Source organism: Mustelus asterias, chromosome 4, assembly GCF_964213995.1.
Source record: "Mustelus asterias chromosome 4, sMusAst1.hap1.1, whole genome shotgun sequence".
Classification (NCBI taxonomy): Eukaryota; Metazoa; Chordata; class Chondrichthyes; order Carcharhiniformes; family Triakidae; genus Mustelus; species Mustelus asterias.
In genome coordinates this window covers 31,007,860-31,152,038 of record NC_135804.1, presented here as the reverse complement: position 1 = coordinate 31,152,038, position 144,179 = coordinate 31,007,860, and the positions used below count along the sequence as shown (strand labels likewise).

Here is a 144,179-nt window from a genome sequence, read left to right as displayed (position 1 = left end):
CAGTCAAAAAAAACCTAGATTGACATCATAAGTAATAACAATGTGAATCATTGTAGAACATGGACAAATCTAAGATTTGGATGAAATGCTTGTGAACTGCTTCCACAATCCAAGTAATATGAATTCTTTGTGCAGATAACCATTACTATTTTTCTAATTATTGCTGCCAATTTTGAAACAACCAGTTACATTTCCCGAGGACATCCAAGGGTAGAGCAAAAAAGATATGGGATTAGAAAACTAGTGTATCCTCAGTTTAACTCAGGAAACTTTAAAGAACAAAGTACAAGTTTGGTAGCACTAGTTTACAAGTTTCCAAGATGTTGGTGCAAATATTGAATTAAATGCATATTTTAAGTCCTAAGCATCAATATGTAGGATTTAAATCATATGTCTAGTGTCCCAGCTGCCACTTATTAGAAGGTGTACATTTTCTAATTGTCAATAGCTGACAAAATATCTGACGAGACTGTCAGCTTGTTTTTTTCTCTGATCAGTCCTCAACTTGTTAAAACATATATGTACGTTGATGCAACATTTTCCATGATGAACTTTACGGTCTACACCAGCACAAAAAAGAGAAATAAAGATGTCCTTCACCTCTCAAATTAACGTTAATAATGAAACTGCAAAATAAACCTGACCCATATCACTAGAGGAAATGGAACACAAAATAACAGTTACTAACTATATGATGTCGTAGACTTTTCATTTCAAGCTCTTTGAAGGAGTTTCGGAAAGCCTCAATGTACTTATCAACTTTGGATAACTGTCGACCCAAGAACTCTTTAGCATCCTCAAAATTTTTCAAGCAGTAGGAATCCACAGGAGTTGGACTTTCATCTGAAAATAAAAAGATTTTAGCAAATGTAAAATGTAGCAAGCATACCGAACAATGCAAAGGATCATGCACTCATTGAACTTTGTTTTTTTTTTAATTCAAAGGACGTGTACTTCGCTGGCTCGGCCGGCATTCATTGCCCATTCCTAATTGCCATGAAGGCGGCTGGTGAGCTGCCTTCTTGAACCACTGCAATTCACGTGGTGTCGGTGCACTTACAGTCCTGTTCGAGAGGAAGTTCCAAGATTCTGACTGAGCAACAATGAAGGAACAGTGATATATTCCCAAATCAGGATGGTGAGTGGCCTGGAGGAGAACTTCCAGGTGGTGTTGTTCCCAGGTATCTGCTGCCTTTGTCCTTCCAGATGATAGTAGTCGTGGGTTTGGAAGGTGCTGCCTAAGGAGCTTTGGTAAACTGATGGTACACACTGCTGCTACTGTGTGTCGGTGATGGAGGAAGAGATTGTTTGTCGAAGGCATGCCAATCACGTGGGTTGCTTTCCCCTGGATGGTGTCAAGCCTCTTGATAGTTGTTGGAGCTGCACTCACCAAGGCAAGGAGAGAATATTCCATCACACTCCTGAATTGTGCCTTGTAGACTGTGAACAGGTTTTGGTGAGTCAGGAGGTGCAAGATACCTAGCCACGACCTGCTCTTGTAGCCAGAGTATTTATATGGCTGGTCCAATTCCATTTCTGGTCAACGGTAACTCCTTGCATATTGATTTACTCCTTGCAGATTCATTTACGGTAATGTCATTGGATGTCAAGAGGCAATGGTTAGATTCTCTCTTGTTTGAGATGATCATTGCCTGGCACTTGTGACCCGAATGTTGCTTGTCACTTATCTGCCCAAGCCTGGATATTGTCCAGGTCTTGTTACATTTGGATATGGACTGATTCAGTATCTGAGGAGCTGTGAATAGTGAACATTATGCCATCAGCAGCAGACATCCACACTTTTGACCTTCTGTTGGAAAGACCTACAACAACCACAAACATCTTCCTTTGTGCCAGAGATGAGTCCAACGAGGTGAGTTTTCCCCTCAATTCCCATTTACTCCAGGTTGGCTATAGTTCCCTGATGCTGCACTCGGTCAAATGTGACCTTGATATCAAGGACTGTCAGTCTTACCTCACCTCTGGAGGTCAGCTCGTTTGTCCATGTTTGAAACAAGGCTGTATTGAGGTCATGAGCTGGGTGGCCCTGGTGGAACACAAACTAAGCATCAGTGAGCAGGTTATTGTTAAGCAAATGCTGCTTGATAGCACTGTTGATGGCCCCTCCCATCACTTTACTGATGATCAAGAGCAGACTGACGGGGCGATTGGCTGGGTTGCATTTGTGTACAGGACACAGCTGGGGAATTTTCCATATTGCCAGGTAGATGCAAATTTTAGATTTTCTGTAATAATATGGCAGCTGAAGAGGCCTGTGTTGCATGAGCATGGCTGTCAGAAGTCCTTGAAAAGCCAGGCCATTTCCCCATTATGTTGTCTCTTTTAATCATTACATTTGGTTTTGTAATACTAGATGCAAAGAACAAACTTTAAATATTCAGGGCTGTTGTCATTCAGAAGAGTACTTTGGTTCATTCAGTTGAACAGTGCAAAAGCTAGCTTGTAGAAATTTTGCATTTTTATAGTTGAAGTGATGATAAATTCAGTGTAAAAGGCAACATCAGAGGAAGGGAAGAGCAAGAGATCAGACAAGAAAACAAACTATGTGGGTGCTTTAAAGGAATGTTAACAATAAGACATTTTAATGACCTTGCCTATGAATATCATTTGAAAATATATTCTCATGTTCCAGTTCAAACTTTACTTTTTAAAAGTTAACCACATTGTAGCAGTGGGGGTGGGGTTGGAGGGGTAGTGGTTAGAAGGAGTACTTTGGGTGCCAAGGCTGCTGAGTTGTGGCTATAACTGACAATATGACAGACAGCAGCTGTGAGTTTAAATAAAATTAGAAGATATAAAGTTTAAAGAATATTATCGAATAAATATTATAAGCCAAGCTACTTAAAAGGAGGAAATCAACACATCATAAAACACCAGTCTATTTCTCACTTGGATTACATTGTCTGTAACCAAAATGAACTACTATTAGATGCCAACCCCTTTACAAAACTTACCTATCCAATAGCACTTTTTAATGAAAGCTACCTTTTATGCATACACAAGAATATGCTCATCATTTATGAACTTAAAATAGGCAAGGAAAGCATACAGATTTTCATTCACTTACCCGGACTGGAACCCTTTTCCAACGGTCGGGCAATACACAAGATACTGAAACTTTCCTCTTTCTCATTGTAGAAAGTTTCTTCAAAAAGGATTCGTATTGCACACGGTGAACTAAAACCAACACCTAAACTAACTAGGTTTCCTCTGATGGTTATTTCCTGGAATTGCAAATTATTTACAGTGAGGGGAAAAAAAAATGATGTTTAAACAATGAATCAAAATTTCCCAAATTATCTACAATATCCATCAGAATATATTTACCATATCAACAATAGTTTATATTGATATAGCAGCTTAAAACATAATGTGGCCGGGGGAAACAGCAATATTAACTGTGATGGGAATAGTGACAATGGGAGTAAAAATGCTGGGACTTTTGGTCAAGTTATAATTAAACACCGATCAGAAAGGCTGTAGTGAGTCATGACCTGTCCTGGGAGATATGACCTAATACTTCCCAATGTTGACCAAATAAGGGTAGTTGTTTGGACAATGTTAGACTTGCCCGACGCTGAGGTTTCCTGCCGTATTCCTTGTATGGTGAGGCCTGACCAGTTCGCTAGAGCCAGGTAGTATTTGTTTTCATTCAAGAAAGTTTAGAATTAAAGGGTTACGGTCAAATGAGTTAAAGCTTTACAACTAATGTGAGTTTTATTAAGTATTGAATAAAGAGAAACGTTTCATTTAAGTGAATTGAGTCGAATCCTGCCCTTTGGTTTGTCATACTAAGAAAAGAACTGGGAAAAGGTTGAAGTTTACAGTCGGATAACAATAATGAATTGTCCAAGGCACTTCATTGGAGCATTTTAAAACAATGAATGACCATATGTCACCAAAGGAGATATTAGGGTCAGATCACCAAACCTTGGCAAAAGGTTTTAAGGAATTTCTAAAAGAGGAAAGCAAGGCAGAGAGCTGGAAAGATGCAAGAGGTATTCCAGAGCTTGGAGCCTATGTAACGGAGGGCATGGCCACCAATGGTGGCACAACTAAAATTGTCCAGAATTAGAGGACCACAGATATCTCAGAGGGTTGTGGGGCTCAAAAGAGATTATAAAGATGGAGAGGAGTGAGGCCACAAAAGAGATTTGTAAACAAAGGTAAGACATTGCTGTTGTTGGCCACCACATCTTATTTTCATTAGTCTAAATCAACACTGCAGATCAAGGATTATTTTTCCATCATTCTTTAGTAAAATAAATATGAGGTACGAGGTAAAGGCAATCTCATATTCAGAATGAAAATATTTAAGGTAAACATAACAGGACAGATGAAGGAGTATAGCATATTAAAGGAACCACTTGCTTTTCCATTTAAAGTCCGGTAACTACTGCTGGCTGTATCATCCACGGGCTGCAAGATATAAGACTCAAAGTGGGCAGCAGCAAGGCTCCCTCGTGACAAACTGCCTTTGCATGGCACTAGTACCTAAAATCAATGTGAAAATGTTACTTTATTAGGAGAGAAAGCCTTAACAACCAAAACTAGAAAAAGAGGACATTTATAGGACAAACACACAGGGAAACTAGGCTATGAAGCAATTAAAAAGAAACCTTCAGCTTTTTCCCAAAATACAAACCACTCCCACTCCAAGTACAGTATCTTAAATAGTCTTGTATATCATACAGACTTGCTGTACTTCCAGCAATCAGATTGTTTTCTATTGCATCATGTTACTCCCACAACAAAATAATACTAAATGTAACTGAAAACCATTTAAATTATATTTTATATCATCTACAGTTCCCAATTCATGTTTCCAAGATTTTAACCAGTTGAAGCTCCTGGGAGGAACAATCCTTAAATTCTGAACATCTCCTCAGCCCTCAACTGCACCCGACTATTGCTGTGTTTAAAATTCCCATCCTGCTGTTTCGTACATATTTTTATACTTTTGCTGCCAGTTTTGTTTACTATTACCATAATTCAACCCAGTCCATAGAACAATGTAGCATAAGAGACATTTTCTTTCCTACCAGTCAGCCCAACCAACAGGGTCAGAAAGGTGGCCACACAGGTTGCTGTTTCGGCTCCTTAATAATCAAGAGCAAGAATGGTACATGCTTCTCCCATTTGCTGACCAATCAATTGGAATCCTACTACTGGCCAGAGGAACTCAATTGACATCTCTGGGGCATCCAATTTCTATTTCAAGTGTTACCCTGCACACTTAGAATTCAACAGTTGCCACCTTCCAGGGTTGATCCAGTATTCATCTCCCCAACTTTGACGTAACACCCAAAAATAGATACAAGAGCTTAAATTTCTCAGCCAGTCTTAGTTTCCAGCTGTTTTTCTAGATATTTTGTAAGAGATAATAGGGCCAACATAAACTTTAATACATCTATGTCACAAATTCTGAACACACTAGCAGACTTCATAGTGCTATCGTCATGTCTCATTGCTACAGGGCAATGTCTTTCAAACTAATTTACCAATCTACAAATGAAGTATAGTAAAATACTACAACATTAATCTAGTTAACAATAAAATGTTTTGCTTCACATCTTCGTGCAAGATATATTGTCGTGAAAGTGTTTTATGTTTTTCACTTTCATGGACAACTGTCCATCTCATGGAACCTCACAGGCCTGGTATAAAATTTAAATCAATGTTGCCATATTTTGTAAGCATCTCAGAATGAGAGATGATCTTATTTAAAGACAAGATTTTGAGGGGCCTGACAGGGTAGATGATGGCAGGATGTTTCTTTTCATAGGGAATCCAGGAAACACAGTTTAGAAATAAGGTGTCTCTCACTTAAGACGGAAGAGGAATTTCTTTTCTCAGAAGATCAATCGTCTGCAATTCACATCATAGAAAGTAAGGGATGTTGGTCATTGAATATACTTAAGCCTAAGTTAGATAGGTTGTTAATTGACAGGGGAGTTAAGGGTTATGGGAAATAGGCAAAAAACTGCTGTTAAGACAACAATCAGATCAACCATCATCTAACTGCATGTTGCAGCTGGCTCGATGGTCCGAATGGTCTACTCCTGCCCCTATTTCTTGATATAATATTTATCCACTTCAGAAAGTTTGCTCAAAAAATTAATTATTTTCTTCCATCTCTAAAGTCTCTTCTACAAATATATCTTTCTTAGCGAACACCCAACATTAAATTTATGATATTTGCTCATTCCTTTATTCCCACTGCACCAGAACCATTTATAAATTACATGTGCAAGGGAAGTACATAATTTTTTCCTCTGTTACCTCTCATAAACCTGCAACATTTTGAAGCTGTGCTCAAGTAGGAAATCTTTTCCCACCATCTAATCTTCAATTGCCAGATGTGGACTGACTGAATCCTATTAACCACAAAGTCTAACTTCAACATTTTTGTTTTCCAATTGTGTCTCCATGGAATTGAATTGATTTGTCACATGTATTGGGATACAGTGAAAAGTATTGCTTGTGAGCTATACAGACAAAATATACCATGCATAGACTACATAGGTGAGAAGGAAAGGATAGGGTGCAGAATGTAGGGCGGGACTTTTCAGCCTCACTCACCCTGAAACTGGAAAATCCGCTGGAGGTCAGCGGACCTTCCCATGGTCCACCCCTAGCCCACTCCGATTCCCGTGGTGGGCTGGACTGTAGAATTCGCCCCATATTGTTGCAGTTACCGATAGGGTGAGGAGAAAGGTCAGCTTAATATGTGTAGGACCATTTAAAAGTCTAATGGCAGCAGTGAAGGTGTTCTTGAGTCGGTTGGTACTTGTTTTCAGACTTTTGTATCTTTTTCCTGTCAGAAGAAGGTGGAAGTGTGTGTGTCCGGGGTGCGTGAGGTCCTTGGTTATGCTGGCTGGTTTCCTGAGACATTGGGAAGTGGAGACGGAGTCAATGGACGGGAGGCTGGTTTGCGTGATGGACTGGGCTATGTTCACAATCCTTTGTAGTTATTTGCGGTCTTGGTCAGAGCAGAAACCATACCAAGCTGTGATGCATCTGGAAAGGATGCTTTCTATGGTGCATCTGCAAAAATTGGTGGGAGTTGTAGTGGACATGCCAAATTTCCTTAGCCTCCTGAGAAAGTAGAGGCATTGGTGGAGTTTTCTTAACTATAGCATTGGCGTAGAGGGACTAAGACATTTTGTTGGTGATCCGAACACCTCAAAACGTGAAGCTTTCAATCATCTCCACTTCATCACTTTTGATGTAGACAGGGGCATGTCTTCCTGACATTTCCTGAAGTCGATGACTACCTCCTTCATTTTACTGACATTGAGGGAGAGATTGTCATCGCACCATTTCACCAGATTCTCTGTCTCTCCTCCCTGTGCTCCGTCTCGTCATTGTTTGAGATCCAACCCACTACAGTGGTGTCATCAGCAAATTTGAAATTTCTAGTCTTCTGTCCATTGTCATGCAACAAAAGATTCTCATAGTGCAGGTAGGGTATTGTTTTATTCATTCATGGGATGTGGGCATCACTGGTTGAACCAGCATTTATCAAATTTTACAGCTATATGTTCAAGGGATAGTTTCCAATAACATGTATTTTGGTTGAAGAAAAAAGGAATCTGAAACCAAAAGAGAAAATGCTGGAAAATCTCAGCAGGTCTGGCAGCATCTTTAAGGAGAGAAAAGAGCTGACATTGAGCCCAGATGACCTTTTGTCAACGCTTGACAAAGGGCTTTGATAAAGGGTCATCTGGACTCGAAACGTTAGCTCATTTCTTTCCTTACAGATGCTGCCAGACCTACTGAGATTTTCCAGCATTTTCTCTTTTGGTTTCAGATTCCAGCATCCACAGTAATTTGCTTTTATGAAGAAAGAGGGATAGCAAGGATATGACTACAGTTTTTTTTAAATGTGATTAAGAGATTGTTTATTATCCAGTTAGGCAAATTATTTACAGTAAATGGAGATGGCATGAATGGAAATCATGTTTGTAAAACAGTGCAGAAATAAATGTTTAACACTTTGTCTTACCGAAACAAACTGCTGAGAGAAGTGGTGAGTGCAGAATTGTTAGGTCCTTTTTATAAGGAACTGGTCAAGTTCCTCAAAGAAGATATTTCCAGTAATATTGGTTATGTTTCTAGTCAGCTGAGTTTCTGATAAATTGTGGGCAGTAGTAAACTCTGAGTCTCACTGGTTTGTTGAAAACCTGACTAGTTTCTCCCAATTGGTTTCAGATTTCCTCATTCTTTTTTGCCTGCTCCAGGAGAGCTAATATCAGAGGAGGTGGTGACGTGGGGGACGCTATGGAAGGGTGGGGAATCCTGGTGGCTTTTCCCTTGTTTTCCTATAAATGTTATACCTTTGTACCCTAGGTTAAATCCTGCTCAGACTGATGGAATTAAAGGCCCTGATATTTACAGGCAGGTGGGGAGGATGCAGAGGAACTCTAGTGTGGGGAAAATCAGGCAAAGTCAAGGTATAGTATTCCTGATTTTGACCACGGAACCTCATTATAATTTTTCTCTCATTTCTCTTCCATCATTTGACCAAACTGACATGTCTACGAGCTGAAAAAATCAGCTGCAGGAGGCAACTGGCAATCATGAATGTGAGGCAGGCAAGAGATTGTGATTTCAGGGACGTTCAATCGCAGAATAGATGTATAGAGGGGACTTGAGGTCACCGCCAAGGCAAATTGGAAAGCAGTACCTGGTCCACAGGGAGATATATAAAATGTACTCAAGTTCTTGGGGAATGTTTGGGCAAATGGACGGTACATGGAAGTGAGATTGAGATATTGGGATGGTGGGCATTCTGTATCACGGGAGTGGCATTCCTGCTCCATCTGGTCCTCGAGGAATGCTATAAAAGGAATTTCATTTCTCTAGTCAACAGCACCTGCCTTCTTCTCACTTCTGGGATTCCCAAATACTGGGAAACTCACACAGTAGCTGTTAAATTTATATCAGGCTCCCAATCCCACTGTGGGAGATTGATTTGCATATTTTAATGAAGCATGCCGCCTCTCAATCGTGGTCACTTGCACAACCCAAACCCCACCCTGGGTGCATACATAACAGCTTGTGGACACATTCCCCATTTTCAAATGTCTCACCCCTCCCATCCCAATTCATTGTTTGTTGCATTAATATTAAAGTCATAGAATCCCTACAGTCTGTGTGGAGTTTGCACATTCTCCGCGTGTCTGTGTGGGTTTCCTCCAGGTGCTCCGGTTTCCTCCCACAGTCCATAGATGTGCGGGTTAGGTTGATTGGGCATGCTAAAAATTGCCCTTAGTGTCCTGAGATGCGTAGGTTAGAGGGATTAGTGGGTAAATATGTAGGGATATGGGGGTAGGGCCTGGGTGGGATTGTGGTCAGTGCAGACTCAATGGGTCGAATGGCCTCCTTCTGCACTGTAGGGATTCTATGTGCAGAAGGAGGCCACTCGGCCTGTCGGGTCTGCACCGATCACAATCCCACCCAGGCCTTATTCCCATAACCCCACATATTTACCCTGCAAATCCCCCTGACACTCGGGGCAATTTATCATGGCCAATCAATCTAACCCGCACATCTTTGAACTGTGGGAGGAAACCGGAGCATCCGGTGGAAACCCATCCAGACACGGGGAGAATGTGCAAACTCCACACAGTCAAAGCCTCTAATGGCTATGCAAGGATGAAAACATGTTTGTGCAGTAACAACCTGGTTCTTAATATGGAATAGGCCAAGAAATCAAACTGTTAACTAATTCATACCAACTGACATCAAATCAGCAGTGTGGAGCAAGGATGCCATGAGTGGGAAGTTGGAAATTCACATTGGTGTGGCAGGCCAAGTTGAAGCACATACAGACCAGAGAGCTTAACAAGAGCACTGAGACAAAATTGGAAATATTCTAATCCTAGCATAGAAAATTCATCATCTTGAATACAAAGAAACAAAACAAATGCAAATCATTTCAAGCCTCTTTACAAAAACACTAATGAGATACTCACAATCCCATGCAGTTCTGCTACACGATTGGACATATCAGGCTTTTGCTTCTGTAGTGCTAAGTAGAAAGGGTTTCTTGAAATATCTTCATCGTACATAGCCATGGACACCCAAACACTTTCTGCTGGAAATTTCAACTGTGCAAGAAATATTTAAATAAAGTGTTCATGAATACATTAAATAGAAGGGCTGACAATAATACAACAGCTATCAATTTAGTAGTACTAAAAGGATAAGGTGCACCACACTGGCAAAATTAGAAAAGAACTCAAAAAGTTGTTATAGAACAAATTACAAAATGTCTCCCAACAAAAGTATACAATTTGCTACTGCTAGGTTCTCACTTTCCTATGAGCTTGCAACACCCAGTGGGATGAAAAGCTTCTGAATAGATAGCAGCTCAGCAAAAACATTGTCTGGCACATTATATGCTGCCGAAAGGATACTGATTTGCATTTTGCTGCAATTTTCCAAAAAAAGCATTCTAACTCATGTCAATTAGCCAACAACAGATAATTCCTTTGCCACAAACACTTTTAGGGCAGGAAATTGAGGCAAGGCATGGAATTGCCCACTCATTTAAACACTTGAGTACAATCCAATATCTGCCTAACCAGGATACTACATTTCTACCACAGCAATGGGAAGCATTGTTAATGCATTCTATACATCATGAATTGCTCAATGGGATCAAAATGTTTCATCTATATTTTCTCCTTAAATAGCTGTACAATCAGAACTTTTATCAAACTCTCAACAACAAGTGTGAACTGTAAAACATTAATGGAGCTAAACACATGGAAGATTAGGGCTTTGTAGTCAAAGTGAATGCAAGGGCCAGAAGTTTTCTGTTTAAAAGTAACAACCACAGTTTTAAAAGAGGTGGGAGAGGAGGAAGATATGGAAACAATGACTGAGGAGAGAGGTAAGCATTGGTGAAGGAGGATAGTTGAGGATTGAGGTGCTGATTCAGGTGGGGATCAAGGAAGCAGCAGGCATTTCCATGGTAAGAGCTGGATGAAGCCAAATGGAGTATAGCAAGTCCAGGATTAGGGTGGAGAATAGTCAAGAGACTCTGCCACTCTCCTGACTATGCTTTCAGTGTCCTCAACCTCACAAGAGCTGTCACTTATCTTCCAAACCTTATATCCTTCAACACCACTAAAAACATCTTCGCAGCCATGGATCTGAGTTCTGCATATCTGTAAATCTGAATGCTTCAGGTTCATGATTATTCTGGTTGCCCACTACCTGGTCTGACCCAATCACTTAAAAAAATCTGCTCTCCTTCTCTACCAATATCATCTCATTATTTGGGGATTATTTGAGAGGGCACAGGAAACTCAAAGGCCCTTTGTGCATTACAAACTACCTCTATCCGTCATCTTCCCGAATTGTCATGTGCTTATGCATTTCTTTGTCACCAAAGTTGAGGCTATCCACTCAGTTACCAGTTTATATGCCAAAAACCAAAAAATGGCTGGTTTCATGAGAAAAATCATGAACTAGTACAATAAATACCCAACATAACTAGAACGTTCCAAACAACCTACACACTGTAGCCTCTAGGGGAAACTTGTCTTCTCCTCCACCACATTTTGGATTATAGGTACTTCAGAAAAATGTGGTGGCATAATGCATCCTTAAGATAAGTATATCTTTTGACAAATCCAGGTACCAAACAAATGTAAAGCATAAGTGAATACAGCGGATCACCACTTCAAGTTACACAATTTGGATGTAAAAAAGTTTCCAATTTAAATCTAAGACAATTGTTTAAACACTTCATAGTCAATTAAGTATTTTGGATGTGCAGTCAATTACCATCATGGTATTATGCGATAGCAAATGTGTACGCAGCAAGATTCCCGCACAGGCTATAAAATAAACCAAAAAATAAATCCGTTTGTCCAGTGAAGAATAAATATTGGCCAGAACACTGTTCTTTCAATTATTATCATAGGACTTTTCCCATCCACCTCAGGGGGCATGTAGAACATCAATTTCATGTCTTATTTGAAAGTTGGCACCTAATAGAGTCATAGAGACCTACAGGTGGAAACAGGCCCTTTGGCCAACTTGTCTATGCCGCCCTTTTTTTTTAAACCACTAAACTCGTCCCAATTGCCCATGTTTGGCCCATATCCCTCTATACCCATTTTACCCATGTAACTATCTAAATGCTTTTTAAAAGACAAAATTGTACCCACCTCGACTACCACCTCTGGCAGCTTGTTCCAGACATTCATCACCCTGTGTGAAAAAATTGCCCCTTTGGACCTTTTTGTATCTCTCCCCTCTCACCTTAAATCTATGCCATCTAGTTTTAGACTCTCTTACCTTTGGGAAAAGACGTTGACTATCTAGCTATTCAATGCCCCTCATTATTTTATAGACCTCTACAAGATCACCTCTAAAGCCACCTTTGCTTCAGTGTCAGCCAAGATTATATGAAGTCTCTGAAGTGGATCATGAACCCATGACCATCTTCTAACACCGGTGAGCTTACTGCCATTGAGTCAACTTTAACAGTTCAGATCAGAGAAAAGATTTCATACTGCCTGTGCTAGTTGTGTCACTTTCTATTACCTAACCGATAATATTTTTTTTAAAATAATTTCAACGTATGCTTACGTGTCTGCTCTCAATCGATTCAGCTTCCGTTTGTCAGATCATGAGTGGTCTTTCTCCACTGTAACTGGAAACTCCCCTTGTGAGTTTCCAAATTAAATGAGCTTTGTTGCGCTTAATAAATTGGCAGTCGACATAATTTACTGATAATGTGCCCATTAAAGCGCCATTAAAGACCTATTATTTATTCGAATTAGAGAGCTAATCTTCTCAGTTAAAGTTTGAACTACATCACACACATGGATATAATCTGGATTTCCCCCGCTGACGCCACATTTTTTACTCTATTAAAGCAAAATATATATAAACGCTGGTGATGCCGCCACCACCACAAATAGACGAAAGGGAGGCAGGCCCCGCAAAGAGAAATCTGTTTAGCCAACGCAAACCTGGCCCAGCAACTTGAACACGTAACGCGACTCTTCTGGTGGTCCCGGACATGAAGCAGGGTCAGACTCACCAAAGGGCCACACGCACCGTCATTTCACCCGCACTTGAGCGCTGAACTTTTCCGCACCGCTTCGCCGCGTCTCTCTGACAGCGGAAACAATGTTGCCATTCGTGTCACTGACAAGCCTCTTGACCAATCACATCCCCACTTCGCCTTCCACTGGTGGCTTCTCAGCCAATAGGCGGGAGCTCTGAGCAGCAGATGTAGCAGAATGAAAACATTTGGAAACGGGTTTCACTTCCTGGTTTAAGAGCGAGCACGTGATGCGTTAAGGTGCTTTTTATATTTTGGTATTTAGCCTGCAGGCAGACCTTTGAGAATGTGTGTGCATTTGACGATGAAGCCATGCACTGACTCTCTCAAGAATAATGATGTTTTTGTACTATTACACGAGGCGATATGGTTGAAACAGTTTTGCAATCACGGTTGTGCTCAGGTACAATAACTTGGAAAGTTGGTACCAAATGATCAGAAGGCAAGAAAGAGGACAAATAAAGTCAGATAAGCATTATGAATGAATGAGTAGCTGTGGTAAAATTATTGAATCAAGTTGGATAATTTCGAGTTTTGACTTCGATGGTTTCTCTTTAGAACTGTTACAGTACTAAATCCGTCCGCAATAACCGTTTATGACAAACGTATCCTCGGGGATCGCACAGTACTGAAATGGTGAAAGACGAATGTAAGACGCTTTTGGACGCCTTAAACAAAGTGTCTGCCTGCTATCGACATTTGGTTATCTGCGCTGGCGGGACATCAGACTCTCAGAATTTACGCGAAGAGCTGAAGAAAACCAGGCAAAAAGCGCAGGTGTTGGCAATTGCCAACAAAATCAAGCTAACAACTATTTTAAAGGACAGATCTATCAGCAAGGATGATCGAGCTGAATTCGAACGGCTGTGGGTGATATTTTCGACTTGTATGGAGATCCTGGAGAACGACATGAGAAGAGCTTTGGATCTGGGTCAGGAGTTTCCATTGAATGTTCCCACAAAACACCTCATCCAGACTGGGATGATTGGGCGAACATCTGCCGTGGCTGCCCGTGCCATGAACGTTCAGAATATGAAGTATGATGAGTGCAACGACATAGACACTGTCGATCTGAACGAGTTGGAACAAGATATCAATGAAGTCAAGGAAATGATATATGAGATGGAGATGAAAGTGAACGTACTTCAATGGACAGTGGAAGCGAAACAAGCAGCTGATCCTGAGCCACCCGCCGGAGCTTCATCGCTTGGCATGATATCCGTGCACGATGATGGCAACAAAAAACTGTGTGACACCAGTAAGGTCTTTGCTGGAGCGATGTTCGCTGCAGTGTTAATATTTGCCATTGCTCTAGCTGTGTGTGTCGTGAAATTTGCTTAATACCTCAATGTTCACATCCGCTTTAATTTTGCCCAAGGAATTAATTTGGGGCATTTGTTTATTTTTGAAATGCAGGACCTATAGATTAATCTGGTTTACTTTTTTATGAATTGGATAGCATTTTTCTAAAGGCATTTTTCTAAAGGCTACTAACTGTGTAAACTGCTGGTCCATGTTTACATTGCAGTTTAATTTGTTTTGGAGAAATGGTTACAGTCCCATCAGTGTTACAGTATTTATCGATCTAGTGCTTTCTACAGCGATGAACATTTTATTGGCAGGTGAAGCAGCGTTGTATCTAGTGTTTGTGTACCTTGCTCCTCTTTATGACTGGTAAAACAATCATTCCAGTGTATCAATTAAAGTGTTTTAATAGAGCAAGCAATGTTTTAATTGTGAATCAGTATTTTGTAGTAAACTGCATATTGTCGCTATGGTACAGATGGAGTTAAAATGTACTGTACAGTATTTCTAATAAATGCCAATTTTGATAGCCAACGGAATTAAGTCTTATTAAACTTGTTTTTTTTCCATTGCTCGGTAATGAATGGACGTTGGTTAGTTGTCAGATATGTTTGTTCTAGATCAGGAAGGAGAGTTGCGAGAAGTCAGAAGCAATCTTACTGGTTCTGACTATTCTTCAAGTTTGCTGCCTGAAGGCAGATCCTTGGTGATTATTTGCCCAATCATAGCAAAGTGCCGTGAATTTTACCACGGGTAGGGCAAGGAGACAGGCTCCAAATCTACCTCAGCCTGAAAGAGGAACAAACCCTGTGCTGTTGGCGCTAATCTGATTCACATGCTTGTCAATTAGTCAACTGAACTAACCGGCACCCACTCTGACCATTGCGTGAGTCACAGGCCAGGGTAAAGTCAACGATCAGAGTAGTTGATGAGGTTCAACCAAGGCATTGCCTGATGCAATTTGTCAAAAAAGCAGCTTCTTCCCTGCTGCCATCAGACCTTTGAATGGACCTACCTTATATTAAGTTGATCTTTCTCTATACCCTGGCTATGACTGTAACACTATATTCTGCACCCTCTCTTTTCCTTCTCCCCTATGTACTCAATGACGTGGAGATGCCGGCATTGGACTGGGGTTGGCACAGTAAGAAGTCTCGCAATACCAGGTTAAAGTCCAACAGGTTTATTTGGTAGCAAAGCTTTCGGAGTGTTGCTCCTTCATGTGAGTGAAGAGTTGGGTTCACAAACAGGGCATATATAGGCACAGATTCAATTTACAAGATAATGGTTGGAATGCGAGTCTTTACAGGTAATCAGGTCTTTATAGGTACAGATAATGTGAGTGGAGAGAGGGTTAAGCACTAGTTAAAGAGGTGTAAATTGTCTCAAGCCAGGACAGTTAGAGAGATTTTGCAAGCCCAGGCATGTTGTGGGGGTTACAGATAGTGTGACATGAACCCAAGATCCTGGTTGAGGCTGTCCTCGTGTGCGGAACTTGGCTATCAGTTTCTGCTCGGAGTTTCTGTGTTGTCGTGAAGGCCACCTTGGAGAACGCTTAGCTAAAGATCAGAGGCTGAATGCCCGTGACTGCTGAAGTGTTCCCCGACAGGAAGGGAACACTCCTGCCTAGTGATTCCATTCATCCATGTCGTAGCTTCTGCATGGTCTCGCCAATGTACCATGCCTCAGGACACCCTTGCCTGCAGCGTATCAGGTAGACAATGTTGGCCGAGTCGCAAGATTATGTACAGTGTACCTGGTGGATGGTGTTCTCACATGAGATGATGGCATCCATGTTGATGATCCGACACGTCTTGCAGAGGTTGCTGTGGCAGGGTTGTGTGGTGTCGTGGTCACTGTTCTGAAGGCTGGGTAGTTTGCTGCGGACAATGGTCTGTTTGAGGTTGTGCAATTGTTTGATGGCAAGTAGTGGGGGTGTGGGGATGGCCTTGGCGAGATGTTCATCTTCATCAATGACATGTTGAAGGCTCCGCAGAAGATGTCATAGCTTCTCCGCTCCGGGGAAGTACTGGACGATGAAAGGTACTCTGTCCGCCGTGTCCCATGTTTGTCTTCAGAGGAGGTCGGTGCGGTTTCTTTTGCTGTGGCGCGTCGGAACTGTCGATTGATGAGTCAAGCGCCATATCCTGTTCTTATGAGGGTGTCTTTCAGCGTCTGCAGGTGTCTGTTGTGATCCTCCTCATCTGAGCAGATCCTGTGTATACGGAGGGCTTGCGTGTAGGGGATGGCTTCTTTAATATGTTTAGGGTGGAAGCTAGAGAAGTGGAGCATCGTGATGTTATCTATGGGCTTGCGGTAGAGGGAAAATGCTGAGGTGACCGTCCTTGATGGAGATGCATGTGTCCAAGAATGCAACCGATTCTGGAGAGTAGTCCATGTTGAGTCTGATGGTAGGATGGAACTTGTTGATGTCATCATATAGTTGTTTCAATGATTGTTCACTGAGTCCAAAGGAAGAAAATGTCATCGATATATTTAGTGTATAGCATCAGTTGAAGGTCCTGTGTGGTGAAGAGGTCTTGTTCAAACATGTGCAGGAAGATGTTGGCATACTGAGATGCAAATTTGGTCCCCATGGCTGTTCTATGTGTCTGGATGAAGAACTGGTTGTTGAAGGTGAAGACATTGTGGTCCAGGATGAAGCAGATGAGTTGTAGAATTGCATCTGGAGATTGGTAGTTGTCGGTGTTGAGTACTGAGGCAGTTGCAGCAATGCCGTCGTTGTGGAGAGAGGGTTAAGCACCATCCACCATCAGACTCACCACGGACTACTCTCCAGAATCAGTTGCATTCTTGGACACATGCATCTCCATCAAGGACAGTCACCTCACTGTACCGCAAGCCCACGGATAACCTCACTATGCTCCACTTCTCCAGCTTCCACCCTAAACACGTTAAAGAAGCCATCCCCTCCAAACAAGCACTACCATATATACAGGATCTGCTCAGAGGAGGAGGATCGCAACAGACACCTCCAGACGCTGAATGACGCCCTCATAAGAACAGGATACGGCACTCGACTCATCGATCAACAGTTCCAACATGCCACAGCAAAAAAACCGCACCGACCTCCTCCGAAGACAAACACGGGACATGACGGACAGAGTACCTTTCGTCATCCAGTACTTCCCCAGAACGGAGAAGCTACGACATCTTCTCCGGAGCCTTCAACATGTTATTGATGAAGACAAACATCTTGCCAAGGCCATCCCCATACCCCCACTACTTGCCTTCAAACAACCGTGCAACCTCAAACAGACCATTGTCCGCGGCAAACTACTCAGCCTTCAGAGAACAGTGACCATGACACCACGCAACCTCTGCAAGATGTGCTGGATCATCGACACGGATGCCGCCATCTCATGTGAGAACACCATCCACTAGGTACACGGTACATACTCTTGCAACTCGGCCAACGTTATCTACCTCGTCATCAGGAAAGGATGTCCCGAGGCATGGTACATTGGCGAGACCATGCAGACGCTACAACAACGAATGAATGGACACCACTCGACAATCACCAGGCAGGAGTGTTCCCTTCCTGTCGGGGAACACTTCAGCAGTCAAGGGCATTCAGCCTCTGATCTTTGCGACACATGACAATGCAGAAACTCAGAGCAAAAACTGATAGCCAAGTTCCGCACACATGAGGACGGCCTCAACCAGAATCTTGGGTTCATGTCACACTATCTGTAACATCCACAACATGCCTGGGCTTACAAAATCTCACTAACTGTCCCAGCTTGAGACAATTTACACCTCTTTAACCTGTACTTAACCCTCTCTCCACTCACATTATCTGTACCTATAAAGACCTGATTAACTGTTAAGACTCGCATTCCAACCATTATCTTGTAAATTGAATCTGTGCCTATATATGCCCTGTTTGTGAACCCAACTCTTCACTCACCTGATGAAGGAGCAGCACTCCGAAAGCTTGTGCTACCATATAAACCTGTTGGACTTTAACCTGGTGTTGTACTCTATGAACGGTATGTTTTGTCTGTATAGTGCTCAAGGAACAATACTTCTCGCTGCATACCAATATATGTGACAATAATAAATCAAATCAAAGATGAAGCCCAAGATGGGCTGCAATGCCTTATCTTGTCAGTTTGGATCTTGTTTGTTCATCTTGTGGGGACCATGAATTGGGTTCAATTTGATTTTTTTTGGATGGAATAACAATATTAAAAAAAGGCTCAATACTGAAATGAAATACTTCTTCAGGTACTGGAAATGCTGTACCTATCAGCAACATCTGCCGAGAAACTAATATCGCTTCTTGACCTTTTGGCTAAGATCAAGCCCAAGATGGGCTGCAATATCTTATCTTGTCAGCTTGGATCTTGTTTGTCTCTCCCATGAATTGGATTCAACTGGAATTTAAATTTGGTTTTGGGAGCAAGCAAAGAATGGACTTGGGTTTGCCTGGTTTTAAGTTAACATTGGCTGTGTAACTTTAAGGATGGAGTAAATTTTTTTTAAAACATCACAGGAGAAAATGGAAAATCATTGGGCACGATCTTATGACCTCGTTGCGCCCATTGATTGGCCGGGTGAGGTTGTAAGATCGCATGAGAAGCAAATAATGAGAAATGCGCCCATTTTCCTGCCGGTTCCCATCTTACCAGACACTTTTTTCGGGTGTGAAGATCATGCCCAAGATGGGCAAGACATCAATTTTCAAGCAGCGAAACATTTCTGTGCGAACACAAATGTTTACACTTCTGTAAACACGTCTTTTTTAGCTATATCTAGGCATATATTAATCTAGTAATAAGTAAAATTCTTTGATTAAAAATGTAACTCTTTCCCTTTGTCATTTTTAATGAGAGGAATAATGCTGGAAAGCTGATTCTAATATCAGACATATGCATCTTCCTCTCTCTCACATTCAGATATACCTCTCACACCCCCTCTCACATTCACCCTCACCCGCCTCTCTCACATTCACACACACAGCCTCACATACACAAACACACTCACTTCCTCTTTCTCTGTCTCTGAGGCCTGCAACCAACATCCCCGCCCTCCTCTCCCACCCTCCACTCCTTTACCAAAGCTTGAACACCTGCTCTTCTTGCTCCTTTCGCAAGGCTGAACACCCACACCCCCAAATCGCCCCAGACTAGTCAGCCTTTCAGCATCCTGTGCTCCAAGGGGTCCTACTCTGGCCCATTTGATTTTTCTCACTCTTTTTAAATTTTGTGTGTTCAAACCAGCAGACCCCAGTTTGGTAACCCCCGTGACAGAGTGCAACAGACTTTTTCCAATTGTCGGGAAGACCAAAACTTTTGACATAAGATAGCTACAAGAAATCAAATAGGGGATTTAGAAGAAATTTCTTTACTCAAAGATGTGGTGAGAATGTGGAACTTATTTTCACAAGGAGTGGTTGAGGCAAATAATCTCGATGCATTTAAAGGGGGCGGAGCTAGATAAGCATTTGGGGGAGAAGGAAATTAGGTAGTTACGCTGATAAATATAGACTGGTGGTAGCTCAAGTAGAACATGAATGTCGGCATGGACTAGTCGACTGAATGGCCTGTTATTGCGCTTTATATAATACGAATGGAAATTCTGACCGAGCAACTTGCAGGAGTAAATGTTGTTATTGTTCAGGTCAGAAAATCCAAAGTGTTTTATGGAGCCCCCCGGATCATAAGTTTTGTATCTTGAATTTGGCTAGGATAAGCATCATATGTTTCACTTCAGGTATGATTCAAATGACCCACTAGGGAGCTTTTATCAAACAAAGTTTATTTAAGAGTATGTATGGAAAGAAAATTAGCAATAACTTTTATCAATTACGAACAAAAACAAAACCACGATAATTATAACCCTTAACAAATATATCTAAGATGTTCCAATCAAACCAATCCCCTAAATAAAACTCTTTAAACGGGTTCGACACAGCAAAGACTAATGCTCACACGATACTGCAATTGAGTTCTTTGGATGAATTCTGCAGTTCTCTTGATAGACTCAGAACAGTTTCAGGTCAGAACAGCTTCCCATTACCCCAGGGAGAGACTCTGGTCAAGCCACCAACAGCAGATTCTCCCCTTCAGAGAGGCAAGACCTGGTTTTCAGATAACCAGCAGAATTTCCAAATAAAAATAGACAGAGGCAAACACTTCTTTCCAGCTTAATGTGCCTTCTAAAACCAAATTAAACAGCAGCTCAAACTAAAAACGAAAGAACTCCTGCCACCTTACCTGCCAACCAGTTTTTCTCCTCTAAGTGCAGTCATAAACATCCCGGTGAAAATAAACAAACACCCACTTAAGTAGCAAAAAAAACTCCTCCAGACAAACCAGTGCCATAATGAGAAAACAACTGAAGCTGTGAGAACTCCAGAGATCATGATTTAAAAATAACATTTCTTAAAGATACACTAACCTCACAATGTTTATACAAAAGCATGATGAAAATTCTTGACATTAGCAATGGATGGTTTGTGGGTTTGTTTACACAAGATTTTGATATAATCACCCAGCATAACTATCTAGGAGGAAATCATAAAGTCACTATTTTAAAATACTCAATCAAGTTATGCTAAATTTTATCTATAAATTATTTAAAAAGGTAAAAGTGTGAAGTAACTTGTTATTATTGCTGAAAAAATACATTTTGTGGAAGCTGTTCATCTTGCACTCATTAGGACAAATGAAAGAGTAACATTGTTGGGGAAACCACAACTTTATACTGTATAAGAAGCCATAGATACTTGTGCTGCAGCACTATATCATGGCAATTTAGACCTGCCATCATTGAATGAATCGGTACTAATTGAGCTTATGAACTCAGCAACTCACGCTGTTGAGTTCAGTTTTAACAACACCACGTATGCCCAAGTAAATGGTGTTGCCAGGGGATCCCCACTAGCCCCACCTCTCACAAACATCTTTGTTGGGTTCCATGAGAAACATGTCTTTGACACCTAACCTCCTACCTCTTACATATTTCCAACAGATGGATGATATGTTTGCTACATTTAAATGTGCAGCAGCATGTAATAATTTCCTAGCATGTCTTAATGTACTAGTTGAGTAATCTGTCAGGGGGTTCTCTACCATGGTTTACTGCAAACCTGCTTTCACTGGTCAGTACATGGTTTTAGATTCTTACAGTTCCACGTGCTTTAAAATCGGCCTTATCAGCAATCTCGTAAATAGGGCCCAAGCCATTTGCTCATCATGTAAGCTTGATGCTGAAATATGGTGAATCAACGATATCCTGCAGGATAATGGCCACCCTGATCAGATCATTTTGCACTGTATATCATGTGAGCTCATGAATGGGTTTAAGGCTGTCAGAAAAGTGCTCAATTTACCTCAAATTAGCCTTCAAAAGCAAGGTATCTCAAAAATGTGAGTAATAGGTGAAGCTAGCTGTTTCACGCTGCTATAATGCAGTAGCACAGTAAGAAGTCTCACAACACCAGGTTAAAGTCCAACAGGTTTATTTAGAATCACAAGCTTTCAGAGTGCTGCTTCTTCCTCAGGTGGGTGGAGAGGTGGGTTCACAAACACAGCATATATAGACAGAGACACAATTGCAAGATTATGGTTGGAACGCAAGTCTTGACAGGTTATCGAGTCTTTAAAATAAAGTTTATTTATTAGTCACAAGTAAGGCTTACATTAACATTGCAATGAAGTTACTGTGAAATTCCCCTAGTCACCCCACTCCGGCGCCTGTTCGGGTCATGTCTTTCAGACTGTGGGAAGAAACCGGAGCACCTGGAGGAAACCCACACAGACAGTGACCCAAGCCGAGAATCGAACAGCCGAGGCTGCCTCCGATCTTTGGAGAAGTATTTTCCAAGGCAGCCTTCAAGACACACGACAATGCAGAATCGCCGAGCAGAAACTCAGAGCCAGGTTTCATACGCATGAGGACGGCCTCAACTGGGATCTTGGGTTCATGTCACACTACATGTAACCCCATTTGGCCTGGGCTTGCAAAATCCTACTAACTGTCCTGGTTTGAGACAATTCACACCTCTTTAACCTGTGATTATCCCTCTCTCCATTTGCATTGTCTGTGCTGGTAAAGACTTGATTACCTGTTAAGACTCACATTCCAACCATTATCTTTTGTGTCTCTGTCTATATATGCCATGTTTGTGAACCCATCTCTCCACTCACCTGAGGAAGGAACAGCACTCTGAAAGCTTGTGATTCTAAATAAACCTGTTGGACTTTAACCTGGTATTGTGAGACTTCTTACTGTGCCCACCCCAGTCCAACGCCGGCATCTCCAAATTATGCAGTAGCAACATGAGTAGTATTCACCACTAACAGAATGCTGCCATCAAGCCAAAAAGAATTGCTACCTGTCACACAAATGGGCAATGTGGTTTATGAATTTCAGTGAAGGTGTGAGACTAGGCATGTAGGACGTACTTTCCAAAGACTGGTGGATAGCATCAAATAACACGTCCCTTCCATTGTTTTCAATGGGCAAAGTACAGATCATACCCAACCATCCTGCTGTAAAACAGTACCGAACATTAGATGTGATTGGACAATATTTGCTACATGATCCTCGATGTACTAAAAATCTAAATCAATTTAAGATTGTCAGACGGGCTCACAGTGTGGCGCATTTGTGTATACTGGAAGCTATGTATATTAATACACAGGGGCCTGTTCTTTGCATTCAGGAAGAACATGTACATCCATTGCACTTGTTTCAACTAAAGAAAATAAATGATAGCCATTTACTTGTTCATTTCTCAGGGCAATGTCTTCAATCAGAATCAAGCTGCTTGGTTTAAATTTCAAACAATGCTTGGCAGTTAACTGTCAGTCACCATCAACTGACGCATTCTCCATGGCAACAGTCCAATCAGAGTCCATTTGCCAACCAATCAGAACCCTCTTCTCATGCAGTATTAAGTTTTTCCCGACATTAGTATTCTCGCAATTGTTCTGATGAATACAAGACAAAAAGCTTTGACAATTTTTTTTCAGCAATGCTCAAGTTCTGTATGACCAAATGAGTAACTTGTTATTTTTAATAAACCAGTCTCAAATCTTCTACAATGTTGGAGGGCTACCGATACACAGCAAAAACTTTTACGCTGAACTTACCTGTCTTGTTGCTATGTTGCTGGTCGAAAGCTTCTGAATTAATGAAAATAATGATTCTTTCATATCTCCCTAAACTTCCTCAACATTCATCTTGTTCATGTAGCTCAATACTTCCTCTCAACCATAATTCACAAAAGTGCTAACCAACCAACATTTTTGTCCCTCATGCCAGCTGATATTTAAATAGCTCACAATCTTCATTTCTGCCCCCATCTCTTTCAAAACTACAGTTATCATTGCAACACCAAACTCCCTTCCTCTTGGAAAGACCTGGAAAATGTTATTATCTCTCAATTCCATGCCCATTTTTATATATTCTTGCCACAGCATTAAAACAGTGCTAACCTAAGTCCTAACTTAAACTATGTTACTCTATTCATCTCCAAAGCCTTTGGCACGAGCAACCACTCCATCCTCCTTCAAAGCTTTTTTTGTTCAGCTAACTGGAATTATCATCCTTTGATTTCACTCATATATTCAAACCTAACCAGCAAATCTCCTAAAATGGATACTTCCTGCCCATATCTGGTGTTCCTAACTAACTTATTTTTTCCCCTTCTTATTCATCATCTACATGCAGTTGCTTGGCAACATCATCCAAAGACAGTTTCAGGTTCCACATGTGTGTTGGCCACACGCAGTCCTACCTCTCACCTGTTTTACCCACCATTCCCTTCTGTAACTTCTTACATGTCTGCAGCCTTCAAAGAACTTTGTACTCTTCCAACTCTGACTTCCTCTCCATTCTCCACCTCATCATTTATAAACTTGCTCTACCTTGCCCTCAGCTATCTCGGGCCCAAGCCCTGGAATTCCTTTCCTAATCTTATCCATTTTTACACCTCTTTCCCTTCCTTAAAACCTCATTTGTAGCTTAGGTCTTTGAACCCTTCTTAATGTCTCTTCCTTTGGCTGAATATCAATTTTCTTTTCCATTTCAGCTTCCGTGAAGTGCTCTGGGTTGTTTTCTGATGGTAAAGCATTTAAATAAATGCAAGCTGATGTTATTAACATTTCACTTGTGCCTGCCCACAAATACAGCTAAGCAGCTTTAACCTTTGCAGGCATTGCGTAAAAGCAAGCATCGCCTTAAGCCTTAGATTAAAACCTGACAGAAGTCCTCAATATGATTAAAAGCTGACATTTCACTACAGGACAGTGTGGCTAAAATGCTATCTCACGGAGCAGCATTGATTCAGCGTCCCTGGAAAGCACTTCAACTTCTGACTGGGTTCTTGACCTTCCACTAAACGCAAACGTCACACCCATGCACACAACACTGAAAACTTGGCATTTCTGAAAAACATACAGACCCTGTTCTAATTTGAGAGGTATCACAACTGGATCATAACGATTAGAGTGCAGTTGACAATTTGGACAAGCATTTTACATTCACTGCTGCTCTTTCTCCAATGCAAGTTATACCTGGAAGGGCAAATAATTATTTCACTTGCAGCTATTGCAATGTATGTAAATATGTAATCCCGATCTTGATATTAACTCAACATAACACACAGGCTTCGATTGAATCAGATTTACTTTTATAATCCCACAAAGTTTATTTTATTACATGAAATTTAAAGCACAAATTATGATGACACAGTGCTAAGAAACATGATGGGAAATTATTAGAACAGCAACTTATACTTGTATTTTTCTGATGTATTTAACATAATGAAACATCCTAAAGTACATCGCAAACGTATTTATTTATGTTTAAAATGCAAGTATTAGTTTGGATCAGACGTTTAAATAGTTTGAGTTATTATTTGACTTCATGAGTGAAGGCAAATAGTTTGTCTATTATTAAATTACATGTCATTCATAAGTTAAATATTTAGTCGATTTTGATTTGATTTGATTTATTATTGTCACATGTATTAACATACGGTGAAAAGTATTGTTTTTGCGCGCTATACAGACAAAACATACCGTTCATAGAGAAGGAAACAAGAGAGTGGAGAATGTAGTGTTACAGTCATAGCTAGGGTGTAGAGAAAGATCAACTTAATGCAAGCTAAGTCCATTCAAAAGTCTGACAGCAGCAGGGAAGAAGCTGTTCTTGAGTCGGTTGATACGTGACCTCAGACTTTTGTATCTTTTTCCCGAAGGAAGAAGGTGGAAGAGAGAACGTCTGGGGACCGTGGGGTCCTTAATTATGCTGGCTACTTTGCCGAGGCAGCGAGAAGTGTAGACAGAGTCAATGGATGGGAAGCTGGTTTGCATGATGGATTGGGCTATATTCACGACCTTTTGTAGTTCCTTGCGGTCTTGGGCAGAGCAGGAGCCATACCAAGCTGTGATACAACCAGAAAGAATGCTTTCCATGGTGCATCTGTAAAAGTTGGTAAGAGTTGTAGCTGACATGCCAAATTCCCTTAGTCTTCTGAGAAAGTAGAGGCATTGGTGGGTTTTCTTAACTATAGTGTCAGCGTGGGGAGACCAGGACAGGTTGTTGGTGATCTGGACACCTAAAAACTTGAAGGTCTCGACCCCTTCTACTTCGTCCCCATTGATGTAGACAGGGGCATGTTCTCCTTTACGCTTCTTGAAATCAATGACAATCTCCTTCGATTTGTTGACATTGAGGGAGAGATTATTGTTGCCGCACCAGTTCACCAGATTTTCTATCTCATTCCTGTATTCTGTCTTGTCATTGTTTGAGATCCGACCCACTACGGTGGTGTCATCAGCAAACTTGAAAATCGAATTGGAGGGGAATTTGGCCACAGTCATAGGTGTATAAAGAGTATAGTAGGTGGCTGAGAACACAGCCTTGTGGGGCACTGGTGTTGAGGATGATCGTGGAGGAGGTGTTGTTGCCTATCGTTACTGATTTAGGTCTGTGAGTTAGGAAGTTCAGTATCCAGTCACAGAGGGAGGTGCCGAGGCCCAGGCCACGGAGTTTGGAGATGAGTTTCGTGGGAATAATAGTATTGAAGGCTGAGTTGTAGTCAATAAATAGGAGTCTGACATAGGTGTCCTTGTTATCTAGGTGTTCCAGGGTTGAGTGCAGGGCCAGGGAAATGGCGTCTGCTGTGGACCTGTTGCGGCGGTAGGCAAACTGTAGTGGATCCAGGAAGTCCGGGAGGCTGGAATTGATTCATGCCATGACTAACCTTTCGAAGCACTTCATAATGATGGATGTCAGAGCCACAAGCATCGTACCAGCAGAAATGTTTCTTCATGTTAATACTTCACTTCCATGTGTATCCTACTCTTCTTTGACTGTATAAGGACATGGTGAATTAAGTTTAAATTTATTTATTAGTGTCACAAGTAGACTTACATTAACACTGCAATGAAGTTACTGTAAAAATCCCTGATTTGCTACACTCCGGCGCCTGTTCGGGTACACTGAGGGAGAATTTAGCATGTCCAATGCATCTAACCAGCACATCTTTCGGACTGTGGAAGGAAACTGGAGCATCCAGAGGAAACCGACATAGACACAGGGAGAATGTGCAGTCTCCACAAGACAGTGACCCAAGCTGGGAATTGAACCTGGGTCCCTGGCGCTGAGAAGCAGCAGTGCAAACCGCTGTGCCGCAGTGCCCCCCCCGTTAGAACTGTTACGAAATTCTCAAACTCTGTCCATAACCATACACAGTAAGAAGTTTAACAACACCAGGTTAAAGTCCAACAGGTTTATTTGGTAGCAAAAGCCACACAAGCTTTTGGAGCCTGAAGTCCCTTCCTCAGGTGAGTGGGAATTCTGTACACAAACAGGGCATATAAAGACACAACCTCAATTTACATGAATAATGGTTGGAATGCGAATACTTACAGCTAATCAAGTCTTTAAGATACAAACAATGTGAGTGGAGAGAGCTTAAGGCTCCGAAAGCTGTGTGGCTTTTGCTACCAAATAAACCTGTTGGACTTGAACCTGGTGTTGTTAAACTTCTTACTGTGTTTACACCAGTCCAATGCCGGCATCTCCACATCATAACCATACAGCCAGTACAGTATTTAATTAATCAATTGGCACATCACATTTGGACTGATCCAGTAATTATTTATACTGTAGTTTCCAAAGAAGGTAATATATCAGAGTAGAAACAAAATCTGGCAAGGGCCACATTGCAAAGGCAATTTGCAATTCAAAATGATAGTGGCCAGAACAGAAAGGATCAGATTTACAAAAAGGGCCAGATGCAGTAGCAAATCTGGGAATTATTTATGCTGGATTATCTCCAAATTGCTCCAAATATGAGGTCGACTAAATACCTAACAGTGGGTTTGCATGTCAGGTCAATTTTGGAGAGTGAGATGACAAGTTCAGCAATGTAACTTCTGTAAATTGTTGTTGGTTAGACTGAAGCTGGTCTAGTCTTTTCATTAAAGATGTGGAGATGCCGGCATTGTACTGGGGTAAACACAGTAAGAAGTTTAACAACACCAGATTAAAGTCTAACAGGTTTATTTGGTAGCAAATGCCACTAGCTTTTGGAGCACTGCCCCTTCGTCAGGTGGAACTTGCCTGGACTTGCAGAATCTCACTGGCTGTCCTGTCTGGAGGCAATACACATCTCTTTAACCTGTGCTTAATGCTCTCTCCACTCACATTGTTTGTACCTTTAAGACTTGATTATCTGTAAAGACTGCATTCCAATCATTATTCTGTAAATTGAGTTTGTGTCTCTGTATGCCGTTTGTGAGCAGATCTCCACTCCACCTGATGAAGAGGCAGCGCTCCAAAAGCTAGTGGCATTTGCTACCAAATAAACCTGTTGGACTTTAACCTGGTGTTGTTAAACTTCTTACTACTTTTCATTAAAGTCAGAGGCATTGGATGTTTGACAAATGGTGAGGATTGTAAAAAAAAGGAAGATATAGATAGGAGGCAGATGTAATGTGTGAATTAGTGTGGTAATACACTTTTGTGGAAAAGTTTGATGCAGTAGTTTTCTATAATGAATAGAGAGGTCTGACAAATATTAATATCTTTTTCTGTTAATGAAATTTTTGTAGCAAGATAATTTACTTCTGTTCTGATGCAAGGTGAAATGTGAAACATTAGCTTTTCTTCATTTACGGATGTCAAAGGACCTAGTATACATTTCCAGCATTTCTTTTTTAAATTTTATAAATTATATCTCAGTTTATCATATATATGTCTTTCATTTACTTACACAAATGATGTAACATGTTTAAACAAATTGGTCTTTTTTTAGTGGTTAACTGTTCCACCAAAAGATGCCCTGTTTGTTCAAGCACAAGTTGGTTTGCCAAATTGCAGTTTGACTACATTTTCTACTGAAAAAGCAGCTTTTTCTTCAAAATAAATTTTCCTTTGACATTGCATTTAAAATACGAACATAAGTGCACATGAATTTGGAGCAGAAGTACGCCATTCGGCCCGTCAAGCCTGTTCCACCACTCTATATTATCATGGCTGACTGATTGTGGCTTCAAGTCCACATTCCACCAATCCCTGATAAACCTTGACTCGCTTGTTAGTCAATAATTTATCTACCTCTGCCTTAAAAATATTTGTTGACTCTGCCTCCATTGCTCTTTGAAGAGGAGTTCCAAAGATTCACAACCCTGTGAGAGAAATAATTCTTCTCATTTCCATCTTTAATCTGTGTCCCCTAGTTCTAGTCTCTCTCACTTGGGAAACATCCTTTCAATATCCACCCTGTCAAGTCCTATCAGGATCTTATATGTTTCAATAAGGTCAGTTCTGAATCTTCTAAACTCCAATGGATACAGGCCAAGCTTGTCCAACCTTTCCTCATAAGATAACCCCTCATCCCACGTATCAAGTGAACTTTTTCTGAGCTGCTTCTAACATGTGTTGGACCTTTCTTAAAGGAGACCAAAACTGTACACAGTACTCTCGATGTGGTCATAACACACAATACAACCATAGCAAAACATCCCTAATCTATATTTCATTACCCTTGCAAAAAATTATAACATTCCATCTGACTTCCTAATCATTTGCTGACCCTGCATACTAAACATTTCTGATTCACATACCAGGACATCTAGATCCCTCTGTACCTCAGATATCTGCAATAATATGTTGCTTTTCTTTTCTCCCTGCCAAAGTGGGAAAGTTCACATTTTTCCACATTATACTCCATCTGCCAAACTTTTGTCCATTCACTTATCTTAACTCTAATAAATTAGTCAAATGTGATTTCCCTCTTGCAAAACCACATTGACTCTGCTAGATTGCATTCAGATTTTCTACATGTCCTGCCATAACCTCCTTAATAATAGATCCCAGCAACTCCCTTACAATAAATGTTAAACCAAATGGCCCGTAGTTTCCTGCTTTCTGTCTCCCTCCTTTCTTGAATAGAGGAGTCCCCTTTGCTATTTGGTGGTACCTTTCCTGAATCTAGGGAATCTGGGAAAATTAAAACCAATATATCTATGATCTCAGCAGCTAGTTCTTTTAAGACCCTAGGATGAAGTCCATCAGGAGTTGGGAACTTGTCAGCTTCTAGTTCCAATAATTTTCTCAGTATGCTTTCCCTGGTGGTTGTAATTATTTTAAGTTCCTCCCTCCCTTTCACCTCATGATTCTACAGTGAAGACAAATGCAAAATATAGGTTAAATTCATCTGCCATTTCCTTATTTTCCATTACAAGTTCTCCATTCTCGCTCTCTAGAAAACCAAATGCCTGTAGAAACTTTTACTATCTGTTTCATATTTCTAGCTAGCCTTTTCTCTTACTCCAATTTATCCCTCCTTATTCATCTTTTAGTCATTTTTTGCTGTTCTTTATATTCTGCCCAATTTTCTGACCTGCCAGTCATCTTCGTGAAAATATATATTTTTTCTGTCAATTTGATACCATCTAACTTATTTAATAGCCATGATGATGTGTCCTCCCCTCAGTCTTTCTTTCTCACTAGAATATATCTTTTTGAGTTTTCTGAAGTATCTCCTAAATGTCTGCCACTGCATTTCTACTGAGTTATCCTCTAATCTAATTTAGCCAGTTCTGTCTTCATGGCCTCATAATTGCTCTTATTTAAGTTTAAAACACTAGCGTTAGATCCACTCCTCGCTCCTTCAATCTGAATGTGAAATTCAATCAAATTGTAATTACTGCTACCTCAAACTGCCTTCACTAGGAGGTCATTAATTAACCTTGTCTCATTGTGTAATACCTGATCTACTCTAGCCTGCATTTTGTATGTATTATTGACATAAACTAAAATAGTTATCAGTGGCATTTGTATCTTGTTATGGTTAACAGTGCTACTCTCTGTTGGATCATATGCAGTTTACATTACATGCAGACCATGTATACTTTATGGTTTGATTTTCTTTGGGTGCTGGAAGATTGCAATCCCTACAGATGAAACTCTTCCTCCAGGTACCATGCCGAGAGGGCTTGGGCGATCATGGATTAGTCCATAATTATACTTGACAAAGTACTGCAATGGTTTGCCATTGCCTTCTGCAGTTTGGCTGACCAGGAAACTCTCCCATTCTTACCACCGGCCATCAGGCATACAGGAAGGGATTACAGGCTGATAATCAACCTGATTGACCATGTTATGAGCACACCTTCCGTGGCCAGCAAGTCCTGAAATGGGACTTGAACCTGAAGCTTCTGGCCCAGAGGTAGGGATGCCACCACTGCACTACAAGACCACTTCACAAATAATGTCGAAGGGACATAATTCAATAACATCTCTGGTGAGGGTCAAATAAACAAATTGATTCTATTCCTCTTGGAACTCTTTTTAAAAATATTTTTCTATGGTATCAGTATGAATTTCTGGAATGAAGTGATGCTTAAACATCCATTCAGTCTAACATTCTCATGATTTTCCAATTTCATGCAACAGCCATCCTTATGGGTTCCTTGAATTAGATTTTTAAATTATTGTCACACTATGTGGTCTCTCAGAACAGGGTTCCTTCTATTCTTTATCTGGCAGCACTGGGGTGTTGGTTTTCATTAATATATGAGGTAAATTTGGTCCTAGCAACAAAAATATTCTTTTCCAGCCCTCTGGAAAATAACTAATGAATTTAAGGGAAGATCACAAAATTATTTCGTATACTAAATCAGGTAAGACCTACAATTATTATAGACTGACAGCAACATCTTCTGTTTTAAAATTTAACGTGCAGCGAGTTTCCTAAACTAGAGCCGTCGGTTTGTTAGTCGGAAACTGGAAATCCATCTGGAAAGTGGCACTTTCACAGCATTTGGGCCTCGTCGTCGAGAACAGCAATCCTGGGACAGCAAATTGTGGTGAACCTAAAACCTGCAGGGTGTCAGATTTTCTCAGGACATCAAACAACTCCATAAAGAGAGCGCGATTTCCCCGAATAATTTGTTTTGAGTCCAACGCTTCGAAAAAAACCCGAGTTTTTAAAAAAATAAAGCAGCTGCAGCAGTTGCCGCCTCACACCCCACCCCGTGTGGGACAACATGGAGAATTCCTACTGGAGCAGCAGTGGGAGATTATTTTTTCTGAGAAATTAAATACACGATAGCGAGGCAGAAAGATATTTTTCCCCCCCACACACATCGGGGATTCAAAGTACCGTGGTTTACTTTGGCAGTCACCGGATCCCGGTCCCTCACTCCACACCAAGGCCTCAAAGGTCTGCTGGAACACCCTAGAACAACGCAGGCGCGCCCATAGCGGCAGTTGGGTTGCTGGGAGGAGCGGCTGAGTCTGGTGAAGGTGCCATTGGGCTGAGTCTCAATGGATGGAGTGAAGATGTGGATTTAAAAATTGGACCCTATTTGAGGAAAAACAAACAAGGTCTGTAATGTAAAATGCCCGGTTTCACCTCTCTTGGGGCCCCACGAGTTAGTTGTCCCAGTTTTCTCCAGGGCTGGCTGGGTGTAGGCCTCAGGGGTTGGGGGGAGGCGGATAACGCAATTTAGTTTGTGTTTGACAAAACGGGCACATTATCTCAAAGATACTAGAAACAGAGAATGCTGTAAGTACTCTGCTTTCAATTTATTTCAACCAGTTTATAATGTATTTGGTTTTTTAAAAAAGGAGGAACTCCTTTTATTAGTCTTTGCTTTGGGTGAGGTTCTCAGATTCTGTCTCATTCTCTGTCTGGCTCTATTTCTAGGGATGCGCTGTCTTCTAATATTCATGACAAGGCCACTGACTCCCACAGCTACTTGGACTACACCTCCTTGCACCCTGTTTCCTGTAAGGATTCAATTCCATTCTCCCAGTTTCTCCATCTCTGTCACATCTCGTTCTGATGATGCAATTTTCCACAAGAGCACTTCCATTTTCCTCAACTGAGGGTTAGATCATCCCCTCTTCAATACCCTGGCTCAGTCTTATTTCATGTCTAACACCTCATCCTCTTCACACAGCACCTGCCCATTCAATTGCAGGATTTTTATATTAGGGATGTGGGCTTTACAGGCTAGGTCAGCATTTATTGCCCATCCCCGATTGCCCTGGAAAAGGTGCTTTGAACAGCTGCAGCCCATGTAGTGTAGGTACACCCACAGTAGTGTTGAGGTTCCAGGATTTTGACCCAGTGGTGTGTAACACCTGCCCCTTTTCTTCCTCCCTCCTTGCTGTCTAAGGCCCCAAACACTCCTTCCAGGTGAAGCAGTGATTTATTGGTACTTCTTTCAACCTAGTGTGTTGTATTTGATTCTCACAAAGTGGTGTCCTCTTCATTTGGGAGATGAAATGCAGACTGAGTAACCACTTTGTAGAATACCTCCACCTCCTGGTTGCTTGCCATTTGATTTCACCACCTTGCTCTCATAAGCGTTTCTGTTCTCAGCCTGTTACAATGTTCCAGTGAAGCCCAACACAGGCGTGAGGAACAGAACTTCATCATGCGATTAGACACTTCTCAACCTTCTGAACTCATCATTGAGTTGAGCAGCTTTGGACTATAAACTCTTTCCTCCATTTTGTATCTTTTTCCCCAAGTACCAGTCTGTATCTTGTTCTCATGTTTTGCTTTCAACAGCAATGATCGTTATTCTGCTATTTTGCTTCTAGACATTGCTCATCTTTATTCTGCTATTAACACTTGCTTTTGACCAGTGTTTTGTTCCTTTACTATTACCTTTGATTTGATTTATTATTGTCACATGTATTAACGTATAGTGAAAAGTATTGTTTTTTGCGCGCTATACAGACAAAGCATACCTTTCATAGAGAAGGAAACGTGAGAGTGCAGAATGTGGTGTTACAGTCATAGCTAGGGTGTAGCGAACTTAATGCAAGGTAAGTCCATTCAAAAGTCTGACAGCAGCAGGGAAGAAGCTGTTCTTGAGTTGGTTGGTACGTGACCTCAGACTTTTGTATCTTTTTCCCAACGGAAGAAGGTGGAAGAGAGAATGTCCAGGGTGCGTGGTGTCATTAATTATGCTGGCTGCTTTGCCGAGGCAGTGGGAAGTGTAGACAGAGTCAATGGATGGGAGGCTGGTTTGCATGATGGATTGGGCTACGTTCACGACCTTTTGTAGTTCCTTTCGGTCTTGGGCAGAGTAGGAGCCATACCAAGCTGTGATACAAACAGAAAGAATGCTTTCTATGGTGCATCTGTAAAAGTTGGTGAGAGTCATAGCTGACATGCCAAATCTCCATAGTCTGAGAAAGTAGAGGCATTGGTGGGCTTTCTTAACTATAGTGTCGGCATGGGGGGACCAGGACAGGTTGTTGTTGATCTGAACACCTAAAAACCTGAAGCTCTCGACCCTTTCTACTTCGTCTCCGTTGATGTAGTCAGGGGCATGTTCTCCTTTACGCTTCCTGAAGTTGATGACAATCTCCTTCGTTTTGTTGACATTGTGGAAGAGATTATTGTTGCCACACCAGTTCACCAGATTCTCTATCTCATTCCTGTACTCTGTCTCATTGTTTCAATTCCATTTCTACTCTCTTTGCCTTGTTCCATGACATCTTTGTAATTTAATCTCCCCATCCTTTAACCTATCCCTGACTTTTTTTTGTTCCACCTGATCCTGCTCCCCCTCCATTTTCTCAACAGCATGAAGCCCATCATGTTTCTTCAGTTCCAAAGAAGAGTCATTCATATTGGACTCAACATTAACTTTTTCGCTCTCCAAAGTGCTGCCAGACTTGCTGGGTTTTTCCAACACTTTGTTTCTATCTATTTCACCGTACTTGAATCCACCGTACTTTGCTTTTATTTTCAGATTCTATGTTAAGTACTTAACATTTGTGGGATACTGCTACTTTGGTTAAATTTGTAAAATACCAACACTTCTTTTGGAGGAAGAATGCAAATTAGTATGATTGTTGTCTGTGCTATTGCTTAACACGTGAAAGCTCCATGTTTTTAAATCAGTGATTAGTCAACCTCCAGCAGCATTGCACAAATGTAAGTCTTTGAGGTTAAAAGGTGGGAATAATTTGATCAGGATGTGTAGATGCAGAATGACTACAACATAAAAGGGGACCATTTGGCCAAAATAAGCCTGTGCTTGCTCACTGCAAGAGCTTTTTAACAAGTCTCACTCCTTACCCTCCCCTCGAAGCCCTGTATGTTTTTCCACCTTCAGGTGCTTATCCAACTCGCCTTTGAAAATCATGATTCCACCCTTTGTTCTAATGCATTCAAGATCATAACCACTCACTGCAAAAATAAGTTTCTTTTTATGTTATCTTTGATTTTTTTTTGCCAATCACCTTAAATCTGTGACCTCTAGTTAGTTCCCAAACCTTCAACCAGTGGAAAAAGTTTCTCTCTATAGACTCTGTCCAGACCCCTCATGGTTTTGAACATCTCTATCAAATTTCCTCTTGGCCTTCTATGCACAGAAGAAAACAACCCAAGCTTCCCGAATCTATCCATGTAGCTGGAGTCCCTTATCCTTGTAATTATCTTCCATTTCATTTTTTTCTTATTTGTTCATGGGATATGGGTGTTGCTGGCAAGGTCAGCTCCTAGCATGGTCTCCTATACTCCCATGTTGAACAAGGGTTTTTCCCCTTGTTTGATGATAGTAGAATGAGGGATATGCTGAGCAATGAGGTTACAGATTATGGGGAAAATGCAGTGCTGCTGCTGATGGACCACAACATCTCACGGATGCCCAGTTTTGAGCTGCTGAGTCTGTTCTGAATCAATGGAAGTGCCACAAAACATGACAGTGTGAAGATGGAAATTCTTCTCCAAAAGGACTGTGTGATGGTCACTCCTGCTATGGAGGATATCATCCATGCGAAGGTGGAAATTTGTCTCCATGAGGACATGTTAGCAGTCATTTCTACCAATATTGCCATCGGCAGGTACATCTGCGAAAGGCAGATGAGTGAGAATGAGTTCAAGTAGGCTGTTGCTTCTTTCATCACTTGCTGCATGCCCACTCTGGAAGATTTGTCCTTCAGGACTGGGTCAGCTCAGTCAGTGGTGGTGCTTCTGAGCCACTCTTGGAGATGGACATTGAATTTTCCATCCAGTGTGCCTTATCCTTAGTTTCTTCCAAGTGGGCCTCAACATGGGAGAGTACTGATTCATCAACTGAGGAAATACTTGTAGCTGGTAATCAACAGAACATTTCCTTGCCTACATTTGCCCTAATGCTATGAAACTTCATTGACACCAAAGTTGATGTTGAGGACTCTTCGACCTACTCCCTCCTAACTGTATACCACTGTGCCGCCACTTCCAGTGGTTCTGTCTTGCCAGTGGCATGGTGATGGAGGAGTCTGGGATATTGTATGACTACTACAGAAACAGATTAGACTGTTGCTTGACTAGGTTGTGACAACTCTCAAAGTTTTGGCACAAGTCCACAGATGTTAGTGAGGAGGACTTTGCAGGGTCGATGCCACGTTGTCTATTTTTATTCTTCTTTGACTTTTCCATAGCACTTTAACAAAACTGAGTGATTGCTAGGCCATTTTAGTGGACAGTTGAGAGTCAATCACATTGCTGTTAGTTTTGAGTCACTTGGGCCACACCTGGCAAGGACAGCAGATTTTCTTCCCTGAGGCACGTTAGTGAAGCAGATAATCAAATTGTCTCAGTATTAATGATCATGAAACTATCTTTTTAGTCCAGATTTATTTATTAATTGAATGTATTAGACCCCAGTGGTATGATTTGAGCTCATGCCTTTGGTGCAATAGTCTGGCTCTCTGGATTACTGGTTCAAAACATTGTCTCAGTCGGTGGATCATGATTCTATGATCCTAGGAAACAAGGGATGTTATAGCCAGAAAATTACAGTTTCAAAATGACTTCTGACTTGTATCTTACTGCTTTGGTAATATAAACATTTTGTTGACTTTAGCTGCCCTGCATTGGTTAATCATGTCCCTTCCAACTTCTTCCTGAGCTATTTAAACACAATTCATGAAGTACATGTATTGCCAGTTCTTCATTCTAGCATGCAACATCCTACATTTGAGTATTTAATTGCCAATGTTCTGCCTACAAACACATTTTTTCAGTCAAGGAATTTTGAAGGTGGGATGGGGGAAAGAAGTGTGGAAATATTGCCAGCTGGAAACCAAACTGAAGACTGCTATATAAAGTCAATGCTGGGAGTGTGATAGAGAAATGCCTGTCGCACCAATGAAATTGACATTAAGCTGAATTGACCAATTGTGATCTTCATGTTTGGCACGTCCAATGTTGTAAGTAGATGGTTTACTCAAATTCAGTAAAATATCTCCATTCATAGATGCAACTGTATGTGGTTTCTTGTTTGCTTTGCTGAATTACATTTCTAAAGTTTTAAGAAGTAACATGATTGCGATGAACAATGTGAAATATTTTCTTTGCTTTCAAACCAGGGCAACTTTTTTTTCTTAAAGAAGCGTTTGAAGTTGTGTACTATTTCACAAATGATTGAAATTTTCATTATAAAGGTACGTAACCATAATTATTTTGTACATCGCTTCTATAGTTAATTTGATCAGACTGCAGTTCTGTTTAATATTTAGAAGTTAATTTCTGTTTACTTTATGTTGCATACTCCACCAAATTCCACTTTCTCTTGAAACTTGAAATCAACTTCACAATGATCCTAAGAACATTATGGATGGAGTAAAAGCTATTTGCTCTGTCCTAGTTTATCCCACTTGAATGATCTCCAGTCCTGACTGAGATGACTGGGACAGAATTACTCTTAAAAATTTAGTTAATCATTTATGCTTTAAAATATAACTTTTAATTCTAGGAACTAAATTTGTAACTGTAGATCAATTAGGAGTCTTGCTGAGTTGCTGTAATGCATCTTGCAGATGGTACACACTGTTGCCATTCTGCGTCGGTGGTGGAGGTGGTGAATGTTGGAGGTGGTGGATGGGTGCCAATCAAGCAGGTTACTTTGTCTTGGATGGTGTCATATATCTTAAGTGTTCACCTGCAGTTACCCTGGCAAGTGGAGAGTATTCTATCACACTTCTGACTTGTGCCTTAAAGATGGTCGATAGACTTTAGGGAGCCAGGAGGTGAGTTTACTGGTGCAGAATTCCCACCCTACGACAGGCTTGGTAGCCACAGTATTATTAAACCTAGTCCAGTTTAGTTTCTGGCCGAAGGTAACCCCCAGGATTTTAATAGTGGGAGATTCAACAATGGCAATGCCTTTGAATGTCATGGAGAATTGGTTAGATTCTCTTTTGTTGGAGATTGTCATTGCTTGGCACTTATGTTGCCAGCCACTTATCAACTCAAACCTGAATATTCTCCAGGTCTTGCTGTATATAGGCATGAACTGCTTCAGTATGTGGGGAGTCACAAATGATGCTAAACATTGTGCAATCATCAGCCAACATTATCAATTCTGACCTTATGATGGAGGGAAGGTAATTGCAAAGCAACTGAAGATAGTTGGGCCTAGGACACTACCCTGAGGAACCCCTGCAGTGCCATCCTAGGAAATTGACCTCCAATAACCACAATCATCTTCCTTTGTGCTAGATCTGACTCCAGCCAGTGTTTGCCCTGATTCCCATTGACTCCAGTTTTGCTAGAGCTCTTTGATGCCACAGTGGTTAGCACTGCTGTTTCACAGCGCCAGGGACCCGGGTTCAATTCCGGCCTCGGGTCACTGTATGCGTGGAGTTTGCACATTCTCCCCGTGTCTGGTCTGCATGGGTTTCCTCCGGGTGCTCTGGTTTCCTCCCACAATCCAAAGATGTGTGGGTTAGGTGGATTGGCCATGTTAAATTGATCTTAGTGTCAGGGGATTAGCAGGGTAAATATGTGGAATTGCAGGAGTAGGGCTTGTGTGGGATTGTGATTGGTGCAGACTCGATAGGCTGAATGGCCTCCTTCTGCACTGTAGGTATGTGACAAAATGTGTCAGGCAAAGAGAATCCAATGATCTCCCCTTGGCATTTAATAGATTTGCTATTGCAGAAACCCCACAGTCAACATCCTCAACGTTGCCATTGACCAGAAACAGAATTGGATCAGCCATATAAATACTCTGGCTACAGTAGCATGTCAGAGGCTAGGAACTATGCAGCGAGTAACTCCCCTTGAGATTCCCCAAAGTCTGCCCACTGTCAACTGCAGTCGCTCTCACTTCACCTAACTTCAAGCTGGAAGCAGTTTTGTAAACATGGGGTTTCTTCATGAGCCCAGGGAGTCTGGAGAAAGGGTCCTAAAACTCCATTAGCAATAAAAATTGCATATATGGGTTGCAGTATCAAAGAGTAGGTTTGAAGGTAAAATAATTTGTTTGCATTTCTGCTTGAAACTTCCTAATGCAGAGATAATGTTTCAAGGTGCAACTTTGGATAGAAGGTTCTTTTGTTTGTGAGTCTTTTTCTGTGTATGTTTGCTAACAGAAGGAAGCAGTCAGTTTGGGAGCAGCTGGGTGCAGTTGCAGTTTTGCCTCGGTGGAGATTGCATCTCACCGGATTGAGGGAGCCATCAGATGATAGTCAGTTAGGCCTGCACTTCATGCAGAGAAAATACTAACTTCGTTGTTCACCATATGGAAGATAGGTAGGACTTTTAACTCTGTTTGGATGTTGAGGGAGAAAAGCAGCTACACAATTTTGCTCTAGCTTGCAGCTGGTTGAAGAAATCTACAATGACCCTCACAGAGCCTTGTTACAGAAAACAGTCAGCAGAGTTAACTTGAAAGTTGTGAAGAAATCATTTGGGTCTCTGATGACAACCAGAACAAAGAGCTGAGGCATTCGCAGTCATATAAGCAGCATGATGGCACAGTGGTTAGCATTGCTGCCTCCTAGCACCAGGGACCCGGGTTTCATTCCAGCTTTGAGTGACTGTATGGAGTTTGCACTTTCTCCCTGTATCTATATGGGTTTCCTCCACATGATCCGGTTTCCTCTCACAGTCCAAAGGTGTGTAGGTTAGGTGGATTAGCCATGGTAAATGTATGGGGATTGGGTGGTTTGTGAGGGGGTGGTAAGGTTCTCTTTTGGAGAGTTGATGCAGACTTGATGGGCTGAATGGCCTCTTTCTGTACTGTAGGTATTCTATGAGTGATTAAATTAAACTTAGAGAGTTGTTTAGCCAAAAAATGAAGTAAGGATCTTCACAAAATAATACCTTGGCAAAAAGTGGAATACTGCAGAGTATTAAACATATTTCAGGAGGACTGTGGCATACCTTTTGGGTTGGCCCCTAAAGAAGTGAATGAATTTTCAAGATAGTTGTTACAGAAGGGAATTCTTGGGCTAGGGTGGTGGGTGGAGTAGAAAGTAGAACTGAGTTCGAGCATAATAGATTGTAAACTATAGTGTTAAAATAATAGTGCTTGCTTTTTTAAAATTCTTGTGGATTATAAAGTTTTTCTTTTTGTTGAAAAACATGAAGTCTTGTGGCATAATTCTTGTCAGTTAGTCACTGGGTGTTCAGATTTCTCTTTAAATGTTACTGGTCTCTGACATGATTGTAAGTGTGCTGTCATTTTAATCTCAATTATACCTCTGGATATTTTGGGGGGATAGTTCTATAAGTGCAGTATAAACATCTGAGTGACTTATTATAAAATTGATTTTAAAAATAGAAAATTATGGAAATACTCAGCAGATGTGATAGGATCTGTGGGGGGTGAAATATTTTGGGTCGATGGCCTTGCTTTCATTAGAAAATTGATTTCTCTTTGTAATGACTGAAGCACTGCGTGGAGCAATGTTTTGCTTGCATGCACTCCTAATACAAAAACTTGTCAGTGAGGAGTCCGTGTTGGGAAACTATTTTTGTGCAATGCATGATTTCCAGTCCTAATTAAGTTAACTTCATGTTTGGAAATGACTTATTTTGCAAGCATCATACTTTTCAGCCTATCATTCCTATATTATACACCAAAGAAAATATAAGCTAGCTGATGCTAATGGGCATGTTTCTCCATTTGGATGTAACGAGCACTTGGATCATAATGTCGACCAAAGGATCTGTCTGTACAAATGCCAACTTAAAAATTAAAATTATTTAATTTGTTCGGAAATTTTAGCAAAGATATTTTTATGAATCTGATTCTGTGAAATGATACAGCATCAACCCATTGTACCTGTGTGGGTTCTTAATCTCAATTCCCTGTCCTTTCGCCATAGCAAATTTAGCACTTCAAAATATTTGTTGTCTCCATCTTCGTTAGTCCCTCGGTATCGAGCAAAACTTCCACATCAATTTGGTAGGTTCTGAGATGGCTGATGAATCCATTTAGAACCTGCAAACTCTGTCACAGGACACATGGTGCTCAAAGGTTTGGGCAGATGAAGTGTTTGAAATTTAGTGCGCCTTCTTTGACACCTTGACTTGGTTCTGTGCATTCCTGACAAAGTCAGTAACTCTCAGAATAAACCTTTTTGGCTAGTTAGAAACCAGGGACCCCCCCTTGAGGAAGTTTGATCTTTTTAGAAATGCTTTGAGGACATCCCTAAAGTGCTTCTCCTGCCGCAACTGTGTTGCAAGTTGAACACCTATTTCGAGAGTTTGCCGTCAGGTGCATGAAGGGCATCTTTTATGGTGATTAGCACCCAAGAGGATGCTTTTTTGGACTATTTTTCTTGACACTGGATTTCATAGAAATCATAGAAACCCTACAGTGCAGAAGGAGGCCATTCGGCCCATCGAGTCTGCACCGACCACAATCCCACCCAGGCCCTACCCCCACATATTTACCCACGAATCCCTCTAACCTACGCATCCAAGGACTCTAAGGGGCAATTTTTAACCTGGCCAATCAACCTAACCCGCACATCTTTGGACTGTGGGAGGAAACCGGAGCACCCGGAGGAAACCCACGCAGACACGAGGAGAATGTGCAAACTCCACACAGACAGTGACCCGAGCCGGGAATCGAACCCGGGACCCTGGAGCTGTGAAGCAGCAGTGCTAACCACTGTGCTACCATGCCGCCCTTGGAGGAACTTGTGAAGGCACTGCTGGTGGTACTTCTCCAGTGTCTTGAGGTACCCATTATTGGTTGTTCAATTCTCCAAGCATGTAGATGTGCGGGGATCAGTGCTGTCAAGTAAACCGTGGTCTTAGTCTTAGGTTTGAGGTCTGGTCCACATTAAACTGAAGGCTACACATGGATATGATGATGAATTTTGTCATCCCCCTGTTTCCATCCAGCGGAGTCATCCAGAAGGTGGAAAATGGACCACATCTTCCAGGATCTTGCCATTGCTCTTAATCAAGTTGGGCAATGGAAGCTGGTTGGAAGAGGACCTTAGTTTTCTGGATGTTTGATCAAAGACCCATTTTCTCATGTGCTATAGAGGAGGAGTTGACAGTCCCGTGTTATGTAAGTTGGTGCATGCCCCTTTAAGGGAACGGGTCAGGTGACCCAGAACCCGCACTTCACCCTGGGTGGAGCTTGCCTAGCCAGTCTTCTGCTGACTGTGTTAGAGGACAAATGTGTTAATAAAACAGTTCCAGTTAGTTAACTCCCACTTACCTCATGGTCTTTTATTAGTCTCTATATCAGACCTCATACATAATAACATGGAGCTCAGTTTCTGAGTGAGCACAGAAATGTCATCTGCATAGCGGAGCTTAGTGATTCAGGTTAGAGTGGTTTGGGGTTTGGATTGAAGGTGCATAGGTGCTACAGTTTCCTATCTGTTCTGTAGATTATCTCCACCTGTGGTGGTTAGATACAGTATTTTGATGAGGAAGATGGAGAAGGGGTTGGTGCAATGATGCAACCCTTGTTTGACGCCAGACTTGCCTATGATGTTCTGCTGATGAAGATTACTGCTTGCTTGGCACTGTGCACTACATGGAGAATGGTGACAAATTTCTCAGGGCAGCCAAATTTGAGGAGGATATTCCATAAACCACTATGGTTGGCAAAGTCAAAGGCTATTGTGAGGACCTTTTTGCCCATATACAGTAGTTGGTGCTGCTCTTTGAATTGCTATGCAGTGAAGATCATGTTTGTGGTGTTTCTTGATGGGCGAAAGCTGCATTGGTCCGCTGGAGGATCCTTACAATGGTCTTTCCTGTGGAAAACAACAGGGAGACTTCACGGTAGTTAAAGCAATCAGAGCTGTCTATCTTCTTGAATATAATCATGATCACAGCATCTCTGTGGCCCACTGGCAGTTACTGCTCTTCCCAGATGAGGAACATGAGGTTGTGCAGTGTGCCAGGAGAGTATCTCTGATGTGAATTTTGGCAGGGATTCCAGCTGGTGCAGAGGTCTTGTTGTTTTGAAGTGATCAAATGGTTTTATTTCAACTTCACTCAGGATTGGGATAATTCATGGACTGAGCCGGATTGATTATTGAGGAATGGGGTTGAGTACGTGCAAGTTGAAAACAGAGTCTCAGTTGAGAAGTTCTTCAAAATGTTTTCTCCAGCAAACACTGACTGCCTCCTTGTCTCGATGTGCTCCCCTCTATGCTTGTCTCAGAGCAGGGTAAGCTTTTGAGCACATCCTGATACCTCATTAGGGTGGGTAAACAAGGCAATTGCTTATCCCATGGAGGGTTGCTGATGCTGGACAAGTTAATTTTGGTGGTGAAGCCCACTGTGTGGTGGCATTATTCCTCTTCTGAAAGACACTTCCAGAAAAAGGTGTACCCACCTTCTTGTTACTTCACTTGGCCTTCTCCTGCATGTTCCCCACTCTACATTGGCATTGCAAATTCAAGAAAAACAAAAAACAGCACCCATCACAATGTTGGGAGTGTACTATGGACCTCCGAACAGCCTACAGGAGACGGAGGAGCAGTTGTGTAGTCAGATACGGAAAAGATGTGAAAAAAGCAGGGTAGTTGTGGTGGGTGACTTAACCTCCCACATATTGACTGGGAATCCCTTACAGTCAGGGGCTCGGATGGAGAGCAATTTGTTAGTGTCCAGGAGGGCTTTTTGACACCGTTCCCTAGAAGTGGTAACACAGGTGGCCAAGGTGATTAAGAAAGCATATGGAATGCTTGCCTTCATCAGCCGGGGCATTGAGTACAAGAATTGGGAAATCAGGTTGGAACCATATAAAACCTTGATTAGGCCGCATTTGGAGTATTGTGTGCAGTTCTGGTCACCACACTACCAGAAGGACGTGGAAGCTTTGGAAAGAGTGTGAAGAAGGTTCACCAGGATGTTGCCTGGTCTCAGGGGTGTTGACTGTGAGGAGAGATTGAATAAACTAGAATTGTTTTCACTGGAAAGATGGAGGCTGAGGGGAGACCTGATAGGGCTCTTTAAAATTATGAGGCATAGACAGGGTGAATGGTCAGAAGCTTTTTCCCAGGGTGTAAGTATCAATTACAAGGGGGCACGGGTTCAAGGTGAGAGGGGGGAAAGGGAGATGTGCAGGGAAAGTTTTTCACGTAGAGTGGTGGGTGCCTAGAACCTGCTGACAGAGGAGGTGGTGGAAGCAGGCACATTAGCAACACTGTAAACCTCTATGACTCTATTTAAGAGGCATCTGGATGGGTACATGAATAGGGAGGGAATAAAGGGATACAGACCAAATATGGGCAGACGGTTTTTTTTTAGTTAGGGCATCATGATTGCCACAGGCTTGGAGGGCCAAAGGGCCTGTTCCTGTGCAGTACTTTTCTTTGTTCTTTGTACATTGAACCAGCGTTGATTCTCTAGCTTGGTGGTAATAGTGCAGAAGGGCCTGTCCGGAGCAGCACCTAGCAGGTGAAGCTACAACACAGGGCTACATGCATGCCAAACACCGTGAGTGACATACGAGATAGACAGAGCTGAGCTATCCCGCAGATCAGATCTAAACCTGGCAGTCATGCCACTTCCAAGAGGTGAGATAGAGGAGGAGGCTCCACAAACATCTCCATCCTCAATGATGGGGAGCCCAGCACATCAGTGCGAAAGACAAGGCTGAAGAATTTGCAACTATCTTCAGCAAGAAATGCCAGTTGATAGTCCATCTTGGCCTCCTCCTAAGGATGCATCATCACATGCCAGTCATTTGATTCATTCCAGCGGGTATCAAGTCATGGCTACAGACACTAGATACAGCAAAAACTATGGGCCCCAACAATATTCCAGCAATAGTGCTGAAGAATTTTACTCCAGAACTAGCTGTGCTCCTAACCATGCTGTTCCACAGCAGATGCAATTGCATCTACCCAACAATTTGAAAAACAGCCCAGATATGCCCTGTCTACTCTCGATCATCCTTGTCCTATTCTCATACTTCAGTTTAAAGTAATATTCCATTCCCCAAAATATTTTGTATAACTGAGATCTCATCTTGAATGCTTCTTTTGCAGGCTGGAAAACTCCAGTTTTTCCAGCCTGTCCTCATAATTGACGCAACAACTTGCATTTATATAGCATCATTAATGTGGTGGAATGTTCCAAGCTGCCTCGCAGGAGCATTATCAAGCCACATGAGATACCAGAGCTCAAATGTTTGTCCAAACACAAGAGGTTTTCAAGAGTATCATGAGGAGTAAAGTGAGATGTTGAGGTTTAGAGAGGGAATCCTAGGCATTTGAGGGCACGGCTACCAATGGTTAAGTGATTAAATTTAGGGATGCACAGAATGCCAGAATTAGAGGCGGGCTGATATATCTGAGACTTGTATGGCTGGAGTAGATGACAGATAGGAAGAAGTGAGACCTTGAATGGATTTAAAAACAAGGATGAGAATCTTAACATCAAGACTTTGCTTTACTGGGAGCCGATTAAGGTTAGGGAGCACAGGTTAGATGGATGAATGTGACATGGTATAAGTTACGATACAGGCAGAATTTTGGATGAACTTGAGTTTATGGGGAGTGGAAGCTAAGAGGCTGTTCAAGAATGGCTTGGGATACAAGTCTAAACAGAGGATCAGTCTTGTGCCAAAAACAGTGCAAGAATAGAAATCCATTTTGTCTCAGCAATTGGAACAGGATACTGTACTTCATCTGGTGATCTGGTCAGATAGCATATTTGGTCATGGCATTTTCTTAATAGTATTCTATTTTTCCCATGTATGTTATCGTTTTGACAAATTTGTTGATTGCTGCACTGCATTAAAACCATTAGGACTTTTTTTGTGGTTTTACACATTTGTAGAGCGTATGTTTGCTTGCTCTTTTTTTCCTACATACATTTGTCTGTATCAAATTTAATCTGCCATGTGTCTGCCATTTCTGATTGAACTGCCCCTTCTTTGATGTTTGCAAATTTTACTTCTTTTGAGTTGGGAGTTTTTGAATCCAATTCATTTATCTGCATTAGAAACAGTAGTGATCACCAAACTGAGCACCTTAATCAAGATTCAGTCATACTGACAATTCCAGTAAGTGTTGTTTTTCATCGGCCAATTTTAATAATCTGTTGCCAGGACTTGCTTGAAACCTTACACCTTTTGAGTGTAGGTATTAGCCTTTCATGTGGAACTTAATGCTTTTTGGAAGTTTAGGTACACTTGTCATTCTTTAAAAATGATTGTGGACATGATGGACGCAACCTTGGGAGCAATCCCTTGATTGCTTAACACTTAAATTGCTCAATGCGCTCTGCACATTGGTCTCTAGCCCCTTTTCATAATTTTAAAGTTTATTTATTAGCGTCACAAGTAGGCTTGCATTACAATGAAGTTACTGTGGAAATCCCCTAGTCCCCACACTCCAGTGCCTGTTCAGGAACACTGAGGGAGAATTTAATATGGGCTATGCACCTAACCAGCATGGAGGAAACCGGAGCACTCGGAGGAAACCCATGCAGACACGGGGAGAACATGCAGATTCCACACAGTGACCCAAACCAGGAATCAAACTCTGGCCACTGGCGCTGTGAGGCAGCAGTGCTAACCACAGTGCCACCATGCCACCCTGTTAATAACTTGTCCCAGAGCTGCAACACACTTTGGTATTTTGTACTTTTCATGGTGGATATCATTTGGCTGATTGATACTAAACTTTCCAGCTGCTAATTGTTTTAATTGCAATACGTATGTAGAAGGGAACTAGCAGAGGGTGGGGGTCTCCGTGCATCTTCTGCCCTTGGCTTTTATAGGTTGAAAAGGTCATTGGTTTGAAGATGCTGTCAAAGGAGGCTTGACGACTTGCTGCAGTACATCTTGTAAGTAGTTCACACTGCTGCCATTGTGCCCTGGTGCTGTAGTGAGTGAATGTGTAAGATGATAGATGGGGTGTCAATCAAGCAGAGTGCTTTATTCTGGATGGTGTCAAGCTTCTTGAGTGTTGTTGGAGTTCACACATCCAAGCAAGTCGGGAGTTTTCCATCACACTCCAAACTTGTCTGTTGTAAAACAGGCTTTGGGGAGTTAGGTGAATTACTGACCTGTTTCTGTAGCTGTATTGATATGGCTGGCCCAATTCAGTTTTTGGGCTGTAGTGTTATGAACCCTGCTGATGTTCAATGCAAAGCCATCCCAAATCCCAAAATGTAAACTTGGAACATTGGTTCTTAACTAGTTTTGCAACTTGGAAAAAATATGAGAAATGGACACTCCGTGAGGAGAGGGATCAGTCTTGTTGTAAATTATTCAAATTACAAAATATTTAATGAACTTTAAAACACAAAACAAAGACAACAATAAAGAACAACTTCACAATTAACTGCAGTAATGGTTATCCAGACAGTATGCTTAAATTCTAAATCTATCTACTTTCCTAAACTCAGAGAATACACCTTCCCCAATACAAAACCCCTAGCTATTAACACTGAGCAAACCCAGCAAATAATTACTACAGTGGACCCGTAGCTTTCTTTTTGGAACTTTTTTCTAGTTTAGGGTAGCACTTATGGGGTCAGACACACACAAACTTTTGCTTTCTTACTGCACAACAGCTTGATTTTTCTGAGATGGCTCTGCTTTGCAACTGGGTGCAGCTATGATCGAGGTTCCTAGACTTCTCATCTCCACTTTACTTAACAAGTATCTGTTTCACCCTGTTACAATGCTAATCTGCATCTCAAGTCTTCAGTGCAGCTAAAATTCCTATTAGTTTTTAATCCAATTCTTTAATTTTAATTTTGTTCCAACTCCCTAAGTGAGGTATTGATTTTGTTCCAACTCCCTGAGGTATTGATGGTGGAGAATTCAGTGATGGTAATGGCATTGAACATCAAGGGGGGATGGTTAGTTAGATTCTCTCTCGTTGGAGACAGTCATTGCCTGGCATTTGTATGTGACTAATGTTACTTTGTGTGTGCTTAGGTGGAAGACCCTGGCTGTTTCTGGGGGCGAATAACAAATGGCTTCAGTGATTTGGTTGAAAATGCTAATCAGTATCAAAGATTGGAGGAAAAGATGAATCAACTCTACCACCGAAGCCATGAAGATTTGGAAGAAATTAAACTTCCTGTTCTAGAACAAGGGCAGGTAATTAGTTTTTATACTCTGCCTGAGAACATTTATAAGTAAGAAACTGATACCTTAGTTTACATAGCAAATCTTCTTCTGCTGCTAATGGAAATAAATTGGAGCCTCTACCATCACTATATCCATATCTGCAGGCTACAACATGCATGTAAAAGTGTATGTTGCCACTGCAACATGGACTCCTTAGGGGCTGATTGGCTCAGGTGGCTGGTGTGAATCAGTTGGTGCCCCATTCCAGCTGGCATGGAATCAAGATGTGCCTCCTTGCCCTACTCATGATGGAGATCACAGTGCTGTGGATTAGACCTGCCTTCAGGCAGGGAGGTCAAGACGAGAAGAAATCTTCTGCTGCATAATCTATGCTGATTGTTCAGTGCACTTCTGAAGGGATGTTGCAATGCCAGAGGAGTTCTGTTCAGAAAAGATGTTAAGCTGAGGCTTGCTGCTCAGATTTATGTTAAAGACCCCATGGTATTATTTAAAGAGCAAAGTTCTCATGGTATTCTAGTCAGAATTGTGAATTCACCAACACCACTAAAACTGATTGCCCAGTTATTCCTTTTTATTTACTGTTTGTAGAGCCTTTGCAGCTTGTGGCCTTGCCTGCCATGTTTGACTATATAGTAGTGACCAATTTTTAAAAGGCCATTTATTGGTTGAAAAGCATTTTGGGAATTAAAGTTTATTAATTAGTCACAAGTAGGCTTACATTAACACCGCAACAAAGTTACCATGAAAATCCCTAGTCGCTGCACTCCAGTGCCTGTTCGGGTACACTGAGGGAGAATTTAACATGGCCAATGCACCTAACCAGCTCGTCTTTCAGACTGTGGGAGGAAACCGGAGCACCCGGAGGAAACCCACACAGACACGGGGAGAACATGCAGACTCTGCACAGACAGTGACCCAAGCCGGGAATCGAACCTGAGTCCCTGGAGCTCTGAGGCAGCAATGCTAACCACTGTGCCACCATGTCGCCCAAATACCAGAGGATATAGGGGAGGTAATAGGATGCAATATGAATCCAAAATCTTTCTTTACTTTCCAAAGGAACCTTTTACATTTGTATACGTTCTAACCAACTATTTAAGAAAGTCTTTTGGAAAGAATTCCCTTGCGTCCAATGCTGCCTTTTGTCTCTTCTCAGCGAGCAAATTATGAGAACTGAGGTGAAGTCTCATCTGTGGATAATGGTGTTCAAAATTTGTAGGAATAAGTAAAGCTTCAGTATCATTTTAGCCCTAACAAATTTAAGCTCAAATACATAGCTACTGGAGTAATCCATACAAAAAATGGAGCTTGTATCTCTCCTAATTGGCAATGACTTTTTGTCTTTTGTTGCAGATATGTGCTATTTACTGCCATGAACTACGGTGCTGGTGCAGAGCAATACTAGAATCCCTTGTATCAAGTGGAAGTAGTTATCTTGCAGAGTGTTTCCTAGTTGACTACGCAAAGCATATTCTGGTGAAAGCAAAAGAGTAAGCATTAACTATGCACAATTTGCTTGAACTGTTGAGAGATTGATTTAAAAACTATTAAACTAATGATCTAGTAATAAAACATTCTAATTTTAAAAAAGAATTTTGGTATTCATCAAGGTGAAACTTATTACTGTTGGGAATTAGAGGGAGCACTCCCTGATTCATTGGGGAGACTTTCAAAGGGAAAGGAGTCGGGCTCACTGGCACAATGTATTTTGTTGGTGTCAGGATATTAATACTGTCATCCATGATGAAGTTATGGATGGCAAGAATCCAGTTCTGAGTGTGCAAACATTCTGGGGAGAAATATGGGTGGTGATTGTAATACTTTGGTGAGATGAATCTCTATTTTTGCCAACTTTCTCACGCAGCATGCTGCTTGAGGGATTGAATGGAGTTTGTATCCACGGCAGTATTGGGCCCTCCGATAGGCCTAGTGAAGAATACTGAAGCGATACATGGGTCAAAGCTTGTTTTTGAGGGCTTAATGGCAGGTTTGAAGGATTGCTCAGTATTTATGATGCGTAGGTATTAAAGTGAAGGACTCGATACAAAGAATCAGATGAATTGTGCGTGAGGGTGATGGATGGAGAAGAGACTATAAAAGGCCATAAATTTGAAATTACAGCAATGAGGTTGGGTTAAGTGGTAGCTATTGTATACATAAAATGGACACAAAGCTTAAAAGACTGTTCAAGTTAATCAAATATGAATATTTTTGAAAATTGCGTATTATCCATTATTCATATTTCAGATGCCTTAAAATAATTCTAGTATGGGAATATCTCTGCATATTTACCAAACTTGGTTTTAATGCTATGAAGGGCTAACTACTTTGGTTATGTTATGTTTTATATCCCCCCAATCAATTCTCTCTCTCACGTAAAAATCATCCAAGTAACTACCATTGACTGGTATTTTGTTCAATTCAAAATAACATTGATATCTGCTGAACCGTCAACACTGATTTCTTTACAGCTTTTTACCCATGAGATGAAGCAAAATAATTTTGTGTTGCACATGATTCAAGTTTAACATGGAACAAAAATTGTTTTAAAGCAATAGAATCTTGTGACTTTTCTGGTAGATAATTTGCCTAAAGGCTTTAAGTTATTATCAATGGCGTTGTGTGGGAATAATCAGCCTTATTTTTCTTTTTACATGTCCATTACTAATTAGGAATCTGAAAAATGTATCACTTAATTTCTCTTTATATGACTGCTAAAATCATTGTAAGAGTTTTTTTTGCAGTTAACATATGGATCCTTTTCAAATTTGCATATTCAGATTACTACCTACTGAAGTTAGATTGAAACACTGAAAAGAAGTAGGCCCAGATCTTCCAGTCTGTGGATAGTCGGCGAATGGATGTACCCCAGAAAATATGCTATGGGCCACCTTGGAATTCCAGCACAAGGACTCTTTCAGAGCTGCCTGGGAAGTGCCAATGGGCAATTCTGGGGCCCTCCTGATGGTTCCAACTAACTACCCTGGATAGTTACCCAGAAATGTTAGCCCAAAAAAAACCTAGTCTAACTATACAACTAACCCCCACAAACACGCTCATTGACACCATCCCTCTACCAAGTCTCAACAATCCCTGACCAGACCTGACCTGAGTGCTCCTCCATCCTGACCTGACTAGCATCCACCACGTGACTACCCTGATCCCACCTGACTGGCCCTGACCCAACCCAGTTGTTAGCCTACCCCTTTGCCGACTTGTCCTACCCATTTGTCCACTTTAAAAATAGCTAGAGAAATATGGTAAAGCAGCTTGGGGATATTTAAACTTCTGGAATGTGGCAGCCAGTGCTGCAAAAAGGGAGCGTGGCTTCTGCGCGGATTTTCTGTGCTACTTCCTACAAGGTTTGTTGTATTGGTTCAAGTGTAAAGGATCCTCAATCAGAAGATGGTTGAAAAATCAGAGAAAGGTACATGTGCACTTTTTTCTGATTAGGGTGGGAAATTGGGTTTCTGATCTGATCAGAGTTCTAAAAGTTCACAACCCTCTGAGAGAAAAGAATTATCCTCATCTCTGTCTTAAATGAGTGACCCCTTATTTTTAAACAGTGACCCCTAATTCTAGATTATCCCACAAGAGGAAACATCCCTTCCATGTTCACTCTGTCAAGACCCATCAGGATCTTGAAGGTTTCAATCAACTCGCCTCTTACTTTTCTAAACTCTAGTAGATACAAGCCTAACCTGTACAAGCTTTCCTCATAAGATCTGCCATTCCTGGGATTAGTCGAGTAAACCTTGTCTGAACTGCTTCTAACATATTTACATCTTTCCTTAAATTAGAATACCAGTACTGTACATCTCAGCAACCATATCTTCAGTCCCTTCATCCAAGCCATTTATATAAATTTTAAAAAACATTGAGGCCCCAGCAGTGATTCCTGTGGCACACCACTGGTCACTTCCTGCCAGCCAGAAAAAAATCCATTTTAGCCAACTCTATTTCATGTCGATGAATGTTTTCGCAGTGTGTATATATCTATGAAACTATTCACTTTGGAATGTGGATTGTCTTTAAAATCAGTGGAGTGCGTGGCAGTTCTTCTCCCAATCAACATCTATGTTTCTGTTCAGTGTACGAAGAGCAGTTGATGCTTTTTGGAAGCTACCGTACCGTGCTAAAAAGTTCACATTGTTTGGCATACAGCCAGTGACACTGCACATTGATGTCTGTGAAAAGAAAGCAAAAATTGGGTAAGTGTGAACGTTGCAAAAAGTAAGATAAACTCTGTTAATATTATGTAACCCACACCCAAATGTACAGGTCTTACAGATCAACCAGTTAATTAATCTATTTTGAACCCTTTTTAAAACCAACTAATGATCATTACCAAAAAATGTTCCCACCCAATATTTATTAATGCTTCAGTTTATTTAGCTGATCTCAAAGTGTCTGTCTTCAGGGGTAGCCAATAGGTTCTGGGACATGTTTATAGCATTATTAGCCAGCTTGGCTTGTGGCTTTAAGGCCAGTACTCTGAGTCCTTGAAAGGAAGAATCTTTAAATTGGAGCTTAATTATTGGTGTTGGAAATTGCTCCTGGCTTGCTGCTCTTGTAATCTTAATTTTACATAAGAACATATTTTCTCAGATCATTATGGCATTAAAAGAAACAAGGATAATTAAGAATATAAAAGGCACCTCTCCACAAGAAGCAATAAGAATATGGTTTCAAACATAAGAGCAGAAATTAAATAGTTCATAACATATCAAACTGATCTGTACAGTTGATTTCTGAAAGTGTTTTTTTTAAATGGCGAACTATGGTGGAAACTTGGGGTAAAAAGATGTTGAGGGTTTTTTTTATCAGAGACTTGGTAGTGCCGAAACTTCAGCTAATACAAAGACTGCCCAAGTCAATATCCTGGTTAAGGACGTATCTTTATTTGACCAACGACCGCTGGGCGAGATTAGCATTGGGCAGTCCAACACCCCTCTGATGAGAAGGCCCAATACCACTCTGAGGTTACAATACATCTGTCAAAATAGTTATACATTTCCCAAGTTTGTTTTTCCTGCCTTCCCATTAGTTATAAACCAGTCATCATTTGTACAAATCAATTGTTGTTAACAATTGTCATATTTCCTTGGCCAATTACATTCTATCCTCTGACATCATAGAATTTCATTGGTCCATTCAACCCAGAAGCTCCTTCCCCCTGTCGCTTAGCAACCCCTGATGCTTAGCTATAGAGTTCAAAGGTCCTGACATCACCAATACTCAATTATGTCCGTTGTCAAGTCAGACAGTTGATATTCTCATGTCTGAGAAGCACCGTCTTACCAGTACAAATTGAACAGCTCTATTCATTCTGTGGCTTTGGGAACATACACTGTCCATAACCTATGCTGATAAGAATATGGTTTCGTTGTGGTTTCATTATTGCAAAGAATGTGGTGTCTCGCTAAGTCTTCATCCCATTATGCCCTTGAAGCAGCCTGCTTTTTGGCTAAAGTGCACAGATTATTTAAAAATGCATCTGAAATGCATTTTAAAATCCAAAATACACATTTAAATCAGAAGTACTTTTTCAAATCTCTTGCTATGGTTATATGTCTTTGTGCAGTGTTGCACCTCTGTTACTCTGTAAGTCTGATCTTAAGTTAATTCACTCAGTGCTAGTAGTTTTATTAGTGTCTTAAATCCCTGATTATTTGAAATTTCTCTAACGCGAGTTAATGTTTCAGGTCAACGCTCTTTCATATGAATTCAGTTTTGATGAAAGGTCCTTGTGCTGGAACATTAAGCCTGTTTCTCACTCCACAGATGCTGCCTGACTTGCTGAGAATTTCCAAAATTTTCTGTTTCTATTTCAACATTCGCGGAACTCTGTTTTTCAATTAGGAGCTTGGAGCCTGTTTTGCTCCATTTTCAGTGCTTCCCTAGTGATGATGAAACCCATGTAGCTGACTCCCAAATTGCATCAATATCTCAGCCTTACAATTTTTGATCTTTGAAATAAGCAAAGATGTGCCTTCTGGGTCATCACAATTTGCTATTAAAGCAAGTGATTCCTGCTGCGTGCTGTAGTCTTGTTTCATGTCACCCTCCTGACCCTAGCTTTGTTTAAATATTACATGGGTATATCATTAACTTTCAAAGTATATCAATTTTAATTTTAATATCCTGTACCCCTACCCACCTTCCCAAACCTATTCTTTACTGTGCTGCTTCTCGTCTATTGTACTCTAGCATAGACTCATTTGAGGTGGGGAGTAGCCAACTGTGGTCTGAGTTAACTGAGCAGTGCAGTGGGCAATATCTGATATGTTCAGAAATTAAAAGTTGATGCCCTGATACCTTCAGAGAGTAGTTAATTATTTATATGGTGGCTAGTGCTTTGGGCTGGCTTGGTATTGAGCGTAACACTAGAGCAATTTGGAGGAGCTTTTGCTTTGAAAAGTTGGGGACGAGCCCGTTGAGAAAAGTTCCAGCTAAGAACAGTGAGAAAGATATCCTCAGTCATATATCTGAAGTATATTTCATGGTTTTGTTTCATCAAGCCTTATGCAAACAATTTGTATCGGCTCATTTCATTTCTTTGCCTCCCACCTCATGGCCCATTCCGTGGAAGTGAGGCAGGAGTTCTGATGAGAGGTGGCAGCAATATAGTTTAAAAAAAACAGAAGCAGAGCTAAAGATTTCTGCCTGAATTTAGCCTTGAAAAGGAATTGTTTTCCCCTTTCAAATATTGTAGTGGATCTTCCATATATGGAGATAAGTTCTTGTTTTTAAACAGTACACTGCCATATTTCAATAATAGTGAAATGGTTTTTATGGTGTGTTTTTGACATTTTTCTAGGAGACAGTAATTCTCACCGCTATGTATTTTTTATTACTCCAGTATAATCTCAAATGTGTTTTGTACAATCTGAATCATACTAATGTACATTATTGTACCAAAATGTTTTCAAACTTTTTACAGCATTTCTAAAACACGCCATGTCATAAAACCAAATTTTGGAAACGGGATTTTAAGACTTTTTCTTGACTTCTCCCTTCTTTCTATATTTTGACTTGTGTCTTCATTTTTGTAGAAACTGCAAATTCCAATTTATTTTACAGCCCAACAGTAAAATGGGATAGTGCCGCAATACAGTATTTCCAAAAAGTGGCTCAAGGTATGTTTTTTTTTACCCTTTTAAAACCATGATCAAACATAAAGAGTCTTAGATGAAATGGAGCATATGTTGCTCTTGAATATTCTGATTAAAGTTGTTGGTTTGCATTTAGGTGGTATTTTAAGCAGTTATTATAAAATGTCTTTTGCACCAAATATCTATAGCTTAGTCCGTAAAACTATTTTTTTCAACTTTCAAATGTGTAGTAGTACCTTTATTATGAACTAGAAATGACCTGAATGTGGTAATAAATGTACTTTTAAAGATTACCTTTGGCTTTACAGCTCTGCATTATACAAAGTGAATCGTTTTCAGTCATGATTGTTGCCTTATTTGTAGGATTTGTTTTATTATCCAACAGAATCTGAAGTTGTTGAAGCAAAATTACAAGGTGTTGCTGGGGGTACCTTTGCAGTTCAATTATATCTCACTCTGAATGATGTAAAGGTAAATTGTTGAATTAATGCAAATGGTTGTGCAATTAATAAATATAAAAGTAGAATTTCTTAATTAAAATAAATAACTATGGACACAGTTGATTGATTATACCTTATGTGTTTTGATAATTGGAATATTTCATTTTCAGTGATTGTGAAATGACGTCACTTTCGTGATTACAGTCCTCATTCTTTAAATCTGTCAATAGGATTTTTCTGCTGTATGCAGTGACTAGGAAACGTAATACTTGCTGTCCAAAGCCTGTCTGAAAGCATAGGGGCCGTGTGCTTGATGATCGAGGTTCTGCAGCTGGCACGCAATGTGACATGGAACAAGAAGAATTTTTTCATCTTTCCCCAACAATAACAAGGACCTCAAGAAGGGCTCGCAGGATTTTGAATGGTCCCAGGGGGAAACCGGAAGTGGCAATGTTGTTGTTGCTTAGAGTACAGACCGTCTCCGTTATGCAGTCGTTAAAATGATCAGTCGGTTTCTTCTCTTGTCCTCGTATAATATGAATGGGTCACCAAGAAGCATGAAAAGATTTAATGGGTAACTTTTTTTAAAGAAAGGAAACAGCTGAGGCAAAAGGGGTATTGTGCTTGAACTACTCCAAGTGGTTTGCTTGCTTAGTAGATTTTAAGCAGCACCTTTGTAATTGGACCTGTGGAGCTGGTAAATTGTTAGTGTCAATAGAGGCAGCAGTTCAAGATGAGTATGTAAATGTTGGGGGCTATATCTCAATTGAAAAGGCTAATTCAGCACAGTATATCAATATTTTAGTTATTTGGCAACTAGAAACTGTTGGCTTTTGTTGTGGGAAATTTACCACCGGAGTCAGACTGGAGGTTCAATAATACAGTTTTATTTCAGATACGAAGCTTCGGGGAGAAAGCACTGGTACTCCGCAGTACTTGGCAGCTACCTTCTCAATCATACAATAGCAGTCGATCATTTTTATACCTTTCAGACAATAGGTAGTCCGGACATTAGCCGTTTAACACATGGTTATAGTTGAGTAGAAGATCATGGTGATCGACAGTTAACACATCGTTACAATCAGACAGGTACAGACATGGGCATTTAACATTGCATTGTTCATAGAATGGATACATTTCCTCTATCAATGACTGGCTTCGATCTATTCATTCAGTGATTGGTTTTTGTTGCATTTATGTTTCCAGCTATGGCTGATCTTATTATCAGACCTTATTGTTCTGGGTCTGTCCTTATCTTTAAAGTGCCTCAAGCTCTGACTAGCTTCCTGCAGCATTTTGGTTACTGTATGTTTTAATTTTAAGTAGCTGTCTGTGCTAAAAGCCAGTGCCTGCTTAATGTCTCTTCCCAGGTAACCATTTTGTGTGCCAGGTAACCATTTTTATAATTTTCCCCACTTCACTTTAAGTAGACCTTGCACACAAAATAGATTAAAAAGATAGATATTTTCACTCTCGTAATTCATTGAGATTATATGGAAAATCACAAAAGTAATGTAATTTGGGTAAAGTGTTTCAAAATTGGAAACCTGCCTTACATGTGGACAGCCTAGACCAGTGGTTCCCAAACTTTTTTCACTGGGCCGCACTTTCGGAATAAAAATTTGCTCGCGGCGCACCAAATTTTTTATTGATCAGAAATACATTCAAAAAAAACCAACTCCTAGCAGTGCTTGATTCATAACATAGAACACAACTACTTTATAATATGATCATAGGACATCCAGAAGGTATGAAACAATGCTTGTTTAAATGTTTCTTTGATTATCCTTGAATCTTCCCGCCACACTTGCCATCCTCTCTCGCCGCACCAGTGTGGCGCGACGCACCCTTTGGGAACCACTGGCCTAGACTCTTGCTATAAAGCCAAGTATGAGGGTCCTAAATTAATTAAATTTGCCTGTCTCGGTGTAGGGCTTAATGCCCACAGCATAAAACTGTTCAAGACTCAATATGTGACATCAGAATGAATGTTGATAAGATTTTCTAAGTTTCCATAAAAACAGATTATTTTGGAAAAACAGGAGATTAACTCCACATTTGAACCAAGCTTGCAATGACCTAACTGTTTTTGATAAGTGCAAGATGTGGCACTAATGTTCCACTTCACAAAACAAAAATGATAAAACAGGTAAGTAAATACTAGTTTGGCTCATTCTCATTCTCTGCAATGTATAGTTTTCATACTGCATAATGAAAGCTTCACAGCCCCTGAACTTGTAATTTCTTTTTTTTAAATTGCATTTTATTGCGCACACACACTTTCTTTTGAGAACAGATAGAATTTGAGGTGATGTTGTGCCATAGTGCTATTAGTGGTGATAAAGTGAAAAGCAAGATGCTGGAGGTACTACAGTTCCAATAGTGGTAGAGAGTTGCAAATACATAATAATAGTTGATAAGTATGATTAAAATCCTGAAAACTAGAAGATTTGTGGACAGAGTGCATGATAATGCAAGGTTTTTTAAAAAACAATGAACCAAATTTCATCCCAATTTTGACCACCGTTTATTGTATATGCATGTCTTTTTCATGCCTTCTGTAATATGAATTTATGATGTGGATTTTTTGAAATTCGTAATGATTTTTCAGACAAGATGTTAATTTTTCTTTTTATAGGTGTGTCTGAATGATGATTTAGTCGCAAAATTCTTTGCATGTTACATCTCACCAAAAAATCTAAATCTGGTGAAAAGTCTGAATTCTTCATCAGAAGTGTCTTCAATATCGTGCCAGAAAAAAGAAGCACCAGTTAAAAAGAATACTGGTCATGCAGCATTAGCCCTTTGGCCTGAAATTGTGCAAGGGACTGCACTTACAATATTAAACCAGGAAAAGCAAGGTGAGATCAAGCTCTTGACAAGGTCCGTTGCTTTCTGCTTTTTCATATCTTATGTCAAATTATCATATTTCATCAGTTGTAAGGCATTTCTAAATGCTGTTTTGCTTACAGTCTTTTGTATCTATTTTAAAAGGGCATATTCTGTCGTGAGACTTTCTTCACTGGATATTTTATATGTGCATTTTAATCGTTGCTGTGAACCACTTCATAACATTGAATTTTAAAAAACTCCATGTTTCCCCTAGATCCCCGCTCGTTTCTTGCCCAAAATCTTAAATTTGTGTCTTCTATAATCAGCTACTCATCTGCTCCAAAGAGCACAACTCCAGCTTCTCCAATGTAGCTAAAAAACCCTTCATCCCTGAAACCATTCTGGTAAATCCCTGCACCCTTGAACACACTGGCATTCTTCCTAAAGAGTGGTAACCAGATCTGGATGTAATACTCTAAGTTGTGACCTAACCAGAGCCTTGTGAAAGCTTAGCTTCTCTTATAGAAACAGAGTCATTTGCCCTGCTTTTGAACCCAATTGAGTATATCTCTTGAATAAGCCTAAAATCTCAAATGCTTCATTCATTTAAGCTCTCAGTATGTGTGTGTGCACAAACCCGCAGATCCCTATTTCTCCGCACGCTGAATTTATAATTGTGCCATTAAGCCTATATTGTCTCTCCCTATCCCGTCTGCCAAAATGCTTATCTCAAGCTTCTGTATTAAATTCCTTTTGCCACTTGTCTGCGTATTCTTCTCATTTGATTTATTATTGTCACGTGTATTAGCATACAGTGAAAAGTATTGTTTCTTGCACGCTTTACAGACAAAGCATATCGTTCATGGAGAAGGAAACAAGAGAGTGGAGAATGTAGTGTTACAGTCATAGCTAGGGTGTCGAGAAAGATCAACTTACGGTACGGTAGCACAGTGGTTAGCACTGCTGCTTCACAGCTCCAGGGTCCCGGGTTCGATTCCCGGCTCGGGTCACTGTCTGTGTGGAGTTTGCGCATTCTCCTTGTGTCTGCGTGGGTTTCCTCCGGGTGCTCCGGTTTCCTCCCACAGTCCAAAGATGTGCGGGTTAGGTTGATTGGCCAGGTTAAAAATTGCCCCTTAGAGTCCTGAGATGCATAGGTTAGAGGGATTAGCAGGTAAATATGTGGGGGTAGGGCCTAGGTGGGATTGTGGTTGGTGCAGACTCTATGGGCCGAATGGCCTCCTTCTGCACTGTAGGGTTTCTATTAATGCAAGGTAAGTCCATTCAAAAGTCTGACAGCAGCAGGGGAGAAGCTGTTCTTGAGTCGGTTGGTACGTGACCTCAGACTTTTGTATCTTTTTCCCGACGGAAGAAGATGGAAGAGAGAATGCCTGGGGTCCTTAATTATGCTGGCTGCTTTGCCGAGGCAGCGGGAAGTGTAGACAGAGTCAATGGATGGGAGGCTGATTTGCATGATGGATTGGGCAACATTCACGACCTTTTGTAGTTCCTTGCGGTCTTGGGCAGAGCAGGAGCCATACCAAGCTGTGATACAACCAGAAAGAATGCTTTCTATGGTGCACCTGTAAAGGTTGATGAGAGTCGTAGCTGACATACCAAATTTCCTTAGCCTTCTGAGAAGGTAGAGGCGTTGGTGGGCTTTCTTAACTATAGTGTCGGCATGGGGGGACCAGGACAGGTTGTTGGTGATCTGGACACCTCAAAACTTGAAGCTCTCAACCCTTCCTACTTCATCCCCATTGATGTAGTCAGGGGCATGTTCTCCTTTACGCTTCCTGAAGTTGATGACAATCTCCTTTCTTTTGTTGACATTGAGGGAGAGATTATTGTTGCTGCACCAGTTCACCAGATCCTCTATCTCATTCCTGTACTCTGGCTCATCATTGAGATCCAACCCACTACAGTGGTGTCATCAGCAAAGTTGAAAACCGAATTGGAGGGGAATTTGACCACACAGTCATAGGTGTATAAGGAGTATAGTAGGGGGCTGAGAACACAGCCTTCATAGAAATCATAGAATCATAGAAACGCTACAGTGCAGAAGGAGGCCATTCGGCCCATCGAGTCTGCACCGACCACAATCCCACCCAGGCCCTACCCCCACATATTTACCCGCTAATCCCTCTAACCTTCGCATCTCAGGATTCTAAGGGGCAATTTTTAACCTGGCCAATCAACCTAACCCGCACATCTTTGGACTGTGGGAGGAAACCGGAGCACCCGGAGGAAACCCACGCAGACATGAGGAGAATGTGCAAACTCCACACAGACAGTGACCCGAACCGGGAATCGAACCCGGGACCCTGGAGCTGTGAAGCAGCAATGCTAACCACTGCGCTACCGTGCCGCCCTTGATCTCACCTCAGCCTTGTGGGACACCTGTGTTGAGGATGATCGTGGAGGAGGTGTTGTTGCCTGTCCTTACTGATTGTGGTCTGTGAGTTAGGAAGTTCAGGATCCAGTCGCAGAGGGAGGAGCCGAGGCCCAGGCCACGGAGTTTGGAGGTGCGTTTCATGGTAATAATGGTGTTGAAGGCTGAGCTGTAGTCAATAAATAGGAGTCTGACATAGGTGTCTTTGTTATTCCAGGGTTGAGTGCAGGGCCAGGGAGTTGGCGTCTACTGTGGACCTGTTGTGGCAGTAGGCAAACTGTAGTGGATCCAGGTAGTCCGGGAGGCTGGAATTTATTCGTGCCATGACTAGCCTTTCGAAGCATTTCATAATGATGAATGTCAGAGCCTCCAGCTGATAGTCATTAAGGCAGGCTGCTGGGTTTTTCTTAGGTACTGGGATGATGGTCGTCGTCTTGAAGCAGATAGGGACCTCAGATAGTTGTAAAGAGAGGTTGAAGATGTCTGTGAATGCTCCTGCCAGCTGATCCGCGCAGGATCTGAGTGCTCGTCCAGGTACCCCATCCGGGCCAGTTGCTTTCTGTGGGTTGACCTTCGTGAAAGCTGCTCTGACATCTGCAATGGTGACCCCAGACACAGGTTCTTCCAGAGTGGAGGGCATGCTCTCACTGACCTCTTGCTCAAAACGGATGTAGAATGCATTGAGCTCATCAGGGACGGGTGCGTTGGAGCCAGTGATTTTATATGCTTCATCTTGTAGCCTGTTATGTCTTGCAGACTTTGCCATAGTCGGTGGGGGTCGGTGTGGCTAGCCTGGGACTCTAGCTTGGTCCAGTACTGTGTTTTGGCATCTTTGATGGATCTCCTTAGATCGTATCTGGCTTTCTTGTATAGGTCAGTGTCGCCTGACTTGAACGCCTCAAACCTGGACTTCAGCAAGCAGTGGATATCCCTGTTCATCCATGGTTTCCGGTTGGGGAACACACAGATTTGCTTCTTTGGCACACAGTCTTCTGCACACTTGCATCTATGTCCTCTTGCAGTCAGTTTGGTTTTATTCTCAGTTTGCCAGAACTTCATTGTTTGGTAGCATCGGCAAGTTTAGTGTTCCAGTGTCCACGTCATTCATTCTCCCATTGTTATGTGGATGCCCTCTTAATATAAGCTAACATTTTATCCCTCAATCAACATCACAAAAACAAATTATCTGGCTATTTCCATATTTCAGTTAGTGGGAGTTTGGTGTCATAACTTATCTGCCGTATTTCCTACATTACAAAATTGACTACACTTGGAAAGTGTTTTATTGATTGTAAAATGCTTTGGGGCATCCTGTGGGTCATGGAAGGCACTATATAATTGCATTTCTTTTTAGTTTTGAGTTCCATATTAAGTTTCCCTTGTTTCTTCTTGTGAATTAAATATGTTTGGCCTTCGTAATGTTTCTCTAGGCTCTGCTGGGCAAGAGGCAGTTGCTCAATGTCTACAATCCCAAGAGAGACTATCCTGGGAAAATGTGAACAAACGATGCAGCAAGATAACTGTATCATTATCCAGCAGAAAATCAGTGGAGTCTTTCAAAACGTTTTCCTTTAGTCCTTTGGAAAAACAATCAGATTGCGAGAAAACAAGGTATGTGTCTTTCAATTTGGCTTTCCTCTGCTAATAATTGTTTAACAGCTACAACTCCATTAAATTGTATATTTTTCATCTTATGGTACTGCTTATGGTAAAGCAGAACAGGGACATGATCTTTTGCGAGACATAGTGTCTTACTCTGTTTCTGAGTAATGCCTTATTATGCAGTCAAATTGTTAAGGCTCCTGTACAATTTTCCCAGGTGTTACAAATTTGCATCAGTACAGTGAAAATTCACACACTTACAGCGTATTTATTATTATGGCAGATAAGCCAGATTTACTCAGAGTAAGTTAAATGAATATGTCAGCTACTATATATATGCTGAAGACACCCACCTCCATCTCTCTGCCACTTCCATAATGAATGAATGAAAATATTTTCTGGAACTGAACATCAGGAAGATTAAAACCATGCGTGCACAATACTTTTGACGCATCTTAATATATACTAAAGGCAATCTTACATTTTAACCTTGGAATCAGTGAAGAGTAACCGGCATCTAATCAAGTTAAACAAGGTCCAATTTTAGCCTATAGTCAAGTTGCTTATAAGTGTACTTGAGCAGACAAAAAATGCATGATGTACTGATTTGTATTTGTAAGAATATTCCTTCCAACCTGCTTTTAGTAATCCAATAAATTATTGGCTAGATATATATTAAGATTCGAGACTTCCAGTCTGTATCATGATTTCTTTGTGTGTGGTTATCTGTCGGTTATGCCTGAGTGTTTGTTTTAAGATGCAAGCTGTTTAATGTTGCACTTACCTATTCCAGTCCTTCAAAAGCTCAGTATTGCTATGGACTATGGTGCCACCTACTTGTATCCCTACATGATGTGACCTCCATTCTCTACAAGATGCCTATGCACATCTATGGCCCTGGCTAGATTATTTCTTCCACCAACATTTCCCAGCTTTGATATCATCTTTAGTAAATATTTTTTTGCATGCTCTCCACCCTTCCTGAAGTAACTTAACCATTGGTTCATACATGCTGAGCATTGCATCTTTGCTTTGTGTTCTGTGCCTCTTTTTTAAACAACTTTATTGCATTGTTCCCAAGTGTCTGCTCTTAAGATGTTCCCATTTAGTGCAAATTTATCTTGATTTTCCAAAAATGTATTGTTTCACGAATTTTCATATTAAATTTAATCCCATTTATCTGCTATAACCTATTGTGTTCTATGTCCTCCTTGAAGGTGTTTAATGTCCTCTTAACTGGAAATAGAAAAGAAATTAGTAATCAGGGTATGAGTTTGTGAATCTGCTGCCGTGTATTATTCATCTCTCATCCTCACCCCCTTTTTTTAAACTTAGGTTTTACCTCCATGGTGAAATGAGAAAGGACAAGAGAACCTCCACAGCTATGCAGAAATACGATGAAATACCAGCTTCGACAAGTTATGTTTTTTATTCTATCACTAATGTAATTCAGTTGAAAATAAAAATGTGCAATAAAATATTTTCCAGGGCTAATACATGGTAAAATCTCACCAAAATTATAATTACTATCATTCATCTTTTTAAAATTTACTATTTGCTTCTGGGATAGCGAATGAAGTTTCTCCATTTGAATAACTGAGTCAGGAACAATCCTTAATCTAATTCTAGCTCTGTGCTGAACACAGTGGGACAACAGTTAGGCAGCTTTAATTGGTTTCAGTGGAATGAAGTTAAGGAGTGAGAGGAAAATTGGCTGGGGTTCCTGCTTCTGAAAGCTATGTCGCAGTTCCTACTGGATGTGAGCATGTGTTGACATTGTGAGAGGATCAGAATTGTATTATGCTGTGTTTAAGTAGCCTGGCAACACACTCTCTGAAAACATGAGGATGAATTATAACCACTCAGATAAGCTAATGGAGGGTGACCGACATGTATGGAATGTAAACTTAAGGAGTCCATATCCTTTGAAGAGCAAGAAAATAAACTGATGAGAGGGCAAAATGACGTATTCACAAGCTACCACTACACAGAAAAGAGTAGAAATGCTAATATACTGAGAGAGTGACATCTTTCTGGCTTTTAAGACGATAATTTGTGCTGTGGTGGTCGACTCTATGATAAACATCGCCTGCTGTGACTCTGGCGGGGCCCGCCTGCGGGCTGGGATTTGAGTTGGGGGAGGGGAGGGGGCTGTTGGTGAACACTTAGTGCCAGAGGCCATTGGCGCCTGGGCTTGGTGTTGTCAGTGAAGTTTGTCATCATGCAGACTGAGCCCTTTAGCTCTTTAAAAATCCTGATAGTTCTGTTTTTTTAAACCAGGTCTCTTTGACAATTGCTGTGCTGCTGCCTCCAACCTTCATGTAGCTTCAAGGTACCAATTGGGTTTTTTCTGGAAAGCCATGAAGCTGCCTGAAGGTCAGAATAGTGGTCTTAGTTGAATGTGTGTGAAAAATGCTAAGTGAAATCCCTGGAATTGTTTTAGAACTAATTGGATGTTGTGTGTGGTATGCTGGGTGTGGGGGGGGCAAAGGAACAAAGAACAATACAGCACAGGAACAGGACCTTCGGCCCTCCAAGCCCGCGCCGCTCCCTGGTCCCAACTAGACCATTCTTTTGTATCCCTCCATTCCCACTCCGTTCATGTGGCTATCTAGATAAGTCTTAAATGTTCCCAGTGTGTCTGCCCCCCCCCCCCCTCTCACCTTGAACCTATGACCCCTCGTGAACGTCACCACCGACCTGGGAAAAAGCTTCCCACCGTTCACCCTATCTATGCCTTTCATAATTTTATACACCTCTATTAGGTCACCCCTCATCCTCCGTCTTTCCAGGGAGAACAACCTCAGTTTACCCAATCTCTCCTCATAACTACGCCCTTCCATACCAGGCAACATCCTGGTAAACCTCCTCTGCAGTCTCTCGAAAGCCTCCACGTCCTTCTGGTAGTGTGGCGACCAGAACTGGGCGCAGTATTCCAACGTTCTATACAACTGCAACATCAGACCCCAACTTTTATACTCTGTGCCCCGTCCTATAAAGGCAAGCATGCCATATGCCTTATTCACTCCTTCTCCACCTGTGACGTCACCTTCAAGGATCTGTGGACTTGCACACCCAGGTCCCTCTGCGTATCTACACCCTTTATGGTTCTGCCATTTATCGTATAGCTCCCCCCTACGTTAGTTCTACCAAAATGCATCACTTCGCATTTATCTGGATTGAACTCCATCTGCCATTTCTTTGCCCAAATTTCCAGCCTATCTATATCCTTCTGTAGTCTCTGACAATGTTCCTCACTATCTTCAAGTCCAGCCATTTTTGTGTCGTCCGCAAACTTGCTGATCACCCCAGTTACACCTTCTTCCAGATCGTATATATAAATCACAAACAGCAGAGGTCCCAATACAGAGCCCTGCGGAACACCACTAGTCACAGGCATCCAGCCGGAAAAAGACCCTTCCACTACCACCCTCTGTTTTCAAGAAATTGGGAGAGGTTGTAGGGGCCACTTTAGTGAAACTGAACAAAGTCAGAACAAAATCTCTCAATAAAGGAAAGCTCTGTGTCTTGGTTTCTGCTTCACCATCAGTCTTGGATTCTTTAACGCAAGAGACATAAAAATCTTTGGCCTTATCAAAAGAAACCATAAACCGGAAGTGATGTAAACCAAGATGTTGACTCACTAATGCCAGTTTTATTAATTTTGTAAAGTCTGGGAATGAAATCTTTTATTTGTCACTAGGAGATTGCTTAAGGATTTATAAATCTCTATTCCGCCCAAGGTTCACCACAGGCTGTAAATTCACAATATACAACATAATTTGTATGATAACTTCTAGGATGAACGGGAAACAATCCAGCTACAATCTTAATTTTTGTATCTTGTATCATTCTTCATTGGAAAAAGTCAGATCAGCAATTTAATCTACGTTTTTCCTGAGCTGCTGGTTGATGTGATTTTCAGATCTTGGGGTAGTGTGATTTGGGTAAAAGAGCAGGTGCCATTTATGCTATACTATGTGTTGGTACCAGAGAAGTCAGAGTGGTATGGCTATATTAGTTGCAGAGTTGAATTATTTTATAAATGCAGTTATTTCTTTGTAGCCACTTTCCTAACATCAGTTGATTGCTGTGATTAATTATCCTTGCCAAATAAGCATTGGGCTTATTCTAATTACACTCCTTGTGTGAAATAATTAGATTGAATAATATCATGCGCCCAGGCAGGAGAGTCTTCTGCAGAATGGAAATGATCGTGTGCAGTTTATCTGAGTTTCTCTCTGCCATATGTGAATTTATTATTACTGTGTCCATATGGTGCAATGTGCAGAACGTGTTAATGAAGGCTGAGGCAGACACTGAAATCAGTCTTATTGTCTGCACAATGTTATAAATAACTGGCATATTTTCCTGTCAAAATAATATTGCACAGTGATAAGGTAAAATTTTTGCTTTCTGGTTCCTTTACTAGTCAAAGTGCAAGCACCTAAAGCACACCCACAAACTAACACTGCGTTAGATCATTGTTGTTCTTAATATTAATGACCCATGTTGCATATATGTTGGATAATATCTGTAACCAGATATCAATTTTGGGTGTTATCATTTTACAGGGACCTTTTCAATGATTGGTGAATCTTGAAAGGGGAGAAATATACATGAATTAGGGAGAAGATTAAAGAGGAGGGATAAATAATGGGCCTGGAAACAGGAGAAGCATTAGGGTCCATGATTTCTCTCCCAGCTTTGGATTCAGGAGCCCTACTCTGGCATGGCACTCTTTACCATATTTGCTGCAGAGGAAGAAGTGGTCTGAGAAGATGCATTATTCACTGGGCTGCCACCTCAGCCAGCTGAGATTTTTATTTCGTCTAACTTCGAATGCCCTTCAAAAGGTCACAATGATCAGCAACTGTATCCCAGTTGTCAGTGTCTGCCATATTCACATCTCCTTTGCAGGTAGGTGTACTTGTAACAGAGGAATATACATCCAAGAGGTTATGACCCAACGGCCTGTTTAACCTCGAACGATCTTCCCAATGAATGTGGCCAAGCCAACTTGGACATGGTAGGCTTATTGATGAGCCTATGGCGATGAAATTAACGTATCTGGGACCTTCGAGTTATGATGACCTTGTCATGCCAAGAGATGCTGAGACAACAGATAGCGAGGATGGAAACCATTCAACTTTTGCTCCTGCCTAGAGTGTGTTGGTCATGTTTCATCACTGGAGGAGTGCACTGAGGACGCAAGCTTGGTAGACTCAGTATGGTGCAGTTGTTACATACTCTCTCACATAGTTTGGACAAAGCAGCTGCAGTTTTTGCAGTTTGGGTGTTGACTTCAGCATCATGTGACAGAGTGCTCGACGTTGTGGAGCCTACATATGAGAAGCTGTCAACATCCTCCAAGTTCTCATTGTCAACGCCAATAGATGGCAGTATGGCAGCAACCTGGACCATTCTGTCGGCTTAAGCAAGCTCTACAAGCATGGGAAAGCCGTATCCATTTTCCACTGGAAGTGTTCATTGGTATGGAATGCTAGTGCAGTATAAAGCAACATTCTGATGAGGACATGATGCACTTTTGCCCTGGATCTTAGACAAAGCTGAACAGCTTTTCATTAGTTGTGGCATACAAGTAAACAGCCTCTGTAGACGATCTGAGGGCATATGACAGCAGCAAAGAGAAGACCATGTTACCGACTCTCCATACCAGAACACAATCCTGCTTAACCTCACAACGGATCTTAAATTGTTCCTCTGTTGCTCTGTTACTGCTGAACCTATCCATTATGTTGTCACAGAAAGAAGTCGTCACATTGAGCAGCTTTAACGGGCAGCTTGAATAGAATGCCTCTGCCCAAATGGTTGAATGCCTGGGTGAGATTGATGAAGGCAACATAAAGTAGTCTCCTTTGTTTTCAACTGAGAAGCTAATATCAATTGTGGATCTCCCATTTCTGAAACCACAATAGGAGTCAGGGTGGATGCATAAATGAGAGTATGTTTATTCTCTGCATCTATTATTCTTGATTTGGAAAAAGTAACTTGAATAAATAAACCTTTGTCGTCCTGAAAACTAGAGTGCCAGTTGTCTGGAATTTCTTTGGCAGACCCAAGCATTCCTGCAACATCTTAGTACAGTACTTTGCGAGTAGGCACGTGGAAAATGCAGTGTTGGGATCTGTAAAACAATTTTTATCACTGCTTTAGAATGTTTTATATTTAAAGTAAGTATTTATATCATTTTTCTTCTGGTTCACAGACCTGTGATTAGGCATTCTAACAATCCATAATCCAGAAAATTCCAAAACCCAGAAATGACTTGGTCTCAAGCAATCCAAAATGGAGATGTTATATTTGTGCAAGAGAGGTTTACAAAAGCAGCAGCCTAGGAATATTCATGTGAATAGATAGCTGCACTGAAGATACACCATGCATTTTGTTCTCTGCATGCATTAAGATTTAATGGGGTATGGGATGTGCTTTTATATAAAATATATCTGCATTGTTGTTCATCAAGTGTGATCACTATTAGCATTTATACAATTGTTTTACAGACTCCTACAGTTTCTAAACCCAGATCCATTGAACACAGAAAGTGAACTTGAATTTCATTTGCAACAGGTAACTTTTGATGAGAAACTATCCAAGTGCTCATTCAAACAAACATCAATATAGTTGACTTTTTTGAGGTGATTGATAAGCAGTCTTTTTTGTTTCATGTACTTCATCAGTGATGATATCTGCACTGCAGAAGTAATGATTGTAATTGTGAAAATTTTGCTATGATCACAGCTGACTACTAAAAACCATTTCTGAATTATTTGATGTCGAAACTTGTGACCTTTCTTGGCCCCACCCCTCTCTTGTAATTTTAAGATGGTTCATATTATTGCTGTGAGGTACTGAGTGTGGCTGTTATCATTTTGGGCAGTGAAATGTTTGTTTAAAAGATACTTATGCACTTCTACTTTGTGTTCTATCTTTAGTTACACACTTATGGAATAAATTGTCATGTGTGGTGGGAGAGGGGTCACAAAATATTTTTGCCGCCTTGGGCAAACTGGGTGGCACAGTGGTTAGCACTGCTGCCTTACAGCGCCAGGGATCCAATTCGACTCCCGGCTCGGGTCATTGTCTGCGTGGAGTTTGCACATTCTGCCCGTGTGTGTGGTGACACGGTGCTCCGGTTTCCTCCCACTGTCCAAAGATATGTGGGTTAGGTGGATTGGCGATGCTAAATTGCTCCTTAGTGTCAGGAGGACTGGCTAAGGTAAATGCATGGGGTTATGGGGATAGGACATGGGTAGGATTGTGGTCAGTACAGACTTGATGGGCCAAATAGCCTCCTTCCGCATGTAGGATTCCATGATTCTGATTCTTCAAGCTGTTTAAAATCTGGAGCTGCCTGATCTTGCCTTTTACACCATGTAAATTAAAGTAACTGTTGTTAGTGTGCGATAGAGCATCCAATGATTGAACTAAACAGGCTGACTTCTGAAGGGCTCCATCCCTGATGTGGATGCTGAAGGTGTGGTCAAACGTCCAGTGCAATACTTCACGAACTAGCATTTTGTAGCAGAGTATGGTTGCCTAAGGGAAGCAGTTTTTAAAAAAAACTACAATTCTTGTCGCCATTTTGCGAAATAACAGAAAGCAAGTATAAATTGTTGGAGTTTGATTACCCTCTGATCTTGGGAGTCTGATCCATCTGACGAGTGGATGGATGAGTTGGATATATAGACACTGGTCATGTTCCTACTAAAGAAGAAACAAGATATGGTCTTGGCATTGTTGCTTCCTAGCAAGTAAAATCGGAAATAAAATATCTTGAGAGCTGGATGTCCATCAGTTGGATACTGATGAATGTTTGAGTTCTTGGACCTTCAGAAGAGATCTATTAATTGCCACTGGCTCTAGTGGAAGCAGTGAATATGGAGTTCTATTTGTCAAATAGCTCCAAGTAAGATTCTGTAAACGGGGAGTACTGAAGATAGTGAATCCATTGTGGGATAATGGGCACTGTATGTAACGTGTGAGAAAAGATTACTGAATCATAGAATCCCTACAGTACAGAAAGAGGCCATTCGGCCCATTGAGTCTGCACCGACCACATTCCACCCAGGCCCTACCCCCATATCCCTACATATATACCCACTAATCCCTCTAACCTACATATCTCAGGACACTAAGGGCAATTTTAGCATGGCCAATCAACCTGACCCGCACATCTTTGGACTGTGGGAGGAAACCGGAGCACCCGGAGGAAACCCACGCAGACACGAGGAGAATATGCAAACTCCACACAGACAGTGACCCAAGCCGGGAATCGAACCCAGGTCCCTGGAGCTGTGAAGCAGCAGTGCTAACCACTGTGCTACCGTGCTGCCCATACTGATTGACCATATTGGCTTAAAACGATTGCTGGAAAAAAAAAATCTCTACATTAGAGAGTCCTGCAGTTACGTCCAGAAACTGAGATGATAGACTTCCAACAACCATCACCATTTTCCTTTATGCTAGGTATGACTCCAACCAGTGGAGATTTTTTTCCCCGGATCCACATTGACTCTTTCTACTGACCTAGTTAGACGCTGCCTTGATGTCGAGTGCAGTCACCTCACCTCTTGAGTTCAGCTTCTTTGCCTATATTTGAAGCAAGGGCTATAATGAGGTCAGGAACTGAGTGGCCATGGCGCAACCCAAACTGAGCATCAGGAGCAGGTTATTGCTAAACAAGTGCTGCTTGATAGTACTGTTGTTGACCCCCTTCCATCAGTATTGATTGGAAGTGGACCAATGGGGTGCTAATTGGCTGTGTTAGGTTTGTTCTGCTTTTTGTGTGCAGGACACAGCTGGGCAATTTTCCACATTACAAAGTCAGTGTTGAAGCTGTAAAGGAACAACTTGAGTAGGGGTGCAGGAAGTTCTGAAGCAAGTCTTCTGTAGTATTGCTAGAGTAGAATCAGGGCTCACAGCCTTTACAGTATCAAGTGCCTTCAGCCATTTCCTGATACCATGTGAAGTGAATCAAATTGACTGTAGGATGAGGCCAAGATGGATGATCCACTCTGCACTTCTGGCTGAAGATTGTTGCAAATGCTTCAACGTTATCTTTTGCATTGATGTGCTGGGCTCCCCTGTTATTGAAGATGGGGATATTTGTGGAGCCACCTCCTCCAGTGAGTTGTTTAATTGTCCAACACCATTCACGACTAAATGTGAGAGCTTAGATCTGATCTCTTGATTGTGGAATCGCTTAGTCTCATCTGTCACTTGCTGGTCATGCGGTTTGGCACTCAAGTAGTTGAGCAAATCCATGTGTTTCCCAACCGGAAACCATGGATGAACAGGGATATCCACTGCTTGCTGAAGCCCAGGTCTGAGGCGTTCAAGTCGGGCAACCATGACCTATACAAGAAAGTAAGAAGTCGCAGAACACCAGGTTAAAAGTCCAACAGGTTTGTTTGGTAGCAAAAGCCACTAGCTTTTGGAGCGCTCGCTGCTCCTTCGTCAGGTGACTCCGAAAGCTAGTGGCTTTTGCTACCAAATAAACCTGTTGGACTTTAACCTGGTGTTGTGAGACTTCTTACTGTGTTTACCCCAGTCCAATGCCGGCATCTCCACATCATGGCTATACATGAAATCCAGATATTACTTGTGGAGATCCATCAAAGTTGCCAAAAGACAGAACCAAACCAAGCTAGAGTCCCAAGCTAACCATACGGACTCCCACCGACTATGGCAAGGTCTGCAAGACATAATAGGCTACAAGTTGAAGGCATGTAAAATCACCGGCTCCAACGCACCTCTTCCTGATGAGCTCAACGCATTCTATGCCCATTTTGAGCAAGAGGCGAGAGCACACTGTCCACCCCAGAAACCTCGACCAAAACCATATCCAAGGTCACCATCACAGACATCAGATCAGCCTTCTTGAAAGTCCAGCCCGTGGAAAGCGATGGGATACCCCAGATGAGTACTCAGATCTTGTGCGGACCAGCTGGTGGGGGTATTCACAGACATTTTCAACCTCTCTTTACACCACTGAGGTCCCTATCTGCTTCAAGAAGGTGACCATCGTCCCTATACCAAAGAAAAGTCAGGCAGCATGCTTTAATGATTATCGACCTGTGGCTCTGACATCCATCATCATTATGAAGTGCTTCAAAAGGTTAGTCATGGCATGAATCAATTCCAGCCTCCCAGATTGCCTGGATGTGCCACAGTTTGCCTATCACCGCAACAGGTCCACGGCAGATGCCATCTCCCTGGCCTTACACTCAACGCTGAAACACCTGGATAACAATGCCACCTATGTCAGACTCCTATTTATTGACTACAGCTCAGCCTTCAACACCATTATTCCTACAAAATTCATCTCCAAACTCCATGTTCTGTGGCTCAACTCCTCCCCTCTGTGACTGGATCCTAGACTTCCTAACCCACAGACCGCAATCAGTAAGGATAGACAACAACAGCTCCTCCTCGATCATCCTCAACACCGGTGCCCCACAAGGCTGTGTCCTCTGCTCCTTACTATACTTCTTATACACCTATGACTTCCCCTCCAACTTGATTTTCAAGTTTGCTGATGACACCACCACAGTGGGTCAGATCTCGAACAACAACGAAACGGAGTGTAGGGAAGAGATAGAAAAACTGGTGCGACGACAATAATCTCTCAACAAAACGAAGGAGATAGTCATTGACTTCAGGTAGCGTAGTGGAGAACATGCCCCTGTCTACATCAATGGGGACGAAGTAGAAATGGTCAAGAGCTTCAAGTTTTTAGGTGTCCAGATCACCAACAACCTCCCCTGGTCCCCCCCACCATGCCGACACTATAGTTAAGAATGTACACCAACGCCGCTACTTTCTCAGAAACTGTCTCCTGTTGTCACATGAACCTAATTGGAATTTAAATTCTCAGAAGACCAAGGAAATTTGGCATGTCCACTACGACTCTGACCAACTTTTACAGATGCACCATAGAAAGCTTTCTTTCTGGTTGTATCTCAGCTTGGAATGGCTCCTGCTCTGCCCAAGACCGCAAGAGACTACAAAGGGTCATGAATGTAGCTCAGTCCATCACGTGGTTAGCACTGCTGCCTCACAACGCCAGGGACCTGGGTTCAATTCCAGCCTCAGGTCACTGTCTGTGTGGAGTTTGCACACTCTTCCCGTGTCTGTGAGAGTTTCCTCTGGGTGCTCCGGTTTCCTCGCACACTCCAAAGATGTGTGGGTTAGATGGATTAGCCACGCTAAATTGACCCTAGTGTCAGGGGGATTAGCAGGGTAAATATGTGGGGTTACGGGAATAGGGCCTGGGTGGGATTGTACATACTTGATGGGCTGAATGGCCTCCTTCTGCGCTGTAGGGATTCTATGATTCAAACCAGCCTCCCATCCATTGACTCTGTCTACACTTCCCATTGCCTCGGAAAAGCAGCCAGCATAATTAAGGACCCCACGCATGCCGGACATATTCTCTTCTACCTTCTTCCGTCAGGAAAAAGATAAAGTCTGAGGACACATAACAACAACTTGAGAACAGCTTCTTTCCTGCTGCCATCAGAATTTTGAATGAACCTACCTCGCGTTAAGTTGATCTTTCTCTACACCCTGGCTATGACTGTGACACTACATTCTGCACTTTCTTGTTTCCTTCTCTATGAATGGTATGCTTTGTCTGTATAGCATGCAAGAAACAATACTTTTCACTGTACACTAATACATGTGACAGTAATAAATCAAATAAAACAGCCAGCATAATCGAGGGCCCAGGCACCCCAGACATACTACTTCCGCCTCCTTCCGTCAGGAAAAAGATAAAGTCTGAGGACACATAACAACTGACTTAAGAACAGCTTTTTTCCTGCTGCCATCAGAATTTTGAATGAACCTGCCTTGCATTAATTTGATCTTTCTCGATACCCTAGCTATGACTATAACACTACATTCTACACCCTCTCCTTTCCTTCTCTATGTATGATATGCTTTGTCTGTATAGCGCGCAAGAAACAATACTTAGTTTCATATGTATTTGTATACAAATAAATCAAATCAATTCTTTCACCAGGTTGACATCTCATTTTTAGGTTTGTTTGGTGCTGCTCCTGCACCAGCATTGATCCCCTAGCTGGGTGGTAGTGATAGTGGTTGCCCAGTCTTGGCATGTATGTTTGAAACCTTGGTGGCGGTGCCACGAAAATAGGACAACTTCTCCACAAGGACTGTGCTGTAGTCACTCCTACCAGTTCTATCATGGATAGATGCTTTATTTGGCAAGCAGGTTGATGTGTCTGAGGCCAAGTATGTTTTTTTGCTCTTAGTTCCCTCGCCACTTGCCACAGACCCAGTTAGCTGCTATGCCCTTTAGGACCCAGCCAGCTTGGTCTGTTGTGTTATTGTGCCACTCTATCTATTCCCAAAACTTGCAAGTATAGCCGCGCTGAATCAAAGAACTTCGATCCACTCATGCTATTGTCTGATCTATGCATTTGTATTGACATTGAATGACATGCGAACCTGTGCCGTGTGCGTACCTTGAAAAGAATCATGAGGATTGGGATGAAGTAATTATTTTAAAGTAGTTATTTGGGCAGACTTACAACGATTCAAACGCCAGAGTTGTGGTTTGTTAACTCTACACAGAGAATTATGATCAGGGAAGACTATTGTTTACAGAAGAATGTTCAAATTGAGGAGCGACCCGACCAGTTTGAACAAACATAAAACAGATCATCTAGATTGTGTACAGGGCTGCCAGAAAAAAACTGGTGCTGCACAGGCCATGAATGGAAATCATCTTCCAGCTAAATCTCACGAATTCTGCTGTCTGTGATTTCAAATTATATACCTACTGCTCAAATCCTTTTATAAAGCAATGTTGGTTTTTCTTTTTAAATTCTCAATTGTCCAATTCATGTATCCATATTTTAAACTGCACAAACTTTAATTCTAATTGAAGTTTTTTTAAGGGAGAATCCTAATGGCTGGTTACTTTTATTTTCTACTGAATCCTCAATGTATGACACCGTTTATGATTAGATATGAATAGAATGCTAATGATTTTTGAATATTATCAATGATGCATGATGAATTTCTTTAGAAGATGAGCTTAGTCCTTCCTAGTGTCGGTATTTCAGTCTGATGTTTGATCTCTTTTTGGGTTAATTGATTTAACTACAGTTTTTTTGTATTTTGGTTTGCTTACTTTTTAAAAGACACTAAAATATTTGAGTCACATGGCTCTCAACAGCACGGGTTGACAGAGGCTATCGGAATAAAATAAGTGGCATTGTTGAACACACAAACTAGTAGTTGTATCTTTTAGCAATGAGAAAGTTCTCAACTTTTTTTTTCTGGTGCAAGTTGGTTTCCGCATTTTACTTAAAATTTTAAGTTTGAGCAAAACCTTAGTCTTATTAAAATATGTTCTTTTTAGCCATCCCACAAAATGGCTTTTGACCCATGGAATGGAGTCGTGGTGCATTCGCTCATTAAACTGAGTCCTTGCAGAAGCATGGAAATGTCACCTGTTTCTCTGGATTTGAAAAAGGTATGGTTTTTTAACATTAAATACAAACGTTTGTACAGAAATTTTGCAAATTTGGAAATGGAATAAATCCAGAACTTAGTCCAGTTGTATAACGAGTACTAACTCAATTATAGGACCTATGATGCGCAAGCAAGTTTCATTTTCTTTCTGTACCAATAGGTTGTGCTTGTAACATTCTACTTTTATTCTGCTATTTTCTTTTAGACACTTAACTCAACAAGTTTAACACCATTACTTGCAAACACATTTTTATGTTATGCATGTTTTGCAATAGACCTCCATACTTAGTGGAATCATATAAATTTTAGATTGTTCAGGTTCTGCATCGTATGCTGTGTTAAACCCTGCTCACTTATCGCCCTGCATGTTTACTGACCTTCCTATTGTTCCTCCTTCCTCCAGTTTAAAGTTCTCAATCTACTTTGAAAATCCCTCCATCATTTCATTTAGTGGTACCTCTGCAATCTTTTTCAAACTTATGACCTCTTCATTGGTTTTTTTGATACTTGACTTTACATTTCAGTTTTGCAGTGCTCTCAGAACTTCCAGTGTATTTTTGTGACTCCCTCCACATCTGCTTTCCACCTCTTGTCCTAATCGCTACTTTCCCAAAATGTATCCTTTTGACTAACTTTTGATTACTTTGCCCGACTGCAGCAAAGTCTCTTCTCAACTCTTTGGAACCCATGCAGTGCCTTGATGTTTTTCAATATTAATCAAACTTCATTCTTGTCATCATCATCACCATTACAAACCTCAGCAAATGTATTTATACATTCTGTTATAAGCATGTAGATTTGCAATTTTGCTTGCAGTTTATGATGGGCAAAAATAACCAAGGATCTGACTTGAGCAGACAGAATTTAATAATTGAAAGCATTGTTAAACTGCAATAAGGGAACTGAGTAACTTGTAGATTTTGAAGAAAACAGCCCTTTTAAACTTTTTCTTTCAAGTTCATTTTTTAAATGTTGAGCTTGTTAGATTTCTCCTTTTGATCAAATTGCTCTGCTTCCCTCTAGTGTCCGGTCAATTAATTAACATATGTGTGCCACCTATTGCTTTTCACGACCTAGAAAATAGCTTGGCTGTACTCAGTGAGATTATGTAGCTGTAGGGTAAATTCACAGATTATTTGTTGTTGTTATTTAACCCAACATGCCAAATCATGGAATGTGGCTTCTTACACAGTTATCTGGTTTATTCTCTCAGGAATTGTGCAAGACGAAAACTGTTGCTCCAAACATTGTGCAAGCTTACTGTTGGCCTGCTATAGGTCGTGGTTGTGACTTAGTTGCAGTATCAAAGAAAGGAGATGATCCTCTTCTATACATCCCTCCCTTGTTGACGTTTCTACAGTTACCATCTGTGTACAGCTACCAACCCAGACGCAATTTGGTAAAGGCCTTAATGAATTCTATGTTTGCCTTTTGTTTTAACGTTAGTGTTTCTTGTATATTTTGTATAATGTTCAGAAATGTTGATTATTATGTACAAGTATATTTAAAGTTAAACTTGTATTAATCGTCCAGTAGTTAAAAATATATGGTGTTTAATAGAGCAACCTCACCTTTGCTGCATTCTCATACTGTTCTTACACCTGAAATCTTTCTAAGTTGTCTTAAGGTTTTGCAACCTTATGGCAGGCCTCTTTTCCAGAAGCTATGCCCCCTAGTCCTTAAACTGTCCAGGCAAGGAGAACAGCCTGTCAGCATTTAGCTAAAAACTTCACACATTTCAATGAGATCGATGAAATAAATTCCAGAGACTATAGGCACAATTTTACTCTATCTTTTCATAGAACGACACTTGTCACTCGGTTTTTGTAGCATTTTTATATTCGTGTACAAAAGCAGTGCAAATTGCTTGTTTTACTGCATCATTTGCCACTGCATGCCAGATCTACTGAAGTAAAATGTTAGGTGGCTTATCGTTATGTAATGGAATTATCTATCTGCCCATACTTCACCATCCCACCAATGATGGCTTTAGTGCTTTTTAAAATCACTGCATACCAGCCATGGTTTGACCTTGGTCAATAACTTTTCTTGTTTAAAAAGCATTTAGACAGTTAGATGAGTAAGATGGGTGTAGAGGGATATGGACCAAATGCAGGCAATTGGGACTCGCTTACGGGCTTTAAAAAAAAAGCGGCATGGACAAGTTGGGCCGAAGGGTCTGTTTCCATGCTGTAAACCTCAATTACTCTAAAATTTGGTTCAATAAACAGGGCTAATCAATTTGAACCTGATTGTTAGGGTGCCATTCCCAGGTATTTTGATAGAGACTTGATTCCACACTAAGGTCACTGAAACGTTTGTTTTATTGCATGTTAGAGAATACCATAATGAATACATCGAAACACAAGACTTAGTGGCAGGAGTAGGCCATTTGGCCCTTCAAGCCTGCTCCATCATTTGATCAGATCATATCTGTCTCTCTCTCTTTTCTCTCTTCTCTTTCTTTCTCTTTTTCTCTCTTTTTCTCTCCTTGTTCTCTCTTTCTTTCTCCCTCTCGTTCTCGTGCCGCTCTCGTTCTCGCGCCCATTTTTAAACTGCATCTCCTAGTCTCTTCAATGAGAGGATACATCTGCCCGGTATCTACCCTATCAAGTCCCATCAGGATCTTCGATGTTTCAATAAGATTCCCTCTTCTAAACTCCAGTGGATATAAACCCAACCTATTCATTCTTTCTTCACAAGATATGCATTTATCCCAGGAATGCATCAAGTGAACCTTCTCTGGGCTGCTCACGCAATTCTATCACTTTTTAAATAAGGAGCTCGAAACTACACACTTGGATATTTCATTTCAACCTCACTCAGTACCTGTCTTCTTTAAGACTACTGTCGATTAGTTAATATTTTTCCATTAAATATACAGTACCCAATACTTTAGTCTCTTTGTAGACAAATTGCTTGGGCTTGATTTAGCATGCTAATTTGGAGGACTAAACAAGTACCAATGATAAATTTACGTCAGGTCTTTCATCCAGCTGTTTCAACTCTTCCCTGGAGGACAGTGTTGGCCGGGTGAAAGTCTTAACTTTGTAAGTCTCATCTTTCGGTGATTTAATTCTTCAGCCTTCAAGTCAAGCTTGCATTGCTGTTCCACTCTCCAGCTTAAGAACTTCTAACTGGTGTACATGGAACCTTTGTTTGGGCATCCAACTTGACAACTATGGTCCATGTAATCCTTGGACCATTGTCCCAATTAGAACTATGAGTCAAATGAAACGTAATTGCCTTTTAGGTGCAGAACAAAGGAATTTCTCACAAAACTATTTGTAATTCCATTTTATCCTGAGCATGTAACATTGTTATAAAGATTGAAATCTCATCCACCATAAATTTCAAAAACCTTTTACTGATTGTAATCAACTGGTGCTTGCTTTCTTCTGCAAGGAACATTATCCTGAATATTGAGTACATTGCTTTTATTTCTCAAATCTTAAATTAACCTTGTGAATGAATGGCATGAGTCTTTCCGTCTGTTGTAAGCTTGAGGGCAATTGTGTTGCAATTAATTTCCATAGTGTTGTACAATAGCTTTGAGTGATCTGATTCCCTATATCAAAATTAGAAATGTTTGGATTTCTGTAAGTGGCTCCCCATTTTATTTTAAATATGTATGCTGAACTTTGGTGCTAGTCCAATGTGAGGGGTTTTTTTTAGTATCTGCAGAGTTGTGATTAGAGGAGCAACACATCCCACTAATGTTAAAATGCAAGGGTATCCCAAAACCCAGAAGGGTAACTTGGAGCACTGTTCTTGATTGTTTGATGTGAGGAAATATATGAAAACCAGTGAGGAAAGGTACAGCCTTGTAATCAATCAAATAAAATAATGTTTATTAATGTTGCCACTAAGACAACAATACACAAAAGTTACAATTAATTACAATAATGGCCATGCACATAATATACTTGAATTAACACATTCCTAATCTCTGGGAATATACCCTTTTTCCCAAAACAAAATTCCTTGTGCTTTAACCCTGAGCCAAATCCAGCAAATAATTACCATACACAGTGTGTATCTTTATTTTGGGAAACCTCTTCTGGTTCAGAGTAGAATTTCTGAAGTGTGCAACAGTAGTTTTTCAGTATAGAAGCTTGCTTTTGGGAGAACTGTTTCCAGCTGGGTGTAGCTGTGATCTCAGTTGCTTGTCAGCTAGTCTCAGCAGTGCAAGACTAACCCTGCCACTGATGTATTGTTTATCTCTTTTGAACTGTCCTATCTAAACAGCTAGTAAGTTTAACATGCATTCTTATCTCTTTATTTGAACTCTTACCCTGTGTATCTTGAACTCCTGCAATTCTATGCTCTATTTTGTTCTCCACTTCACTAAAGGAAATATCTGGTTTTCTGCTGCTAGACTTATTTACATATCAAAAACCCTCAGAGCAACTGGACCCTTATCAGGTCCCTTTTACCCAATCCTTAACTTTTCAATTTATCCAAGCTTTTGATGCATGGGAGAGGCAATCTTAGTTACTGCTCTAATTACAGATTCCATTTCTTCCATGCTCGTTGCTCTAGCTCCTCAAATCACAGGCATCCTCCCTCCCATTCTTGTTGCTCCTCCAGAGACAGAATCTGTGATTAGAGGAACAGTAAGAGTTGGGGAAAGGGAACCTGTGATTGGAGGAGCTGTAGCAGCGGCATGGAAGATTCATTCTAGCCATGATCTCAACTATATTCTGCTCTGGATAGCAGTCAGTGCTTTGGGTCACCTCTACTTCAGCCTACTGATGCTACCCAAGCACCTAGTGATGGAAGGTGGGGCTCTCTAGCCCGCCGGGTTCAGATTCCGCGGTGCTGGAGCTCCTGTCCCTCCAGGGAGATAGCTCACTCTTTCCTGGCAGTGCAGATCCAAATAGCACCAGCCAAGGAGGAATCACTGCTGCCACTGATGGGGCAGTAGCAGTGACAAGGAGTCAAGTCCTTGAAGATATGAAGAAAATAAATATATAGGCCAAGGGGATCATGCAAGGGAGTGGGACTGACTGGATTGTTCCGTGGTGAGGTTGGCATGGATTCAATAGGCCACATGTTCTCCATCTGTGCTGTAAATGACTCTGACTCTACATCGGAAAAAGTGGAGAAATCCAAGTGGCGGGGAGGGTGGAGATGGGGATGAATGAGTGGGTCTGGGAGAGGATGAGTGAGTGGGCTGGGAGGGCTGGATGAAGATCGAGGGGGGCAAAATTGAATGAGTGGGATGACTGCAAGGAAGAAGGAAATCACTAAGTCTTCTGGCAGTATGAAATATGGAGAGCTTGTGTGAAATGTACACGAGTGCATGTCGTGGATCTGTCTAACAGCAAGATCAAAAATTTAACAAGGATATGATCTTCCCAACAACAGGTATCATCAAAACCCTACAGTGCAGAAGAGGCCGTTCGGCCCATCAAGTCTGCACAAACACTCTGCCAGGGTATCTTACTCGGGTCCTCTCCTCCGTCCTATCCCCATAGCCCAAATATTTCCAATGGCTAATCCATCTAACCGTGAAATCTTGGGATGCTAAGGGGCAATTTACTATGGCCAATCCACCTAACTTGCACACTTTTGGACTGTGAGAGGAAACCAGAGCACCTGGAGGAAATCCACGCAGACACTGCAAAAGTAGTGCAAACTCCACACAGTCCCCAAGGCTGGAATTGAGCCTGGGTCTCTGAAGGTGTGAGGCAGCAGTGCTGATCACTGTGCCATCGTGCTTCATGGCAGCAGTAGCCAATATTCAAAAGGGATGGTAAGATGTGATCTTTGCCAGTAATGAGATTAGCAGGCATCCAGACAGAATGAGGTGTTAGCCATATCAACAGTTTACATAGATGACTAAGAGATCAGTGGAGGTATACAGATGCTAATTTTGAGTCACAGAATGTGAGAGATGCAGACAACCCAAATACACCAAGGGGGCTGGGGGGGTGGCGGAAATCGGAGGGACCAGGGTGTAACTGCGAGCACCATGCAGAAGCAGGCAAGCCAGTTTAACATCTAGCAGCCTAGAAGGCATTGTAACATCTAAAAGCCAACAGGACAGTTTTACATCCAAGTATGAGAGATAGTTTATATCTAAGAAGTCTTAGAGCCAAGGTAATGCAGGAACCTTTGCAAAGGCAGTTTAAATATCTTTTTTGGAACAAGGGACAATTTCTATATAAACTGTTTTGTAATTCATCGTGGTGTAGTCCATTTTGTGTATTTGTCTTTAATAAATAGTAAGTGTTGCACGACGACTGTGCTGCTTATTCTCACTGAGGGTTTCACGTGATTCCTCACACCATTCCAAAAATTCCATTACAAAACTATACACCACCATGAACTAGTGTTACAAGTTGGGATACCCACACAGATAAGATCCACGTGGTTCGTGACGATGCATAAAATAACATTTTTACAATGTACTTTAAAAATGTGGATATTCATATTAAATGTATTGTGTGATAACGCAAATACTAATAATCAGGCTTAAATTTGTGCTGTTTTGTTTTTTGCTTATGTCTGCGATCACATTTATTTTCAAGTGTAGGGTTGTTTTGCTAAAATTGTATAGATCATTAGTGAGGCCACATCTGGAGTTTGTGCAGTTTTGGTGTCCTTACCTGAGGAAGAATATTCTTGCTATGGAGGGAGTACAGCGAAGGTTTACCAGGCTGATTCCTGGGATGGCAGGTCTGTCATATGAGAGACTAAGTCGGTTAGGATTATATTCACTGGAGTTTAGAAGACTGAGAGGGGATCTCATAGAAAAGTATAAAATTTTAACAGGGTTAGACAGGATAGATTCAAAAAGAATGTTCCCCATAGTGGGGTAGTCTAGAACTAGGGGTCATAGTTTGAGGATAAGGATAAACCTTTTAGAACTGAGGTGAGGAGAAATTTCTTCACCCAGAACCGAAGGTAAACAAAGGGAGAACTAATGTTTCTGCCCACTTGAAATCTAAGAATTTTACCTATTTGAAGTGGCCTACAATCATTTGCATTTCACTACAGATCATTAATGTGCTGTAATTACATAATTCATTGTCTCACAAGATTTTCAGACTTTTTTCTCTTTGGCTACTCTTATTCTTGCTACTAGATAAAGTAAATTGTTTTGTTAGCAGTTGGGTTTTCCTCCAATTGGATTTGTATGTGTGCCACTGTAATCTTCACCTGCAGGTTAGTGGGACTTCGGTAGCCTACATTTTTGCGAGTTGTTAGCACTTGGGTTTTCATTGTATGAATTGCAATTTCTTCCAGTGAAATATTCAGATAGAAATAGAATGGTTACAGCACAGGAGGAGATTTTTAGCCCAGTGTTTGCATGCTGGCTCTCTGCAAGAGCAATTTAGGAGTTTTTAATTAAGAAGGTCAAAAACTTTGGCCTCTGCACAAACTCTTGCTACCATTTTCAAAACCTTTGGGCACTGTACTTAGCTGAAGGAGACTGTTCATAACCTTGCTATACTATTTGTCCCTCAGTTTAGTTTCTGACCATAAAGTTCTGTAATCCTGGTTGACTTAAGATATGCCAGGATTTTAAAAGTATGTTTGCCAGCGAGGTGAGGTAATGATTTCTGCACAGTAAGTATATTTCTTGTATTAGCTAATGCAGAAGACCGAGAACTGCTAAATGACTTTTTGACATCTTTTCTACTGTTGTTAGCTAGCTGATTTGACATAGATAATCTTTCACAATCTAAATCAGAAACTTTTTATAGAATTATACTGCAAAACTATCTTGGACATGTGCTTTTCTTGCTTGCATTTCTTCCTGATGGCCGCTTCACTTAGAAGGCGATTGAGGTAGGCAAGTAAGAGATCAAAATGTTGGGGAGGGAGAAGAAGGAAAAATCTACCTGTCCATTGGCAAGCTCTTAGTTCCAGAGATTTACAAGAATGTAATAATAAGTTGCTTTTCCAACATTAAAGTAGGTGTTAATTTTTGGGTTTTCATTCAGGAAAGCAAAGGTTCAGTAAGATTTAAGGCAAATGTGTTTTGACATCTGGGGTAGAACATTAAACCTGCAGTTTTGTGATTTATTTAAAAATCTAATTCATGCAAGTGATAGAACAATCTTTATTGTTTTTCTTTGAATATCAGCCATTAGCAATAATTGTTTGTCCCGGACGACAGAAGGCCCATTTTGTATGCCAGATGTTAATGGACTTAACAAAGTCTTCTCGACCTCTTTCTCTATCGTTGCTTTTGGTTGGAAAAGATCCAGAAGAAACAAAGAAAATGAAGTTTAAAGGATGTAAGTGTACCATTTTTGGTTGTTGGCAGATTGGCTTCTGAGCAATTTTGGGTGTTTGCATATTGGATACTTCAAGTATCTTTTGCTCAGCAACATTATAGGGGCGATTCTTCCAAAAAAATTCTAAGTGTCGAATTCTCGTAAAAACTGGAGTAAATCATGCTGGCCTTTTCAGCAGGAGTTTCAAAATGAATCTTCCACGCTCTGTGCGCTGCAGAGTACACTAGCATAAATCAGTCCAAAAAGCTGGGGGGGGGGGCCTATTCCCGCTGGAGAGGCCGGCAGCGTAGCGCTGAGCGGGCCACTGCGCATGTGCTGATCTGTCAGCGCTGAGATTGGTGCATGCGCAGTGGCCCCGCATTGCCGGCCTCCCGATCACTGGTCCCCCGAACATACCCAGACCAACCTAAATGTCCTCCCTGCCCCCAACAGGTTGACACCCCCACCAATTGCCCCCAGAGGCTCCGCCTCTTTGGCACTGCCTAATACCTGGTGGGCAGTGCCAACATACCCCCAGGCATTGGCACTTTGCCCCTTGGGCAGTGCCAGGGGGCCTAGCACGCTGGGTGCCCGACCCTCTGAGGCCCCCCTTCACTTCAGGGGATCAGGCCACCAGCTCCCCACAAATGGGGAGTTATATTAAACTCCGCTGGAGTGAATCACTCCTGGCGGGCAGGGATGCACATCTATATGAATTATGCAGCTCTGCACCAAAAATCAGTGCAGAGCTGACGGCGCCAGAAATCTGGCTACTGGAGACGCACGGAGGTCGTAGCGCCCAGCGGGGAGCCCACAAAATAGTCTCCGCTTGAGTCTCCCAGCCTGCTACACAGCGCAGCGGGCTGGAAGAATCATCCCCTAGATATTCTGTGATAGACTCTTCTTCTGTGAAGTTATATATCCTGGTCCAAATGTGCAATTTTTCTGATTAACATAGTGATATATTTGATTAGAGCTGGAAAGCTACAAAAGTCTCTCATAAAGAGCAAAGTGAAGGGTTAGCTCTAGTTGGATGCTGGACATTAGAGTGGTTGGAGACGAGCTGCAGGAGATATGTGAGGATGGCACATGACATGCAAACATGGCATGCCATGACAGCAGATCTCCCGATAGGAGTAGCTACCAGCAGCAGCAGTTATATATTTGACACGTGTTTTGATGGGAAATGACAGAGATATAAATATTTTTATGAAAACAATTGGAGAGTATGATCTGTTTCAAGGTGTGGTGCCAAAGCAGTAGGAAACTATTAATAAATGCTGGAAATTGGAAAATGAGCATCCGTAGTGAAGCAAACAAGAAGAGGGGATTTTTAATATGCCAAATGTTGCGATGAATATTAAAATACAGCTTTATTGTTCCTCAAATTTTGGCAACTTTTTTAATATGCTTTTTTCTAATGAGTGATTTAGGAAGTAGTAATAAGAAATTGGAGTATCGATTGTTTTGTGTATGATGTATATTTTGCACGTCTCAGCTTAAAACTTTGCTTGGCATATGCAAAATATTTTTTGATTTCTGTTGGATGGACTGGTGATTTAAAAATGGGAGAATCTGAATGAGATGTCGGAGTAATCTGTTATACATTTGTAAATTTCACCAATTTAAATAAGACACTCTCATTTATAAATGTAATAAGTTACTGATATAAACATCATGGTAAATTCAATTTACAATTCACAGAAAATTATAATCTAATTGAATTTTAATATATTAATTTTTTGGAATTGTGTTTTAAGTTTCATGAATTATACAAGGTTTAGTTAAATTATAAACAACTTCTGAACTCAGAACTGATAAATTTGTTCATATCACCACATTTTAGTGCTCACAAAATAATAATGACTCACTCACCTGATGAAGGAGCAGTGCTCTAAAAGCTCGTGATTCCAAATAAACCTGGTGTTGTGAGACTTCTTACTGTGACCACCCCAGTCCAACGCTGGCATCTCCACATTACAAAATAATACTTTGGTTGAACATGTCTTCCTCATAGTTGCAATTATCCGTCGAACAGCACTTAATGACTCTTACTTACAAATTTTCAATCTTAACTTTAAAAATATACATTTAATTGCAGGTGATGTAGTTGTTACTACTCCACACAGTCTGGTACGAGTCCTTCAAACACACTGCCTATTTTTCATTAGACTCAGCCATTTGGTGTTGGATAGGGTTGATGTACTTTTCGATGAAGCAATGGATGAAGTAAGTAATATATTGAAATGATAGATTAGCAGTCACAATTCTTGGTTTGATTATTTGCTTATTGTATCATTTCATTGAGGCTAAACATACATAGGTTTAAGATTCTCTAATTTTCTGGCAAACCTAAAGGACCTGAATTAAGCAGTATGGGGTACATGATGTAAGGATGGATGTTCAGTTGAAAGATGCAAATGTGCCAACAGTGGAAAAGAGCTTTTGATGGGCACACTGCACAGACAATGCTGTGTGTGTTGTTCCTGATGTTGTAAGTCCTGTTTGATGTTGCCAGTGTTGTGTCACTTGCTGGTGATGTTGATGTTTCATAACTTGGTGATGCTGTTGATATTATCTTGTTGGTTGGTGATACTGCTGCTGCTGTTAATGAAGTTCCTGATTTTCCAGCTCCAGTGTAGGTCAAATGTAACTCTGTTCCTTGTCATGTACTCAATGCTTTTGGTCTCAATGATATTTGACCTTGGTGCCTCAGCTTCACCAGAAACATTTGCTGGGTTTTCAGATTTTCATGATTGAATCCTGTTCACATACAGTCTGTCGTTTTCAACAGCTCAAATAAGGAATAGCATGCTTGTTGAGGTATTGACTTCCTCCTACCTAAGTATCAGTGAGTTGTTGTCTTATTTCCTCCTGATCATTGGGGAAGTACGTTGCTTGGCAGAGTTGTTTTATACTTTCTTGCATTCAGTAGCTTGACAGCAATTTCATGTCAGCCTTGAAAGGTGTAGATCAGAGTGACGAGGCATGGTTTGGGTCTTTTCTGTCTTAGCATTTTTTGAGGGTTCTCTTGACAGTTGAGACATTATTTCTATAGACGTGTTTCCTCTGGGGAAATCTGGGAACAAGGTGATGATTTTGAGACTGTTCAGTGAATTCCTTTTAAATACGTTAAATGTGAATTGACTTCCATTGTCAGAAACATTCTCTTTTAAGAATCACTTCCTCAATGAACAAAATTCGTACTGCTCCCAAATCTTTCACCAGAGTGAGATCCTGAAGCCCCAGCGCCAACACTCGTGGATTCCCACTCGTGTCTGCAACATGCAGTTGAAGCCCTGCACCATGGAGGTCATGGCCTGAATCATGAAGCAAACATGCCCTGCCATGCAGTGTACTTTGCGCACTAAGGCAGACAGTGTGGGCCTTGTTGCATCAGAGTGGTGGCACCATCTCACCAGATGTGACTCCTCCAGTCAGCCTTGCATTCCAAGAAGGGATGCTGTCAACACTTTCTGATGCTCGCGGCTCTGCCTTTAGAGTTCCATCAGCTCTGGAATGATCGCACCCAGGGGCACAGCAGTGTCCTGGGCTCTGGCTTCCCTCCGAGTGCTGGTTCCCTGGGTTGTCCCTGCCTCCACCTAGTGTGGATCTTCAGCTGTGAGATGCTCAAATTGAGTGACCCAGAAGCCTGCCTACTAGTTAACCCCACTAAGGTACGAGTATCTGTGCTGGTGGAGGGTTCGGGTGACAGCTGTGATGCCTGTTCCATAGTGGTGTCCAAGAAGTGTCTCTCAGAGCTGTTTGTGTCCGTGGTCTCCAAGGGGCGAGGATGGCCCTGACTGCCCTTAAAGAGAAGGAAGATGGCATTAGTGTCTCACAGGGGGATTAATGAAGGGACAATGTTTACTCACTTGAGGCTTAAAATAGTGGCTGTTTGTCTTGCGGGTTCTCACTTATATCTGATGCCCCACCGCCCTCTGCAATAGGCACTGTTTTCCTCCCCTGGCTTCCCTCCGAGTGCTGGTTCCCTGGGTTGTCCCTGCCAGCTTGAGCTCTCTCCTCAAAGGGCTTGAGGGATCTGAGCTCTGGCATGATGGCAGGCTGTGCCTGTTCACACCTGTTATGGTGGAGTTTGTTCTGCACAGAGACAGATGGGGAGAGTGTTGGTGGGAATCCTGACAGTTCAGACGGTGATGAGGTGTGGCATGCATGGCACTTGAGTGGGAGCAGGAGAATAAGGAGCATAGCAGCCAAGGAGTTGTGAACATGGGGATTGTGGGAGGGGAGAGGGATAGCCTGGGGTGATAGGGGTTGGCAACCCGTGAGGTGGCTGGGTGAGAGCTGAGAGGGGTGTGTGTGACGAGTGCAGCATAAGACTAGAGGAGACCTTGGCAGCGCAAAGATGATCATTCACCTTGCGGCACTGCTGCGCTGTCCTCTTCTGTAGTGAGCTGGCACCCACTAAGGCTGTCACAGCTTCCCAGGGAGAGGTGGTCACCTTGCTGGAAGAACATCTGTGGATAAAGGACATCCCACCTCTGCTTAACACTATCCAAGAGTCTGGTCAGGGCTCTCTCCGAGAAACATGGTACTGTCTTCCTCACAAGATTGGAATCCCAACAGTGCAGAAGGATGCCCCTCAACCCATCAAGTCTGCACCGACTCTCCAAAAGAGCATCTTACCCAGGCCCACCAACCTGCCCTTTCCCTGCATTTACCTAATCTGCACCTTTGGACATGACGGGGCAATTTAGCATGGCCAATCCACATAACCTGCACATCTTTGGACTGTGGGAGGAAATGAGCGCATCCTGAGGAAACTCGCACAGACATGGGAAGACCGTACAAACTCCACATGGGCAGTCACCCTAGGCCTGGGAGCCAACCCCTCAAATGGATTCTGAACAAGTGCTAGGGAGACGCTTCTATTAAGCTCACCGCTATTTGCAGAGATTAAGTTGCCCTGGGGCAAGCGAATCACAGGGAAGCCGCCACAAGTGCCATGTGATTCAGGTGGGGAAAGAACTTGGGCTAATACGAAGAACAAAGAAAAGTACAGCACAGGAACAGGCCCTTCAGTCTTCCAAGCCTGTGCTGATCGTGATGCCCTAACTTAACTAAAAAAAAACTTCTGCCCTTACTCGGTCCATAACCCTCTATTCCCTCCTATTCATGTACCCATCCAGATGCCTCTTAAATATTGCTAATGTGCCTGCTTTCACCATCTCCTCTGGCAACACATTCCAGGCACCCACCACTCGCTGCGTGCAAAATCTTCCCCCGCACATCTCCCTTTCCCCCTCTCACCTTGAACCTGTGCCCCTTGCGATTGATACTTCCACCCTAGGAAAAGGCCTCTGACTATCCAACCTGTCTGCACCTCTCATAATTTTGTAGAACTCTTATCAGGTCTCCCCTCAACCTCTGTCTTTTCAGTGAAAACAATCCTAGTTTATTCAACCTCTCCTCTTAGTCAACACACTCCAGACCAGGCAACATCCTGGTGAACCTTCTTTGCACTCTCTACAAAGCTTCCATGTCATTCTGGTAGTGTGGCGACCAGAACTGCACGCAGGCCTAACCAAGGTTTCATATAGCTGCAACATGATTTCCTGTAACTCTGCAACTCTTGTACTCAGTGCCCCGGCTGATCATAGAATCATAGAAACCCTACAGTGCAGAAGGAGGCCATTCGGCCCATCGAGTCTGCATCGACCACAATCCCACCCAGGCCCTACCCCCACATATTTACCTGCTAATCCCTCTAACCTACGCATCTCAGGACTCTAAGGGGCAATTTTTTAACCTGGCCAATCAACCTAACCCGCACATCTTTGGACTGTGGGAGGAAACCGGAGCACCCGGAGGAAACCCACGCAGACACGAGGAGAATGTGCAAACTCCACACAGACAGTGACCCGAGCCGGGAATCGAACCCGGGACCCTGGAGCTGTGAAGCAGCAGTGCTAGCCACTGTGCTACCGTGCCACCCAGGGATGAAGGCAAGCATGCCATATCCCTTAATCACCTTGGCCACTTTTAGGGAACTGTGGACCTGCACGCCCAGATCCCTATGTATGTTATTGTTCCTAAGGGTGTCTTACAGTATAATTCACATCTAAATTTGATCGTCCAAAATCCTTCATCTCGCATTTGTCTGGATTAAACTCCATCTGCCATTTCTGTGCCCAAGCCTCCGATCTATCTGTATCCTCTGACAATCCCCGACACTATCAGCAACTCCACCAATCTTCGTGGCATCCACAAACTTACTAATCAGACCACCCACATTTTCCTCCATATCACTTATATATACCATAAACAACAAGTCCCAGCACTGATCCCTGCAGAATACCACTAGCTACAGATCTCCATTCTGAAAAACACCTTCCACCACTTCTATAACCATCTGTATCCATCTGTATCTGTATCCATCTAGCCGGCCCACCCCGAATCCCATGTTATTTTAGTTTTTATACTAGTCTGCCATGTGCCTTACTAAAGTCCATATAAACTACATCCACAGCCCTTCCCTCATCAATTATCTTTGTCACCTCTTCAAAAAACTCAATCAACTTGGTGAGACATGACCTATCCTGTACAAAACCACACTCCCTGTCACTAACTAGTCCATTTTCTTCCAAGTGTGCACATATCCAATCCTCAGTATCTTCTCCAAAAGCTTCCCCAACACTGACGTCAGGCTCACTGGCCTATAATTTCCTGGATCATCCCTGCTTCCTTTCTTAAACAAGGTAACAACATTGGCTATTCCCCAGTCCTCTGGACCCTCACCTATGGTCAAAGAGGATGTGAAGATATCTGTTAAGGCCCCAGCTATTTCTTCCCTTAACCTCCCGCAGTAACCTGGGATAGATCCCATCCGGCCCCGGGGACTTGTCTACCTTAACACAATCTAGGATGCCCAGCACTTCCTCCTTCGATATATTGACATTCTCTAGAGCGTTCACATACCTACCTCAACATCCGTCATGTCCTTCTTCTTGGTGAATAACAGTACTCATTAAGGATTTCACCCACTTCCTGTAGTTTCATGCATAACTTTCCTCCATTGTCATTGAGTGGGCCTACTCTTTCTCTCACCACCCTTTTGCTCCTAATATATGCATAAAAGCCTTGGGATTCGCCTTGACCCTGTTTGCTAAAGACATTTCATGGCCACTTTTAGCCCTCCTAATTCCACATTTAAGTTCCTTCCTACTTTCGCTATACTCCTCAAGGGCTTTGTCAGTTTTTAGATGTCTAGACTTATTGTATGTTTCCTCCTTCCTTTTTGACAAAGCTTACAATTTTCCTTGTCACCCATGGTTCCCAAATCCTGCCACTTCTATCCTTCATTTTTGCGGGGACATGCCTGTCCTACATTTCAATCAACTGGCCTTTCAATGCCTGTCCTACATGCCAGATGTAGATTTGCCCTCAAATAGCCACTCCCAATCCACATTCCCCAGTTCCTGTCTAATTTGGATGTAAGTGACCCTCGCCCAATTAAGCACCATCTCATCATTTTTCTCACCGGAACCAACACTTCACCAAATTCAGGTAAAATTCCACCCACAGTTTTTTTTGTAATGCATGTGCAATGTTAGTCAGTGACTTGTGCCTCAATTTACTTCGAGCTTCATGTTTTTAAATGGCCTCTGGCAATGTGAAGACAGAGACACAAATAATGGAAAGAAAAATTTCCAGCTATGTAATGAAAATCTAATTCTGCTCTATTTTATACATAGATAACTACCATCTTGCAATGCTTCAGGGAAGCTACTAATGTTCCAGAGAGAAGGTCGACCCCACAACAGCTCATTGCTGTTGGAAAACATTGGACAAAGCGAATGGATAGTTTAGTAAAAGAAAATCAAAGTGATCCTTATATTGTTATAACAGCCATGGAGGAAGCTGCATTGTATGGAAATGTGCATCAGGTTTGTACTTGTGAAACATGACTAGGTCCAAGATACTTTAATTCTAATGCTGAGTTCACCTGACTGAGTTAAATGAGAGTTTATGGGTGAGAATTTTCAGGCCTCTTCGTCATGAGTATAAATCCTGTTATAGCCGCTAAATCTCACGAGAGGGCCATAATGGGATTTGCGCCGGCGAGATCACAGCTTGAGATCTTTTCCAACCCTGCTGCCAACATAATCAAATTCACACATAGAAAGGGCATGAACCTGATTTGCATGGATTTAAATCAATTTAAATATAACTTCCAGATTCGTTGTGGGAGACCCCCCACCCCCCCCCCAAACCCGGGCAGTATCAGAGCACGCCAGCACAATTCACTACTGACTTTCGGAGACAAAAAACACTTGAGAGGACCACACCGGGGATGCAGAGATGCCTGGAGGCCTGGGGTTGAGGGCCATGTTGGGCATTGCCAGGGGGGCATTGCCAGGGCCGGGGGGTTGGGTGGGGGGGGGGGATTGGGAGAAGGTCACCTCGAAGCTTGCTGGGGGGGGGGCATCCAAAGGCTGCAGGGGGGCAGGCAGAGATGTCGGCCTGAAGCTTGTGGGGCGGGGGGGGGTCGCTCCGAAGCTTGTGGGGGCGGGAATCACCCCGAAGCTTGTTTGGGGGGGGGAGGGAGGAGGTTGCCCTGAATCTTGTTTGTGGAGGGGGGAGGTTACCCCAAAGCTTGTGTGGTGGGGGGTGCGCCACCCCAAAGCTTCTGGGAGGCGTGTTGGTCGCCCCGAAACAAACCACAGCCCCCAATTTTTTTTTGACTGTTAGAAGATCTGGTGAGAAAACCTGGTTTTCCTTTTGGCGAGAAACATGTTGGTTTTCAGTCAGAACCTGACACTTTGCTACATTTTTGCAAGATTCCACCCTACATTTTAAAATCTGCATTTTTGGTTTTAAGTCATAATTATTGTGAAATACCATATTGTGAGTTCCAAAATATCAAAGAATCACTCAAATTGGATGAAATATTTGAAACTTTTCCATCTTGTGGAAAATTTTAATATTAAATTTAATTTCTCCAGGAGAAGCCTGAGAATATACCTTTCAACTTGTCTGACTTCAGAATATGTTAATCCTCGTATAAGCTTAATCTTGTATGTATTAATGCTTTCAGATTTTGTTTTAAATATACATTTGTTCAAGGAGTGGCGATGTTCCTGCTAAGGCCAACATTAATTAACCTTGAGAAGTCAACCAGCCTACAGAACTTCATTTGAGCCTCATCTCTGAGGTGGAAACATATTCCTAATCAATTACCAAACTGTCCTCTGCAGGCAAACACTGGGAGATCAGAGATGAGACAATACAGCCAGGCCCAAACATACTGCAGATAAGGTTGACCTAAATATATCCAGATAATCAGACATTAAGACAACATCATGTACAGCAAAGATATCTGACCATTGTCATCAACCTCCCCACTCTTTAATGAAAGGCTCGTAATCCTAAGAGAGTTGAGAGAAGACATTCTCCAAAAGCTCCATGCTGGACACTCAGCAATACCAAATATAGAGTAAGGGCACAACAATCAGCATGGTGGCCAAGAATTTTGAAATCTATTGAAGCATTTATTTTGACATGCCATACTTATCATCAACATCCAGGGACCAACCAAACCATAGTTAACATCAACGTTTCTGTCCAGGCCTTGGTAAAGGCATGGAATAGATTTGTTTGACTTCAGTGGGGAAATCTTCCGGTTATAAATATTATTCTTGCTGGTTGGAAATCAAGACTTCTTGCCATAACCACAGAAGCTGTAGTAAAAGCTTTGAAACGCATCTGCTCTACATATTAGATACCAGATAAGGTAGTGTTGCACAATGGTCTGCAGCTTGCTAACAAACATTTGCGACTTCACAAGGAATATGATTCCACCAATTACCAGCTCGCCATACCATTCACAGGTGAATGGTTAAGTCTAACAAGGGGTCAAAATCATCAAGACAGTGCTAAAAAGGAACAATGATCGAGAGCTAATCTTGCTCAACTGATGGGCAGAAGGCTGAAAACCCAAATTCCTTCGCTCCAGCATCAATTTTAGACCCAACATCACTTTCTTAGACTAAGTAAGGTACCATGAACAAACACAAAAAAGTAGCAGTCCAATTGGTATCATCACTGACATAGGGCATGAACACTGCCCAAACTAGAACCAGGGCAAAAAGATTAGATCAGAGACTGTCTGGCATTTGACCGTACCTCGAGCCTAACTCAGCAGCTGTGGTAATATCTAGTCAACGAACCAGTTGGGATTTTACCAAGGAATAGAAAGGCACTGATTCCTCTAGAGGCTACAAGGAGCTAATCCTACCTGTATTATCGCAACAAGACTGATGACCCGGTCCCTCCGGCAAACACCCCTAGAAATTGCACTCAATTCCTAGAAGTGCGCATGCCAACCCCCACCAAGCGTACTCCAGCAAACCCAACCGAGAATACTTGAGACAAGATCAGGGAGAGTTGAAGCGCCTGGCAGTCTCAACCTGTGATATTATAATTTTGGGGCAGATGGCTGGAAGTTTTGAGATTATATTTGTGGGAAGATGAAATGAGTTAATGGTTATGTTAATGAGACCATGATGAAATTAATGATTTAAGTGTGACATCAAGGGGTAGATGACCTAGAGGCTCCACAGCCATATGCAGAATAGTCTGTGTACCAAAAACCATGCACTCACTATGAAGTCTTGTAAACAGTGTAAATAAATAGCTTTTAGAAAAAAACATATACTGAATACGTCAAGTCATTCATTGTCTATATTAGACTTCCACAAAAAAAGAGAATGGGAGATTTTTTTCCTCCCCTCTCTGTATTGGATTTATTGTGCTGTAAGATTTAGTTACATTTAACAGCTTTATTGAGCCTGATACTAGTTTTGCATATGGAGGCTGAAACCTTTTTGTGGTTTAATGTCCCACTTTAAAATTTAATTTTGTCATTCCTCAACTTTTGAATGAGAGCCGCCATCTTGTAGCCTTAAGAGAGCAACTAATTTTGGGTATTCCTGCAATAATATCCAAATCTTTTACAAAAGATTGCCATATTGAGTAAGCATCGCCAATAATAATAACTTGGTCAAATCAAGGATATGTTTTCCTTTACAGAGAGAATCATGGAAAGGTACAGCAGGGCATGAGAAAGCTGATGGGGGGGTTGGTGACATTATCGCAGTGTGATCGTTTGTCATATTTTCTGACGTGTATTCAAACAGCAGAATATTTTTGAGAATTATTGTTGCAATAAGAATTCGCTCATGGAATTTCTTTATTAGGTTGTGCAGGTTTGCCTGGACTGTGAGAAGACATCATTTTTGCTGACCATGTTAGACTTCACCTCTGAAATTTTGCAGAAGACTATTGTCTTTACTAATTGCACCGAGGAAGTGGATCATGTGTTCAGAGTAGGTACAATAGTTAAGACATGCATTCATTTCTTTGGGCATTCGAGTTGAGATTAAATTTACCATTTCTGTTTGCTATGAAATGCTGTTCTCGTAATAAAAGTGCCAATGTGTACATAGTTGTTTTGAAAACCTTTTCAATTTGCACTCTCATTGCAGGGATGTAAGTTGTGTTGAGCCTTTCATATGTAATTGTAATATGGATAGGAGGCTGAAACCAGCCTTCCATCCATTGACTCTGTCTGCACTTTCTGCTGCCTCAGCAAAGCAGCCAGCATTATTAAGGACCCCATGCACCCCGGACATTCTCTCTTTCACCTTCTTCCTTCGGGAAAAAGATACAAAAGTCTGAGGTCACGTACCAACCAACTCAAGAACAGCTTCTTCCCTGCTGCTGTCCGACTCTTGAATGGACTTACCTTGCATTAAATTGATCTTTCTCTCCACCCTAGCTATGACTGTAACACTGCATTCTGCACTCTCTCGTTTCCTTCTCTATGAATGGTATGTTTTGTCTGTTATAGCGTTCAAGAACAGAAGTTTTCACTATGTTAATACATGTGACAATAAATCAAATCAAAGAGAATTATGATGCATGGTTCTTCAGGCACATTGCACTTGGGAATATATAGGCATAGATAAAAGTTTGATTGAAAGACAGAAAACAGTAGGGATATGTTTACGGGATGGCAGGTTTACTAGTGAAGTGCTGCAAGGATAGTCATGGGGTCACAGCTAATTTATAATCTAACTTGGATACGTCGTACTTGTGCTAACAGCACAAATCTAGCTGGGAAAGTAAAGCAGTGAGGAGGACCTAAGAAGTTGCGGCAGGCTATACGCATTTTAAGGCAAGAAGGTGGCAGATGAAGTACAATTGGGGACATGAGGTCATTCACTTGAATAGGAAGAAAATAAATAGCAGGATATTTTTAAAATGGCAGCCAACTATTAACTGTTCAGAAGGATATGAATGCCCTTGTAGGTGAAACACAAAATCAACATGCATGTGTAGCAAGTAATTAGGAAGTCTAATGGTATGTTGGCCTTTATTGCAAAGGGAATGGAGTACAAAAGTAAGGAGGTCTTGTGCAATTATACAGGACTTTGTTGAGACCTGGATCTTCCTCTTAAGCACCACAGACTGGATTTTTTACATTGACTGCAGCAAGAACTTGCTATCCCAACTGCAGAGTGAGTCCATTGACAAAATGAGTAGAGAAGCCTTGTGTTCGCATAGTAAAAGCAAAACCATGCCCCCCGTGTTGTCATAAACTGAAGGCACTGCTCCTTGAGCTTGTGCTTTCAATTCAGCTCCCTTCCCTGGCAGCACTTTGTTTCCTCCAAGACAAAATTATTTAAAATCTTTTTATTTCTGCTTACTTAATACAGATTTTGACAATTTAAATCCGTACTAAAATATATATTTTTTATATTTATTCATGGGAGGCAGACATTGTTGACTAATCAGCATTTATTACCAATCCCCAAATTGCCCTTGAAAAGGTGGTTGAGAGCCACCCACCTTAAACCACTGCAGTCCATTGTTGTTGAAACATCAAGTGCTACATTGTTGAATGATTTAAAAGTTATTAAAGGCAATACTTATAAAAAGCTTTACTACTACTGAAAATTAATTGTAGCCCCCAGTGTGCGTAGCTATGTAGGGAGACAGTGACATGAATGGTAATGTCACTGGACTAGAAATAGAGGTTCAGGCTAATGCCTTAGGGACATGAGTTCAAATCCCACCGTGGCAGCTGGTGGAATTTAAATTTATTTAATGAATCTGGAATTATAAAGATAGTTTCAGACCATCATCAGTTGTTGTAAAAACCCACCTGGTTCACTGATGTCCTTTAGAGCAAGAAATCTGTGATCATTACCTGATCTGGCTTACATGACTGCAGACCCACTACATTGTTGTTAACTCTGAACTGCCCTCTGAAATGGCCTCACAAACCACTCAGTTCAAAGGCAATTGTGGATGGGCAACAAATGCTGGCTTTGGCACTGATACCATATCACATGAAAGATTTTTTTTTTAAAGTTTAAAACTTCAAATGAACTACAATTGTGCTCTGGTCTTATTGGAAAGAATAGGAAAATTCACACGTTTTTATTAAAGTTTGATATTTGAGCTTCTAACTCAATCCCATGTGTTTATTTTAATCTTTATCTCACATTGTAGAACATGATTAAAAAGGTAATTATAATCAACGATTCTTGTTTCCTGGTTTGCTGAGGACCTATCTAGTGACTTCACTGCTGGTGAATTCCACAGATCACCTGTAGAGAGCGCACCAGTTTCAAAATTGCATTGGAATAGAGGAAATGGATGCTTTCTTGCCTGTTAAATAATTGTGGGGCAGTATCCTCAAAAGTTGGCAGCGAGCAGTGCCCTCTTGCCGCTGACTGCTAAATCTGGGTCATTATCTCCTTTTGTGCTTTTCTATATTTTTAAATTAAGAATTTGGTGGCTTAAAGGATCCCATAAAACTATTTGATTTTGTTCTTTTGGGCAGCATTTATCCTTCAATGAACATGCAAACAGTTTAACTGGTCATTGATCATTATTGTTGGGCTACAAAATGATGACTACATATACAATGCAACTCATTGTGTAATTTTTTTGGCCAGTCTACCCCAAAACAGATTTTCCCAAATTCAGGGGAAGCTAGATAATTATGAGAGAAAGAAAGGGATCGATGGAAATGTTGTTAGGTTTAGATGAAGTATGCTGCTGTGGGCGCTCATGTTGAGCATAGACTATTCTGGCGGAATGACCTGTTTTTGTGTTGTAAATTTTATTTAAGCTTTTTCTGGCCTTGGTCTTTTTTCCTTTTTCCTTCTTTCAACTTTATCTTTCATTCATTGGCTTTCTGTGCATTTTTAAAAATACAATGGTGTATAGAGACTCTTGCCAAATTAAGTATAAATGCAAAGCAGAACAACATCACCTGGCTGAATATCAGCAATCTAGCTGAAAGTATGTGAAATTATACAGGAATAATTTGGCTGGCAGCTGAATCTGAGACTGTTGTAACTATTAGTGAACTCCTGTGCTGTCATGTAATTTTAAAATTGTTGGATTATTTTAATAGTGCAGCCTATTTTTGAGTATCTTTTGGTCACATCTTTCTTCTAGGCTTTGGTCAGTAATTCAAACTTCTGCATGAAGGTCCATGAAGGAATGAGCATGCAGGTTAACAATATAATGGACGAGTGGCATAGGAAATTCAATCCTGGCACACATGTAATATTAGGTGAGCATTTTAAACGAAGTTTTAAAATGTGCTGAAGATGTATATACATTTTAAGGAAAAAAGTGGTTATATAAAATGTTTGTATTTTGCAAGCTGTAGGAAAAATTATCAACTGTGTACACATTTCCATATTCCAGTCTACACATTCCCCAGATCCGTAGTTAACATTTTATCTATGTGTTTAAAAATAAACATTCGCCCTAACAGATATACACACAGTTGGGTTAAAAAGTATTTTTCCGGAGGTATTCAGAATTCCTTAAGAACATAATGAAAACTGATTTATACTTATTAACATGTGGAATGGTATGTAACATTTGGATATTTTCAATGTTGCATTGTTAACCCTTTGAGAGGACCTCACAAATATTGCTTGTTCAGTGTTGGAATTCAGGGGACATTCTTTATTCACATATTCCGAATTGAATTTTGTTTTGAATATTTATTTCCCAAATAGTTACAACTGATAACTACCTCAAAGCCTTGAGAATCACAGATGCCACTTGTGTAATCCATTATGGTTTTCCTCCATCTTGGAACATATTTGGAGCTCGCCTATGCTGCATGGTCGACAATTTTGATAATCTGATTGTGGAGGTACAGTGAATTGTTAGGAAAAAATATTTTAATTTACAATGTACAAAAATCTCTTTAATGTTATCATCGAACTTCATGGAAGAGAGTATTCCAGTTCAGCCGTGCTTTTTTGGGATGTACTGCTTGTTCTATGTACTTGTTCTAGTTGACTCTTAGCCTTGGGGTGTTTTCGCAAAAAAAAGACTGCAATATGTAGATGTAGACTATTTGAAGTGTTAAATCTGAATTTTACCTTGTTCCTTTTTAACTTGTATTTTGCTGGCAAAATTTGAAATTTTGAGCAGTTGATTTGTCTTTTAAAAAATCTGGATCGACATTTTGCCAGTCTCAGTCACTGCCATAATTACTGTTGCCTCTGCAACATGTTCTTTTTTTTTCATGGAATGTTAGTGTTGCTGGCTAGGTCAGCATTATTATTGCCCATCCCTAATTGCTCTTGAGAAGATGGTGGTGAGCCACCTTCTTGAACTGCTGCAGTCCATGTGGTATAGGTGCATTCACATTGCTGAGGGAAGGCCTTCCAGGATTTTGACCCAGCAAGAAAGAACTTGATATTGTAGGGACCTAATTTATGTCCCTGCTTCTTCTCTCTCCCAAAAGGTGCAATTTTGACAACTGCTTACACATGCGAGGTTATACACTTTGGAGGAAATAATAACAAATGGGATTACTATCTCAATGGAAACAAATTAAAACATGCTACCGTGCAAAGGGACCTGGGGGTCCTTGTGCATGAGACGCAAAAGCCCAGTCTGCAGGTACAACAGGTGATCAAGAAGGCAAATGGGATGTTGGCCTATATTGCGAAGGGGATAGAATATAAAAGCAGGGATGTCTTGATGCACCTGTACAGGGCATTGGTGAGGCCGCAGCTGGAATACTGTGTGCAGTATTGGTCCCCTTATATGAGGAAGGATATATTGGCATTGGAGGGAGTGCAGAGAAGGTTCACCAGGTTGATACCGGAGATGAGGGGTTTGGATAATGAGGAGAGGCTGAGGAGATTGGGTTTGTACTCGTTGGAGTTTAGAAGGATGAGGGGGGATCTTATGGAGACTTATAAGATAATGCGGGGGCTGGATAGGGTGGAGGCGGAGAGATTCTTTCCACTTAGTAAGGAAGTTAAAACTAGAGGACACAGCCTCAAAATAAAGGGGGGTCGGTTTAAGACAGAGTTGAGGAGGAACTTCTTCTCCCAGAGGGTGGTGAATCTCTGGAATTCTCTGCCCGCTGAGGTGGTGGAGGCTACCTCGCTGAATATGTTTAAAGCGCGGATGGATGGATTCCTGATCGGTAAGGGAATTAAGGGTTATGGGGATCAGGCGGGTAAGTGGTACTGATCCACGTCAGATCAGCCATGATCTTATTGAATGGCGGGGCAGGCTCGAGGGGCTAGATGGCCTACTCCTGCTCCTATTTCTTATGTTCTTATGTGGAACCGTCAAATTTGAAAAACTTCCAAGCCCCCATATTCCTAGAACATTCCACATAAAGCCCCTGAAGCTCAGTGTGAATTCCAAAGATTAATGACCCTCAGAGAAAATATTCCTTCTCATCTCCATCTTAAATGGGAGACCCCCTTACTTAAACAGTGCTGCCCAGTAGTTCTAGATTCCTCCAAGAGGAAAACATCAAAGCCCCCTCAAAATTCAAGAAGAATATCTCTCATTCTTCAAAACTCCAATAGGTATTGGCCCACCCTGCTCAATCTTTCCTCCTTAGACAATCCCTTCATCCCAGGAATCAAGCTGGTGAACCTTCTCTGAACCATCTCCAAGTTGGGAGTCAGTTCAGCTCAGCTGGTCAGTGATGCAGAGCAATACCAACAGAGCAGGTTCAATTCCCGTACCAGTTAAGGTTAATCATGAAGGCCCGCCTTCACAAGCTTGCCCCTCGCCTGAGGTGTGGTGATTCTCAGGTTAAATCACCACCAGTCAGCTCTCCCCCTCAAAGGGTAGAGCAGCTTATGGTCATCTAAGACTATGGCAACTTTACCTTGCCCTTACCAATGCAAGTATATCCCTCCTTTAAATAAGGAGGTCAAAACTGTATGCAGTATTCTAAGTGTGGGCTTGTCAATGCCCTGTACAGATGTAGCAAGACTTCCAAATTTTTATCTTCCATTACCCTTGCAATAAAAACTAACATTCCATTTGCCTTCCTTAATCCTGTACCTGTATGCTAACTTTCATGATTTAAGTATAAGGACACCCTCATACCACAACATTCTGCAGTGTCTCTCCATTTAAATAATGTTTTGCTTCTTAATTCCTCCTGCCAAAGAGGGTAATCTCATATATATCTTTTCACATTATATTCCATGTGCCAAATTTCTGTCCACTCAGCTAACCTGTCTATCCCTTTGCTTTTGGAAATCGGAATACAAAATATCTGCTGATTTCCCCCTTTATCCACTTTGCTTGTTACATCCTCAAAGAATTCTAATAATTTGTCTAACATATTAGAGCAGAGTTAGCATGGTTTTATGATTTTCTAAATGTCTGCCACTGCTACCTTTATAACGGATTCCAGTTTTTTTCCCCCAAGGACAGACATTAGGTTAATTGACCTACAGTTTCCTGTTTTCTTTCTCCCTGCTCCCTTGCATAAAAATACATTTGTGGCTGTCTGATCTGCTGGGACCTTTCCAGAACCTAAGGAATTTTGGAAGGTTATAACCGCTATCTCTGCAGCCATTTATTTTAAGCCCCTGGGATGCAGAGCAAACAGGCCCACAGAACTTGTCCTTTAATCCCTTCAGTTTTCCGAGAATCTTGTCACTAGTGATTGCTTTAAGTTCTTCCCTTCCTTTTGATTTTCTGCAATTGTTGGTATGCTTTTTATGCCTTTATCGTGAAGGTAAATATTAAATACTTGTTCAAAGTCTCTGACATTTCCTGGTTTCTCATTATTAATTCCCCAGTCTCATCCGTTTAAGGGACCAATGTTTACTTGCTACTCTTTTCCTTTTTATGTTTTTACAGAAGTTCTTACCACCATTTTTATTCCTTGCTAGTTTACCCTCATGCTATAATTACTCCCTCCCTCTTGTTCTATTAATTGTCCTTTGTTGTTTTCCAAAATGTTCTCAATCTTCTGACCTACCACTAAATATTCCAGCATTGTATGCATTTTCTATCAATTTGCTACTCCAAATCCAATATTGAATTGTTATTCATGTTTATATTGTACTTGATTCCCATGCTTCACTATTATCTGTGCTACTTTTAAGTTGCATAAGAGTTTACAGTGGACTACTTTTGAATAACTGTTCAAAAACTTTTACTAATTAAAGTAACCACAGTTTATTCTTTATCTATATTAGTAAACTGGCTATTGAAGAAATGAATGAGGGTGATGTGGATTTTATAAATTGACCTTGGGAATCTTGGAACATGTACTGTACTCCATAGTGTTGAATGTTGTTTAGTACCTTTTAAAAAGCAATGCACAAATTTATCTTAAATTGTTTGATACAAAATGTTCTCTTAATACTAGGGATCAACTCTTCAAAGTCAGTCAATCATACTACTGACGGACAAAGATGCCCCACAAGCAGCTTCTATTCTGCACTACCTGGAAAGAACAGATGCTAAAATTCCTAAAGAGCTATATAAATTTATTTCTGACTTGGATAACACAGATGACATTTGCTATGACAAATCTTTATGTAAATATCTTAAAGCATATGGAATCTGCAGGTAAGCACTTCACAGAATCCCTACAGTGCAGAAGGAGGCCATTCGAAATATTTGCTTCGTGGACTTGAAAATGGGGAAAAGCCTAGGGAGCTACAGTGATAAGGCAGCTCCATCATTCTTTGGGCAGAGATTTTCATTTGAGCTCGTGTATTTTTTTATAATGGGGGGAAAAAGCAACAAACGAATTGATTTACAGCAGATGATAGAGCTGGTAATCAGACTAATCTGAGTTTCTGACAGCTGCTTGGTACAAAATGTATTTAGTTGATGAGAGTATTTTTCATTTAGTTGACTTGGTATGATTCCAGGTATGGAAATGAAAACTTTCATATCAATGGTTATAATCCTCTCTAATTTACACGCAGTGTACAACAATGTATATTAAGTGGATAAGCTAAAACATCCATCATGTCTCACTAACTTGATTGAGTTTTTAGAGGAAGTAACAAAGATGATTGAGGGTAGGGCAGTGGATGTTGTCTGCATGGACTTCAGTAAGGCCTTTGTCAAGGCCCCTCATGGAAAACTGGTACAGAAGGTGAAGTCGCACGGGATCAGAGGTGAACTGGCAAGGTGGATACAAAACTGGCTCAGTCATAGACTCAGGGTAGCAGTGGAAGGGTGCATTTCTGAATGGAGGGCTGTGACAAATGGCTTTCCTCAAGGATCAGTGCTGGGACCTTTGCTGTCTAATATATATAAATGATTTGAAGGAAAATGTAACTGGTTCGATTAGTAAGTTTGCAGATGACACAAAAGTTGGTGGAATTGTGGATAGCGATGAGGACCGTCAGAGGATATAGCAGGCAGTTGGAGACTTGGGTGGAGAGATGGCAGATGGAGTTTAATCCAGACAAATGTGAGGTAATACACTTTGGAAGGTCTAATACAGATAGGAAATATACAGTAAATGGCAGAACCCTTAAGAGTATTGATAGGCAAAGGGATCTGGGTGTACAGGTACACAGGTCACTGAAAGTGGTAAAGTAGGTGGAGAAGGCATACGGCATGCTTGCCTTCATCAGCGGGGCATTGAGTTTAAAAATTGGCAAGTCATGTTGCAGCTTTATAGAACCTTAGTTCGACTGCACTTGGAATATAGTGTTCAATTTTGGTCCCCACACTACCAGTAGGATGTGGAGGCTTTGGAGAGGGTACAGAAAAGATTTACCAGGATGTTGCCTGGTATGGAGGGCATTAGCTGTGAGGAGAGGTTTGAGAAACTTGGTTTGTTCTCACTGGAACGACAGAGGTTGGGGTTGGGGGGGTAGTCTACAAGATCATGAGGTGCATGGACAGAGTGGATAATCAGAAGCTTTTTCCCAGGGTGGAAGAGTCAATTACCAGGGGGCATAGGTTTAAGGTGTGAGGGGCAAGGTTTGAAGGAGATGTACGAGGCAAGTTTTTTTACACAGAGGACGGTGGGTGCCTGGAACTCACTGCCGGGGAGGTAGTGGAAGCAGATACGATAGTGACTTTTAAGAGGCATCTTGACAAATACATGAATAGGATGGGAATAGAGGGATATGGTCTTCCAAAGAGTAGGGGTTTTTAGTTCAGTCGGGCAGCATGGTCGGTGCAGGCTTGGAGGGCCGAAGTACCTCTTGTGCTGTAATTTTCTTTGTTCTTTGTTACCACCTGAAATTTGTTGTAAATAATTCAAAAATTATTGGCTCCTAACGGAGGATTCAGTGCAATATTCTTGATTTAATCATAAATGAACATTTTTATTTGATAGTCTAACCCAATAACATCAGAGTACACTTGTCCACACTATTTTTTCTGTTACAAAGGGTTCCCTGCTATCGCACTCATCACGCTGATGTAGCAATGTGGTGGGCACCAGAATTTTCTTCGTATGAGCCACTTGATGTAACACTCAACCTGCACCATCTGTATCAAATTGATAACATTGTGTTTTTGTTCATTTCAGGGAGAACAAAACATGTCCAAGTCGTCATAAGCTTCATCGAGATGTGGACAAACCGCGATGTCTTTCAGGTGAAAATAAATTGCCTGCCTCAGGATACATTGAGGTAAAATTACTTGTGATTCATTTCTGTGCCTTGCCTTGTGAGCTGGTTTTGAAATTTTGCTTCTTTGTACAGTTTTCACCTTTTGTTTAGAATTTGTTTACTTGTCATTAGAAATGTGAGCATTATATCTACAATGCTATTCTCTGTGAATGTTTACTTCTTTATTCTTTTATGGGATGGTGGACACGGCTGGCAAGGTCAGCATTTGTTGTCCATCCCTAATTGCCCTTGAACTGAGTGGTTTGCTGCACCAGTTCAGGGAGCAGTTAAGAGTCGACCATATTGCTGTGGGTCTGGAGTCACATATAGGTCAGACCAGGTAAGATTGGCAGATTTCCTTCCTTAAAGGACGTTGGTGAACGAGATGGATTTTTAAGACAGTCGACAATGGTTTTGTGGCAAGCTTTTTAATTCCAAACTATTAATTGAATTTAAGTTTCACCAGCAACCTTTGTGGGATTTGAACCCACAGGTTCAGAACATGGGCCTCTAAATTACTAGTCTAGTGAGGTTGCCACTATGCCACCATTTCCCCCCATATCACAGTAGCACAGCAATTAATGACTAGCTTCATTATGGCAACTTTAACTTCAGTTAGAAACTAATATTTGTAAATTTGAACAATTAACAATTTATCTCACTTTAGCCAAGCGGCTATAGGAACTTTGATCTTTTTTTTTTGATAAACCAAGATGTTGTGTTTGACTTGCTTATGAGTTTCTTAATTGATCAATATGGTTCTTTCTATCTATGCACTTGTAACAGGCAAGTTTATATTAATGCAGCTTGCATCATTTTGAGATACAATATTAGTATCCATAAATATATTATTTGGTATATAGAAAACCAACCCCCATCATTAACTCTTCACTTGGTCGCACCATTGGATTCTGCATCTTGCACCTAAACATCTGGGGATCCTTGTTCTCTTGAAAGTTGGTATTGAAACAGCTCCTTTTCTTGTGTTCTATTTTCACCCATTCTCCTATTGATCAAGCCTTTAAATGACTTATTTACATTTTGTTCCACTGGCATGGTTGGTAATGAAAAGACTATTTGGTGCAGTAATTGTCTTCGGTGGTACAATAACTTACATTTAATGTGCAACTATAAATGTAATAAGATATTCCAAGGTGTTTCAAACAAGCATTCTCAACCAAATTTGATGCTAAGCCACAGAGATATTGGGCCAAGTGACCAAAATCTTAATTATGAATTAGGTTTTGGTGAACAACTGGAAGGATGAAAAGTTGGGAGGTTTAAGAAGGACACTGAGAATTTGGGGCCTAGGCAGCTTTATGCATGGCCACCAATGGTGAAATAGTGCTTAAAAAGTAAGCACTGAGAAAACATAAATCCCAAAAAAGCCTACCATTCCCTCTCCCTATTTAAGAACTTCCCAACTCACTCAAACGTGGCTTTGCAGCTTGGTGCAAAAGCTAGAAAAATAGCGAAGTATATTTGCAAGCGTCCTGTGCCCTTCATAGAGTCCTAGAGGCCTACAGCACAGCAAAAGGGCCTTCGGCCCATTGAGTCCAAGCCGGTCAAAGACAAACCACCCAACTATTCTAATCCCATTTTCCAGCTCTTGGTCTATAGCCTTGTATGTCTTGACATCACAAGTGCACATCTCAATACTACTAAAGTGTTATGAGGGTCTCTGCCTCTGCCACTCTTTCAGGCAGAGAGTTCCAGACTCCCACCGCCTCCTGGGTGAAAACATTTTTCCTCGCATCACCTCTTAGCCTCTTGCCTCTTATCTTAAATCTATGCCCCCTGGTCATTGATCCCTCCACCAAGGGAAACTTTCTTCCTGTCTTCTTTATCTGTGCCCCTTGTAATTTTATACATCTCTATCATGTTCCTCCCTCCGTCTGCTCCAAGGAAAACAACTCCAGGCTATCCAATCTCTCTTCATAACTAAAACTCTCCAGCACAGGCAACATCCTGGTAAATCACCCTTTCCGTTGCTATCATAAACCCTTCTTGATTGTGGATTCCAAAACTGCACACATTATTCTAGCTGTGGCCTAACCAACATTTCATACAGTTCCAGCATAACCTGCTCTTAAATTCTATGTCTCGACTAATAAAGGCAAATACACCATATGCCTTCCTAACCACTTGATTCACCTGTTCTGCCACCTTGAGGGACTGGCGTACATGCACACCAAGGTCCCTCTGACCCTGGGTTCTTCCCTGGATCCTGCCATTCATCATGTATTCCCTTGTCTTGTTTGTTATGCCCAAGTACATCACCTCACATTTATCCGGATTGAATTCCATTTGCCACTGATCAGCTCATCTGACCAGCCCTTCTATATCTTCCTGTAATCTCTTTTGTATTGGCCGTGAACTTACTGATCAACCCTCCAACATTTAAGTCTAAATCACTTGTATAGACCACAAACAGCAAGGGCCCCAACACTGATCCCTTTGGGACCCCACTGAACACAATATTCCAGTCTGAAAAACACTCCTCAACCATTACTCTCAGCTTCCTGCCACTCAGCCAATTCTGGATCCAAATTACCAAATTTCCTTGGATCCCGTGGGCTCTTACCTTGGCTATCAGCCTCGCATGTGGGACATTGTCAAATGAGACCATGCATGAAATATCCACTAGTTTTTGAGCACTGCGCAAAATGCAACTGGCTAGCCGAAGAAATCTTTAAATCTGCTTTCCCAGTTTTCCTATTGTAATAAAATATTCCAGAACTGATGAGAAATATTCTGTATTTTGAGAGTTCATCAAAGGGAAGAAAAATCTATATTGGTCACATGTGGGTATATATGGTCGTCTTTGTCTTGAGGATAGATGTATAATCGTGTTGTGTATTGTGTATGAAAATAATTTCTTCATGTGGAACTGAAACTTCTCTAGATTATTCCAACGTGTATCAGAGATGCTTCCAGTTATTATGGTAGAATAATACATCACAGAAGTAAATGGGAGGATCTTCCTGTTTCGATGGAAGAGGACTATCTGATGCTGTTGAAAGACATGGCTGATTACTACTCTGAGGAGAACCACAGGAAACCAGTAGAGCAATTGGTGGTTTGTGCTCTATATGGATTAAAGGAAAAAATATATAGCAGGTAAAGTGGGAAATTTTATTTTCATTGTTGACAGTAAAACTTAAAATTAACAGAGGCATAAAAATTGTTCAGACCGGAGCTTTTTAACAGCAGGTATTTCAAGGATATGTTGTGGCATCTGAGATCCAGTAAAATAATTGACTAAAATTATGGTGGCTGAATACAGTCTTTATTCTTTAATTTGAAGATAAGATTGTTGGGTTAAATTTTTTAACTAATGAGATTAAAGGTGTCAAACCTTTGATAATCTCAAACTTCTGGTGTGTATTTCAGTTTATGCAAAATGACTATATAATCACATTAGTTTAATATTTTGTAACTGCACAATGTGATGACCCAGAAATTAATACCAGCAATATATCTTCATGACAGTTAAGACTAATGATTTACAATTTATGACACAATGTGAATATTGTATGAATTGAAACCAAAAGTGCTATTCGTGGTCCTATATTTTGTAATACAATACTGTAATTCATTTAAGAATCAAAACTGATTAGTGGGTTATGGTTGAGGGTGCAACAATAGAATCTTTTACAAATAACAGATTGGCTTTGGTGAGAAGGGGAATTTGGCTTGGGCAACCAAAATAGAAGCATATGAGAAAAGAGCAGTGAGAAGAAAGATGAGAGTATTCAGGGTTGGGTGAAAACTAAGTCAAAGAAAATATATGGGTAGAGGGGCTGAATGGCCTGCCTCCATTTTTATGTCCTTAAAAACCACCAAAGCTTAGAAACTACACTCTCTGGATTGCTGGATATGGGAGTAGGATTGAAGGAAAACAAAGTTTGAAGAACTCAATCAGCAAAGAGTAAAATTAAGGGGTTTAAACATAATAGGAAACCATGACTGGAGTAATGTAATGGAAATACCATGATAGAAAACAGTTACTGGAAACCTGTAATTGTGAAAACTGGGCATGGAGAAAGTGAAGCTTCTCGGTTTTGTGATTGATAAGAACATAGAAATGGAGATAAGCCATTGTCTCTCTTGCCTTATCTGCTGTCTATCAGATCACGAATAAACTGTACCTTAACTCCATTTACCTGCCTTGATACCATATTTACTTGTTACAGTTAACTAACAAAAATCTATTAATTTCAGTCTCCGCATTCATAATCTTTTAGGAATAGAGTTCCAGATTTCTAATAATTTTGTCTGAAAAAGGAGTAAAATAAGAATCCTCTAACATCTCGCACTTCTCTTTATGCCTGTCTTTCCCTTCTGCAACTTCCTGCTTTCATCCACACAACTTACTCTGACTCTGCAAATTTGGACTTAAAATACCTAAAAATGCTGGAAAAAGAGCCCAAAAATCAATGTGGATTGGAATTGTGCATCAGATTCAAGACTCTAATATCACTAAACAAATTTAAGGAGGAGATAGATGGGTTTTTAATTAGTAGCGGCATGAAGGGTTATGGGAAGCGGACAGGAAGGTGGAGATGAGGCCAAGATGAGATCAGCCATGAACGTATTGAATGGCGGAGCAGGCTTGAGGGTCTGAATTGCCTACTCCTACTTCTAGTCCTGATGTTCTTGTATTAAATATAAAGGATTCCTGCTAGTGTCTCTCTAAAATGATAAACACATGACTTTAATAGAACTGTTCATTTTCAAGTTCTGAACAAATATTTTATTATCAGTGATGTATTCTGTTATGCTTTAAGGGTGCAGTTAATAGCATTGCCACAGAAAGCTGAGAGTGCAATTCTCTCTAATGCAAGAGTAAAATACATTGACAGTGGTCAAACTGGACAAGTGATGCAGAAACAACTGCTCGAACTACCTGCCAAATTTCAGGTTCTGCCGCCACAGATTGTCGAATTTATTATATGTAGAGTGAAGCCTATTGACAATGAAATGGATTGGAATCCACTGGTAAGGAATAAAAATTTCAATGTTTGAAAAGCTGCATTGTGACATTTGTATGTCCATAATTTTCAGATGATGATCCAGTCTTTTTCTGAATTACTTTGGTACAAGTAATAATTCCCAGTTGATAACGGGTATTGGCTTACATGGGAACCAGGAAGGAAAGTTAGGTGGGAGCAGCATTTTAGTGGGGAAAAATTTGAGGGAATAGGAAGTGGGTCCCGGGGACAGGATTAGCTCAGAGAAGACGAGTGGGGTTAGGAGAGAAGATATGACTTCAAGGCAAGGGCAAGAGAAATGTTAGAGCAAGCTTGACTTGGTGGACTAGTGGAAGGGAGGGACTTGGGAGAAGCAACTGATGGGATAGTTTCAATCTTAGTGACAAAGAGGTACATGAGCTCCTCCACGGTTGTTGAAGGTAACAGTGGAGAGATAGAGAAAAGATTTTAAATGATGGTTCATAGTCGAGAAAGGAAGCCAAGATTATCTTTGCATTTCAGGATGAGCCTGAAATAGTGAGCAGTTTTGAAAAACAAGAGCAGAACCCAATAGTGCTTTATGTTGGCCAGCCAGATCTGGCAATAAATGGCTAAACCTGTCTGCCATATCCATTCACGTCTACATCTATTGAACTTAAATGAAGCAGAAATGGAGTGTGGGAGTGGCCAGGGTAAGAGCAGGTCATAGTTTCTGATGGGGCTGATGGTATCAAAGGTTGCTCTGAAGTTATGGTTGAATTAATCAGTAGCTGCAGAAAATTGTGGTGAACAGCAAACACTTGACTGGTTGATGGAAATAGCAACTACTTGGAATTGGAAAATGCAGAGAAATTGTTGAATATGCATTAGCTGCCTTGTTTGGAGATTGGTGTGTTATATAAAGTAAGAAGTCTCACAACACCAGGTTAAAGTCCAACAGGTTTATTTGGTAGCAAATACCATAAGCTTTCGGAGCAATGCTCCTTCGTCAGATGGAGTGGTCTCTGTTCTCAAACAGGGCACAGACACAGAAATCAAATTACAGAATACTGATTAGAATGCAAATCTCTACAGCCAGCCAGGTCTTAAATGTACAGACAATGTGGGTGGAGGGAGCATTCAACACAGGTTAAAGAGATGTGTATTGTCTCCAGACAGTACAGCTTGTGAAATTGTGCAAGTCCAGGAGGAAAGCTGTGGGGGTTACTGATAATGTGACATAAATCCAACATCCCGGTTTAGACCGTCCTCATGTGTGCGGAACTTGGCTATCAGTTTCTGCTCACGAGGACGGTCTAAACCGGGATGTTGGATATATGTCACATTATCAGTAACCCCCACAGCTTTCCTCCTGGACTTGCACAATTTCACAAGCTGTACTGTCTGGAGACAATACACATCTCTTTAACCTGTGTTGAATGCTCCCTCCACCCACATTGTCTGTACATTTAAGACCTGGCTGGCTGTAGAGATTTGCATTCTAATCAGTATTCTGTAATTTGATTTCTGTGTCTGTGCCCTGTTTGAGAACAGAGACCACTCCATCTGACGAAGGAGCATTGCTCCGAAAGCTTATGGTATTTGCTACCAAATAAACCTGTTGGACTTTAACCTGGTGTTGTGAGACTTCTTACTGTGCTTACCCCAGTCCAACGCCGGCATCTCCACATCGTGTTATATAAAACCAGCTAAAGGGGAACAAATTACAAAATGTGAAAGGTAGGAAAACAGTTTTTAATTTTTAACGACTACTAATACTAGCCAATTGGTATAGTTGCTAATGATCATGGAGAATCAGTAATATGAATTGGAAGGAGTTCCAAAATATTAAATTTCAAAATATATAGTAATTCATTTAAGGAAACTGATAGAGCAGGTTAGTACATTCTTTTTTCACCTCTGAGCATTTAGTCTGAATCCTGCTTGAATAATGTGATGAAAGTCTCCCCATAGTGTTTGTTATCTGTAAGGATCCTTAATTGACATGAGTTAGGCAGTTGAAAGCATTCCGAGAGCGTACAAGTCCAAAGCATTAAGATGCACATAATTCGGTGCTGATTAGCAATCTCACTGATGGAGATCACTGGGCTGTCTAATGTAGCTGTTGATAATGTCAAGCTCATTTAGTAAATGTTGTTTTTCCACAGTTAAAGGATGTTGGGACTTTGTCACTAATGTGGAAGCTTTGTTCTTCATTTAAAAAGATATATCTTAATTGCTTGATGTTGATTCTAGTGATAAAAGTGAGCCCTGTTGAAGTAGTTTAAAAACTTGCTCTTTTCCTATGTATCCCCAACCTTATTTTATAACACAGTATATTTTATTCCAGTTTTGGATAATAAATTAAAGAATTAATCAATTCCAACTGCAAGCATTTTGACCTTTGTAATGAATATTTGATTTATTTTCTTAGTACGTAAGCAGTTATTGTGTGAATTAGCCAGTAGCAGAGAATAGTATGATTCTATTTCTGACTTGAAACTTTCTGATTTGTAAAACAGGTTTCCAGATTTATTAAACGAAAGATCAGCAATAAACCACACACTGCCAAAATTGTTCTTGCTCTTGGTAATACTTTATGGCTGAATGCTGTTGTGAGTATCAGAAATTAAAGACCATTAAATCTCAAAGCTGAATGTACTGTTCCAAACATAATTTTTTTTAAGTGGATGGCTGATGGATTTTTTATTTGTTCCTATTTAATTTACTCACTTTAAATGCTTAATGGAAAGTATAATTATATATAACCATAGAATTTGAACAAAATTATTGGAGGTCAGTTAGGTGTCTGGAAAAAACGGATGGGAAGTTTCATCCTCAGTGACTGGGAAATGAAACTGATGACTTTTTAAAAATGCAGCAATGAACAGTGGGAGTTCAATGGAGATGGCAGAGTCATTGATGAGAAGACTGCAGGCACTGCACAGTAGGAGATAAGGAAGTGAGATGGAAAGTCATTAAAAGAAAAATAATTTGACTGGAGAAAACTCTCAAATTTAAAGATACAAATACATAATTTTTTAAAAAATGGATCAAGTGTAACCTATCTAGTTCTGGATCGCGCATATCGTCTTATTGTGCTTACCCCAATCCAACGCCGGCATCTCCACATCATGCATTTGACAGACAGCTGTTGCCATTGTAAGGAGCGTAAGAGTCCCTTTAGAGTCTCACTTAGGTTCAGAACCATACTCTGCATGTAACAGAAATGATTGAGTAACAATGTAGGAAAAACTAAGAAAGACAAGTTTATTGAAAAGAAAAAGCACTGTGTATGTTAAAAGAAAGGAAGAAAGACAACTTTACATACTATTATAGATGTATACTATATTACAAATATTAACCCTAAATTGGTCTGTTCAACAACAGGAACCTAATTTGGTACAATTTCCCTAAATTCAAAAATCACCAAGTGTCCAAATAACCTTACAACTGGTGGACACTTCAGTCAGTCACTCTGTTTTGGACCCTCCATCCCATAGTCTCCAATGGTTGACTATTCCACTTCGGTTACAACACTGAATCCCAGAAGCAGCATCCCTTTAAGCCTAATTTCGGGCTCGAATCCAGCTTTTTGAAGCCCTGTTCAGACTTTCTCAAAACAGGTGTGTAAACATACACCCTTGTCAATTCTCACAGGCACTGCAATCCAATTTGTTGACATTTTTTTGATAGTGTCGTCTTCTCAACTGCCATCAATCAGGTGATATGTCTATCAATCAAACTTCATCTGATGACCACACTACAGTTGACCACCTCATGCAAGATCATCCATTTTTAAAAACTTGTTGTCCAAGGGTCATTGAATGAAGTAAAAGGAAAAAGACCTCCTGAATAAAAGAAATAACTTTTATTTTAATAATCCAGTTTAGGGAAAACAGAGATGTAGGCCAAAGATCAGATGGCTAATATGGAAAACCAAGTCTTAGGAAAACACGTCATTACTGTGAAGGGGAGGTCATGCCTCACTAACTTGATTGAGTTTTTCGAAGAAGTGATGAAGGTGATAGATGAGGGAAAGGCAGTAGATGTTGTATAAATGGACTTCAGTAAAGCCTTTGGCAAGGTACCTCATGGTAGGCTGATACGAAAGGTGAAGTCACACGGGATCAGAGGAGAGCTGGCAAGATGGATACAGAACTGGCTAGGCCATAGAAGACAGAGGGTAACAGTTTGAGTTTTTCGAAGAAGTGATGAAGGTGATAGATGAGGGAAAGGCAGTAGATGTTGTATAAATGGACTTCAGTAAAGCCTTTGGCAAGGTACCTCATGGTAGGCTGATACGAAAGGTGAAGTCACACGGGATCAGAGGAGAGCTGGCAAGATGGATACAGAACTGGCTAGGCCATAGAAGACAGAGGGTAACAGTGGAAGTGTGCTTTTCTGAATGGAAGGCTGTGACTAGCGATGTTCCACAGAGATCAGTTCTGGGACCTTTGTTGTTCGTAGTATATATAAATGATTTGGAGGAAGATGTAGCTGGTCTAATTAGTAAGTTTGCAGATGACACAGAAATTGGTGGAGTTGCGGATAGTGAAGAGGATTGTCAGAGGATACAGCAAGATATATACTGGTTGGAGACTTGGGCGGAGAAATGGCAAATGGAGTTTAATCCGGACAAGTGTGAGATATGCATGTAGGAATTATACAGTAAATGGTAGAACCCTTAGGAGTATCGACAGGCAGAGAGATCTGGGCGTACATGTCCACCAATCACTGAAAGTGACAATGCAGGTGGATAAGGTATATGGCATACTTGTCTTCGTCGGTCGGGGCATTGAGCATAAAAATTGGTAGGTCATGCTGCAGCTGTACAGAACCTTAATTAGGCCTCATTTGGATTATTGTGTACAATTCTGGTCGCCACACTATCAGAAGGATGTGGATGCTTTGGAGAGGGTACAGAAGAGGTTGACCAGGATGTTGCCTGGTCTGGAGGGTATTAGCTAAGAGAGGTTGGATAAACTCGGTTTGTTCTCTCTAGAATGATGGAGGTTGAGGGGTAACCTGATAGAGGTTTACAAAATTATCAGTGGCATGGACAGAGTGGGTAGTCAGATGCTCTTTCCTAGGGTAGAAAAGTCAAGTACTAGGGGACATAGGTTTAAGCTGTGCGGGGAAAAGTTTAGAGGAGACGTGTGAGGCAAGTCTTACACAGAGGGTGGTGAATGTCTGGAACGCACTGCCCGGGCAAATGGTGGGAGTAGGTACGATAGCGGCATTTAAGGGGCATCTAGACAAATACATGAATAGGACGTGAATAGAAGAATACGGACTCTAAGTGCATACGATTTTAGTTTAGGCAGGCATCATGATCAGCACAGGCTTGGGGGGCCGAAGGGCCTCTTCCTATGCTATACTGTTCTTTGTTCTTTGTACTGATTATCATTGATTAATTAATCAAAGCACAATCATGGTTAGGTTTAGATCAATGTCTACAAAATAAGATTCTATGCAAAATAACTAAATATTCAATATAGGCTTAAAATCAAGAACAAGGCAAAAAATAAATTGTAAAAATTAGTAGCCTTAGGCCTCCATTATTATAAGTATATTACACATTGTGAATATTAAAGCATTACTCAAAATATGAATATGTTCTGAGGCAGGTTTATATTAAAACATGGGTTTGTCGAACATTCTCATTGTAACAGATCATTTCTATTGTTTTAGCTACTGAAATAAAACGCGCTAGATAAAATCTGATCGTTTGACAACCTGTATCTAAACTAAAATGTGCATTTTTGCAACCAGCTAGTCTATATTGTACAAATCAGAAGTGTTATTTATGGTTGATATTTCTTGTTAAGGTACACATGGCTAAATTAGCTGATCTGAAGACCACACTATTGGAATATAACATTCGCTCAGAAATCATGAATTCTGGATTTGGAACAGATAATGCAGAACACATTGAAAGATTGAAAGATCTCTGTAGGACAGCTGGACTTTGTTCGCCTGATGAGAATTCTCTCCTGAAGCAGTAAGTTGCTATGACATTAAAAATGACTTTCCAATCGATCTAGTTGCGCTCAATCAAGTATGACTATTCAATTTAACATGAAAATCATAATTCTTCATTCAGCATCTTCTGCATCAGGAATATCAAACTCAACTTGCACAATGGGATCAACATCCTGGTACTGAACAAAAATTTTTAAACGTGCCAGAGTAAAGATTAGTATACATTTCACCCATTTTTGGGCTTAAAATTTGTCCAATGTATACCAATTAATGGACACATGATTTTTAGGTGGACCTGGCACTGCCTGAAATTGGCATTTGACCAATTTAAATATGCAAAGAAGGGTCCTGCACTTGTTTGTCCTCTTATAAAATGGTGTGGAGAAGCTAGGTGGACTGCGTGCCACATGAGCTCCAATTAGTTTTACCAGTTCTCCAGCAGCCTGAACAGCCTGAAGGTCACTGAAGAATTTGTTGGAAAATGCTCCACCCCCTCAGTGGACAATGAAGAAGCAGGAGTGCTCCTTTCAGCTATACAGCACCATTTGTGGGCCATACTCAGCCTGTAACACCCTGTATCTCCTTCATTTATTGGAACTACAGCAGCTTCCTGAGTACAATGCGAGTCCTCAATCTCCATCCCCATTTTATCCATTTTCCTAGCAGTGAAAGCAATCTTACACAATTCACTCGAAATAAGGAGCCCAGATTTAATTTCCCTCTTGCTGCTCCGAATCATGACATTGATGCTGAGGCTCGTGTCTCTACAGGAAGCGCCGAGCCCAATGTGAACACCACTACACCAACTAACTGCCCTCCCCAACGCTGACGCATTCTGTTTCCCTCACCAAGCCTTGTCCAGTCTGTCTCCTATCCTTCTATTGTCCTCTTGGTGCTAATTGCGACTGCCAATCTTTCTTTGTGACCTTACTCTCTGGTTTCCCATGCCTCACTAAAGTCCTAATCATGCCCTCTGCTTGTATGCTGGCTGAGGGAAGGTGATGCTGTGGTAACAGTTTAAAAGATGCATTTCTCAGGACCTGTTTCAAAAAAAAGCCTGAAAAATTTAATGTCCCACTTTAACTCACCTGACAACATGAAGCATTGTACACATGGATCAGTGATTTGACACCCCTGCTCTACATTTTTCAGAAAGATTGCCCAACTTGCTTGGTTCTGAGGAATTTGGAGGCTGAGCATGTACAACAAACATCTCCAGTCTCCCTACAGAGGAGGTTAGATTAATCAGCATGCTGAATATGTGTTTAATCCCTGCAGGTTTTTAATTCTCAGGTTTCTCATGTGTCCAAATCGTTTGCAACAGGTGACTGCCCTTCCAAATAAAGTGAGGAAAACCATTTTTAAGGACAAAATATGAAAGGAAAAACATTTTAAAATCATTTGGTAACCTCAATGACTAACATTATGCTCCCTGGGTAGTGTAACAAAATTGGCAAATTGGCAGTGCCTAACTTATGCAGCCATTTCAGCTGAATCTGTTTAGCTACTAGTGTCTCACTGGAACCCTCACCTTCCCAACTCTTGTCCCCCTGCCCTCCCTGAAAAACAGAATCCGACTCAGCAACAGACACAAGCTCCCCAGCCAGGAAACCCCCAAAAACATCTCTCCAACACGCACACCACTTGGACATCCATCCTAGCCCCCGGAAACACCCAACCTGGCAGTGCCCTCCTCCTAACACACACCACCTCAACAAGCACCTCCCCCCAACCACCTAAAATGCAACAGAAGCAGACCATCACCCTATTTTCCTTTGTTTCTTTCTCTCCCTCCCCTACTCCTCCTCTTCTGCCACGCAGGGATACCCCCCAATCACCCCACATAAGAAAAAACTAACACAAATAATATATATAAGAAGAAAAAGGCCCAGGAGGCAAGAAGACAGCAAGCCACAAGATAAGGCCAAGGCATTATAGGGAGCAACAAGTGTTGGACATGAGCCGAAAGAAAAGCGGCAGAGCATGAAGAAAAGGGGACACATCCTCTCTCTAACCAACGCCAAAAATCTTCCCAATTCAGTGAATAAGAATATGCTATTTGAAGAATTTTCTTTCATTCTAATCAAGTGATTTCTAATAGTACATCTGTGAAATCAAACTTGGTGCAAATTTAACGATTTGTTTTCCAGGCAACTTTATGATAAGAAGTTAAAACATGCCACTCTCGCGAATGATGGAAACTATCATTCAGTCATAATTTCTGAATTCCATAGTCCAAAGCAATTCCACGTGCAGTTAGTCGCAACACGGGAAGCGTGAGTAAATAATTTTGTGTTAGTACAGATCAGAATTTGTAAAAGTGGTTTTCATCTTATCCCATGCGCACACACTTCAAATGGAATTGAGCAAATGGCTTATGATTACTAAGCTAAAGGTTATTTTTCTCTTCCACTAGGCTCTGCGCATTAGAGAATGAAATTAACCAAAAAGCGAAGGAAAGGGATGCTTTCATTTCTGGCAGTTACGTGCCAGCTGTTGGTGACTTGTGCTTGGCATTCTGTGAAACAAAGAGGTAACTATCAGACGTCCTGATCAAAAATCTTACACTGCAGCTTTTTTTTGTGCATCTTGCCAAGCAAGTGAATGGGCCTAACACTTGTTTTCTTCTTCAATCATTATAGAACACAAAATGAAGCTAGTATGCATGATAAAGCTAGCATTAGCTAACCAGGCAGGAATGTCACAGGGGTGCAACTTAGGCCATGTGGTTAGTCTTTTGGATTTTATAAGAAAACCTGAAACTTTAACAAAAAAACTTGTATGGATTTTACTGACTAATTTGAGATTCATGTTAATTAAGTATTTTGAGAAGATGAAATTGTTATTGTTTTTAAAAACATTCAAAAACTCTGTGACATATGGGGGGAAAAAAACAAACCTGGGTCTTAGCTATTTGTGCATTGCCCCATTCACCATCAACCATTCTTTTATGCTGGGAAGAGAAGAGAAATTGGAAAAAGTTCCAGATGTGAGTTTGAACTCAGTTGAAGAAGAGTAAAGAAAGCCGCTTGCAAGGCCTTGGAACACAGCAGTGCTACATCAGTGTTTCTCCGTGAGAGGCTTTATCTGCTGACAGTGACTGCCTCATGGCAGAGGTCATCTGACTACAGAAATCCATATGTGACATGGGGACTGAGTTGATTGAATTCCTTGATGGCTTGCATGGATGCACTTCAGCATTTCTCCTCTCGTCTTGGGAATGAGTACTCTTAATTCCTTTGCACAAGGTGCCATCTAGGCCTGAGAGTTAATCACGGTACACCCAGTATGTTCTTGTGACAACAGATGTGTCCTTGATTCTCTCAGACTATCCTTTCATTACTACTTGTAGTGCTTGTAGAGTTGTATCTTGTTAGGTAGTTTGCTTGATTTGAGCTGGGCACTTGTCAGATTTAATGCCTCTGCTGGGTCAATATCATGTCTAGCTGCTGCTTTACATTGAATCTGGAGATTTTACGTTCTGTCATAGAATGCTCACCTTTCTTCATTGGAGCGGTTATTGACAGCATGTCTGCAATGTACATCTGTTTTCCTGGTTTGTATGTCACATCCAGATTATATCTATGTAAACAAAGTAACGTTATTTGCAGACACTTTGGAGCAGATAGTAACTGTTTGCCAAAAATGTTTTGAAGGGGCTTGTAATTGGATTCCACTGTCATTTTGTTTTTCTTGGGCAGGTACTAATATAAATGCTCACAAGCAAAAACAATAATAGCCTGGCACTCTTTCTCAATCCAAGCATAGCGCCGTTACATTTGTGTTAGTGCCCTGGACGCAAATGTGACTAGTTGCATCAGAGTTGCTCCCAGACCGGTCTCGCTGGCATCACACTGCAAGCCAACTTCATCATTGACATTATGGTACTGCAGCACTGGCATTGTCATCACTAGTTGCTGATTCTAGTGGATGATGCTTCTTTTTCTGTTCTACAGAAAGTGTCTCATGGTAGAGGTCACCTGACTACAAAAAAACATATGTGACATGTAGACTAATTGCACTTCAAAACCCAAAGGTCCTCCTTTTCGTAACAAACAAAAACAACAAGGAAGAATGGTTGGCTTCCTATCCAAATCAAATCTGCTGAAAACAGTAGCCAGGGCCAGAAGAGACCCAACAAAGGAGGTTTTACAATTTCTTTTGGTTTCCTTATAGAGCAAATGAAAAATCTGAACCTCAGAAGATAATTTTGAATCTCCGCTTCCCTGAACTTCCTTCCCTCTCCCCCTCTCCTGATTGTAATTCCAAACCACTTACTTGCCTTGTGTTGTTAGATCCCTCATGACCAGTAGTGGTAGGCTGCATCTGTCAGATTTTATTGGCTACACAGCTACTTCCCAGTTGAGTATCTTGCAGGAAATCGGCATGTGGTGGACAGGCCACTGCATTAAGTTTACCAATTGGACTGAATGTTGATACGGACCTCAAAACCAGATGTTTTTTCCTGAAAAAACAATGTGTTGAAAGGGCACAGATGCTGAAGTGAAATGTTTTGCTGTTGGTTATGGATTGGCAGTGTCTTGGATTTTTTCTTCACTTGGAAAACTAATGGTCAAATTTTTCTTAAAATTCCAGATGGCGTAGAGTGAAGGTCTTGTCAGTTCTCTATTCCAAAAAGAATTGTATGGTGTTCTTTGTGGACTTTGGGACATGCAGCTGTATTTCTTTGAACAACATTCAACCTCTGGTGAAAGATGCCCTTCAGCTTCCTTTTCAGGTCAGTTTTAATTGTTAATTAAACTGTATTTAATATTGGAAAGGATTGGGTTTTTTTTTAATGATCTGCAGCTAAACATAAGATTAAAGAAAGAAAATGGTACTTTCAAATTGACTGTTTTTAAGTACCCTGGAATATTAATTTCCAGCCTTGTGGCTATGCAACCATGTCTAAGTAATGGCTATTAAATCATTCTCATTTATCCCTCTTTGTGGCATTTTTTCATGGTGTCTTATTGCAAATATTTTGTGCATTCAGTTGGTGTTTAATTTTAATGTTTTACCAATTTTCCCTGATTTGACCTTATTCACTGATACACCATTGCCATTGAACTCTCTTCCTCCTGTTACACATTTTGTTTTTTTTAACCAATATTGATACACTGCCCTAAGCTTTTGACTTTTCTCTTCAGATTTATAAATTTCCCCTCATTTAATAATCCAGAAATTACCTTTTAAAGTTCTGTTTATTAAAGCTTCTCAGCAGAATCTGATTGCTAGTGCTACCTATGTTATTGGTTCATACATGGACCATAACAGCTCTTCACTCAAAGGTTCTTCTGCAGCTGGAAAGAGATGTCTTTAACCCTGGCAACGGACAGATAGCACAGCCTTTGGAACTCCCGGTCACAGTTGCAGAGAACAGTATCTAACCCCTGACTATATTGTTCCATACTGCTGCCATATTCCTATTTCCTTCCCTACTTGAATAGCTTCCTACCATGATGCTGTGACCAGTTGTTCATGCTCTCTGCAGACTTTGCCCTTATCCACTGAGGATTCGGGCAGCAGATAGAGACGCTGGTCAAGGCTCTTCTCGCACTGCACCTGGGCCAACTTGACTGTTCGCAGTCCCAAACTAGACCTGTACCATTACCTAAGGGATGTGACCACTTCCTGAACCAAAGTGTCCAGGTAACTTCTCCCTGATGCCCCCGCCAATGTCAGCAACTCAGACTCCAGCTCAACAAATTTGAGCTGAAGTTCCTCAAGATGCAGCTACTTACTCCAGATGTGATTGACCAGGTTTGCAAAACTGTCTGGGTGCTCTCTGTCTCCCACAGCACATCACCTTCATTATATTCCCTACCTAACCTTATTTTGAATTAAAGTTTCTGTATTTAATCACTTTATGCATTCTTTATATGGTCTGAACCATTAGATAAATTAAATTTAAATATTTACCAGCTACCACTGCTGCCACTTAACAGCAGGTGCTGAAGAATCCGAGCTCTTATCTTGAATTAACTGTATTGTTGGAGTTCCTCCTTCATTATGATTCTTTAGGCATGATTCTAGAAAATCATGAAAGACTGAATAGTGCAAGAATTTTTATTCCTAACTATCCTGACATAGTCAGAGAACCGTCTGCATTGCCTTTTCTTTCCAGTTGAACGTTACCTCCTGGGGACCGCACAGATCTATTTTTGGTCCCTGACGCTCCTATTTTTCATTTTCATCCTGTCCCTAGATGTCATCGTCTGAAAATACATTGCAGGCACGCACGCACACACGGGGCATGCACGCACGCTGATGACGCCCAGCACTGACTCGTAACCCCGCCACTGCCCCTGATTGGCCGTGTTGCTTGTCTGGCGTCCATCTTGGATGAACAGAAATTTCCTCCAGAACAATATTGGGAATTGAAGCAATTGTTTTTGGTCCCCATGGCAAACTCCACTCTCCATCCAACTTGTCCTTCACCTTCTCTAACCATTATCTGAACTTGAACCAGATTGTTCGGCACCTAGACATTCAATTTAACCTTGAGCTGAGCTTTGGACTCCGTGTCCTCCCCATCGTTGGCCACAGAATTGCTTCTCTTTTTTTTAATTTGTTATGGGGATGTGGACGTCACGTCGCTGGCTGGGGTGGCATTTATTGTCCATCCCTAACTGCCTTTTGGACTGAGTGGTTTGCAAAGCCATTTAAGAGTCAACCATATTGCTGTTGGTCTGGAGTCACATGCAGCTCAGACCAGAAAAGGGTGACAGATTTCCTTCCCTAAAGGACACTAGTGAACCAGATGGATTTTTACAACAATGCTTTCATGGTCATTGTTAGACTTTTAATTCCAGACTCTTTTTTTTATTGAATTCAAATTTAAACATCTGCCATGGTGGGATTCGAACTTGGGTTCCCAAAGAATTGCTCTGAGTCTCTGGATTACTAGTTCAGTGACAATACCACTGTGCCACTGCCTCCCCAATTCCAAATCTAATATCTCCCTATCTCCATAGCATTTTTCATGTTCACCCTTGCCCCTCGGTTTGACAATTCTATTACTCTCCTGACTTTGTAATTTAACTTGCACCGTCTGTATGCTTATCCAAACATTTGCTGCCCATATCCTCCTCACTCACACTAGTAAGTCCTGTTCACCCATCTCCTCTATGCACATGGACCCTACATCTCGCAATCCAGGAACACCTTGTTTTTAAATTCTCATACTTGTTTACAACTCCTTCCACTGCATTACCGCTATAACCTTCTCCAACCCTACAGTCTACCAAGATCTCTGCATTTCTCCCAGTTCTGGCCGCTTCCATACTCTGATTTTCTTTGCAACATCATTGGCAACTGTGTCTTCAGCTATCTTGGCTCTTAGCTTTGGAATTTCCTCTCTACCTCTCTGACCTCTTTAAGATGCTTCTTAAAACTACCTTCTTAACCAGACTCTTTGCCCTAATAGTTCCTGATGTGGCCCAGTGTTATATTTTGTTCCTGTCAAGCACTTTGGTCCAAAAGAAATGCATGCCATATAGGCAGGTTTTATATAGAGTCACAGTCATTTATGACACCGAAGGAGGCCACTGAACCCATGAAGTCTAGCCTAGCAAGTTTATTTCCAATGCAGATAATTGTCCTATACAACAAGTTATTTTAACATGTTTACCTATTAGAAATTCAAATCCTGAAGTTATGTTGCTTAACTGTGACCACCTAACTTTACACATGATCATGATTGTAGATTAATATAGCTCTGTAATTATCTTGGTGTTGCAGGCCATCTGCTGTTCATTATTTGATGTGGAGCCTGTGGAAAGAAACTGGAACCCAGAGATTAAAGAATTGGAATGGGCTACTTTTCGGGACAAGGAGCTCCAAGTTAAAGTCATTGAACAAAATAGAAATGATACAAGTGAGTTGATATTGAATTGATAATATCTGAAAATATGCAAAATTACATCTGGGCAGATGAGTTTCCTGGAATTAGATTGAGTTTTTAAACACCTTTTTTATGAACAAAATTTGAAGTCTGCATTGGGAAGTACACTTCAGTCATATATATATCTTTTTTACCTGTACAGCTCAAATTATGACTGTCCATTAGTAATAAAAATTTCTGGTAAAATTTCAGATTTGTTAATAGCGATCTTTAGAATTAAAACTTTTAATTCTAATTTTCTTCTTTACGAATATACGAAATAGAAGTAGGTCATTTGGCCCCACAAGCCTACTCCACCATTTGATATGATCATGACGGATCTGTTTTGTGTTTCGAATTCCATGGGCCCATTTACCTCCAAGAGCCTTTGATTCCCTTGCCTAACAAAACTCTTTCTACCTCAATAAACCCACCTCTACTGCCTTTTGAGACAAAGTCAACGACCCTCTAAGAGAAAAATATTCTCCTCATCTCTGCCTCAAAAGGGCAACCACTAATTTTAAAACAGTGCCCCCTAGTTCTGGACTCCCACAAGAGGAAACAACCTTTCCACATCCACGTGTCAACACCATTCAGGATCTTTTGTACTTCAATCAAGTCACCCATCACTCTTCAAAATGGTATTTCCTGTTATTTACATTTTTATAGCACAGAAGCAGGGCATTTGACCCAACAGGTCTATGCTGTGTTTATCCTCCCTTCTTTATCTAACTCCATCACCTATACTTTGATTGTTTTCTCATCACGTGCTTATCTAGCTGCCCCTTAACTCTACCCATGTTGTTCGTATCAACTACTCCCTTGTGATACCAAGTTCATTAATGACTTCCTTTATTATGTTGCAGTTCTACCCTTTGCACCTTCAAATCTGGTGCCAAACACACGTTTTGAAATTTGTACTTCCAATTCCCGAGTCCAAATTGTTTATATAAATGGTGAACAGCAGTGGCCCCAGCACTAATCCTACAAATGACCATATTCCACAGTCTGCCAGTCTGAGTAAATACCTTCAAACCTTGCTGTTTATTTTCTTTTGTGTAACTGGCTTGCTATCCATTGTAATACTTTGAAGTTATTATGTGGCACCTTAAGGAAGACCTTTTGAAAATCCAAATATTGGCAACATTAGTAGACAAATACTTGTATAAAATTTCCCTGTTCACTTTTAGCACATGTTTATCAGTTTAATATATTGAAATATTTCCCTTGTATTTTGAAAAGCTTTCTTTTTCTTTGTAGCTGATGATGTCTGCTACCACGTTGTTGTACAAGATCCCTCTGCTGCTGGCTCTTTAAAACTATCAGAATGTATTATACCTACAGGGCAAGGTGGAGGGCCACCTGCAATTTTAGACCAATTATTTCCAGAAGAGGCAATAATGAATAGTCAAACCAGCTCCATGTCATGCCTCTGTTCTTCTGTTTGTGCACTTTTAGGAGATCAAAATTGTAAGTAATGCTTACGTGATTACAAAGTTAATAAACTGTTCTGATAGTTTGTTTAAGCTAAAAATGTTCAAATGTTAGCCAAAATTCAATTGCCTAAAATATGGTATCTGATCATATATGGTAATATCAATCTGAAAACAGTTGCAATTTTAAGAGGCTGTTAAACATAGAAACTAGAAGCAGAAGTAGGCCATTCGGCCCTTCGAGCCTGGTCCACCATTCATTTTGATCATGGCTGATCATCAAATTCAATATCCTGATTTCCCCCCCTTCCTCTCACATCCCTTGATCCCTTTTAGCACCAAGAGCGATATTTAATTTCTTCTTGAAATCAAACAATGTTTTGGCCTCAACTACGTTCTGTGGTAGTGAATTCCACACTTTCACCACCCTCTGGGTGAAGAAATTTCTCCTCACCTCCGTTCTAAAAGACTTACCCCTTATCCTCAAACTATGACCCCGAGTTCTGATCTCCCCCACCAATGGGAACACACTTTCTGAATCTATCCTGTCTAACCCTGTTAGAATTTTATAAGTTTTTATGAGATCCCCTCTCACTCTTCTAAATTCCAGTGAATAAAATCCTAACCGACTTAGTCTCTCCTCATATGACAGACCTGCCATCCCAGGAAGCAGCTTGGTAAACCTTCGCTCTACTCCCTCAATAGTAAGGACATCCTTCCTCCGATAAGGGAAACCAAAACTGCACACAGGTGTGCACACAACTGCACCAATGCCCTATACAATTGCAATAAAACATCCCTATCCCGATACTTGAATCCTATCGCTATAAAGGCCAACATACCATTTGCCTTCTTTACGGCTGTTGTATCTGTGTGCTTATTTTCAGTGACTGATGCACGAGGACTCCAAGGTCTCGTTGAGTATCCACCTCTCTCCATTTACACCCATTCAAGTAATAATCTGTCTTCCTATTATTGCTACCACAGTGGATAACCTCGCATTTATCCACATTATACTGCATCTGCATGCAGATGCCCACACAGTCAGCCTATCCAAATCATGCTGAAACATCTCTGCATCCTTCTCACAGCTCATCCTTCCACCCAACTTTGTATCATCTGCAAATTTGGAGATAATACATTCAGTTCCCTCTTCCAAATCATTAATATATAATGTGAACAGATGGGGTCCTAGCACAGATCACTGTGGAACCCCACTGGACACTGATTGCCAATCAGAAAAAATCCGTTTATGACAATTCTTTGCTTCCTATCTGCTAACCAGCTCTCTATCCATCTCCGTACATTACCTGCAATCCCATGTGCTTTAACTTTACAGAGTAATCTGTTCTGTGAGACCTTGTCAAAAGCCTTCTGAAAATCTAAATAAACCACATCCACTGGTTCTCCTTGGTCAACTCTACTAGTTACAACCTCAAAAAATTCCAATGCATTTGTCAAGCATGATTTCCCTTTCGTAAATCCATGCTGACTTTGTCTGATTATACCACTGCCTTCCAAATACAGAGTTATGAAATCCTTGAATAGGCATTTGGTGAGAAGATCGACACTGCCTTTGCCACAGCTTATCTGGAGCTGAAACCATCATGCATACTTTTGTTTCCTGTAGACCTGACTATTATGTTCTCCTGACCGATCTCCCTTCCACCTTCTAAATTTGAGCTGTTCCAAATCTGAGCTGACCATACAGCACAGTGATTAGCACTGCTGCCTCACAGCGCCAGGGATCTAGGTTCAATTCCGGCCTCAGGTCACTGTCTGTGTGGAGTTTGCACCTTCTCCCCGTGTCTGTGTGGGTTTCCTCGGGTGCTCTGGTTTCCTCCCACAGTCCAAAGATGTGCGGATTAGGTTGATTGGCCATGCTAAATTGACCCTAGTGTCAGGAGATTAGAATGGTACATGCATGGGGTTACAGGGGTAGGGCCTGGGTGGGATTGTTGTCGGTGCAGACTCAATGGGCCGAATGACCTCCTTCTGCATTATAGGGATTCTATGATTCTACACCCTGTTAGCCCATCATGCCTGTGCTTACCGACCAAAATTTGCCAACCCCTCTATTTTCAAAAGCTTCATGCACAATTTTCATGCTCCACCATTGTCAGCTGCTTTCACCCAAAGCTCTAGGATTTTCTCCCTGAACCTCTTACCACTTTTAAGATGCTTTTTAAAATCTATCTTTGACCAAACTTTTGGTCATCTATCGTATCATCTCCACATGTTTTGTGTTGAATTCTGCTGATAGTCCTCATATGAAGCTCATTTCATGGTCTACTACGTTAAAAGAGCTATAAAAATGCAAGAATTACATATTCTGTTTTTGAGCTCTGAATAATCTTTAAGTCTGTGCAAAGACATTTTTTTAAAATTCTAAATAAGTGAAAGGTTGTCTTTGTACTACTTTACAATATCTCCTGTTGCATTGCTCAGTGTGCTGCAATTTAGAAATTAGGAACAGGAATAGGCCATTCACCACCTTGAACCTGTGCTGTTATTCAGTTGGATCATAGCTGATCTGAATCTTAGTTCTAGCTTGCCACCTCATTTCGTAACCCTTAAGTACCTTGGCCATCACCAGTCAGCCCATCTTTGGTTTGAAATTTTCAGTTTAGTTAGCCTCAGCAGTTCTTCCTAACCACAGCTCATCTTTATTTTTTCAGATTACTCCCACTTGTTCTGGATTCTCCCAACAGTTTTTTTAAATCAACTTATGCAATCAGCGGAATCACCACTTAATCTTACACACTCGAGGCAATGTAAACCTAGTCTATGCCATCAGGTCTGATAAATTAACTATTTTAGCCCCAGCTTTATTCTGGTGAATCTGTATTGCACTCCTCAGGCCAATCTATCCTTCCTAAGGTGTAGTACTCCAAGCTGAGTTCAATTCTCTAAATATCTAACCAGAGCTTTATTTAACTGCACTATCACTTTCACCCTTTTGTATGCCAGACCCCTTGAGATACAGGCCAACATTCCATTAGCCTTTTAAATTATCTTTTCTCTTTGCCCTCCAGCCTTTAGTGAATTCTATTAGATTGCAGCACTTTAAGAGGAGGGTTGTGTGACAGGTGGCGGTTTCAGATGGAGATAGATGAGATTTTTCTTAGTCTGACTTTCTAATATGACAGTTCTATTAATTCTGAATAATATTTATTTATTTGTGTCACAAGTAGGCTTCCATTAACACTGCAATGAAGCTACTGTGAAAATCCCCTAGTCACCACACTCCATTGCCTGTACGGGTATGCTGAGGGCGCATTTATCATGGCCAATGCACCTAACCAGCACGTCTTTCAGACTGTTGGAGGAAAGTGGAGGAAAACCACACAGACACAGGGAGAACGTCCAGACTGCACAGACAGAGACCCAAGCCAGGAATCAAACCCGTGTTCCTGGTGCTGTGAGGCAGCAGTGCTAACCACTGTGCCACCTTTTGTGAAATGATGTAAATGCATCACCTTGCTCCAATATAATCTCACAAAATAACCCAGTCTAATCATGTTTGAAATGGTTTATCTTTTGTTTTAAAGCATCTTCATTAAGAACCACAACAGTGGAGGAACTCAAAAACATGGTGCTGCAGTATCCTGCAGACACTGCATCAGAATCAAGTTTACCCTTCCTGTGCAGATTGCTAAAGTTCCTCTCTACTCCAAAAGAACAAGCTGATGTAATAGTTGCAATGACTCATTTGGCCAAGATGCAAGTAAGGTAAGACTATTTTAAATAGTCAACCTTCTTTGACAGTTCCAGATGTTCTACAGGAAAATTGAACAGTGTTTTTTTTCAGTTTATTTAAACCCATGTTTTGGACACTAGATATTTTAGATATGAAGAAAATCATTGTGGAGAAACAAAAACTTGGAAAGTATTCTGGGTATTTTGCAGGAATTGGGCCTGGATTTTACGCTTTGGATCAGGATCATGGTCAAATTGGGGACCCAACCGCTGTCAGGTTCAGTCCCCAACAGTGATCTTGTCGTGATTAGATAATTAATGGATAAGGGCAACTGGGGTTGGGAAATAAAGATGCTGGCTAAACCAGCGACACCCACGTCCCATGAAAGAATAACAAAAAAGACAGAAGTTGCACTTGCATTCAATTTAAGAAGAGCAGGCTCAGAAAGCTGGAGAGCCAATAAAAGGCCCTTCATCACAGAGGGAGCTGCATACAGGGAGAGAGGATGACCTGTTGAGGTGCACTCTCAGCCCATTTAAAACACATGAACCAAAAAAATAGCCATGGCTACCAGGCTAGCACCATGGAGGGAAACTCATCTTGCAGGATGACGTGCAGCTGTTGCCAGGTAGGGGAAGGGATTGTGTGGCAAGGGTTCCTCAGAGGCATCCTGAAACACTGGCCCTCTCCGAGTCTGCTGACAGGAGGTTACCACTAGGCACTGTGGAATTAGATGCCTGCCCGTTTTCATTCATGCCCCCTGTTTGGGTGAAAATTCTGCTTCTGGTGGCTAGATCATGTAATTAAAGGATAATGTACTAGCACTAGAAAAGATACTTATTCCAAAGCTTATTACCATGCAGATTACATGGGCAACATATACAGTGGAATACTTGAATATGTACTCGTTACTATTGAGTTCTCAATTAAATGTGCACCACATGTACTAAATTATTACACAGATTATGTTGTATGACATTACCACCATGTTAAATGGGATAAATTTTGAATAGATCTGGCAACTCTAAACTGAGTATCCGTGAGGTCCTGTGTGCCATCAGCAACAGCAGAATTGCATTCAATCAAAGTCTGTAACCTCCTGGCCTGGCATATCCCCCACTCTACCATTACTATCAAGCTCGAGGATCAACCCAGGTTCAATGAAGAGTGCAGAGGGCATGCAGGAGCAGCACCAGGTATACCTAAAATGAGATGCTACTCTGGTGAAGCTACAACACAGGACTACTTGCATGCCAAACAAAGTAAGCAGCATGCAACAGACTGAACTAAGGGATCCCACAACCAACAGAGCAAGCCCAAGCTCTACAGTTCTGCCACAGGTGGTGAGTAATTAATTGGAGGAGTCGACTCCACAAATATCCCATCCTCGGTGATGGGGAAGACCAGCACGTCAGTGCAAAAAATGAACCTGAAGCATTTGCGACCATCTTCACCCAGAATTGCCAAGTGCATAATCCATCTCGTCCTCATCCTGAGGTTCCCAGCATCACAGATATCAGTCTTCAACGAATTTGATTCACTCCACATGATACCAAGAAACAGCTGAAGGCACTGGATGCTGCAAAGGACCCTGCTGAGGTTTCAGCAACAGGACTGAAGATGTCTACTCCAGAACTAGTTGTACCCTTAGCCAAGCTGTTCCTGTAGAGCTTATAACACTGACATCTACCCAGCAATGTGGGAAAACTGCCCAGCTATGATGTGTCCACGAAAAGCAGGACAAATCCAACCCGGCCAATTAGCACACCATCTCGATCGTCAGTGTCATCAACAGCGCTATCAAGCAGCACTTAGTGAGCAGTCACCTGCTCATAGATGCTCAGTTTGCAATCCGTCAGGACTGCCACTAGGCATGGTTTTCTTCCTTTGTACTTCCTCGGTCTGAAGATTTGAAATGTCATGTTCTTAAAGCAGCTGCCTCATTATTGATGTATCCAAATTAAACTAAGAACTATTATTATCAAGTTAATTGGAAAGAATATTTGAACTTTGCATTTTACTTTTAAGCGTCTTCTGTATCCACCCAAGACAAAAATAAACACACTCGACATAGAAATTAGTTAAAGAGCAGAATTGAGAGAGGTCTGTGCAGATTATCCACCATTTCTCTTTACCGAGATATGGCAATAGCTGGAATCAGTACAGAGACACAGAAAAGGAAATCCAAAATGGACTTATAACATTGTACCATCACTGAAAAAAAATTAACAAGTGTTTCCCGAGTGCTTCGTCGGTAACAGTTCTGCAAATCAATTTTGATTCCTGGTCTGACTTTGTTGATTGCGATCAGGACAGCAGCACTATTGCAACAAATGACCTCCATACTTAAGGTCTGGGGAGGGAGGAATCAGGTATGCTTTCCAATCCAATCCTGAACACTGTTGCTGAAAGAGTACACCTTGATCTTTGGGTCAGACCAGACAAGGTTTAGCTGTGATAACCCCCTGAACACTGCAGCCAAATAGCTTGCCAACATTTGCTGCCTAAACCTATATGAAGAATGGTCACTTCAACAAAGTACCAGAGTGAGCAGTTTACAAACTTAAGGAAGACAAATGTTCAAACATACTGCCTCAATTCTGAATTTTTAATTGAAAAATATAATTGTTTCACAGGGTATGAATGTCACTGGCTAGGCCAGTATTTATTGTCCATCTTTTTATTGCAGAAATCTGGATGAAATCAAAAATGAGAGAGGAATTTATGTGCTTGTGGACCTACTTCAGGGTGAGAAATCCATCTCAACTTCCAGCATTCATAAAGATTTCCGACTATCTAAATCTCAGAATCTTGTTCAATATGCTATATGCTTGTGCTATAATTTAAATTGTCAAAACTAATGGAATCATTTTTCACTGCTCTGGAATCTCTCTGATTTTAGTAACCAATGCAGAACTACAAGAAAACGTATGCGTTGCACTTGGGATTCTAAGTGAAAACAGTGACCTGTGTACAGCTATTATTGATGCCAATGCACTGAAGTACCTTTGCCACTTGCTGAAAAAGCCAGTTGAAAATAATGTTTGGGAAGCTATTATTGGAGCTTTAGCTGCACTTCTTTCCTCCAGCAGGTATAAAAGAATGATTTAAATGGTATTTTCCTTATAGAATCATAACACACTCAGAAGAAAGTTCACTAAAGTCTCGCATGTAGAAGGTTGGGGTTCAGATTTGAAGGGAAAATATTTGGTAAAGTCGCTCATGAATTACAAAGCTTGCCTGCCTAATTGCAAAAAAAATCTGAAATTTAAGCAGATGGGTCTGCTGTAACTCGTCAAAAAAGTTTTCCTTCTGTAAATTATAAACTTGCATTTCCTGACAATCTCTCCCCTTGTCTATCCTCTTTGCATACCACCGAACCTTCCTCATTCTTATCTTTTTTTTTCCTTATCTCTGTTTCTTATCTCTCTTCCCATTATCTTTCTCCTTCCTTCCTTGGTAAGAACATAAGAAATAGGAGCAGGAGTAGGCCATCTGGCCCTTCGAGCCTGCCCCGCCATTCAACAAGATCATGGCTGATCTGAAGCGAATCAGTTCCACTTACCCGCCTGCTCCCCATATCCCCTAATTCCCTTATCGATCAGAAATCTATCTACCCGTGATTTAAACATATTCAACGAGGAAGCCTCCACCACTTCAATGGGCAGAGAATTCCAGAGATTCACTACCCTTTGAGAGAAGAAGTTCCCCCTCAACTCTGTTCTGAACCGGCCCCCCCTTATTTTGAGGCTGTGCCCTCTAGTTCTGGTTTCCCTTCTAAGTGGAAAGAATCTCTCCACCTCTACCCTATCCAGCCCCTTCATTATCTTATATGTCTCTATAAGATCACCCCTCATCCTTCTAAACTCCAACGAGTACAGACCCAATCTGTTTAATCTCTCCTCATAAGCTACACCCCTCATCTCCGGTCCCGGTTACCCTTTTCCCTCCTTCCACATTCCCCTGTTAATGAGAAGTAAAAGGATAAATATGAGTATGTTGTAAAATAAAATGTTTTATTTTGATTGTTTTCCAATTAATTTACTCAACTTGCAATAATACTTAATTAAGATGCATGTTTTTGTAAATGTTTAATGTATTTTTTCTGGCCAATCTATCCACCTTCATTTCTTCTGTGAAACTTCATCTTAAAATTGCATAAGCATTCATTGCCTCCTGTACTCCTGGGTATTGCTGTTCACATGTGAGCCTTAGTAGTAAATGTTAGCAGACAGGAATCTCCATTACCCCTGATTCTGTCCTCAACTGACGTTAATGAACTTCTAGTTCCACTAGAGGTTGCTAATAATTCTTTGAGGCTAGATAGCCCATGGGCCAGGCTACAGCAGGAGTTTGGCAGAACATTTGGGGCGACTACCTAATGGGGCTCCTAGAATTGTTGATTTGGCCTTGCAGAAAATATTTGGTAAAGTCGCTCAAAAAAACAAGTGACACAAGTCCATAATAGAAAGTAGTACTGGGCAAAAATGAGTATTCATGAAAAATATATCATTAGATTTTAACTTGGGTCGCCTCAGCATAAACAGGGCCCGGTTGGTCTGAAAGTGGCCTACCAGCCTATTTGCACACACAGTTTGGCCATTGCCACCTACAAGGTGACTTATTACTAGATGACCAGATGCCCATCTGTTTTAGTTATCAGCTCTTTTAAATAGGAAAATGAATAACACGGTGGCACAGTGGCTAGCATTGCTGCCTCACAGCGCCAGGGACCCCGGTCCGATTCCTGGCTTGTGTCACTGTCTGTGTGGAGTTTGCACATTCTCTCCATGTCTGCGTGGGTTTCCTCCAGGTGCTCCGGTTTCCTCCCACAGTCCAAAGGTGTGTGGGTTAGGTGGATTGGCCATGCTAAATTGCCCCTTACTGACGGGGTTGACTAGTTAGGGTGAATGCATGGGGTGATGGGGTTGGGCCTGGATGGGATTGTTGACGGTGCAGGCTCAATGGGCTGAATGGCCTCCTCTTGCACTGTAGGATTATATGATACTATGAATAACCTTTACCATGGAGTTTATACCCAGTATCAACAGGCTCTCCAACTGAAGTGCTCTAAAAGTACATTTTTATCCTTATTGGGTCCTCAAGCCTGAACACATATTACTTGGACACTGCTATAGCAGATTTTCAATATAAAATTGTCAATAAAGACATGGAGAGAGGGAGATTGGGAGAAATTTCTTTATGCAGAGCATGGAATGAAGCAGTTTCTGTGGCATCTTTTCAGGAAAAATTGATTTAAAATTTGCAGAGGAGCAAAATACAGGTTTATAAAGGAAGAGCAGATCACTGGGCTTGGTATTAGATTGCTGTAATGGACAGCAAACCCAAACATATTGGGCCTCCCCAGGTGCTGTCGATGTCTTTGTTTCTACAAATGAAAATCAGTGATATGTTGGTCCTTCTCTCTTCACAACGATTGCATTTACATGGGGAAATTTCATGATTTATATTTTGGATTCTAAATTCATCATGTCATAGATTTGAGAATAGTTTAACATGATATTGCATGCCCACAAATGTGTCCTTTTCAGGGTTTGTGAAGAAATTGAAGAGCAAGAAATAATCTGTCACCTTTGTACAAAAATTCAGCAATCCTCGAAAGATCAGGTAAAATCAGAGATACTAATTTCATTACAACTGTATAAATAATTTACAGATAATTTGAATTTAAGGGCAGATTATGAGTGACCACTTGTATAGTTACAGGTCATTTAGTTAGTTTCTGACTCTCATGATACCATAATGAAAACTAATATTTAGTTCAAAAAATTGCAATGCATCAAGACTTAGTTAACTTCCATGTGACATCCACTCAAAGGGAAAGCCCAAGGTGCAAATTATTTCTATTTAATAGTATTGCAAAACATTCTGCTATCAGAAAATAGAAAGTGGTGGGTCAAAAATCTTTTGAATATGCTTTTTATCAATTTTTTACTCCATCCTTAAAGTTACAATGCCAATGCTTAGCCTGGACTGGGCAAACCCAAATCCATTCCTTGCTTGCTCCACAAACCAAATTTAATTGAATCCAATTCATGGTCCCCCTAAGAGACACAAACCAGTTCCAAGCTAACAATATATGGCATTGCACCCCAGCTTGGGCTTCATCTGACGCTTGATTTTAGCCAAAGGCTTTTAATTAGATCTATTTGTTTATCCGCCTCTTAGACTGCCTAATGTAGTCTAATCTCTGAAAGCAATACTGTCCTTTTGGTCAGGTTGACTGCAAAATTTCATGCTCCCTTGGACCAGCCTTGCAATGAAAGAAAATATGGCAACAATTTGTGCACAGCAAGGTCCCACAAACATGAGGGAGATGCATGAAAATTAATTTGTTTTAGTAATGTTGGTTGAAGATGAATTTTGACCAGAACACTGGGAGCGCTCCTCTTAGTTGGATCTTTTACTCCCAACTGAAGTTGTAGATGGTTCTTGGTTTAGTTTCTCAGTTGAAAGACTGCATTTTCAATGATTCAGCACCCTTTCGATGCTGAACTGAAAAACACTGGTTAACATTCAAATTAAATGTCAGGATGATGTGCTGATGAAAGCTCAAATCCTTTCACATTTGTTCTCTGGAAGGTTTTGGAAAACATTCTGAAGGTTTTGTGGCATCTCAGTGGAAGACCCCAAAGTCTGAATTTAATGTTATCAAGTGGACTTGCTTTAACTATTGAGAGGTATGTAATATTACAGTATCTGTAAAATGTATATACATTTTTGCCATGGCGGTGCTGTAGAAACTACAAACCAGGAAAAGATCTAAAACAGATTATTTTAGATGCAGCATCACAGTAAACGTTTAAGTACTTTCTTGATCTCTCTCTTGATTACAATTTGATTTGCTGATTAGGAATTTAACCAAGTTTTTCTTTACTGTTTTAGGCTGTTAGCGAGCACATCCAGCAAGAGTGCTTTATATAAAATTGCCAACAATTTGAAGTTTTCACTGGCCAGTTTGCAAAATTTACCTTGTCTACAAAATGGTGCAGCCTCCTCTAACGGAAATGATGGTATGGTTTCACCTTGGTAGACTAATTTATGGCATTTGATTTTTGTTATGAAATAGAAATTGTCCTACATAGTTGAATTTTTTAATGCATTTTAAAATATAATAAGCAGTAAAATTATTTCTTTATCAGATGCAACATTAACAAGGCTGGTTTGAAGGATACATTTTGACCAGAACACTGGGAGAACTCCCCTGATCCTCGTCATAGTGGGATTTCTTTACTTCCATTTGAATGGTAGATGGGATCTCTGTTTAGTTTCTCAATTGAAAAGCTGCATTTTCAATGGTTCAGCACCTCTTCAATGCTGACCTGAATAACACTGGTTTAAATTCAAATTAAATGTCAAGATGGTATGCTGATGAAAAGCTGAAATCCTTTTCAAATTTGTGGAACAAAGGGACGTTGGCGTGTTTGTCCATAGATCTCTGAAAACTGAAGGACATGTTAGGTGGTGAAAAAGGCATATGGGACCCTTGCCTTTATCATTCAAGGCATGGATTACAAAAGCAGGGAACTTATGTTGGAGTTGTATAGAACTTGGCGAGGCCACAGCTTAGAGTATTGTGTGCAGTTCTGGTCGCCACATTATAGGAAAGATGTGATTGGACCGGGTGGGGTACAGAGGAGATTCACCAGGATGCTGCCTGGGATGAACATTTAAGTTATGAAGAGAGGTTGGATAGGCTTGGGTTGTTTTCGTTGGAGCAGAGAAGATTGAGGGGTGGCTTGATCGCAACGTATGAAGGAGCAGGTATTCCTCTTAATTGAAGGGTTAGTCACAAGGGGACACACATTCAAGGTGAGGAGCAGGAGATTTTGTGGGATGTGAGGAAAAACCTTTTCACCCAGAGGGTGGTGATGGTCTGGAATGCACAGGTGGTAGAGGCGAGTTGCCTCGCATCCTTTTTAAAAGTACCTGGATGAGCACTTGGTATGTCATTACATTCAGGGCTATAGGCCAAATTCCGATACATGGGATTAGGTGGGAGGTCAGGTGTTTTACATGTGTTGGTGCAAACTCAATGGGCCAAAGTGCCTCTTCTGCACTGTATGATTCTATGACTCTAACACCAGGAGTTGCTGGTGTTATCATTCATCCAGAAACCAAACTGGGCCAGTCACATAAATATGGTGGCTACAAGAGCCAGTCAGTGGCTGGGAATTGTAGAGTGAATATTTTACCTCCTCACAAGGATGAGTGCAACTTCATTAACTGCTCGAAGAAGCTTGACAGCATCCAGAACAGAAGCCTAATTGATTGGCAGCCCATTCACCCTGTCTGTCTACACTTCCTGCTGCCTCGGAAAAGCAGTCAACATAATTAAGGACCCCATGCACCCCGAACATATTCTCTTCCACCTTCTTCCAGCAGGAAAAAGATACAAAAGTCTGAGGTCACATACCAACAGGCTCAAGAACAGCTTCTTCCCTGCTGCCATCAGACTTTTGAATGAACCTATCTCGCACTAAGTTAATCTTTCTCTACACCCTAGCTATTACTTTAACACATTCTAAACTTACTCCTTTCCTTCTCTATGAACGGTATGCTTTGCCTATATAGCATGCAAGAAACAATACTTTTCGCTGTATACTAATACATGTGACAATAATAAATCAAGTCAAATCACCACCGCCACTACTGGTTCACGTGGCAGCAATGTGTACCATCCACAACAAAGCACAGCAGCAAGTCACCTAAACTAGTTCTATAGTATTCCCAAACCTGCAACTTTTACCACCCAAAAGAACAGGAGTAACAGATGCATGGGAACACCACCTGCAAGTTCCCCTCCAAATCACATTCCATCCTGACAGAGCTATATAATGCTTTTTCACTGTCTTGGTTCGAATATCCTGGAGCTCCCTCCTTAACAACAATGTAGGTGTACCTACACCACACAGTCTGCAGCAGTTCAAGAAGGCAACTTGTCACCTTTTTGAATATTTATTGATGGGCAATAAATGTTGACATTGCCAGCAATGCTTCTACCCAATGAATGAATTTTTCTTCAAATTAGAAATTAAGTTAATAAAATGCATTTCAACTTAACTGTTGAATCAGTTATGTGGAAGGAAGGGAAATTGCCATTAAGTACTTTGAGTATGACCTGCTTAACCCTGAGGTACATTTGCTGTTGTATGCATATGCCATGCCTGTCTAGAATGACAAAACGTTTCATTTAATATGCCATTAAATCCAGGCATGTCTCACAACAGAGGTGGTTTCCATTTTGTTTGGAAATACCAGTGCTCAATCACAGATGCAATCCAAGAGGATTTTCTTGGCTAGTGTCAATAGAGTGCATGCATTCATACACAAAAATGAATTGGCAGAAAGTTGAAAAAATTAAGTTTCTGCAGCAATTGAAAGATATTAAGTTTATGTTCTATATTATTTTCTAATCACAGATAATGTGGATGTTCCTGAAGATGGAAAAAATCAATCAACAATGGATCATAAAAGGTTATCCATATTGATAATTAAGTATTCGAAATCTGTAACCTAGTTGTGCAATGTGGCTACATAATTCAAGCAAAATTTTGAACTTGATTTTGTACTTTAAATTGTCATTTTTCATATATTCCTGTAGCTTTCACCCAGGAGTAAAGTGGCATCAGAAGGAAGACCGTCTTATACTGAATGTGAAGTTGCGAAATTTTACAGAACATTCATGCAAATTTGGTCATTGCAGAGTAGTTTTCAGGTAAAAACCAGCTAGAGTTTGGATTGCTTGTGAAGAAAGTTACTGTCTTTGATCTTTATCTGATGCTTCATATTTATTCCAGTGCCTTTGTTGGTATCAAATTATACGTGGCGGATTTGGAACTTCAAGGTAGTATTTTAGAGGAAATGTGTTCATGTGTCACTAAAAATGAAGAGCCTGTCATAACACTATTCAAAGAGGAGAAAGGTGAATGGAGCAGTTTGCTGAAATTCAAGGTAATTGTAGTCAAATAACTTGCAGAATTTGAAACAAAATTAATAGATGGCTGTAATTTATCATTTAGTTTTTTTTTAAGTAAGGCATCTGTTGTTGCTAAGCAGTGCATGCAGAAACCCTTTTTCAATTGTTCCAATGTTTCAGTTTTACCAAAGAAATGTTGCTAATTTAGTGCTGCTTTTGAATTTGGTTGGACTTTCTAGTTTTAAAAAAAAAACTTCTTTATAGAATTCATCCGTCCATATTTGGACCAAGGTTGTAATGCAGTGTGGATCAGAGCAGTCCTGGCAAAACCCAAGCTGAGCATCTGTAAGCAGGTTATATGTGAAGACCCTTTATTGTTCGTTATATTGCTTTTATGTGAAAGATACCATTCTTGTGAGACCTAGCTGTTTGAATTTATGCCAGCAGGTCATTTTTCACAAAGCTGGTAGCAGCCTAAAGTAAACTGGCCAGATTTATTCAAGTTGTTCGTCAGAAAGTCCTTTTCGTTAACTAGATTTTCCTGGTGGACATCAAATCCAGCAAGTTTACTTCTAGATTGCCATTGACTTGTGTAAAATATATGCTTACGGTGCTGAAGGATTATCACAACCAGAACTAATTGACAGCAAATATTTATCCATATTTACATCCAGAGTTTATATGAAGCTGGTGCATTTTGACAAATGAATTACTCAAAATATGAAATGGCATCAGTTATCAAAATTTGTCCTTTTGCCCTTTCGTTATTTCCGCTTCTTTCTCAGATTTTGGGGTAGCTCGAACAGAAGGGGGTGGAAAAGAAAAACAGACTGAGACAGATAGGGAGAGGGGCAGGAATTTGTGTGCTGTAAAAAGTACAGCTATTCTACATCATCCATGTTCTAGGTACACTGTAATAAAGCAAGAGTCACTAAGTAATTGTTCTGTTTTTGTATGTTCATTTGCAAATCAAATTTATAATTAGGAGAAAAGTTCAGACAACTGGTTTGGAGCCTTTGAATTGCGTCACTTACTGTTACCAATTTATCATTCTTTTGTCTTCAGCTAACTACATAATTAAGAAATGAAAACACGCAGCAGATCTAGGTAACCAATCTGGGGAGCTAAGTAGTGTTACCATTTCAGAAAAATATTTCCCTCCACAAATTCTGCCTGACCTGATTGTTTTCCAGCATTTTCTGTTTATTTCTGCTTTCCAGCATTCATAGTATATTGCTTTTGTTGCATATTAAGAAGCCTCATTCCAGACTATTGCTATGCTGGCTACAATATAAGGCTTCAGAAATAAGTTCTCTTCTTGTTGAAATGGCTTTGCTTATGGCCTAACTTTATACCCCTCCCCCATCCTACATTTGAGCCTTTATGATGACGTTTGCAACAAGATTCAGAGGGCTATATATATACTAAGTACTCTGGTTTCTTGGAAGCTGAAAGGATTACATTTACTGCAAACCATTAACGATTGTTATTATATGGGTTTCAACTGCATTTTTTTTCAGAATCCAAATGTTACTTTTGATTTCGACTATTTAGAGGAAGTGATGGATGATGTATATCTTCCAATTTACAATGGTATGAATTTTCTATAAAAAATCTAAATATTTTTGTTCAGGCACTGTGAAATTGAAGATACAAGTGTAGAAAATTGATCCTATTACTACAATAAGAAGAATAACTTAGCCTTTAACGATTCCTCTTTTACACACACTACTGGTTTATTGGATGTGTTTCTTCTACATCTCCCACCTTCCTATCAGTCTGAGACAGATAATTCCGAGAACTGTTAACAGCCCTTTGAGTTGGCATTCACTACACAGAATAAATTGAGTTGGTGTTTTCAAGTCCCTGTTTTGAGTTCATTACCCCGATAGATTCTTCTGTGGGAAAGACTTGGGGGGAGAATGAATGTTGTTTGGATTAGAGAATGGTTTGAAGTAGTTTATCCCAGATGTCTATGTAAAATTCCGTTTTTCTCTTTTGAATTGGGAGGAAAAACCTCAAAATTTGCTGACTGCATTAGAACCGGGGGATTGACAAACTGCTTGTCAGTCACTTTGGTTGTTGAAGAACAACAATAGTTTACACCAATTGATACTAATTGGTCGGTGCTTAAAGCTCCAGTAACAAGTCTCCAGTGGATCACGAGACAGGTTGTTCCTAGTTATTGCCTTCTTGTTGAATCCCAATGCAAGACTACTTGCAACTCTGCCTTCTCAACCTGTAGTTTCAAGTACTTTATATTTTGTAATGGTACATAGAACAGAAGTCAGAATGTTTGAATTGAAACCAGAGGACAGCAGTCTCGAAATTATATGCTATTGCCAACCTATTATAGAAAGGCTACAGATGCTTCCTTGACTGCTGTCTCCATCGTTAGTAGGCTAGGCCTGAGCTGTTTTGGTACCGTTATAGACTAATTAGTATCAGTTGATGTAAACTGCCTATTGGGGTTGGTAGTCTTCTATTCTTCAACAATTGTGGGCTGACAGATGGCAGATGGAGTTTAATTTAGAAATCATAGAAACCCTACAGTGCAGAAACAGGCCATTCGGCCCATCAAGTCTGCACCAACCACAATCCCACCCAGGCCCTACTCCCATATCCCTACACATTTACCCGCTAATCCCTCTAACCTACGCATCTCAGGACACTAAGGGGCAATTTTAGCATGGCCAATCAACCTAACCCGCACATCTTTGGATTAATTTAGATAAATGTGAGGTGATGCATTTTGGTAGATTGAACCAGAGCAGGACTTACTCAGTTAATGGTAGGGCATTGGGGAGAGTTTTAGAACAAAGAGATCAAGAGGTACAAGTTCATAGCTCCTTGAAAGTGGAGTCACAGGTGGACAGAGTGGTGAAGAAAGCATTCGGCATGCTTGGTTTCATTGGTCCGAATATTGAATGCAGGAGTTGGGACATCTTGTTGAAGTTGTACAAGAGAGTAGTAAGACCACACTTGGAATACTGTGTACAGTTCTGGTCACCCTATTATAGAAAGGATATTATTAAACTAGAAAGAGTGCAGAAGAGATTTACTAGGATGCTACCGGAACTTGATGGTTTGAGTTATAAGGAGAGGCTGGATAGACTGAGGCTTTTTTCTCTGGAGCGTAGGGGGCTTAGTGCTGATCTTCTAGAGGTCGATTAAAATAATGAGGGGCATAGATTAGCTAGATAGTCAATATCTTTTCCCAAAGGTAGGGGAGTCTAAAACTAGAGGGCATAGGTTTAAGGGGAGAGATACAAAAGGGTCCAGAGGGGCAATTTTTTCACACAGGGTGGTGAATGTCTGGAACAAGCTACCAGAGGTAGTAGTAGAGGCATGTACAATTTTTTCTTTTAGAAAGCGTTTAGATAGTTACATGGGTAAGATGGCTATAGCGAGATATGGGCCAAACGCGGGCAATTAGGACCAGCTTAGTCGTTTAAAAAAAAGGGGTGGCATGGACAAGTTGGGCCAAAGGGCCTGTTTCCACGCTGTAACCCTCTATGACTCAAATTTAAACAGATAAGCAGTGAGGCTCTGAATAAGCAAATTCTCATAGTGGTGATTTAACCTGAGCATCACCACACCTCAAGCGAGTGGTAAGGTTGAGAAGGCAGAGCCTTCATGAATAACTCAGCCAGTACAGGAATTGAACCTGTGCTGTTGGTGTCACTCTGCATCATGAACCAGCTGTCCAACCAACTGAGCTAACAAATTCCATACATAGTGGTATCAGAACCAGTTGTTTTTTGAACACCACTAAATATGCAAATTCTTGTATTGACTGCTCAGATGAGAGTGGACACAGAACAAATACCTGAAAGGAGTATAAATGGATATATCAGAATGGATCTTTGTCCTTGAGTCAGTAAATTATCTTTCCTACTTCTGACTGATTGTTCCCCTCTCAGAATAATCAGACATTTTATACATTTGAGAAACTGTAGGGGAAAACAAATGGGCTTTGAATCAGTATCTCTAGTTTCATTGTTAAAGTGTTTAAATGTGGAATAAACAGAAACAATATTTTTATGCTGATAAACAAAATTGTTCCTACACATGCAATAGTTTTCCCTCTTATTCTGTGCTGATAGATTTTGGAAGAAAGGGACAACAAGTAATAATGGAACCCAGCATAGATGAATATGGTAGTTTCACCAGTGCTGATGACAGTTCTGAAGAAGATTACTGAAGATTCGGGTAAATATCCCTGTTAAAGGTTTATGGTACTGCATTAAATATCCTCTCCAAGTACACAGATGCTGGTCATTGCTGAAGTTGTCATTGGGAGTTTTCCATTTGTTCAACATATAACTGTAAAATAGCATTACACAGTATTGGCTTTTGTTCTAAATTGAATATTTGTGACTTTTATATTTTCAAAGGCAGACCAAGAAAATGCTTCAGAAAACAACACCAACTACAAATAGTTAGGACGCTTTATTTTTTTTAAAGTTTATTTATTAGTCACAAGTAAGGCTTACATTAACACTGCAATGAAGTTACTGTGAAATTCTCCTGGCAACACAGTCCGGCGCCTGCTCGGGTCAATGCACCTAACCAGCACATCTTTCAGACTGTGGGAGAAAACCAGAGCACTCGGAGGAAATCCACACAGACATGGGGAGAATGACAGTGACCTAAGCCAGGAATCAAACCCGGGTCCCTGGCACTATGAAGCAGCAGTGTTAACCATAGTGCTACCGTGCTGCCCCGGCAGCCACTTCTCAGCCATTGAATAGAGCATAAGTTATGTGATATGTCATGAGGGAATGATGCTTGTTGCTGAACTTGTGAAGCTGCCCACAAAAATTTGGCAGCCTTCTGTGTATATTTCCTCTTTTCTGGCATTAATTTCAATTTGCCACCTTCAAGGAGCCTGTGGTGTCCAGAAAGAGGGCAGGCAGACAGACCAACAAATTAAATTAGAAGATTCTCCCCTACAGAAAAACGG

At 41.0% G+C, this 144,179-nt stretch overlaps 3 protein-coding genes across 6 annotated transcripts in view; 2 read left to right on the top strand and 1 right to left on the bottom strand.

Annotated features, from left to right (window-relative positions):
• The window catches only part of ankrd27 (ankyrin repeat domain 27 (VPS9 domain)), an 85,533-nt gene extending 72,334 nt beyond the window's left edge, over positions 1 to 13,199 (bottom strand). Inside the window, exons 1-5 of one of the 4 annotated variants that reach the window (XM_078210765.1) lie at positions 13,091 to 13,199; positions 10,002 to 10,136; positions 4,393 to 4,515; positions 3,089 to 3,245; positions 689 to 843 (exon numbers count right to left, since the gene is read on the bottom strand). In XM_078210765.1, coding sequence (XP_078066891.1) covers positions 689 to 843; positions 3,089 to 3,245; positions 4,393 to 4,515; positions 10,002 to 10,103 — 537 coding nt within the window. In that variant the 5' untranslated portion in view covers positions 10,104 to 10,136; positions 13,091 to 13,199. Of the gene's footprint in view, positions 1 to 688; positions 844 to 3,088; positions 3,246 to 4,388; positions 4,516 to 10,001; positions 10,137 to 12,633; positions 12,755 to 13,019 lie in introns of those variants that run through there. The other 3 variants (XM_078210768.1, XM_078210766.1, XM_078210767.1) reach the window with 3 other exon arrangements.
• Positions 13,200 to 13,394: 195 nt separating this feature from the next.
• LOC144492590 (regulator of G-protein signaling 9-binding protein-like) lies at positions 13,395 to 14,958 on the top strand. The gene has a single exon (XM_078210769.1). The coding sequence runs from the start codon at positions 13,748 to 13,750 to the stop codon at positions 14,453 to 14,455; it is 708 nt and encodes a 235-aa protein (XP_078066895.1). The 5' UTR covers positions 13,395 to 13,747; the 3' UTR covers positions 14,456 to 14,958.
• A 33,009-nt stretch (positions 14,959 to 47,967) lies between these two features.
• On the top strand, positions 47,968 to 143,417 carry tdrd12 (tudor domain containing 12). The gene is made up of 35 exons (XM_078211997.1): positions 47,968 to 47,988; positions 48,097 to 48,261; positions 49,606 to 49,742; positions 55,336 to 55,391; positions 55,504 to 55,559; positions 55,731 to 55,838; positions 58,446 to 58,668; positions 62,459 to 62,639; positions 63,966 to 64,074; positions 76,048 to 76,161; positions 77,374 to 77,559; positions 84,259 to 84,412; positions 86,493 to 86,620; positions 92,107 to 92,298; positions 95,611 to 95,739; positions 98,888 to 99,005; positions 99,463 to 99,602; positions 103,101 to 103,303; positions 105,231 to 105,339; positions 108,224 to 108,438; positions 110,109 to 110,319; positions 112,793 to 112,885; positions 116,102 to 116,274; positions 120,852 to 120,993; positions 123,999 to 124,134; positions 125,401 to 125,610; positions 129,125 to 129,305; positions 131,963 to 132,021; positions 132,176 to 132,365; positions 136,180 to 136,307; positions 138,717 to 138,771; positions 138,899 to 139,012; positions 139,095 to 139,248; positions 140,734 to 140,806; positions 143,320 to 143,417. The coding sequence occupies exons 1-35, from the start codon at positions 47,968 to 47,970 to the stop codon at positions 143,415 to 143,417; spliced, it is 4,761 nt and encodes a 1,586-aa protein (XP_078068123.1).
• Positions 143,418 to 144,179: the final 762 nt, after the last annotated feature.

Excerpts from the sequence above, each read along its gene's own strand:
- tdrd12 (XM_078211997.1), top strand. The coding sequence starts at position 47,968 with ATGGTGGAGAATTCAGTGATG. Across the intron at positions 76,162-77,373 it reads TTTCTCTGGATTTGAAAAAG|GAATTGTGCAAGACGAAAAC; the intron begins GTATGGTTTTTT and ends TTATTCTCTCAG. Across the intron at positions 120,994-123,998 it reads CCCTTCAGCTTCCTTTTCAG|GCCATCTGCTGTTCATTATT; the intron begins GTCAGTTTTAAT and ends TTGGTGTTGCAG.
- LOC144492590 (XM_078210769.1), top strand. The coding sequence starts at position 13,748 with ATGGTGAAAGACGAATGTAAGACGCTTTTGGACGCCTTAAACAAAGTG.